The 121,896-nt window shown below is 37.9% G+C and overlaps 10 protein-coding genes, 2 long non-coding RNA genes and 3 pseudogenes across 18 annotated transcripts; 4 read left to right on the top strand and 11 right to left on the bottom strand.

Annotated features, from left to right (window-relative positions):
- Window positions 1-419: 419 nt before the first annotated feature.
- LOC126783690 (eisosome protein SEG2) lies at window positions 420-2,621 on the top strand. The gene is made up of 4 exons (XM_050509203.1): window positions 420-696; window positions 907-1,106; window positions 1,237-2,272; window positions 2,360-2,621. The coding sequence occupies exons 1-4, from the start codon at window positions 607-609 to the stop codon at window positions 2,468-2,470; spliced, it is 1,437 nt and encodes a 478-aa protein (XP_050365160.1). The 5' UTR covers window positions 420-606; the 3' UTR covers window positions 2,471-2,621.
- A 1,466-nt stretch (window positions 2,622-4,087) lies between these two features.
- LOC126784107 (uncharacterized) lies at window positions 4,088-5,097 on the bottom strand. The gene is made up of 3 exons (XM_050509598.1): window positions 4,572-5,097; window positions 4,372-4,490; window positions 4,088-4,288 (listed from the first exon to the last, which is right to left on the bottom strand). Exons 1-3 carry the CDS (start codon window positions 5,095-5,097, stop codon window positions 4,088-4,090), a joined length of 846 nt encoding a protein of 281 aa, XP_050365555.1.
- Window positions 5,098-5,219: 122 nt separating this feature from the next.
- On the bottom strand, window positions 5,220-28,616 carry LOC126784106 (probable leucine-rich repeat receptor-like protein kinase At1g35710; annotated as a pseudogene).
- Window positions 28,617-43,657: 15,041 nt separating this feature from the next.
- Window positions 43,658-47,319, bottom strand: LOC126784105 (probable leucine-rich repeat receptor-like protein kinase At1g35710; annotated as a pseudogene).
- Window positions 47,320-52,162: 4,843 nt separating this feature from the next.
- LOC126784751 (uncharacterized) lies at window positions 52,163-60,352 on the top strand. Of its 2 annotated transcripts, none has more exons than XR_007670980.1 (7): window positions 52,163-52,259; window positions 54,038-54,364; window positions 54,530-54,592; window positions 59,477-59,556; window positions 59,684-59,797; window positions 59,910-60,060; window positions 60,232-60,352. It is a non-coding gene; the product is annotated as an uncharacterized LOC126784751 (long non-coding RNA). The 2 variants fall into 2 exon arrangements; XR_007670981.1 differs by lacking the exon at window positions 52,163-52,259 and adding an exon at window positions 52,456-52,511.
- An 11,060-nt stretch (window positions 60,353-71,412) lies between these two features.
- On the top strand, window positions 71,413-75,364 carry LOC126784902 (MDIS1-interacting receptor like kinase 2-like). Of its 2 annotated transcripts, XM_050510447.1 has the most exons (3): window positions 71,822-71,963; window positions 72,104-74,727; window positions 74,820-75,364. In XM_050510447.1, the coding sequence occupies exons 2-3, from the start codon at window positions 72,225-72,227 to the stop codon at window positions 75,191-75,193; spliced, it is 2,877 nt and encodes a 958-aa protein (XP_050366404.1). In that variant the 5' UTR covers window positions 71,822-71,963; window positions 72,104-72,224; the 3' UTR covers window positions 75,194-75,364. The 2 variants fall into 2 exon arrangements, with proteins under 2 accessions (XP_050366403.1, XP_050366404.1); XM_050510446.1 differs by having other exon boundaries at window positions 71,413-74,727.
- Window positions 75,365-75,672: 308 nt separating this feature from the next.
- LOC126784903 (cellulose synthase A catalytic subunit 4 [UDP-forming]) lies at window positions 75,673-80,462 on the bottom strand. Its single transcript, XM_050510448.1, has 12 exons — window positions 80,088-80,462; window positions 79,807-80,005; window positions 79,580-79,710; window positions 79,413-79,479; window positions 79,176-79,323; window positions 78,449-79,061; window positions 78,198-78,335; window positions 77,928-78,053; window positions 77,629-77,841; window positions 76,999-77,520; window positions 76,547-76,897; window positions 75,673-76,455 (listed from the first exon to the last, which is right to left on the bottom strand). Exons 1-12 carry the CDS (start codon window positions 80,157-80,159, stop codon window positions 75,874-75,876), a joined length of 3,162 nt encoding a protein of 1,053 aa, XP_050366405.1. The 5' UTR covers window positions 80,160-80,462; the 3' UTR covers window positions 75,673-75,873.
- A 137-nt stretch (window positions 80,463-80,599) lies between these two features.
- LOC126784904 (protein PHOSPHATE STARVATION RESPONSE 1-like) lies at window positions 80,600-84,821 on the bottom strand. 2 transcript variants are annotated; one of them, XM_050510450.1, is made up of 9 exons: window positions 84,674-84,821; window positions 84,044-84,118; window positions 83,319-83,956; window positions 82,963-83,221; window positions 82,808-82,884; window positions 82,663-82,702; window positions 81,906-81,963; window positions 81,427-81,496; window positions 80,600-81,207 (listed from the first exon to the last, which is right to left on the bottom strand). In XM_050510450.1, exons 3-9 carry the CDS (start codon window positions 83,946-83,948, stop codon window positions 80,842-80,844), a joined length of 1,500 nt encoding a protein of 499 aa, XP_050366407.1. In that variant the 5' UTR covers window positions 83,949-83,956; window positions 84,044-84,118; window positions 84,674-84,821; the 3' UTR covers window positions 80,600-80,841. The 2 variants fall into 2 exon arrangements, with proteins under 2 accessions (XP_050366407.1, XP_050366408.1); XM_050510451.1 differs by having other exon boundaries at window positions 84,044-84,088.
- A 980-nt stretch (window positions 84,822-85,801) lies between these two features.
- On the bottom strand, window positions 85,802-87,521 carry LOC126783199 (acid phosphatase 1-like). Its single transcript, XM_050508621.1, has 4 exons — window positions 87,422-87,521; window positions 86,694-87,103; window positions 86,148-86,360; window positions 85,802-86,047 (listed from the first exon to the last, which is right to left on the bottom strand). Exons 1-4 carry the CDS (start codon window positions 87,422-87,424, stop codon window positions 85,873-85,875), a joined length of 801 nt encoding a protein of 266 aa, XP_050364578.1. The 5' UTR covers window positions 87,425-87,521; the 3' UTR covers window positions 85,802-85,872.
- A 1,108-nt stretch (window positions 87,522-88,629) lies between these two features.
- Window positions 88,630-90,739, bottom strand: LOC126783200 (uncharacterized). The gene is made up of 5 exons (XR_007670841.1): window positions 90,625-90,739; window positions 90,307-90,514; window positions 89,874-89,942; window positions 89,511-89,763; window positions 88,630-89,103 (listed from the first exon to the last, which is right to left on the bottom strand). It is a non-coding gene; the product is annotated as an uncharacterized LOC126783200 (long non-coding RNA).
- Window positions 90,740-91,952: 1,213 nt separating this feature from the next.
- On the bottom strand, window positions 91,953-97,265 carry LOC126784104 (disease resistance protein RPV1-like). Its single transcript, XM_050509596.1, has 8 exons — window positions 97,149-97,265; window positions 96,584-97,005; window positions 94,910-96,008; window positions 94,470-94,820; window positions 93,492-94,352; window positions 92,290-93,400; window positions 92,074-92,174; window positions 91,953-91,988 (listed from the first exon to the last, which is right to left on the bottom strand). The coding sequence occupies exons 1-6, from the start codon at window positions 97,263-97,265 to the stop codon at window positions 92,954-92,956; spliced, it is 3,297 nt and encodes a 1,098-aa protein (XP_050365553.1). The 3' UTR covers window positions 91,953-91,988; window positions 92,074-92,174; window positions 92,290-92,953.
- Window positions 97,266-98,360: 1,095 nt separating this feature from the next.
- LOC126805538 (60S ribosomal protein L23-like) lies at window positions 98,361-98,965 on the bottom strand. Its single transcript, XM_050532331.1, has one exon. The coding sequence runs from the start codon at window positions 98,921-98,923 to the stop codon at window positions 98,501-98,503; it is 423 nt and encodes a 140-aa protein (XP_050388288.1). The 5' UTR covers window positions 98,924-98,965; the 3' UTR covers window positions 98,361-98,500.
- A 6,334-nt stretch (window positions 98,966-105,299) lies between these two features.
- LOC126805537 (uncharacterized) lies at window positions 105,300-106,827 on the top strand. The gene is made up of 3 exons (XM_050532330.1): window positions 105,300-106,103; window positions 106,181-106,430; window positions 106,523-106,827. The coding sequence occupies exons 1-3, from the start codon at window positions 105,304-105,306 to the stop codon at window positions 106,721-106,723; spliced, it is 1,251 nt and encodes a 416-aa protein (XP_050388287.1). The 5' UTR covers window positions 105,300-105,303; the 3' UTR covers window positions 106,724-106,827.
- A 27-nt stretch (window positions 106,828-106,854) lies between these two features.
- Window positions 106,855-112,151, bottom strand: LOC126805536 (probable inactive histone-lysine N-methyltransferase SUVR2). Of its 4 annotated transcripts, XM_050532329.1 has the most exons (13): window positions 112,094-112,151; window positions 111,775-111,813; window positions 111,165-111,411; window positions 111,025-111,060; window positions 110,809-110,925; window positions 110,250-110,724; window positions 109,833-110,062; window positions 108,858-109,628; window positions 108,371-108,636; window positions 107,845-107,911; window positions 107,711-107,761; window positions 107,393-107,489; window positions 106,855-107,202 (listed from the first exon to the last, which is right to left on the bottom strand). In XM_050532329.1, the coding sequence occupies exons 3-13, from the start codon at window positions 111,345-111,347 to the stop codon at window positions 107,174-107,176; spliced, it is 2,322 nt and encodes a 773-aa protein (XP_050388286.1). In that variant the 5' UTR covers window positions 111,348-111,411; window positions 111,775-111,813; window positions 112,094-112,151; the 3' UTR covers window positions 106,855-107,173. The 4 variants fall into 4 exon arrangements, with proteins under 4 accessions (XP_050388286.1, XP_050388285.1, XP_050388282.1 ...); XM_050532328.1 differs by having other exon boundaries at window positions 107,387-107,489; window positions 108,858-110,062; XM_050532325.1 differs by having other exon boundaries at window positions 108,858-110,062.
- A 7,629-nt stretch (window positions 112,152-119,780) lies between these two features.
- The window catches only part of LOC126784103 (probable pre-mRNA-splicing factor ATP-dependent RNA helicase DEAH2), a 5,536-nt pseudogene continuing 3,420 nt past the window's right edge, over window positions 119,781-121,896 (bottom strand).

Below are 121,896 nucleotides of genomic sequence, written 5' to 3'. Positions count from 1 at the left end.
TATTTTTATGAGAGCTGTTAATAGTTTTAAATGTAATTAACTGTTCTCATTGAAATTTCATGAAGATCGATATTTTCTCAATAATTTTGTAAGAATATCTATATTTTAGTAGATCGAAAGAAAATATTTCATTAAAAAATATTTCAAAACTAGTAAGTAGTTAGTTATGCAATGACTAACTAGTAACTAACCTCTACAAATATTTCATTAAAAAAAAAAACTAACTTCTACAAATCTCTTTGGCTTTTGGATTAAAAAAAATCTCAAAAAGTAATTACAGGCTGTGATCACGCACTCATGAATCCTAACGGTAACTTCCTCTTCTCGGAATAAAAAAAAAACCCTAGAGCGTCTTACAGGGGTCCCGGCCCCAAATCAAGCCCCAGTTCTTCAAAATTTCATGACCGTTTTGTCCCTTTCCTTCCCCCCCTTTTCCCCTTTTCTCCAAGTTTCTAAACTCATCTTTCTCACCAAACCCCAACGGCCCTCGCTCTCTCTTCTTCTTCTCTCACTCGCTGAGATTAAAGATGCATTGGTTGCTTTGAAAACCCAGAACCCAATTCAAAGAAAGATCCAATCTTTGAGAGAGAAGCAGAGAGTTCTGTGATGGGTTGCTTTCTTGCTTGTTTTGGTTCTTTCAAAGATAAGAACCGCCGGAACCAACAACAGAGGTACAGGGTTCAGCACCGAGAGCAAGTAAGCCTTCATTTCCAAGCTTTGTTTAAGGTGTATGCTTGTTTTGCTTAGAATAAAGTACAGTGTTATATATTGCTTAGTGTTTTGTTTTGGGGCTGAATTGGGTTTTGTTTAAGCTTTTGAGTTGTACTTAATGTTTTAAGATTTGAAGAGCTTGAATTGCTGTTTTTGTTGACTGATGTCTATATGTGTAATTGTTTTTATTATCAGAGACATACGAGTTTTGAGCCTGTTCAATCTGCTGTGCCGGTTTGGGAGAAGCCAGTTAGCCCTGAATTGAAAGATATTAAACCCATTAACTCAGAATTGAAAGATGAAAGACCCATCAGTCCAGAATTGGAAGGTGAAAAACCCATCAGTCTGGAGTTGAAGGATGAGAAACCCAGCAGCCCAGAATCGGAAGATGTTAGGTGAGTGATTGAATTTCAGGGTTTTGATTTCACTTAGTCCATATATATCTCTATGATGCATGTGTTTGCTCTGAAGTTATAGGTTGCTTTGGTGTTTTGATGTTGAAGTTTATGAGTTTTTGGTGTGTAGGGATAAGCCAGTGGAACAACTGAGCTTAATTACTAGAAAGAAAGTGACATTTGATTCTAATGTTCAAACCTATGAGCATGTTGCAATTAACGAATCCACGGATGGTTTATGCAATTGTAAAGAGTGTCAGAAGGAGGGGAAAACCTTGAAAGAATCAAGCCAATCCAAGACATCCGAAGATGGTTCAGTCACTTCTAGCTCAGGGTCGTATCCTCCTAATCATCGGTACCAGAATTGCAGGGACAGTGACGATGAAGATGAACCATTAGACTATGACGAGGACAGCAATCTCGATGATGATGATGATCTTGAGGACGACATGGATGATGATGGGGAACTAGAGTATGAAGGTGAAATTGTAGACTCAAAGAAAGGAACACAAGTGCTGACTGAGGATGCTAATACTCCAATGCCAGAAAAAACAACTGGGCTGAACTACAGTGCTCGTGATAGGAGTGGTTATGTTCATGCTGTGCTTAATCCAGTTGAAAATCTCACACAATGGAAAGCTGTTAAAGCCAAAAAGAGAACAGTAACGAAGCCTCAGAAGGAGAATTTCACCCTGGATGAGGAACCCCGAATGTCATTCAGTTCAGAGCCATGTATTAAAGAAGTATCGTCGACTTTTAAATCATGTAAGAGGCAATCTGGTCAGGCCAGGAATTCCAACCAAGAGATGGCAGTTGATGCTAGCCTGTCTAATTGGTTGGGTTCATCAGAAAGTATACCTGCTAACAAGACTAGCACAATATCTCTGGATGCTTCTACACCTGAGAAAAGCATGTCCTACGGATCACCACACTCAGCAACAAGCCTCGAAGATAGACCAATTTTAGGTGCATTAACAGTTGAAGAGCTGAGACAGTTTTCAGCTTCATCTTCACCGTCACCTCGGAAGTCACCCAGTAGAAGCCCTGATGAGATGGCCATAATTGGGACTGTTGGGAGCTACTGGAATGATCACACTGGTCGTGCCAAAGGTTCTGGCGCCTCCTCTTACAAAGGAATACCAAACACGACTAGCAAGTACAGAGAGGTAAGTATGAAGTAAGATCTGTGAGACACTTACTCTTCCAAATTAGATCTCGGTTGGTTCTGATTGAAGTTTTTTGGGTTTGCGCAGGATAGAAGAGTCAACTGGCACTCTACCCCATTTGAGACTCGGTTGGAAAGAGCTTTGAACAGAGGTGCTGCAGATGCTTACTCTTCTTCGCGTACGCCTCATGGTTTGTGAGATGTGAATGTTGTTGTCTAATCATTGTGTTCAACTGTTCATTGTGTCCATTTTTTAAATTTTTTTGTTTACTAGACCTTGCTATGAGTTGCTTGTGAGATAGTTGCTTGGCTATTGTAATATTTATATGAAATATAGTCTGCTTGTATCATGAACCCACACTTCCTGGATCTGTTTTAGTCGTAAAAACAATGTCATTTACCACATCAGCACAGCAAAGACTTGATATGAGAAAAAACACAACGTCCATTGCAAGTTCCACTGTTCCAGCACCCATGCCAGAAATGAATTAGCATTATTCTTCATCTTCAGCTAGCCACAATGTAGTCATTACTTTTTACATAGATGAAACTGAAGAATCGATAGAAATTCTCCAGTACATATGAAAAGGCAATATTTCAACTGTTACAGCTTCTACAATACTTCACAGTGAGTTGAAGGCATGTAGCAAGAGTGCAAGACCCATATATGCCTGAATCTTAATAAAAAACGTTGAAAACACATTTCGATGCCCCAAGACATGATTGTGATAATTTTATGTGTCAGAGCAAGTCCTAGAAGTGCGCAGCTAGAGAGTTGGCATCTACATGGATATCTTGATTATGATATGTGAACAACAATCTCATTTACACTATTAATAGTTCTGATCATGAATTTATACTCAACTTCCATTAGATGTAAATCTAAGGGTGAGAAAAATCTTTTTACAATTGAATTATTTTGTTTTCAACCATTGGATTTACATCCAATAGTGATTGGGTATGAATTTCATGGTCAGAAACTTGTACCTGATACTCTGATAGCTGTTCATTCCTACCATAAATTCATAACTTATCCAGTTGTTTTTCTATTTACCAGGCTTTACTTCTGTTTGTCCTGGAAACCAATGTTTACATATGCGAAAGCGAAGGCGAAGGCGACACCTCACAAGGCGAGAGCATCGGCGTGCAAAGACGATTTAAGGCGATCGTCTTTCCAACAAACATTAATTTAGTACAATACATTTTCAAATAATATGAATATCCTTCAAAATATATAAATATGTCATTATAACCATAATATTCATCCAAAATAAGGTTCTAATGAAATTATAGAATTAATATATAGTCATACTAAATTAAATGCAAGAGCTACACTTCAATGCGTTCAATCTTCTTGTTCAATCTTCATCGTCATATCCACTCACACCCACATGAATATCATTACAATCATCAATGTTCAATGCATCAATATGTGGATGTAAAGTAAGGTCTTCAATCTCATCTTCATTCCTAAGTAATGAATCCAATGTTTTCATTTTCTTCTTGGATTTGGATTTTTCTTTACCTAAAAACAAAAACGTACTAGTATAAATATGGATTGATACATATATTCTAGACAAACTAAATAACATGACGATGAATAAGAAAGTACTTACTTGAGCTTTCAACATTCTTCCTTTTAGAAGAAGGTGCGTAAGAGGGCTCATCAAATCTCATGTCATCATCCAACAAAGGAACATCATCTATTGTTGGCTCATCTAGTGGCTCTACACTTATAGGAACTCTAATTGATAAATTTTGTTCATAACATTCAATCGGTACATTCCTTATAGCTTCCACCTCAAACACACATTCTTCAAGCCAGATCATCTGGAAATATAGGATCTTCCACCTCTGATATCCATTCATCATCAAAATTGATTTCTTCCACTAAAATGGGATCAAACTTCTTCACTCGTCTTCTAATGTTTCTTTCCCTTAGTAAAGAGTTGTACTTGACGTAAACCAATGCATTTAATCTTTCGTGCTCAAGTCGGTTCCTTTTCTTAGTGTGAATCTAAAATAAACATAAAAATAAATTTAGATGACATAAATATGCTACTAATTATATAAATTGGTAATGATTAAGCAATTCCTTACCGACTCAAAGGTACTCCAATTCCTCTCGTATCCAGAGGCACTACATGTTTGGCTAAGTACACAGATATCAAACTTTGTCAACTGAGGTGTTTCCTCTCCAAAACGCTCCCACCAACTCGCTGAAAATATACATTATGTTTAAGCTGTAAATAATAGAATATAGACAATTGTATTATAAAGAATAATATATTAGACATTACCTGGACTTCTTAGCTTCCTGGAATGTATTGCTATCGTACTTCCAAACTCTCCAAGGCATTTATCAAACATCTCCAATTGGATATCAGCCCTTAGCCGATCCTCAAATGACATCATTATATTCATGCATGCATGCAATCCTTTCTTGACTTCTAAAACAATTGAGAAGTTGTCTTCATAATGTAGTTGAGGGTTTAGAAAATATCCGGCAGCATGCAAAGGTTGATGTAGTTGAGGAGTCCACCTTGCATCAATTTTGTTCCAAATTGGTTGATAATGTCTAGGGTTCTTCTTCAATCCAAATGCAATCGTCTCCTTTGCGGCATCCATCAATTCATATATGTAGCCCATAACAGGTCTTACTTCCGAATCAACCTCCCTCAAAACACACACTAATGACATCACACCCTTCACACAAAATGCAACATCACTCCAAAAGTTCTTTTCAAATAGAACAATTGCACGAGCCCCTATGCCTTCATGACTTTTTACAAAAGGACCATCAATCCACTTCCTGCTGTTAAACATCATTTGAAGAGGTTGTTTTTGGTTATAGATACTTTGAAGGGTGAGAAAGCAAGTTGCAAAACGAGTTACCGCCGGCGAATGATCTCACTGTTGTTTGTGAATTCTCTCATGATAGAAAGGACTCATGTGTGACCATAGAGAAACTTCACCACTTTCTTAGCACTTGCAATGGTCTTCTCAAAAATGATTAGCTTGCTAATATCTTCAAGCATAAGATCAATACAATGTGCTGCACATGGAGTCCACCACAACTTCAACCTCCTTTGCATAAGTCTAAGGCCCGCATTTTTATAATTTGATGCATTATCGATGATTATTTGAACTACATTTTCTTCCCCAACTTCTTTAACCACTTCATCTAAATACTTTAGCATTAAACTACCATTTTTTACACTACCGGATGCATCAATAGACTTCAAAAAGAAAGTACCCGCCGGACTATTCACAAGAAAAATTAAGAAGTACTCTACCATTTCCATCGGTCCAACCGTCCGACATGATAGAACACTCATACTTCTCCCAAGCTTTCTTATGCTCTAACAAATATATGTAAAAATCAAATCAATTATAAAAAATGATTAAAGTTGACTAACCTCAAAGCTAAGTAAATCTTCAAGTTTCAAATAGGCACATTATAGGCAGCAAAAAATTTGGTCTTCAATGGAGAGGGAGAGATAGTCACGGAGGTAGAGAGCAGAGAGAATAAGGGAGGCAGAGAGCAGAGCAGAGAGAATAAGAAAATGATATGCCTCTAGGTTGAATGTATAATTGATAAAGAGGTTTTGTGTCCTTTGAAACAATTCAAAACGTTCTGTTTTGGTTAAATGAGGTTCCAAAACGACGTCGTTTTGGCCAAGAGAAAAACAAAAAAAAATTTGCGTCGTCTTCCTCCTCGTCTCTTCGAGCCAGAGCCAGAAGTCGCGCCGCCTGCGAGCCCAGAACTCCTGCGATGCTGCGAGGCTGCGACGTCCCCAGCCGGAGCACTGGTGTCTCTTCAATCAAGACGACGGCCGGAGCACTCTCGACTCTTCGTCTCTTGGAGCCAGAAGAAATCCTGCAAGCCAAGAAGAAGTCCTGCGAGGCTGCGACATCCCCGGAGCACTGGTCTCTTCAATCAAGACGACGGTCGAAACCCAATTAAACCGACGACGGCCGGAGCACTCTCTAGAGTCTTTCAATGAACCCAAACCGACATGGGTAGTTGCTGGGCCGGAGATTGAAGTCGCTTCGCGTCGCTCCAGCGGTCGCCTTTCCATCGCCTCACCTGGGTTTGAAGCTACGGGGCTTTTCTCCTCCGCTCCGCCCGAAGGCGCGCACCGGCGACGCCTCGGCGTCGCATCTGAAAACACTGCTAGAAACCAAGACTTCGATCAATTTCTGTTACCCGGATGGATAAAGTACATTGACAAGTTCTCTCGAGACATAACGACTTATAAGCTATAGTGAAACTGTACACGACCATAACTAACTTGTGATTCCAATTTATACCACAAATCCAAGATTTCAAGAAGACATGATGAGCAGAATTATCTGCAAATATTGTAAATAATTTAAAACTACAGAAACATTGTACAGACCTCATACTGCTGGCACAATAATACAATCAAATAATTATAAACTAAAGGCAAGATTCTTTCAAATTCGAAGTCCCTTTTCTTTTCCAGTAGCTTCCTAGACTCCTAGTTATGAAAACTTGCCAATTTATTGATGGTCACCGTACTGAACGGCTCGGAAAGGCAAGCCGGGTTTTGGCTGATGATAGTTCTTTTGCCACAAAATGCATGCATGGTCGTGATTCCGGATTAGTGCTGGTGCAGGCCAAAGCCATTCTAACTAAGGAAACCACTTGCGCTGCTAATTGACTTGAAGGAAAACGAAGTCGTTGATCTAGCAAGTCCTTCAACAGCAATTCTCCATTTTCTGATAGAGACACCAGTAGCTCCCCGGGATGCATTCTGAACATAATTTCTGTAACGACCCCAAAATTTTAAGATTTAAAAACTCAAAATTTTAAATTCGTTAAACAATAAACAATCTCGATGAAATCGAAATCATTTAAAATGCCACAGCGGATCATCTCTGAGTTCAAAATACAACTCAGTCAAACCGATTATTACAAACCAAATTATAATTCAACATTATAACAAATGGAAATGTATAATCCTCACAACAACCTCACAAGATAGTCACACAAAATCCTCACACAAGCTGGAGATAAATAACTTCAAGTCCTCTAAGCGGTCCGTCAATTTCCGCTAATCCACACCTGCGGAGTAATCCACTACACCATCGAATTAGTGCACCGGGATTGTAAACACAAACCCGGTAAGCTTTACAGCTCGTATGAGTAAAATGAAAATATAACTCGCATATTAATATATATACGAAAATCCACAAATTAAACAAATATAAATGCACTCATGAGTCAATGGACGGCCCATCTGGTTGTCTCAAAGAAATATGAAAAGAAGCGCTCATGAGAAATTAAGTAACCCTTCTGGTTACCCAAATGCATTTATAATACTGGTACACATCTGTTACCCCTCTCGTAATACACCGTCGATATTGGATAGCCACCCGCTACCCAACATCCAAAACAATCTGAGTACCCATGAGCAGATAACCACCCGTTACCTCAAATGCAGTACTAAGGCAGACAGACTAGAGCTCTAACTGTATCGTAACTTTCGCCCGGCCAAAGGCTAGGTTCCGACTTGCCAAACACGTACAATAATCTCACATCTTATTGTACCAAATCACGTCCGAAGACAAATCAACATTTTAACAATCTCAATGTTAAAATCACGTACAATAATCTCACATCATATCGTACCAAAAATCATGTCCGAAGACGAATCAACATTTTAACAATCTCAATGTTAAAATCACGTACAATAATCTCACATCATATTATACAAATCAAAATCACATGCTCGATATTTAAATCTCGTCATCGAAATGACATAAATCACGATAAAATCATAACAGTATATTATATAGCAAACTATATATATTTGTACATATTTACCATTTATACAATATATATAATCCATTATATCATATACATGTCATATTTCATAAACACGTCCGAAGACAAAAACTCGTCCGAAGACAAAACTCATCCGAAGACAAAACATTTTAACAAACTCATGTTAAAACCACGTACAATAATCACACCTCATATTGTACAAAAATCAAATCACATGCTCAATATTTAATTCTCGTCATTCGAAATGACCAATTCCAATGAATTCATAACAGTATATAATATAGCAAACTATATATATATGTACTTATTACCATTTATACGATATATATGTAATCCACTATATTGTATACGTGTCGTAATTCAATCTTAAAAACTCTTGCAAAATCTTGAATCACCGCAAGGGTAGATTCGTAAATAAGTGAGATTTTACTCATCTTATCGACTCGAGCGTGGTTTCCACAATTTCCGAAAATAATTCCTTTTCTCGCTTTATAGATCACCTTGAAAAGATAAGAAAAGAATTTAGTAACGTTTCGTAAACCTTTAAATGCCGAAACAGTAATAATCGGTTACTGTTCAGCAATTTTCGGTTTTACGAATTTACTGTTCACGGTACTATTCATGGTACTATTCACTGTAATGTTCATGCATTACTGTACAAATACATAATTAATACGTATTTCTGTACGTATACATTCTGTTTACGTATTTCTGTACGTATACATACTGTTTACGTATTTCTGTACGTAGACATACTATTCAAATGTAAATACAATCTTAGTAAATAAAATTTACTAAATTACCTTTTACAAATTACTTTTTACAATTACTGAAAGTAATTTATATTTACATTTACCGTACGTAAAATTTAATTTACATTTACCGTACGTAAATAAAAGTTACATTTACATTTACCGTACATAAGTAAATTACCAAAATACCCTTCTCGGAATCACTGTTCACGCGCCGCCGCACGTGGCGGCGCGTGGGGTGCACTCGCCACCTCCGGCAGGCCGCGCGTGGGGCCCACGCGCCGAACCTAGGGCCGGCGCGTAGCACGGCACCACCGCCCCAAAACTCTTCCTTTTTTTCCCCCCTCTTCCTCCCCACGGCTTCACGCCGTCCCTAGACCATCCACGCCCTCACACGCGCCGCTTAAGGCGGCGGTATCGCCCTCTTCCTTCCTCCTCCCCCGATCTGCAACAAATCCTTCCAATCCTAACAAAACCACACCAAACAACCATACAATCAATCAATTCAACTCACCCTTACCTAATCCACGCCTTGGAGTCACCGGAGATCGTCGGAGGGATGCATGCCAGCGGCGATGGAACCTGCAGACCTCGGGTTGGAGCGGAGAGACTCACGCCGGCGCGGGGAGGTGTAAGTGGAGGAGGAGATCGCCGGAGCTGGTTTGAGAGGGTGAGAGTGAATTGGGTGAGAGGGAGAGGGAGAGAGTGAATCGGTGAGAGGGAGGGACTCGGGGAGAGAGCACGATAGGGGAGAGAGAGAGAGATGATGGAGGCGGAGGGAAGAGAGAGAGAGAGGGTTTTCCAATTATGGAAACCCTAATCTCATAAATACTCTATTTATACTAGTTTCCAAATCGGAAACTAACTTTCGACGTTAATAACTTTTACGTACATCGTCCGATTAGAACGCGTCACATATCCACGAACTCGTATCGACGCGCTCTACAACTTTCGTGAAGAAAGTTTTCGCAACCGAGCGACGGAATAAAAGTCGATAATTTCGTTCGGAAACATAACGTTTTTCTTATTAAACGTTCCGAAAACGTTTCCGTTTTTCGTTTCAAAGCATCGCAAACAATCACATTCGTTTTAATCAAACTTCACAACTTAATAGAATTTAAATTAAACCAAATATTGTTTTGAAAATTAGGGTTATTACAATTTCCAGTGCCACCACTCCGAAGCTGTATACATCACACTTATCTGTAACTTGCATTGTGAATGCGAGCTCTGCATGCCAATTCAAATAACAAAACCAACCAAATTTTCCCATCATACACATATCGAAACAATAATATTCACGAGTATAAACATCTTTATAAATGAAACAGAGTTATAAGAAGTTTGCTGAATGACTATACCTGGAGCCATGTAGCCAAAAGACCCCACTATAGCAGTCCAGTTTGAGGAATCTGAGATCAGTAGTTTTGCTGTTCCAAAGTCTGATAGCCGCGGCACCAAATCTTGATCGAGTAGTATGTTGCTCAAAGTTATGTCGCGGTGAATTATTGGGTGAGAGCAGTCATTATGCAAGTGTGAAATAGCATGAGCTATTCCTTGCACGATTTTCACCCTTGTGCCCCAGTCAAGTAATTCTGCTTCGCCCTCTGCTCCATACAATATAGTTTTTAAACTACCTCTCTCTGCATATTCATACACCAAGTACAGGCATCCCTTCCAGGCACTCCATACAAGACTAACCATTTTAGATAATGATGGTGGGGTGTTCCCTCAGAGTTGGTTATGTGAGACATCAAGACTCTCCAGCATTATGAGCTTGGCAAGGTTTGAAGGTACTGATCCTGAAATGAATTCCTGCTGAGGTCCAACAAGATATTTGGAGGCCCTGTGCGAGATTGAAACCACGGCCCTAGTATTTGGCACGGTCTTACATAATAGATATTAGTTGTAAAATATTAATGCAAATTTACAACCAATGAACTAAATATATACAATTTGTTTTTTATTTTTAATTGATTTGAGTCTAATCATATATCATTCTCTCATTTCTTTAACAACAAACTATGATAATTTTCTTCTTAACAAAATATTTTATAAACGCACGTGAATAGTGAATAGGCGAAAAAAATATGAAATAAAAATCAAGGAAAGTAGTGTATCTACCCAGCGAATCAAGAAAAAAAGGATGAAGGAAAATATGAAAAAATGATGAGGGGTATTTGGACAAATGTATCTACTATGTACCAATTAAAGAAAAAGATGAGGAATGGAATATGATCTAAAAGAATGAAAGAAAAAAAATGAAGCAAAAATGCAATGATGTGAATTGAACACTTGAACGGGTGGTGGAAGGTTGTAAGTCAGTGATCATCAGTTGTCAACTAAACAACATATAGTTTTAAAAGGATATCTTTTTGTAAGATTAATAAATGTACTAGGTGTATATATAAAATCCTAAAAAATTGGGGCCATGTGCCGTTGCTCCTCTTGCACACATTAAGAGCCGGCCTTGCCGCAGGGGTATATATATATATATATATTTTTTTTTTTTAATATGACAAACTGTCTTTAATTTATTGAAATCAAACTAACAAAAGAGAGAGAACAAAATAAACTGACCTCACATGTCTGATAAACTTCAACAAAGAGGGGTAGATTACCAACCTCCTCTGGTATTCCTCCTGATAACTTGTTGTGGCTTATGCTCAAATTTTTTAAGCTCTCGAACATTCCAGGCTTGACTGGTAATAGTAATACCCCAGTAAAATTATTATCAGACAAATCAAGAGACTGGAGCTTAGTCAATTTTCCAAGCAACTGAGGGAAAAATCGTGTAAAGTAGTTCCTGCTTAGATTAAGAGTGAACAATAAGCTTAGATTTTCAATGAACACAGGAAATTCCCCACTGAATTCATTGAGCCTAGGGTTAGATACTCCAACTGTTTCAGCTGCCCAAGTTCAGGTGGGATTTGACCAGAAATTCTATTGCCCTCCATTCGAATATCAATGATGTTCTTACATTCACCCCACTGTGTGGAGATTTGACCAACAAACTTGTTGTGACTAACATGGATTTTTATAAGATCAGGGTGAACTCCAAATGCATTGGTAATGTTTCATGTGAATTAGTTTTCATCAAACCGGACTACAGTCAATGCAAAACAATATCTCAAGCACTCAGGCAATGGCCCTGTTAAGATGTTATCACTCATTGCGATATATATTAGAGAAAATAAAAAATTAGAGATAAACCCAATATTGGAGTCTCCCTTTTAAATTAAACTCACACCCAAATGTTTTTTCAATCTACATCCAAATTCTTTTTATACAAGTCTATTTTGCCCTTTTGATCATTTTAATTTACTTAATATTAGCATCTATTTATAAATTTTCATTTTACATGTCTAATTCAAACTCTCCAATAATTTTTCATTACATTAAATTACTTAAAGATTTGATTTCAAAATTTTCCTTTAGCAAAACTTCTTTATATAGCTAATATCAAAGTTTCAGAACACAAACACTAGTCCAACTTTTATAAATCCTATGAGAGAATTCCAAGCTAGCTTGTTGTGTATTTGTATCATTTGTTCATTTCAATTTATTGAATCTACCAATAAGGTACGTATGTCGTTATCCATGCAATATGCATGTATATATGTTTTCTCAAATATTCTTTTCGTATTATTGTACATGAACTTTATATGGCAATAAACATTTGTTCTAGGTTTCAACTTTTCATTTTTTTCACTCTTTACTGTTTCCTAATAGATAGAAGCATGCATATCAGTATAAATTGCAAATTCAACCAATGAAAGAGATCTTTGGAATGATAGATACCTAATAAACAGGCTGATATAAAAATTCCTAGAAAATAAACATCTATATAAATACATACCTAATCATTAGGTTGTAATTAAAAATAAACAACCTACTAGATAGGGAAAAAACTTATATATATATATATATATATATATATATATACCTCAAACGTAGGTTGCATTGTTATTCATATGAAATCTACCTATGAAATAGAATATTTAAATTATTCAAAAAAATAGAAAGTTTGTGTCACTATTAAGTGATTTCGATATTGAATTGATTTAAATTGGAAAAGCTTCTGAAATATAGATATGTAATTAAGGAATGTTCTATTATTTCTAAATGTATGATGAGTAAAAGAAAATTTTCAATTATTTAAGGGATTATGAAAATCTATAATTAAGATAGTAAATGAGTGCATAATTTGTTGATTGACTAATCAGCTTTTAATAGTGGCATTATGTAATTTAATTTTAAGAGAATGTAAATAATTCAATATATAATAAAGAAAAAATTATGTGGGTTTCTTAAAAAAAAAGCTTTCAAAAATTAGGTGTATAATGAAATACCCCGAAAAGAGAAAATCCACTACACAGTTCTTGTGGCAATTCTCCAGATAATTCATTACTCACAAGGCCAACATCTGTCAAGTTAGGACTGTATTTGCCAAAATCACGGGGAATGGTTCCTGATAACTTGTTGGATCCGGCATAAAAGACCTGAAGGTTAGTCAATAGAGAAATGGTCTCTGGCAACTCACCCTCAAGTTTGTTTTCCTCGACATCAAATATAATCAGCGCAGTCATGTTTCCAATATCTGAGGGAATTGTGCCACTGAGGTTATTCGATTAAAGGCGTACAGTCTCAATATGTGTGAGATAGCAGAATGTCAAGGGAATTGACCCAGAGAGCTGGTTTCCAGAGAGGTCCCAAAATTGTCATAAGTTGCAAGTTTCCTATGTCTGAGGGAATTGATCCAGAGAAGCTATTGTTGTTCAGAAGGAGGTATTCGAGTTTTGCCAACAAGCCAATTTCTGGTGGAATAGTTCCATTGAACCTATTGTTATGGAGTTGGAAAGAGATCATTCAGTCCAATTGGGGACCAAAGAAGGTAAGATCGACCCTGTTAATTTATTATCAAATAACCGCAATTCCACCAAGCTGTTGAGATTGGAGAAGGACAGAGGCACTTCCCCACTGAGTTTATTCACAGCCAAAGATAAATAAGTGAGGTTGGTGCAAAGACCAAGCTCAGAAGGGATTGGGCCGGTCAAAAGAGTTTCAGACAAATCCAGGAATGTCAAGTTCCTAGATTTACATATAAATTTTGGGACTTCTGAGTCCAATCTGTTCGAACTAAGATCAAGGTATGTTAACAAAGGGAAGCCTGAAAATTTAGACCAGTCAGGAGTGTCTAGCTTATTTTCTCCAAGAAGCAGATATCGTACCTTTTTCAGATTCTCCAGCTGATAGGGAATGGTACCATTGAAATTGTTGTTGTAGAGACTTAGAAACTGAAGCTCCGTTAACTTGCCCAATTCTGCAGGAACTTCTCCTTCAAATATATTGTATCCCAAAACCAAGTGTATAAGCTTCGTGAGCTTGCCAATGGCAGATGGTATAGGCCCTGAGAAATTGTTGTAAACGAGATCGAGAAACTGCTTTGGTATTGCGATCACATGCGATGGCAGTCCAGTTGCAAAGACTGCCTGGGTTTGTGAGGGACCATGAATTCAGAGAAGCTGGTGAAGAAGTAAAGCTGTTCTTCCATTTTACAAGAGCTTCAGCCTGTATTCTTTGTGAGGATGTGACCTCCAATGGGAGCAGAAAGAGCAAAAGAACACAGAGGAGGAGACGCAGAGGAGTCTTGTTTCATGATGTTTCCCTCGATCCAATTAAGCAACAGAGTACAAGGAATATATACTAGTATATGAACAATTTTAATAAGAGGTTGAGTTAGTTCTACAAAACGTTTGGAGCCATAAAATGACTATGGGGACTTCATCACAACTACTTAACCTATAGTTTTCCTTGTGAATAATTCAAATGGCAGCACTCATGTTTCAAATCTTTCCAACTTGTCAGGCAGAAAGGTAGAAATTCCCAACTCCACAAGGAATATCACTTTCCATCATCTAATCATTCACAAGAAAATACCTTAATTTAGCAAACAAAGCAGCTACACACCTACTTCATAACAAGTATTTAGCAAATACACATGTATGTTTAAAGAAATCAAAATAGCATGCACACTAGCATTCGAGAACATTCCTAAAGCTTTTTGTGAGGATTGAAAAGTGATTCTAGATTCAAACATCGTGTTTCTTGATATACTTATCATTAAGCATCTTCCAATGTTCCGAGTAAGATTTGTAACACATGCCTCTATGTTTAAGAAGGCATATAAATGACAACAAATTCTAAATGCCCTATCATAATTTCATAACCAGATACATCAATACATCAAAAGATATTCCAAACAATTTGAGTTCTTCATATAGAGAATATAGTTCTTGGGTTATCAGAGACATGAGGTTAAAGTACCCTGCACAGTATTGATGCTAGGGCTTGTCAACGGGTCGGGCCTTAGTAAATTTAAATAATTTATAAACCGGACCGAGTATTTTCACAAATATGAATATCCAAGCTCGTCCACCTAAAACGGGCATTGCGGGCTTTTGCGAGCCGGGCCTTGCGGGCTTGTATTAGAAAAAAAAACATAATACTTTAAGGTTTAGAACAATAAAAAATTATTATAAAACATTCTAAAACAAAGTCACAAATAAATTCTAGTTTCGAAATATTGTTGATCGACACCGATAGATGTGATCGATATATATATTATGGACTCTGTAAAAATTTCATCCGTTTTGAACATGGTTTGACCGTCTGTACCTACGGTCAACCAAAAAAGATGCATTTTGGCATAATAAAACATCATTGACCATGACACTGCCAAATGGGTTTCCTTATTGCGACCACGCACGATTGGTGAAAAAAATTAGGTGATTTCAAATATGTAAACAGCTTTCGGCATTCGCATCTTGGTAATTGGTCATCTCTTAAGGCATATTAGTGATGTTTTTGGTTTACCAGAAATTCTGACGGTCAAACGAGGTCTGAATTGGATGAAATCTTAAAATTGTCACTAAATAGATATACCGATCACATTAGATAGTATAGATCAATTCCAAGAAATTTCATTCATAATTTCATTCATATAGTATCTTCATAATGCGATGGTTTTATTTTAAACCTAATATAAAGGTTATGATACATTAGTGGACACTTCGGCGATCGACAACTCCAATTCGAAATATGGTCAATCGACACTAGCAGATGTGATCGGTATATATATTTAGTGAATCCGTAAATATTTCATCCGTTTTCGACATGGTTTGACCGTCCGTACCTACAGTCAACAAAATAAGAGGTGTTTTGACATATTAAAACCCTCATTGACCGGGGCTTTGCAAAATGAGTTTCTTCGGTGCGACCGCGCACAATCGGTGACAAAAAATGGGTGATTTCAAATATGAAAACGGCTTTTGATGTTCGCATCTTAGTAATAGGTCTTCCCTTATGGCATATTAGTGGTGTTTTCGGTTTATCAGAAATTATGACAGTCAAACGAGGTCCGAATTGAATGAAATTTTTACAGGGTCACTAAATATAAGTACCGATCACATCGGCTGATGTCGATTAATCCCGAGAAGTTTCATTCATATAGTCAATTAATAATGCGATAGTTCTATTTTAAACCTAGTATACAAGTTATGATACATTAGTGCACACTTCGGTGATCGACAACTCCGGTTCTAAATATGATCGATCGACACCAGCGATGTGATCAGTATAAATATTTAGGGACCCTGTAAAAATTTCGTCCGTTTTGGAAATAGTTTGACTGTCCGTACCTACGGTCAACCAAAAAATGCATTTTGACATATTAAAACCCCATTTACCGAGACTTTGCCAAATGAGTTTCCTCGGTGCGACCGCGCATGATCGATGACAAAAATTAAATCATTTCATATATGCAAGCGGTTTTCGACGTTCGCATCCTGGTAATAGGTCCTCCTTTAAAGCATATTAGTGGTGTTTTCGGTTTACCGGAAATTCTGACGGTTAGAGGTCCAAATTAGATGTAGTTTTAATAGGGTCCTTAAATATTAGTACCGATAACATCAGCTGGTGTCAATTAATCCCGAGAAGTTTACTTTATATAATTGTTTCATAATGCTACAATTTTATTTTAAATCTAGTATAAAGTTATAATATAAAGAAATATAAAATTTTAAATCTAGTATTATTAACATATATAATGTTTTATGTATAATTATTAACAAAAAAAGACATATAATTGATATATGAATGATATATTATATGCATGTATAATATTTTATTTTTTGTGGGCTTTTACGGGCCGGGCCAGGTTTCACACTTCTAATCTAAGCCCGGCCTTCTACCCACGGAATGGACTTTTAGCGGGCTTTCTCGCAAGCCGGGCGGGTAAAAGCTCATCAGACTTGCGGGTCTCCGCGGACTTTTCGATCCGCGGGCTAAATGATGATGCCTAATTGATACTAAAGTTCTGAGTCGAGTATCCAATATTTGAAACTTGATGCTCCTCGAGTTGTCTCGACGACTTGACTAGCCAAATACCAAAACATATCAGCCAGTTCCGCAGACAATTTGATCCTGGTGATTGAATATCTCAACTTGTCAAACAAATATAGAGAACTAGCATACTTTAGTTTATAATTAAGCAACCATGTCGAGGGGTGATGAGGCAGCCTTGGTCAGTTTGGGTGCAGAGGATTGCGACAGATTGCCATCATGGCAGAGGACTGCCTTGGATGATTACTCGAGTAAGGTTCGAGTCTCATCTCTGAGGTCGTGGATGAAGCAACGACGACACTACTTGCCCTAGGCAGACGAGATCTGAGAAATAGTTTGGAGCGGGCTGGGCAACCCAACTCTCTTGTGGGCCCAAACTCTGCTTGGATACCCTTTTTTGGAAGAAACAAGTCACTGAGTTTGGCCAAGGATGCTGCTTGGACTTTGGTCATGATTTGGACTTAGTTGACAAACCCTAGATTTCTAGGGTTTCATATTTGGGATCCATGCGAGTTGACAACACAAAAGCTCCATCGCCATGGAGGAAATCCAAGTTCTGTTTCTTTTCAGTTTAATTCTTCTCATCACCCCATTGTCAAGGGTTAGAAGTTTTACTTTATTTGTTTCACAATGGTGCATAGCCTTGCGTATCCTTAAGGTGATAGTGGGTTGATATGTAATGACATTCTTGGCATGAGCGTGCTATTTTGAATGAATTCACCTTTTTTAAAAAAAGTACAAAAGTGTCATATCAAATCTAACTTTAGTACCAAACTGTCATCTTTGAAACATTAGGTGCCAAAGTGTACGATTGGTCATACCTCAAGTACCATAGAAGAAATCTACATTTTTTTAGATTAAATTTATGAGGTTGGAATAGTTGGATTGAGAATGATTCAATTGACTTAAGGCAAATTTCACGCAGTAAGGTGTACTTGCATCCATAATATCAACAACTTTTTTTCTAATGATCATTTGTGCTGTTCGTTTTTCAACATAAGAAACTTTGATGTGTTACTGAGTGAATCTTTATAGAAGCGTGCTTTGTTTGGCATTGCTTTTGCGATTTTCTATTGTTGATCTGTTAAAATTGTGGCTTATACTATTTTTTCTCTTTGATTATAGTAATTTACAACTTCATCTTCACTCACCTCCTCACTATTAGTGCCATGTCAATTATTGGTGATTTAATGAATGACTGAAATACATCCGGTGGCGGAACCATGAAGTTATATGAGTGGGGGCAATTTTTTTTTACTCTACTATCTTTAAATTAGGTGTGTCAATATTTGTCATCAAAATGAAACTGTTTCAAATCAATCTCTAACCGCCTTTGTTCTGATCTTTCATTATGTATAAGAGAAGATGATATTTCGCTCGATGTTCATTTATAAAATCTCTCAATCTCACAACTGTAAATTTAAATAAAAATGACAAATTTATTTAATAAACAAGTCATGGATCTAAAAAACTAAACTAGTAAACACTAAAACAGAAGAATCTAACATAATAAAGAGTACGGTTTTGGACTTTTTGCATGAACAATCTTATCTAATAATATAGATGGTTTCTCTTATACTATAAAATAGGTGTAATTAGAGTGTTGGACTCGTCAGTTATTAAGAATTGGGCTTTTGGAGAAAAAAAAAAAGAGGTATAAACACCCCCTACTATCTTTAAATTAGGTGTGTCAATATTTGTCATCAGAATGAAACTCTTTCAAATTAATCTCTAGACGCCTTTGTTATGATATTTCATTATGTATAAGATAAGATGATATTTCACCTGATGTTCATTTATAAAATCTCTCAATCTCACAACTGCAAATTTAAATAAAAATGACAAATTTATTTAATAAACAAGTCATGGATCTAAAAAACTAAACTAATAAACACTAAAACAGAATAATCTAACATAATAAAGAGTACGGTTTTGGACTTTTTGCATGAACAATCTTATCTATGTTTCAGAATGAAAATAATTGTGTATTATTGAATGATATGGGGGCCTATATATAGGCATTACAAAACCACAATCCCGTAGGATTCGGAGTCCTAATCTATTACGGAGATGCTAATCTATCTCCTAACAGGAAACCTATTAGGCTAAGACACACACAAGGGTAGAATAGTAATTCTCCCGGAACACTCCCCCTTGTGTCGCATGCCTAGGTTGCATGGTGCACACATCGTTGCCTCGGTAAAAACCTTGTCAAACAAAATAAAAACCTTTTGGGTAAAAACAAAAGCTTGATCGAAGGGAAAAAGAGCACAACGCACCGTCTACATTTGATAGCGTCATGTGAGCTGGACTCCCCCTGAAGTCTACGAAACAACTCCCCCTGATTAGTGCCATAATCATGGAGTACAAAGAACAACGTATACAACGTTCATTACATGCTTCTCAAACGTAGTCTTGGGCTAATGATTAATCATTAATCTAGCCACACATCCTTAGATCATACATGCTATACTTAGCCAAATTTAGATCTTAGGAAACAAGATTGCATAACAACTTAAAACAAGAGTTTGCAATAAAAATCAGATTCTCGGATAGAATGACCTTCACTCACTTAAATTGCCATAACTTCTTCGTCAAAATAGGTATCAGCGAACCGTAAAATGTTCTGAAAAGTAGACACCCGTGGCTTTCCAGTGACATAAGGTTCACAACCTCATCTGATCGGAGCAGTTCACAATGCTCTGTCGAAGTTGACTGACTTGAAAAGTTCCGGACAGGACTGTCCTACTTTGCTAAAACAGCCATAACTCACTCAATATGATAGCTATGAACAAATGGTTGGTGTCCCTGGAAAGTAGACACATAGGTCTTTCCAACGGTACAAATTTCACCATATTTCATCGAGCGAGATATCTTGTAGGTCTTGTTGAAGTTGACCTACGAAACTAAACAGATTTTAATTTGTCACATTTAATGTGTCTTTCGCGAAAAGAATGGGGGAATGGACCAATGAAGGACTGATTTTGGTCCAAGACGGAACCATACGCATCCTCTACGCTACCAGTGTCGACTGGTATACCAAGGCGTACGTTGATGTTGCTGGAGCTGCTGGCGGCGTTAGTGTGGATAGGATTTGTGTTGGTTCACTAAGTGTAGAACTAAACCCATGTCAAAGAAGCAATCCAAGTCCAACCCATAGTTAATCACGTCATAATGAAAGCAATAGTGTCCCAACAACACTAACATGTATGAATGTATAGCTCATTGAATCTCTTCATCATCTATACTTAGACGGAATAGAGAATCAAGAATTAGCTTCATATGAACACATATGGGTATGAGTTCTTGCAACCGATTGTACTACGTTCTCTCGAACGTCGAAATCTGATTACATAAGCTCTCCGTGGTCAAGAGACATTTAAAGTCCCTCAGGCACTCTCATATCTGCGTCAAGATCCCTTTACAGATATTCTATGACCACTATCATATACTGCAAATCAGTTTTCATGGACACTACTACTGATCAAGTAGCGGAAAGCAATTATGTCCATAACGAGAGAATATAACTCATCGTACTCAATACTAGGATAATGAGACAATATTTGCGCCATAAGTCCTGCATATATTGCATGACTTCATCTTTCTCATTATACTTACGAACAACAACCAACATAACAAGTCTAGTTCAGCCTGTATTGATTCTTTCCACTTCGGTCAAGTTGCTCATCGTTGATGCTTTACAATGGAATAAGAGCATAAGCGAATACATCATCAATCATGGGAGATCAATACATTAAACACACGCGCGCGCTGTATACGATCAATTCGTGAGATTTCTATTCTTCTCTAACATCAACAAAAGGAGTCTGTAGCGTCCCACAGAAACTTAGTTGATACACATGTTTAGAGAATATCTCTTGATGATGGGCGAAATACTTGTGCCTACGCACTTCGCTTCTTTCTAGTTTTGATTCTAGAGAATAATGGTCTCCCCCTCATCTAGGCAGGAGCCAAGACCGAAGCTATGACCCTTACTAGTCCATCTTTGCGTTTGCCGCCCTTGTTTTGTGGTGCAATGCCACAGGCGCCGACAACACCACAGCGTACGATGGTGCCATCGCCGGCTTCCTTCCCACTGTCAGGGATGGTGCTAACGGTGCTAGGACCAGGTCATATGAAATTCTCTCATATTCTGAGAGTTCCAACCTTACCGGCACATCACAGCATTTATGTGCGATCTCGTCACTTTCGCAATATCGGTAAAGTCATTGAGAATCAAATCTTTGACTTTCTGGAGGTCGATAATGCGTTGCACATTTGCTCACTTTGAGTAGTGCGGGATCTTAATGAGACATAGTGCCACACCACGTCAATTCCTGGCGTTAAAACCAGAATGAGAGCATTTCATATCTCCCCCTAACGACGGAAAGTATGTCTCATCAAAGTGACCGTCTGCTAATATCGCAGGATAGAGATCAATGGTTGTAGATTGGAAATAACGGACAAGTGTTGGTGATTCATAAATCATAACCAACCAGAATACTTAATCGTTTCAAGTAGACCCATTGAGATAACTACAATAGAGGCACATAAACAACTTTAACCAAATAGGCGTTAGTGAAAAGAATGTTGGGACTGTATCCAGTGACCATCTGGTACGCACTAAACTCTTGGCAAGTTGTGGGTCTGAAACGAATAAGTATCGCTGCATGCAACATCATTACATATCCCCATGCAAAAATCGGCAGGTTAGTACCCATAACCAAGTCCGAGCTCTGCGAGATCGTGCAGTGAATGAACATGAGGAATAATATGTTCAACGACGATCCCAGTAGACATGCAAAACGAAATCATCAAAGTCGTGGGGGTGAACTTTCCAACGGTATCCATTCAAATAGATTTGAGAGGATAGGAAGGGTGGTGAGCCCTTAGGATGATGATTATAGCTAAAAACTTTAGCGAATGCAGCGTTTCTTGTGGAAAGCAAAGCGACGTGTGACCAACGCGTCGATGCTCTTAACCTATACCATAAAAATACCAAAAAAATGTCCGCATTCGTTTGGATAGGGTCCCCTAATGTCACCTTAAATACTTCGTAAGAATGGAATATTCTCGGTTGGAGCCTTATCAAAGAAGGACTTTCTTGAAATCTAGCAAAAGAACAAGCTTTGCAAAATGAACGATGGGCATCAGAGATTACCATGGAGGCATTAGAAAACACGGGAGGCATCAAAAGCTCCTGCGAAGGAGGGGATGCCGCCACCGACGACCTTAATGCCATGGAGACGCCTAAATAGGCAGGCTCGGCCTCACCGTGCATGGCACATATAGGCTCGGCCTCACCGTGTGGAGCATGGGTGAGGTGGTCCTCCAATCGCTTCGTGAACATGAAAAATAGATGATAATGTGAATTTCAAAGAACTCGAATCATCATATCTTGTTCAAAATGACCAAAAAACGATCATGTCAAAACCGAGAAGACAGTAAAACCGAACCCATGATTCAAAGAATCTTGAGTTACATAAAGCTACTACTGCAGGCAAGCAAAACTATGTCTGTAGGCTAACAAAGCTACTGTCGAAGCTTGAAAAAGATATTGTCAATGAAATTTGACAAATTTATTCCTCTCCATTCTTAACACAAATATCAAGATGAAAATCCATCATTGGCATGTATGGCCTTTAAAACTTAGCAATGCACGAAGATATACAACACAATCTCCGCACGAGATCCGTAAAATAACTACCTGCGCCGTAGGACAATGTGGGTGGTTACGCAATTATCAAGACACTCGATTTCACGGCGGGACATTCTCAAAATGAAGATTAAGAGAGTCAACGACGCGGTGAAGTTCTCTACACAATACGCCGTAGGATATTGTAAGAGAGGGGATTGAAACAAATGGCAATTCCATCGAATGTATCACATGGCAATAGAACTACATTCTTCAACTTAAGAGTTGGAAAAACATGGTATTAGAGCAGTTGAATACAAAATAATTACGGTGGAAAACCTTCCATTTGGTGCGGGTGGTCACCAATAATAATAAAATCATTTGAGCTATGAAACGACTTGGAGAAAACCGGAAAACCATGTCAATATAACTCAAAACCGGGTAAAATTTGGACTGGGAAAACGTGGTAGCAAGAACTGCTGAAATATGCCGAAAACATGACGAGAAACGACGGAAAAAAAATTGTCGGAAAAACTCATCGGAAGCCGGCGGCACCGATTGCCGGAAAACTGACCGGCGGCGGCCGGATCTGGCCGGTATGGAGGCTGTAACTTCAGGTCCGACAGAGAACGCCGTCTGAAACCGGATGGCGGTGCCGGAAACACCGTAAAATGGTCGGAAGGCGGCGAATACGCCGGTAAAACGCCGGCAAACGTTCCGAAAATGCCGGAATAGTAACTGGGAAAAACGACGTCAATTTTGACGTTCCGAGGTCCGTTTTCCAAATTTTAAGGTCCAAAATCACAATGTAGTGCTATTGGGGTCCCATGTAACCCAAAAGCGGCCAATTTAAAAACCACGTGAGTTGCAAACGTTGACCATGCATGCTAAGCCAAGGCAAATAAAATTCTCACGAGTCAATCTTGTAAACAAGAAATACGAGAAATTTTATAGAATATGCCAATATTTAATACAACACAAACAAGCTTCCAATTCCAATGGACGACTTAAGCTAAAGTCGAGCAATAATCATGGCAATGCCAACGTCATACTTGAAAAATAGTAAGCAGAAGACATAGTCAAAATAGATTGACTAATCAAAAGTCTGTAGCAACAAAATCTTGCATATCGGATTGGGCGGAGCCTTAGCCTAAGGCTCAAAAATGTGCTTACTTGAGAATGGAAGAATGTTACGTTTCCATCTCCAAAATTCCCTCAAGAAATAGATACAGGTGCCAAAAATGGCATGCGTTTCTTTGATGTGGAGTATGCATTAAAGTCAACTCTGCTCATACAACGTCATAGACGTTCATTAAATCACTTTTAAGTGTGTCCCATAGAATTCGTTATTTTTGGGATCTTTTTGTCAGCAAATAGTTCTGCATCAGAGTAATGAATCAACTCAAATAAATGAGTACGTAGACCTTGGGATTATCGTTTATAGACATGAGTTTAAGAAAACTCAAACATTCAAATAACAGTCGCGATGGCGACACATCCATAAGAATTGAGGGTTGTATAGGTTTCGAATAATCGAAACTATTCAAGTAAGTAACCAGAATTAGAAGGGTTGTGATGTATATGGTCACAAAATAATCGATGCATATTGGCGATTCTCATGATCGCACCCAAAACAGCGGTGCACTCAGGCGACTACACGAAATCGATATCTTCTTTTTTAAATAATAACGTGACTCCCTCAGGACCGTCACACGAAAAACGTCGACTAAGAGGGGAATCATATCCCTCTTTGGTCTCATCGGCGTTATAAGAAAGGCCGGAAAAGAAGACATGAAAAAGGCTAATAGCGCCCGATAATTTATATATATATGTTCAAAAGCAGCAACTTTAAGAAAAACATACTTGTTGGTTTGCCAAATAGACCGCATATAAGTAAATTGCTCTGCAAATCGATCGTCATGCATGAAGTTGCTTGTTGAATTCCTTTTTCGATCTTCGTCTGATGACATAAAAATCTTGGGAGGATACGATCGAAATCGTATGTAGATGGCAAAAGTATCGTCCATCTCGGCATGAATGTCATCATCATAGTACGACGAGTAATGATTTATACCTATACGAGCACGTGAAATATCGTTAGAAATAAAAACGTGCCAATGAACATTTAAATAATGAAATAGGAAAAAGGAAAAAGAAAAGAAAATATAGTATGAAGCCCAAAGGGCTATTGTGCTCGGCAAGCCATAGGCCCAAAAGGGTAGAGAAGACGGGAGTAACTTCTCTTGAGCGAAGAGTTTGCTTGTGCAGTTCACGTTTCTTGCGTATATATGCGGGATGAGCAATTTTGAATCCTCTGATGCGGGGTCTTGCGGGGCAAAAAGATGTTTTTGCGGAGCGAATGCGGAAGAGACCCTGCTGGGCTGCGGAGGCTACATGCAGGGGCAGCAGAGGGGGTCACAGGGGCTGCAGGGCAGAATATGCGTGCGGGGCTGCGAGGCTGGCTGCGTGCGGGGCTGCAATGCGGATCTGCAGGGGTGCGTGCAAGGGCAGTGTGTGGGGCTGCGTGCGTGCAGGGGCAGCGAGCAGGGGCTGCAGGGGCTGCGATGCGGGTGCTGCAGGGCTGCGTGCGGGGCTGCGTGCGTGCGTGCAGGGGCTGCGAGCAGGGCATGCAGGGGCTGCGATGTGAGGGCTGTAGGGGTGCGTGCAGGGGCAGCGAGCAGGAGTTGCAGGGGCAGCAAGGCTGGCTGCGTGCAGGGATGCGGGGCTGCAGGGGTAGCAGCGGGGGGGGGGGGGGCTGCAACAACGGCGAGCAGGGGCTGTGCCGACGAGGAGCGCCGACGAGGAGATGCCGGAGGCCGGAGACGACGGCGGCCGGCGGTGGAGAAGAGAAAAAATTTCTAGGGCTCTAAAAGTTCAGGGTTTTAGGGCAACGTGCTGATAACGTGTTTCAGGATGAAAATAATTGTGTATTATTGAATGATATGAGGGCCTATATATAGGCATTACAAAACCATAATCCCGTAGGATTCGGAGTCCTAATCTATTACGGAGATGCTAATCTATTTCCTAACAGGAAATCTATTAGGCTAAGACAAACACAAAGGTAGAATAGTAATTCTCCCGGAACAATCTAATAATATAGATGGTTTCTCTTAAACTATAAAATAGGTGTAATTAGATTGTTGGACTCGTCAGTTATTAAGAATTGGGCTTTTGGAGAAGTAAACCCCCAAACACCCCCCCCCCCCCCCCCCCCCCCCCCCCCCCGCGGAAGGCCCGTATATTATTGTACTAGGATTTAGTGTGTTACCACTTCTAGATTGAAAACTTGCCAACTTATTGATATGGTGCTGAACGGCTCCGAAAGGCGAATGCGGGTTGTAATTGATGATAGTTCTTTGGCCACAAAGTGCATGGTGGATCGTGAATCCGGATTAGTGCTGCTGCAGGCCAAGGCCATTGTTACCACGGAGAAGTCAAAAGCAATAATTCATTTTCCAATAGAGAAGTCAGTAGCTCCCCTGGATGCCTTCCCATCATGATTTCTAATGCCACCACTCCAAGGCTGTATACATCACTCTTATCTGTGACTCGCATCGTGAATGCTAGTTCCGCATGGACATTAGCATTATAATCAGCTCTAAACATCCAAGTTCACCAACTTTGTTTCTTGAATCTGTGATTTTGATACGTAACTTAGCAGTATACATAAAGAATAAAGATCATATGCAAAAGGGATACTAATAAGGTTAATGGAATACCTGGAGCCATGTAACCATAAGACCCTGCCACAGAAGTCCAGTTTGATGATTCCAAGCTCAACAATTTTGCAGTTCCAAAGTACAATTGGTGGTGAGCAGTAGTACGATTGTCACAACCCCGAAATTCGAGTGATACAATTTGAAATCGAAGCCATGAAAAACTCTAAAACAATCTTAAATGTATTGAAATTATTATAATCACAGGGTATCGAAACTAAGTTCAAGTACGACTCAGTCGATTTGATTATTACAAAACCAGTTTATAATTTAAGTATTAATACAAATGGCAACGTAAAATCCTCTCAATTCTCACCACAAATAGAATAAATAAACTTCAACAATCTTCAGAAAAACTCCTCCGATTTCGCTAATCCGCACATGCAGAACTATCCCCTACACCATCGAATAGGTGTACCAAAATTGTAAACACAAACCCGGTAAGCTTTACAATAGGTATGAGTAAACCAATAGTATAACACACACCGCATACTAAAGAAAATACTAATTATATTTTTTCAAAATAAATTTACTCATAAAACATTGGACGGCCCATCTGGTTGTCCTATACCATCTGAAAAATATAAGTACTGATGATACATTGGGCAACCCATCTGTTTACCCAATCACAAATAAAATACGAGTACTCATGAGACCCAGGTACTCATCTGTTACCCCTCATGCAATACGCCGACAAATAATGGGCAACCTATCTGTTACCCAATATCACACAAAAATATGGGTACTCATGAGAGTGATGAGACACAGGTAAACCCTCTGTTACCCCTCATGCAGTACACTGACAGACAGACTAGAGCTCTAACTGAATCGTAAACGACACTCGGCCAAGGGTTGGTTCCGACCACTGCCAACACGTCCGAAGACCAGAATACGTTTTAACAAGATTCAACGTTAAAACCTCGTACGATATAACAATCAACACATGTTTATTATACTACCATCAATAAACTTTTGCCCAATAATATAAGTATAGTTACCACAATACAAATTCATTTGGAAATAAGAATGTAGCAGTATATAATATAGCAACTCATATATATGTATCGTATTTACCATTTTATACACATACACAACCCACTATATTATATACATCTGATAGTTCGATCTTTTTAGAAAAAGGTAAATATGAGTTACCGCTAAGGGTAGACTCGTCATAATGAGATTTACTCACCTTATTTTCCTGAGTGTAATTCCCACGACACTGAGAGCAATTCTCTCACTCATTTTTTCGATCACCTAATTGCATAATAAAGTGGTTAGAAACGTTACGTAAAACCTCAGATGCCGAATCAGTTCAACTGTTTACTGTTCAGCAAATTACGGTTTTTATGTTATTACAGTTCATGTAAGTATTGTTCACGGGATACTGTTCACTATAATTACTGTTCACAAAATTACTATTCACAGATTTATCATTCAGAAATTACTTTTACAATTTACTACTCAGAAATTACTTTTACAAAATTACTGTTCACGAGCCGCCGCACGTGGCGGCGCGTGGGGCTCACGCACCACCCTCTGTCAGCCGCGGGTGGTGTTCACGCGCCGCCCACAGTGGGTGCGCGTGGCTTGCCCACGACCACCCAAAACCCGCTCCTCTGCTCTCCTCATCCCTTCCACGGCCTAATGTCGTTTATCTACCACTCTGTTTTCTCTCATGCGCCGACTTAGGTGGCGTTACGAGCTTCCTCTCCTCCTCCAAAACTCCTCAAACCACAAATCAATCAACTCAAAAACGTACATCACATGATTAGGGATATTTTTGTACCTATCTTGGACCCTAGAATTGCCGGGACGTCGCCGGAGGAGCTCCAGATGCCGATGGGGTTGATTTTCACAGAGGATGAAATGCGGCGTGATTCGAGTCCCAAATCGTTTTCAGATGGCACCGGGGGGGTGAGGATCGGTGGAGAGAAGCTATCCCCGAGTGCTTGCATCGCCGGAGACGGAGCTTGGACGACGGCGAAACGCAGGAGCTTCGATGCAGTGAGCGGCGACATGTTGCGTCCAAGGGTGGGTGCTGGAGACCATGCGGTGCCTTAGGGATAAGGCGGTGAGATCGGCGGAGGCAATTTTAGAGAGGGAGGGTCGGGCTCGAGAGAGAGAGAGAGAGAGAGAGAGAGAGAGAGAGAGAGAGAGAGAGACTCTTTCCAATTTTAGAAACTAGGGTTTCCCAACACTTCCTTTTATACATTTTCCAAATTCGGAAACCAACTTCCGTCGATGATAACTTCCACGTACGATATCCGATTAGGGCGCGTGATATGTCCACGAACTCGTATTGACGAGCTCTACAACTTTCATGAAGGAACTTTTCGGAGATAAGCGATGAAAAAAAGTCAACTCTCAAGTCACTTAAAACATAATGATTTCCAATTTAAATTTCCGAAGTCGGTTTCGTTTCGTTTGACATCGACGAGAAAATGAAAAATGCGATCTTATTCAATTTCTATGTTTAATAACTTATAAGAATTTATTCAAAACTAACCCGAATTCGGGGTATTACAACGATACTGCATGAGCTGATCCTTGCACAATTTTTACCCTTGTATCCCAGCCAAGTACTTTTGTATTCCCCTCTAATCCATACAACACTTTTCTTAGACTACCTCTCTTGGCATGTTCATATACCAAGTACAAGCAATGTTCTAAATATCCTAATATATCTTCAATATATCCCCGATATTAAGAAAACGATACGATCAGTTATTTATCGGTCAACCAAAAAAATCAAATCAAATGACGATATATCGGGTCAAACCGAGTTTGACCCGATATATCGGTGTTTTGTTTTTGTTTTTTTAAACCACATCGTTTTGAAAAAAAAAATTAAGAAAATGAAAGTTTTGTCGATAGCATTGAATGAAAAGAGAGTTTATGATAAACGATCACCTCTATTTTCATTAATTAATACTATTTATGTATTTTAATAGTTAAAACACTCAAATATTTTTTTATGAAATTTATTTAGTACATTTACTTCTATAAGTTTTAATTTCTCAAGTTTATTTGGTATATTTTGATGTATATGTTTATAAATATATTAGATTTAATTAAAAATTAGTAAAAACGATAAATCCGATATATCTCGATATATTCTCATTATATCCTTATTTTATAAAACTGATACGATGCCGATACAATCTCTCCAGGAACAGAACCCGTAGAGTTTTATTATATTTCTGTTCCTCAAATCTGTCAATTTTCTTATCTCATTCTCAAAACTCCGGCAACTTAATTGAGGAGTGCCGTCACTGGGCTCTTACACATTCAGTTTCTTAACTGCTTTGCGACTTCCCAGCTCAGCTTTGTAAACACTTCCAAATCCTCCTCTTCCATTGAGGTACTTTTCATCAAAGTGCTCTGTGGCGTTGACGATTTCAGAAAATACAATACTTTTATCCCGTCCCCAAATCATTGAATCAACACCATCACAAATATCTGGCCTCCTCAGTTTCTCAAGCTTTGGTTTCCACAAAAACTTGATCATTACAACAGTTACAGTTGCCAACACTGAGAAACCAAAAAGGGGAACAAGCACACAAAGAAGAACAATGTAATTTCTATGGGACATTCTGGGAGTTGAAGCGCATGGAGTTAGTTCCTCAGTATTCCCACACATGCCAGTATTCCCATTAAAAGAATTATCTGCAGTTACATTTCGCAAAATGCCAGCAGTTGGTACCGGACCTGTCAAGTTGTTGTAAAAAAAAAAAAACCATGCTAATAAGACTAACCATTTCCGAAAGTGACGATGGGATGTTTCCTGAGAAATGGTTATGCGAGACATTATGATTCTCCAACATGGTAAGATTGGCACCAATTCGATGGTGTAGTGGATAACTCCGCAGGTGTGGATTAGCGGGAATTGACGGACTGCTCAGAGGACTTGAAGTTATTTATCTCCAGCTTGTGTGAGGATTTTGTGTGACTATCTTGTGAGTTTGTTGTGAGGATTACGCAATTCCATTTGTTATAATATTGAATTATAATTTGGGTTGTAATAATCGGTTTAACTGAGTTGTATTTTGAACTCAGAGATGATCCACTGTGGCATTTTAAATGATTTCGATTCGTTGAAATTGTTTGGTGTTTAACGACTTTGAAATTTTGAATTTTTAAGCTTGAAATTTTGTGGTCGTTACAAAAAATGTGTTTACTAACCTATCCGGAATGAAAACTCAGTAGGTCTCACCAGAAAATTCAACAATCATCCCTCCAGTATGATTATGTGTAAGACCATCTCCCACCATAAGGTAAAACCATAAATATACCTTACCACCACCTCCCACCATAAGGTATCCCCCATTTCCCCAAATTTTTTTTACCTTATGTGAATAGTGGAATGCTATCTATGGCATTCCATTTCGTAAGGTAAATGAGATATATTTTTTATTATTTTTTCATTTTCTTCCCAATCTATCCTCATACTTTTTCTAATATTCCAATTATATTCATTTTAATTTTAGTTACATATTAATTTTCTCCATAAATACCATACTTATTTTTATTTTTTACAAATAACTATTGTACCATCACGAACCTAGCAGTAAGCTCTTTCATATGATCCTAATATTGAATATGATTGAGTTAAATTATTTTAATGTATAAAAATAACTTATGATTTATAAACGATAATTAACGGCCTCTTCAAAACTTTCTCGGAGATGACCTCCGAGCTCGGAAAAAGTACCATACACACTGATGCATAAAAGTAAAATAACTAAATAATACATAAATATTAAAAGAATATATAGAATTTTCAAAAATGTCCGTTAACTAGCCGTTATACATGTTGACAAAAAAAATAGTAGCCGTTTTTTCAATCATGATTCAAATAATAGCCGTTGTCATCCAAAAACCCTATGTATACCTTACCATTTATACCTTATGGTAGGAGCTTAAAAATAAAAGGTAAAAAAGATGCTAGGAATATACTAAAGTGGTAAGCCATATATCACTTATAGCTTACCAATTTTACCTTATGGTGAGAGATGCTCTAAGGGACTAAGTATTCATTCAAGGTAAGGGGTGAATCAAACTTTCATCCCCAAAATATCCTCATAATTTATTAATAATCCTTAAATACCCTCAAACCTAAAATGAAAAACCATCCTAAGCACATTTTGGCAATTCATTTTCTTATGATTCTCATTCCTACATGTTAGTAAACATGTGAACGGTAATCAATCCTTGGATTGAATCTGATTCCAAATAATAAGTAAACAAATGATACGAAATGACTTCTCCTCTCTCTCGTTCCTCCTATCTCACATTCCTCCTCAATCCGATTCCTTCTCAATCTCATTATGTTTTAGTAAACGTGCCCTCAAGTCATTAGAGTCAACACTAAGCTTCTCCAAGTGGAATAACTTCCCAAGCTCAACTGTAATTTCAGCAGATACTTTATTTCTATCTATCAGCAAGCCAGTCATACGTTTGCATTCTCCCCATTCCAGTGAGAGATGACCAACAAATTGATTGCTACTGAGAGAAATAACCTAAAGATTTGGATGAGTTCCAAATGCATTTGTAATATTTCCTGTGAATTGGTTATGGTCAAGTCGGATTGTAGATAATGTTGAACAATTCTTCAGGCATTGAGGCAATTCCTCAATGAATTTGTTATTCTGCAACCCCAAATATTTCAATGAAAATCCACTGCACAATTCTTCTGGCAACTCTCTAAAGAAATTGTTGTCTAAAAGCCTAATAGTCTACAACTGAATAATGTCCATCCCGAAACTTCTTGGAATCCTACCAGATAATTTATTTTCATTCAATAGTAGATATTGAAGATTTGTGAGATTCGACAGGGTGGTAGGAATGGCCCTATAAGCTAGTTTCTTGAAAGAGCAAGTACTGCCAAATTTTGAGCCTACTGCCTATTTTGGGTTAGGATTTGATGGTGTGCGGCTATTGGACCCAGAGCTTGTGGTTTGGATTATGCCCTTGTTTGTCATAGGGTCAAGAACAGTTTAGATTTAGGGTTTAGCCTATTGCTATGTGTCACATCCCGGGACCAGTTCCGTCGTAACACGATATTTTCCGCTTTGGGCATAACCCTCACAGTTTTCTTTCTGTGAGCTCATGAGCAACTTCCCAGTGGGTCACCCATCCTGAGATCGCTCTAGCCCAAGCAAGCTTCACTTCGGAGTTCTCATCCCCTCCGAAGTCATTGAGCCCCAAAATGCTTCGTGTTAGATGAAACACATCACCCCGTCTCCGTTGGCCGATGTGAGATATTACAATCCACCCCTATTGGGAGTCCGACGTCCTCGTCGGCACACTCGCACCACACGACAGTGTGGCTTTGATACCAAATTGTCACATCCCGGGACCAGCTCCGCCGTAACACGATATTGTCCGCTTTAGGCATAGCCCTCACGGTTTTGTTTCTTGGGAGCTCACGAGCAACTTCTAAGTGAGTCACATATCCTAGATTTGCTCTAGACCGAGCAAGCTTCTTCAAAGTTCTCATCCCCTCCGAAGCCATTGAGCATCAAAAGGCCTCGTGTTAGATGGAGGTGGACATGTACATATAAGACACATCACACCCTCTCCGTTGGCCGATGTGGGATATTACAATATGCTTCGATAAGTTGTAGAATAAGCTTATTTTTTATTTTATTTCTGTTTCAATTCGGGGATAGTTCTTAAAATAGACTTATCATGTGTACTAAGTTTGAGTTTCGGCTCCAGACCACTTGTATGATGCACGACAACAGCGGAGGAGTATGTAATGGGTATTCATGCTTTTGTTTCATACAAAATTCTAGTGAATTCCATAAAAAAAACTGTCAAATTTTGAAATGTTACAATATACATAAGAATTGGCCCGGATAGCTGATTACGCGAAATAGCCAAATTGGTCATAGCTTGCATGTCTCCTATCTCCGGGGGATTGTGCTACTGAGGTTATTAGAGAAAAGTTGTACACTCTTGTCATGTTTACTTCACCATAATTGAATTATATTCCCCCATAATCTATTCCATTTCAGTGTTTACTTGCACAAGGAAATGAGAATTTTGGTGGGGCCCACCTTCTAAATTCGGAATGGATTTTGGAGTAAACTCGAATTTTTACTTCGGATGGGAGAGGGCGGAATCAGTGGTGGGAATGGATTTGTAGTGGGGCCCATCTTCCAAACCCGAAAATATCCTCATATTTTTCATAAATTACAAACCAACCCAACCCAAAGGTAATTTAGTAATCAAGCTAGATTTAATTCCAACTGTTTATTGTAAGTAAATAACAACAATCATAATTAATTTCATTCTCATTCCTCCCATATTATTTCATTATGTCTCACATTCCTTCTGATTCCATTCCAGATGAATTTCATTTCAAGTAAACGTGCCCTCTAAAGATTAGTGAGATTCCAAAATGGCATAGGAATCGGCCCGGAGAGCTGGTTACTCGAAAGATCCGAGTTTGTCATAGCTTTGCATGTTTCCTATCTCTAAGGGAATTGGGCGAGTGAAATTATTTTTGTACAGAAAGAGGAGATCAAGATTTGTCAACAGGCCAATTTCAGCTGGAATGTTCCCACTGAAACTATTGTTTTGGAATTCAATATAGACTATTCCAGTCCAATTGGAGAGAAGACAAGGCGATATTGGTCTAGTTAATTGATTGTCAGATAAACTCAAATTCACCAAGTTGGTCAACTTTGATAAGGACAGAGGTAATGCCCCACTGAGTTTGTTCAAAGTCAATACCAAGAAAGTGAGGTTGGTATAATCACCAAGCGCAGAGGGTATTGAGGAATTTAAGGAATTCCCTGAAAAATCAAGGTGCTGAAGCTTCTTGAGTTGGCCTATAGATGATGGGATTTTTCCTTTAAAGACATTGGTAATCAACTCAAACATTTGAAGACCAGATATGGAACCTATACCTTTAGGAATTTGACCACTAAAGTTGTTGAATCCCAAATAAAGGTGTTTAAGGTTGGGAATGTTGTATGGCATTAGGGCTTTTGAAATGGTTATTGGTGAGATTGAGATATTCAAGCTTCATTAAGTTGGTATGTAAATGTAATACCCGGGATATTTAATCTCGTTTAACTGATACATTAGGATTAATTAAATCGATATTTTTTCTAAATGTCGAAACATATAATTTAATACGTCAATATTAAACTACACGTCGCCACGAACGTGAAAGTGTTTCCGGAATACGTTTCTATCCTTAGCTTTGTTTTTACGATTTTCTAAAGTTTTATTGGTTTGTAAATGTTATTCTGAAAACTTATTTTTCAGCTTGGGTTTTGATTTCTAGGATTTTAAGTAAGCCCAATCCATTTAACCCATGACCCGGGCCCAAAGACCAAGCCCACTCTCCTTTTGTTGAAAAGTCATCAGCCACTTCACTTCACCTCTCTCTCTCTCTCTCTCTCTCTCTCTCTCTCTCTCTCTCTCGACAACACAGATAACCTCTCTCTGGTCTCCTTCCTCCACCGAACTTCATCTCTGCCTAGCGCCGCTGTCCTGCGATTCCAACCACATCGTCACACTCCCCTCTCATTCCTCTTTATATTGATACCCATCGATCACTCAAGCATCCACTTTTTGGCTTGAAATCGAATTGAAGCAGTAAAGAACAATCGGAGACTCATCACCACCGGCGAACCTCCCATCATTTGTTTTGGTGAGCTAGCTTCCTTGCTTCATTTTCAGTTCAATCTTGTTTGCAATTTCATTCAATCTAAAGCTAATTCAATTTCCTTGTCTCTCTCTCTCTCGACAACACAGATAACCTCTCTCTGGTCTCCCTCCTCCACCGAACGTCATCTCTGCCTAGCGCCGCCGTCCTGCGATTCCAACCACATCATCACACTCCCCTCTCATTCCTCTTTATATTGATACCCATCGATCACTCAAGCATCCACTTTTTGGCTTGAAATCGAATTGAAGCAGTAAAGAACAATCGGAGACTCATCACCACCGGTGAACCTCCCATCCTTTGTTTTGGTGAGCTTAGCTTCCTTGCTTCATTTTCAGTTCAATCTTGTTTGCAATTTCATTCAATCTAAAGCTAATTCAATTCCCTTGTTTCTGGGTTAATATGCCGCCACAATCCCTCCGCGGTGAATCCTTCGAATTTCAGTGATACCTTCGACCTCTCGCTGCGTGATGTCTGTTTTTCGGTAAGCCCAACCTTTCTTTTAAGCTTCTAGCCTTTTTCCTTTCATGATTTACTGAGAATAGAGTTTAATCTCTTTCTTCCTCTTTTTCTATTTTCCTCTGCCATGAAACCACCATCACGGTGAACGTCTTCTTGAATTTCTGGCGACACTAGGACTTCCTTGAGGTTTTGGAAAAATTATGGGTTGCTTGTTGATCTGGGTGAATTTCAGGAGATGTAGCAGCATAGGTTGGTGGAGCAGAAGCCTCGGCTCTGTGTTTTCAACTTGTGGACAAAGGTGGAACAAGGGAGCAAGTGGGGGCAGTGGCTCCCACTAAAAAAATTAATTTCCTTTTTCTTTTTCCTATAACCTAAAAAATCTAATTTTTATCAAACTTCCCCACTTATTTTTAGAATAGATAGTTGATCATACGAAAAAAGTCCAAAATTTTATATTTTTGTCCTCTTTTGTATGTTGGACTCTTTGTTATAGTGTTTATTAGTTTAGTTTTTAGATTCATGATTTATTTAAATTTCCAGTTGTGAAATAAAAAGATGAAATATTTTATATATTAACATAACGCGATTATTATATGTTCTTATACATAATGAAATATCAAAATAGTCATGTAGAGATTAATTTGAAAAAATTTCATTCTGATAACAAATATCGACATATCTAATTTAAAAATTGTTGCGTAAAAAAAATATTTGCACTTTGCGCATATAAATAAAAGTAGTTTTTGCCCCCACTCATCTAAGCTTATGGTTCCGCCACTGCTTATGGAGGTAGCAATCTCTCCCAATTTTCTTAAATTCTTGCGTTTATAGTCATTGGGTTGTTGTGGTTTTTGTTGTGATGTTGCATGCTGGTTTTTGTGCGATCAGAGTAGAGCTTGACGATCAGAAAACAAATCGGAGAGATAAGGGTTTAAAAAAATGGGTTTTTACTGTAATAGAATTACTTTTTACTATTTTACCACAGTGTGAAATTACTTTATTAGTCTTAAACAAAGTTACATTTTTACTATTTTACTGTTACAATTTTACGGTTTTATCCTAAGTTATATATATATATTATTTACTAAATTATTTTCACGGTTTTTACTTTTTATTAAAGTAACTTAGTGAAAACCTATTGTATTTTAAAATGGCGATGATTAATGTAACATTTATGTTACGTTTAAATGTTCGAAAATCAATAACTCGAATAACGTAGAAATGTGTTGGTAGAATAAATTAAGTCATTGATACGATTTGAGTGACTTTAATATCCATAAAGTATGCTCAGTATCAATCGACTATTGAAGTTGGACTATTTCCGGGTTTTCCGAGAATTAGTCAACAATTGGTTAACATGGTCAATTTCTGGTCAAACCATGAAATACTTGGTCAACAAAAAGTCAACCTTAAACTTTCGTGGTCAAACTAAGAATACAAAGTTGACTCAATATACGATACTCGGAAATTAGTATTGACTCTTTGATAAATAGATTCAGAGTTAATGCAACGAGAACGTAAAAAAGCTAGAGCAGCAGTAGCAATCTTATTTCGGAACTGGAATAGCAGCGAAGATTCTGCACTTCAATCCAGTGGGGTGAGCTAACCCCCTGTGTGTTTATTTCTTGTCCTTAAATTCATTGTCGATGCCTCGGTGGATATTTTATATGTTGAAATACATTATTGATTTAAGAATGTTAAAACCCGAGAATAGACATTCATGGGTGAGTAAACCTGAGAGTGAATGGGGTCCGGGAGTCTGGTCACCCCTCGGTGTCGATAACCATAAACATTCAGAGGGGCAATGCTCTGTTTTAAGATTTGGATCCAACCTATACAGTATTATTGAGGGCATTTCAAGAAATTGACACTTACTCCTTTGTTGTTGCAACAAAGGCAGTTGACCTCGATTTGATAGTGGTTTCCACTACAAGTCGCTAGGATCAGTCACCACTGATCGAATATTATTGATGGACATATTTATGCATCGTTTGCATGTTTTCTCTTAAAAGAAACTTAACCATTTTATTAAAGCTTTAAATGGCATGTGCTCACATCTAAACTATTTAAGTTTTCATAAAACTTAACTTATCTTACTTTCAAACTCCATTGGTGGGTTGGCCCCTATTGTGTGAGCTAGCAAGGATAAACCTTACCCCTACTTTAGATTCTTTGCATATTAGAAGCTAGCAAGGATTTATGAAACGTGAAGTTTAGAAGTACACATTTCACGAGTCAAGCAGTTTAATTCACTCATTATTTATTAATTCTCTCTTGTATCTTGTAGTAATTGAGATATAAGTCCCGAGGTTGTGTTATAACCATTGTCACCTTTATTGTACATTTTGGGTTGTCATTGTTGTGTTTTTTTGGGCTTGTGACTATCTCATCACCTTTTGTTGTTTTAAAAATATTTGTAAGGCTCGTGTAAAATTTTCAAGGATATTTGTAAGTATTTCAGTTTCTATTTTCAATTCAAATTCCGTTTGTGAATTTGGTATGTTCTAGTGTTTTCAAAGGCGACGCCGAGACGTCGCCGGTACTCGCCTTCGGGCGGAGCGACGAAGAAAAGCCCCGTAGGTTCAAACACAGGCGAGGCGATGGAAAGGCGACCATCAGAGCGACAGAGCGAAGCGGAGGCGGGCGAAGAAGATGCTGAAATTTTTTTTTTCTGGGGCCAAAACAACGTCGTTTTGGCATCTCTTTTTAATTAAGAGGTTGACTGCCATTTTCAATGAGGACGAGTGATGATCACATTATTTCCCCCAAGAAACCTACACTGGTGGGTAAAACCCCTTGCATTCTAGACCTTGATCATAACTACTGCTTTCTTCATTTCATGTATGATCGAGATATGCATTTTGGGTATATTGTGGTTGACTAGTTTTGTTTTTTTGGGGGGGGGGGTAATATTAGGCTATTAGTGGCTTTTAATTTTTTTTAGACAGGTTTATTATGTTGATGGTGATATGGGAGATGAACCAAAAACTTTTCTGGATGTTTTTCTCCATAGCCAAGCTCTTGAAGGGATAACATTGTCCATGGTAAGTTTAGAGATTACTGTTAGTGCTTTCCATATGTATGATACCTTCTTTTTCTATAGATGAATGCGATAATGTATCATTGCCTGGATGGTATTAAGAGGTCTTGGACTGTCGCCTGGTCAAGTTGTTTTCCAATTCTGATCTCAATCTCATTTCTGTTGTCAGATGTGACTTCTAGATATATAGCATGTTGAAGCATTTGAAACAAAAACGTGCATGGAATGAGTCCTATTTCATACCAATTTGTCTAGACTATATGTATCAATCCATATTTATACTAGTACGTCTTTGTTTTTAGGTAAAGAAAAATCCAAATCCAAGAAGAAAATAAAAACATTGGATGCGACGAGTGGATATGATGATGAAGATTGAACGCATTTAAGTGTAGCTCTTGCATTTAATTTAGTATGAGTCTATATATTAATTCTATAATTTGATTAGAACCTTATTTTGAATGAATGCTATGCTTATAATGACATATTCATATATTTGAAGATTATTCATATTATTTGAAAATGTATTGTATTAAATTAATGTTTGTTGGAAAGGCGATCGGCTTAAATCGCCTTTGCACGCCGATGCTCTCGCCTTGTGAGGCTTGACCATGTCGCCTTCGCCTTCGCTTTCGCATATGAAAATATTGGTATGTTCTATTACGAAAAATTTGTACATATTTTCAAATTAGTGAGTTCAAGTGAACTCTGTTCGTTTGCTCGCTTGCGAATCCAAAATTTTAAACTTTAATATTGTTTTTATTCGGGATGTGACAGTAACTATGTACCACTTCTGGTATATGGCCGGTCAAAGCATTTTTAGACAAATCCAGGAATGTCAAGTTCCTACATTCAGATATAAATTCTGGGAATTCTGAATCTAAACTATTAAAAAAAATGATCAAGGAATGTCAACACAAGAAAGCCTGAAAATTTAGACCAATCAGCAGGCTCTAAGTAGTTACTTCCAAGAAGGAAATACTGTACCTTTTTGAGATTGTCCAGCTGATATTGAATGGCACCAGCGAGATTGTTGTTGAAGTGACTAAAATACTCAACCTGGGTTAGCAAAATTATTGTTGCCTAAATCCAAAGTTGTGAGCTTGGTGAGGTTGCCAATGGCATATGGAATTGCCCCTGTGAAATTGTTGCCATTGAGGTTGAAATTGGTGAGATTCATAAACTGGTTGAAGTCCAATCCTGTCAGTATTGCAGAGAGGTTGAAGTTTGAAAGGTCAATCTGGGAAACTGTTTTGGTGTTGGGGTGGCAAACAATGGCAGTCCAGTTGCAGAGGTTGTTTATGTTTGGGAGAGACCATGAATTGAGAGAAGGTGGTGCATAATCAAAGCTGTTCTTCCAGCTTATTAGAACTTCAGCTTGTGCTCTTGGTGATGAGGTGGCCTTCCACGAAAGTAAAGAAATTAAGAAAATATGAAGGATAAGAGTCAGAGGAGGCTTCTGAGCTCCTCCCATAGTGTTGAGTTTTGAAGTTATATCTTTCGAATCAATTAAGCGAGAGCTCTAGTAATGTTTACCGAAATCTAAAGGGATTACAAACAATAGCACATAGCATGTAGAATATGCAAAGAGGAACTATAATGCATACAGGATACTGAAATTCAGCTAATTTGATTATTGTAACACATATAGAAATCTCCTTCAATCATGTCTTCAGAGAAGCCAATTTGTAACTGGTGTGTTGCCTCTGTGGGTCATTCCCTTAGTTTCCCCACCCGTTGGAGTAATAGAGTTCTCCAAAAGATTTCTCCTCAAGCCAATAAGCCACTTTTGTCGGATACTATGTCTTCAGCGTCTAAGAGGGGCTTCATTGTAATTTTATTATTTTCTCGTAAAAAAACACATAGAAATCATAGAATAAGAGTACACTACAATAAGAGTCAATGTTCTCTACTTCTCAAGTATATTCAATTCTTTTGGTATGACATAGACTCTAATGTCTTCGACATTTGGATTTTTCCGCGTGACTCTTGAAGATGACTTGAATGATAGTGAAGTTTGTTTCTTCTTTTAAGCAGTAGTCCTTAATCTCATATCCATAGGCCTAATGGATTCTTTGATTTTTCTTTCTCTGGGGGTTTTATCGGAGAAAATTAGATAAAACTCATTATTAGAGCATTTCTTTTAAATCAAATCCACACCCATATTTTTCTTTAATCTACACCCATAATAAATATTTCAACCTTTTTTTTAGGTTTTATTTCTATAATTAACATTTTTTTATTTTTCTGATTTCACTTTTTTGCCCTTCCGAACACATCTCCTTAAATATTGTACAGTATAGTCAAGACTAGCTATTTTTCAATTAACATGTAATAGCTAACATAAAAGTAAAATTTAGAGGCTAGTGATTAAATTTAGAGAAAAATTAGGACAAAGAAGAGTTAAATAATTATAATAAGAAAATATATAGATAAGTGTGATTTAAAATATCCACTTAATTAAAACAATCAAATGTTCTGGAGAGATGGGCAACAAAAGAACTCCAAGGTAAAAACAAACCCTAGCACAGTGCCGCGGCTTGCCTCTGGCTGCTTGAACCCTTGTTTCATCTAGGCTACAGTCAGGCGGTTTTGTCTTTGACGCCCGTCCTTGATTCCACCCCTCTCCTTCACTTCCCTATGGCAAACCTTGATATCTTTACCCAAAAATTTTGCTCAACAACTCGCTATTACGAGTCATGATGTGTTTGATATTTCAAACATCCAGGATGAGGACGACGGTCTGATAGGTACGGGTCAAGGTTTCCTCCTTGCTTGGCCGATTGCTCTAAATTGGGTCTCGGCGTTGGATCTGCATTCCCATTTTTGTCATCTCTGGATGTTTGAAGATTCTTTCCAGGTACAAGCACAACCTCCTGATAGATTTCTATTTGCTTTCAATCATTGAAATGATGCCAATAGGGTGATCATTGGAGGACCTTGGTACTACGCCAGGGCACCGGAGGTTTTTCAAGAGTATGATGGGATCGCAGATATTCATTAAATGCCTATGGATTTGTTGTACTTCTGGTTATATCTAAAGAATTTCCTGTCCAAGTTTGAGAAACCAAACCGCATCAAAACAGTGACTATGGTGGCTGGTAATTTCATTCATTGGAATGATAAGGAATTGAGAGTTTCTCGCAAAATTAAGGTCAATGTTTCACACAGCATAACCCTTCCTTTTGTGATGAAGAAGGTGATTAAGTTCTCGGATCAAGTTGAGAAAGAATTTTTTTCTACTATGACAAGCTGCAAGGAAGGTGCCCAAAATGCAACCTTATTTGGCATGAGGAAGTACAATGCTTCAAGGCTCTATTTGCAGTGCTGGGTGCCTCGACAAATGCTAGTCTACAAAATCTCTTGAGTCTACTAGCCGATCCAGGTTTGGGCATAAAAACAGGGTTTATTTCATTTTTTTTGGTGCTAATGATATGCAATCTACCCATATATAGTATTTAGCCAATGTTTGATCTTCATGCAAGTGCTCCACTAGCATGGCTTCTGCAAAGCCGTATCGTCTCTTCAAACCAGTGGTGCTTAACTGAAAGAGTGTTTTCAACACTACTGATGATAGTCTAGCCATTGTTCCTTTCAGTTATTAGCCTGGAATTGAGGTAGCTGAAAGATGTGGAGAAGATGAAGATATGCAATCCAAAACGTAGCGTGATGGCACTCCTTCCCCAAAGAAGCTTATGCACCCGATTGAGGATTTTTTATAACACTCAGAGAACTGAGCCTCTTAAAAAGATGAAAATGCTAGAACTCCCACTAAAACTCACTCCAAGATCGTTGGGACTTGTTGAAAGCCCTGAAGGTATTTTTGTTCAAGATCCTTCTCTGAAAACTGATGTTCCTCATTTGCAGAAGAAACGAGGACATGACCGCCCATTGGGGCAAAAGAATAAGACTCCACCTCAAACAAAGAAAGTGTTTAGTGATTAAGTCCTTGTGTACCTCTATGTTGGTGATCCTCCTCCCCTAGCTCCAAGGGCAAGGAGCCAATTTGAGGCTCGGCCCTCCTTTTACTCTTGTTTTGTCATTTTGTTTTGCTGTGTTTTGTTTTTGCTTTGCGTTTTCTTTTTTTTTTTCTGTTTGCTTGGTTGGTTATTGTTTGTTCCCATATTGTTAATGGAGTTTCCTTGTGCAATGTGCTTTTTGCTTAAATTGGTTGGGTGAGATATGTGTCAATTTGCTTTTTGCCATAAATCTTTGTCTATCCTGAAAATGTTCACTGGCTTATTGCTTGCTTGGTTATTGTTTGTTCCCATATTGCTTGGTTTCCTTGGCTTATTGCTTGGTTGGTTATTGTTTGTTCCCATATTGTTCATGGAGTTTTCTTGTGCAATGCGCTTTTTGCTTAGATGGGTTGGGCGGGATATGTGTCATTTGGCTTTTTGCCATGAATCTTTGGGTTAATGTATTATACATCACACATTCGACAGTTGACAATTAGTATTATTTTTCTGACCTCATTCACAAAATAATATCGACCGTCGGATACATACATTGATATAGAGTAGAATTTTCTTGAATCTTTATGACTTTATCTATCCTGAAAATGTGATAGCAGGTGACACGTAGAGGTCTTCCTTTGGTTTTTGTTGCATTTCTGGATGAAAGTATTCATTTCTTTAAAAAAAAAAAAAGACAATCAAATGTTTTGAAGTTACCAAATTATATCTTACATTGTTCAATCCAGAGAAACAAACACTACTTATTCACTTGAAAACTAGCAAGTAGGAACTACAGAACACGCAAAACTCTTTAAATTGTGTAGTAATAAACACTTTTTCCAGAGTTGGTTTGTTAAGACTTAAGACCTAAGATTTAATTATTTTTTCCAGTCACTTCTACTTTTGAAGGCTTGCTAACTTCTAGGTGGATGTCATGCCTAACGGCTCAGAGAGGCAATTCTGGATTTTGGCAGATGTCAATTCTTTGGCCACAAACTTCATAGTGGGTCGTGAACTTGGATCAGTGCTTGTGCAGGCCAAGGCCATTGTTACAATGAAAGCCAAAGCCTCTGCTATCCCACTTGATGGAGGTCCAGGTAGTTGGTCTAGCAAATCCTTCAAAATAAAACCTCTGTTTTCTGATAGAGAAGTCAGCAACTCCCCTGGATGTCTACCCATCATAATTTCCAATGCCACCACCCCAAAGCTGTATACGTCACACTTATCTGTCACTCGCATTGTGAATGCGAGCTCTTCATGCATATTACAATACAGAAATCAACCAATGTTCTTCCACCATATATATACATACATAGATATACAACAATACTAAAATACCAAAGTTCTATTGTTTTATACTTATATGTGAGTAGAAACGGCGATCTGTATATATAATAGAAATACAAATAAGTTTACTAAATGACTGATTACCTGGAGCCATGTAGCCATAAGACCCTGCTACAGCAGTCCAGTTTGAGGAATCCGAGCTCAGTATTCTTGCTATCCCAAAGTCTGATAGCTGTGGCACAAAATCATGCTGTAGTAATATGTTGTTCAAAGTTATGTCCCGGTGAACGATGAGCTCCGAGCAGTCATTGTGCAAGTGAGAGATTGCATGTGCTACTCCTTGCACAATCTTCACCCTTGTGTCCCAGCTAAGTGTCTTTGCTTCGCCATCCACCCCGTACAATACCATTTTCAAACTACCTCTCTCTGCATATTCATATACCAAGTACAAGCATCCCCTCCAGGAACAGAACCCATAAAGTTTTATGACATTTCTGTGCCTAACTTCCGTCAAACATCGTATCTCATTCTCAAAACTCAGGCGAATCAATTCTGGAATGTTGTCACTGGAATGAACTGACATCTTCATCTTCTTAACTGCAACGACTTCGCCTCTACCCAACACAGCCCTGTAAACAGTTCCAAATCCTCCACTGCCAATGAGGTACTTTTCATCGAAGTTGAGAAGTCGCAGTGACGATTTCAGAAAATGTAAATTTTACTTCTCTCATACAAATGGTTGAATCAAAACTTTCAGACACCTCCAGATGATAGCTTTCCCCAAGCTCTGATCTATTAGAGAAATTAAAGGTCACGAATATTATTGTCACAATCGTCAATAGACCACAAATGGGAACAAGGACACCAATAAGAATTTTCTTATGAATTTTCTTATTGGGCATTTGGTGATCTGAAGTGCATGGAGTTATTCCCTCTATTTCTCCACACAAACCACCATTTCCAATGAAAACGTTACTAGGAAGTTTCTTCTCAAAAATGCCACCAGTTGGGATTGGACCTGACAAGTTGTTGTGAGAAAAATCAACGCCGACAAGACTAACCATTTTGGATATTGCTGATGAGATGTTCCCTGAGAGTTGATTACGTGAAACATTAAGAACCTCCAGCCTTGTGAGCTTGACAAAATTTGAAGGTATTGATCCGGAGAATGAATTGCAGCTCAGGTCCAAAAGGTACTGCAGTGGTAGATTACCAATCTCCTCTGGTATTCCATCCGATAGTTTGTTGTGGCTTATGTTCATACTTGTTAAGCGCATGAGCATTCTAAGGTCGGCCGGTAATACCCCCGTAAGATTATTAGCAGACAAATCAAGAGACTGGAGATCAGTCAGTTTGCCTAGAATCTGAGGAATGGCTCCTGTCAAGTGGTTCCTGCTTAAATCTAGAATGTACAACAAGCTTAGGTTTGCAATGAAGGCTGGAATTTCCCCACTGAATTCATTAGAGCTCAGGATTAGCTTCTGCAACTGTGTCAACTTGCCCAGCTCCGGAGGGATTTCACCAGAAATTATATTTCTGTCCATTTGCATATCTGTAATGCTCTTGCATTCTCCCCACTGTGGCGAAAGCTGACCAACAAACTTGTTGTTACTAAGATAGATTCTTTCAAGCCTAGGATGGACACCAAATGCATTGGTAATGTTTCCGGTGAATTGGTTTACATGAAGCAGGACTTTATATAGAGCTGAACAATTTCTCAGGCACTCAGGCAATGGCCCTGTGAAGTTGTTGTTATCCACAGCTAACTCTTCCAGAGCAAATCCACTACACAACCCTTGCGGCAAACCACCAGAGAAATTGTTTCTCGAAAGGAGAATAGTTGTCAAGTTAGGAGAGTTTATGCCAAAATCACGGGGAATGGTTCCGGCTAAATTATTCATGTGCACAGAAAAGACAAGGAGGGAACTGAGGAAAGAAATGGTCTTTGGCAACTCCCCCTCAAGTTGGTTGTTAGAGAGGTCAAAATTTGTCATAACTTGCAAGTTTCCTATTTGGGACGGAATTGATCCGGAGAAATTATTGTTCCACATATAGAGGTATCCGAGTTTTGTCAGCAGGCCAATTTCTGGTGGAATATTCCCATTAAATCTATTGTTCTGGAGTTGGAAAGAGACCAATTTAGTCCAATTGGAGACAAGAGAAGGTAAGATCATCCCAGTGAGTAGATTGTCAGATAACCCCAACTTCTCCAAGCTGTTGAGATTGGACAAGGACAGAGGCAGTTCCCCGCTGAGATCATTCTCAGCCAAGGACAAAAAAGTGAGCTTGGTACAAAGCCCAAGCTCAGAAGGGATTGAAGAGTTCAAGGAATTCCCTGCAAGGTCAAGGCGCTGAAGCTCCCTGAGTTGTCCTACAGAGGGTGGGATTTTTCCTTCAAGGGAACAGTAAAACAGGTAAACATTTTGGAGACCAGATATTACGCCAATATCTTCAGGAATTAGACCACTGAAGTTGTTATTGCCCAAATAAAGGTGTTTGAGTTTGGGGAAGTTATATGGCATTGGCCCTTGGAACAGGTTAAAGGTGAGGTTGAGAGACTCAAGTTTGACCAGGTTGGTAACTACCGATTCCGGTATTTGGCCAGTCAAAAGATTTTCAGACAAATCCAGGAAAGTCAAGTTCCTACATTCAGATATAAAGTCTGGAAATTCTGAATTCAATTTGTTTTTATGAAGATCAAGGTATGCCAACAAAGGAAAGCCTGAAAATTTATACCAGTTAGGAGGCTCTAAGTTGTTCCTTCCTAGAAGCAAATATTGTACCTTTTTGAGATTGTCCAGCTGATATGGAATAGCACCAGTGAGATTGTTGTTGAAGAGACTGAAATACTCAACCTGGGTTAGCCTCCCCATTTCCACAGGGACTTCATTTGCGAAAAGATTGTTGCCCAAATCCAAAGTTGTGAGCCTGGTGAGGTTGCCAATGACAGACGGTATTTCCCCTGTGAAGTTGTTGCCATTGAGGTTGAAATGGGTGAGATTGAGAAACTTGTCAAAGTTGAACTGTGTCAGTGCTCCAGTGATGTTGAAGTTTGCAAGGTGAATTTCAGAAACTATTTTGGTATTGTGGTTGCAGACAATGGCAGTCCAGTTGCACAGGTTTTCTAAATTTGTGATGGACCATGAATTAAGAGAAGGTGGTGAAGAAGTAAAGCTGTTTTTCCACTTTACGAGAGCTTCTGCCTGTATTTTTTGTGATGAGGTGCCTTTCAATAAAAGCAAAGAGAATAAGAAAATATGGAGGACAGGAAGCAGAGGCTTTTGAACTCCTTTCATGGTCTTGATCAGCTTGGTGTTATATCTCTCAGATCAATGAAGTTAAGGTGCTGTTAATTCTTTGAAAGGCTAGATGATGAGACTAGCTACTTATTGACAGTGGCATATATAGCATGCAGAATGCTCAGAGAAGAAACTGCAAATGATTTTAATTTACATTCAGGTCATTAAGAATTGTAATTGGCATAAATTATGAATTACTGTAATAAGAGTTACATTTTGTTCTCTAGTATAAATTAATTATATTGTTATGACTTTGAGTCTTCAACATTGGAATTTTCCTTTGTACTCTTGGAAGGTGCTTGATCTATGGTTGTTGTAATCAAGTTTGTTTATTTTCTTCAACATGTGCTAGTCTAAGTACGTAGTTTTCGTCAATTCAAGCTTTTTGATTCCCCAACCTTTTTTTTTCCTGATGAGTTCTGTGGAATCAATGCGATTGGTTTTTTTTTTTAGAAGAAGAAGAATCATTGTGATCATTATTACTTTTTTGTTCCTTAAATTCTTATGGACATTTTAACTGTTTCTGTGTGAGACATATTGAAGTGTTGTTCCTTGACTTGTATCAGACTAACTTAACAGAAATGGAAGTAGGAAATTAAGTCATAGATAGCTTTTATAATAGCTATTATAATACAACAAAAAATTGGCATAGCTAGAAGCTAGCTAGCATATTTTATATTCATGATCTATTTTGCAAACCATGTACCTTGTACGCTTGTATAGTTATTAGCAAGGACTAAAATTCCGAAGATATTAAATATTTTAATGGTTTAAAAATAGAAATTTTGATGGAAGTTTCGGGAAATATCAATTTAAAATTTTCATGAAAATAATTGAAAATAATTATAATTATATAGACCTTTTATATATTAATATGTGCATAAGATAACATATATCTACATCTAATCACATGGTTGAGGAGTTGATGTTCACCAAGGGCAACAAGATCGAATTAGGGTTCCCCTCATAATCAAGATGATATTTTGTATCAATTTTCAATATTTGGGGTGAGATTAAAGGCCATATATCGTTAATATCGTGAGAAATTCGATATTACCATGAGATATCGCCAAATTTGATAATTTCGTGCGATATTGAATTGGTACGTGCAAGATATATCCAAGGTCCAAAAGGCTGATATTTTCAGCGAAATATTGTCGAAAATGTTGATATTTAAGACCCTGGTTATTAGCCCTTTATATATGTTACTAGGTATTATATTTTCGTCTCACGAAAGTACCACTCTACATAAATCAAGCTTAAAATATATACTGTTCAAACAAAAACACATTCTATTGACATAATGTGTCCCCGCAATATTGGATTAAAAGTTCAGCACATGAAAAACTGAAAAAATGATTGAATGAAGCTTAGAATAATTATAATAAAAAAAGGATCAGAATAAGGTGGAAATAGTCGGCATATCCCGATAGAGAAAAAGAAAAGAGAACGAACACAATTAACCTGGCTTCGGTTGCAGTACGAAGTAGCAATACTGGGTTGGTCGAGCAGTACTGAGACAAGTCCTCTATGAGTCTGACAGTGTCCATGAAGCACAGCATCTCCCAGTACACACAAATTTGATATATATTATTTTTGAGTTACTGTTCCCCGCACTGTAGCTAAGCCCGGGTGAAATCACTGTTTTGCCCTTGGTTTTGTGTTTATTGCAGTATTGCCATTCAAGTAGGTATGGAAGTTGATATGAATTGCCCACGCGTCAACTCTTCCCTTCACTCTCAGTATCTCTCGCTCTCCACCGCTTTTGATCTCCATCTTGAACCTTCTTGCAAAACACAAAAATAAGAAATCTAGATTTTTATCTACCATTAATTGGTAGCCTTCTGTAATAACCCGAATTTTTAGAAACTAAATGTCGAGTATTTTTTAAGTGTTAAACTTGTGAAATTAATTCAAGACGACAATTGGAGGTTTGCGACATTTCAAAACAAAAACGGAAACGTTCTCGGATCGTTTAATTAGAAAACATAACGTTACTGCAACGTATAAATCGACTTTTATTCCGTTGCTCGGTTGCAAAAACTTCCTTCACGAAAGTCGTAGAGCTCATCGATACGAATTCGTGGACACGTCATGCGTTCGAATCGGACGTCGGATGCAAAAGTTATTAACGTCGGAAGTTCATTTCCGATTTTGGAAATAGTATAAAAGGAAGGAGAGGAGATTAAAAATCAGAAAATCCGATTTTTTCTAAAAATCAGATCGGGGTACTGTTCACCGAGCTCGGGTACTGTTCACCCGACCCAAAAACCTTCTCCGGCCGATTTCTCCACCATCCGACGTCGCCTCGTGTCGTGCCACCTACCAAACTGACGGGCTCGACGAGCTCCATCTTTTGGGCTACGCCTTGCACTCCGGCGACAACCACACACGGTGTAGCAACCGCCGGAAGTTACTGCTGTGGCGGCGCCGCCTCCTCCGGCCACCATGGCTCAAGATTCTTGGAGGGTTTTGCTTGTCTCAGTCCCAGCAACATTCCCACAAAAGGAATCGAGCCAAATCGAAGTGTAAGTACCCGAATCAAAATTTCAATTTCTAGGGTTTGTGAATAGTGCCGATTTCATGTTCTTCGTTGTTTGGACTGTTTAGACTCGGATTTAGACCTTGGTGTCAACTATGAAGTTGTTGGAAATGTTGTTTAGGTTGTGGTGGTGAAATTTGGTGATGATTGGTGGCGGTCGGTGAACAGTAACGCCGAATGAATAGTAACTGTGAATAGTAACTCCGCATGAATAGTGATCTGTAACAGTACTGTGAATAGTGATCTGTAACAGTAAATGTGAACAGTGGCATGATAAAACAGTAACTTTGAACAGTGTTTTTGGTAAAACCGTAACTGTGAACAGTGGTTTAGTAAAAACAGTGATTAGTAAACATGAACAGTGTTCCGTGAACAATGTTTTATGAACAACATTTAGCTGTGCTGAACTCGTCACCTGATATTTTAAGTATCATTTTCTAAGCATTTATCGTGCTATTAGGTGACTGACGAAACGAGTGAGGAAATTACTTTCAGGGTCGTGGATGTTGCACGCAGGAAAGAAGGTGAGTAAAATATCACTTATTTACGAATCTACCCTTGCGGTGATTCCAAGATTTTTGCAAGAGTTTTTAATATTGAATTACGACACGTATACAATATAGTGGATTACGTATATATCGTATAAATGGTAACAAGTACATATATATATAGTTTGCTATATTATATACTGTTATGAATTCATTGGAATTGGTCATTTCGAATGACGAGAATTAAATGTTGAGCATGTGATGTGATTTTTGTACAATATGAGGTGTGATTATTGTACGTGGTTTTAACATGAGTTTGTTAAAATGTTTTGTCTTCGGACGAGTTTTGTCTTCGGACGAGTTTTTATCTTCGGACGTGTTTATGAAATATGACATGTATACGATATAATGGATTATATATATATATTGTATAAATAGTAAATATGTACATATATATATATAGTTTGCTATATAATATACTGTTATGATTTTATCGTGATTTATGTCATTTCGATGACGAGATTTAAATGTCGAGCATGTGATTTTGATTTGTACAATATGATGTGAGATTATTGTACGTGATTTTAACATTGAGTTTGTTAAAATGTTGATTTGTCTTCGGACATGATTTTTGGTACAATATGATGTGAGATTATTGTACGTGATTTTAACATTGAGATTGTTAAAATGTTGATTTGTCTTCGGACATGATTTTTGGTACAATATGATGTGAGATTATTGTACGTGATTTTTAACATTGAGATTGTTAAAATGTTGATTTGTCTTCGGACGTGATTGGTACAATATGATGTGAGATTATTGTACGTGTTTGGCAAGTCGGAACTTAGCCTTTGGCCGGGCGAAAGTTACGATACAGTTAGAGCTCTAGTCTGTCCGCCATAGTACTACATGTGAGGTAACGGGTGGTTATCTGCTCATAAGTACTCAGATTGTTTTGGATGTTGGGTAGCGGGTGGTTACCCAATATCAGCATAGTACTACATGTGAGGTAACGGCTGGTTATCTGCTCATGAGTACTCAGATTGTTTTGGATGTTGGGTAGCGGGTGGTTACCCAATATCAGCGTAGTACTGCATGTGAGGTAACGGGTGGTTATCTGCTCATGGGTACTCAGATTGTTTTGGATGTTGGGTAGCGGGTGGCTATCCAATATCGGCGGTGTATTACGAGAGGGGTAACAGATGTGTACCAGCGTTCTTGGTACCCGTAATATAAATGCATTTGGGTAACCAGAAGGGTTACTTAATTTCTCATGAGCGTTTTATTTCATATTTCTTTGGGACGACCAGATGGGCCGTCCATTGACTCATGAGTGCATTTATATTTGTTTGATTTGTGGATTTTCGTATATATATTAATATGCGAGTTATATTTTCATTTTACTCATACGAGCTGTAAAGCTTACCGGGTTTGTGTTTACAATCCCGGTGCACCAATTCGATGGTGTAGTGGATAACTCCGCAGGTGTGGATTAGCGGGAATTGACGGACCGCTCAGAGGACTTGAAGTTATTTATCCCCAACTTGTGTGAGGATTTTGTGTGACTATCTTGTGAGGTTGTTGTGAGGATTATACACTTCCATTTGTTGTAATGTTGAATTATAATTTGAGTTGTAATAATCAGTTTGACTGAGTTGTATTTTGAACTCAGAGATGATCCGCTGTGGCATTTTAAATGATTTTGATTTCATCGAGATTGTTTGGTGTTTAACGACTTTGAAATTTTGAGTTTTTAAGGTCGAAATTTTGGGGTCGTTACACCTTCAGATCCTCATCACCAATTAATAGCCTCATCATCATCATCATCATCATCTTCTTCTTCTCTCCAGTCTGTTAGTTTTTGTGGGAAATTCTGTCATTCGACAGAAGTTGCGATCTTTCTCCGGGTATGTTCTCGTTTTATCTTATATTGATATTTGGATTATGTCTTTCTTTGGGTCTCAATCTGGTCACCCTTTTGTCTTGCTCACAATTGGAGTGGTTAGGGGTTGTTATAGATTTACTTTCAATTGAGATTGAAACTCACTATGAATTTTTGATTTGGGATTGTAATTTTTAGGGTTGGAATTGTCTATCAGTGAGGTCGCCAGGTCAAGTGTGGAATAGATTTTCATACGTCATTCACATAGCTAAATTGGGTACTCTTACTTCAATTCCTTTGGGTGATTAAGTATCTCTTAAAGCTAATTTTCTAATAAAAATTAATCTAGAGATGTTGGAATTTTTTTTTTTTGAATTGGCGATTGAAATGTCTTATTCCACATACAAGGACACATGTTAAATGAATCAGATAAGAGTTCCAAATTGAGCAGCAAACATAAAGAACTACACTTAAAATTCTGGAAACTTTTCCAACTTCAGACTAAACTTTGGAAAATTAATTAACATCAGACTGAGTTGAAAATTTCTAGATCATGAATTAATTAACAGATAGAAATCATGTCCAAAATTCAAGACATTTATGTAAGTATGGTAAAAAAGAGGACAATGTGAGCACATCGGCAGTTTCCTCACTATAAATTTGCAAAACTTTCTTCACTTTGACATGATGTTTCAACTTCATAATATCATACGTAGTTTTTTGGCTATTGATAAGCAGAATACTTATTGAGAAACCTTGGTTGGTACAGTTGATAAATCAGACGCTCAATGAAATAATTAATAAGGACAACAGAAAAGCACAAGGGGTGGCCAAATTTATTGAAAAATACTCTAGAACATATAATGAGAGGCACATCAAGGAAGGTTTACAGGCTAGGTAACAAATAAATAATCTTCAAAGGCAGCAAAGTAAGAAAGTTAAATGTTTGGTTTTTCTGATGTGATTATTAGCTGGGAGTAAGTTGACCATTAAAATGGCCTATACCATTGTTCCTTCAACACAATCTCTATTCAATTAGATCATAATTTTCCTAGGTAATTGGTTGCTACATGTTTGGTCTTTTTTTTTCCTGAGATGGATTATAAGTACTGTGAATTATAATTGGTTCTATATATTTTTGACCCGAATGTTATTTATATTTTTATCATAGTAAGTTGTGGTGCTCTGTATAGGAATCTCTGATTTGCAGAGGAAAGTTGTTTTGTTTTCAATTCTATAACTTTATAACATTGTTGTTCTCATTTTTTAGTTAGGTCGGTGCACTGTGACTAAGCCCTGTAGCTAAGCTAACGTAAAGTTATGATTTTACCCTCATGTTTGTGTTAATTGCAGGAGTTGTCATTACCATTTTATATTACTGTTTACAAGTTTATTGTATAGACTTCTCTGTAACATTCGGCTGCTATTCCTCTATTTGCTGTTTGTTTGTTTTTTTTTTGTTTCTTATTCATGTTTGTGTTCTATTCAGTTGGTGTTAGGAAGTATAAATTTCTCCTCTTGCATGATAGTCATCAATGTTTTTACATCATGTATATATATATATATATATATATATCATTGTATTTACTCTACCTAATTAGTATTATGCTATTTTTATATAGGTTGTAGTAATAGTAAGTTAGTCCATTTTCTTGCTGATTTAGAATCAAGCATAGCAGAATCAAGGAACTGTGTCGCATCCAGTCGCAATATTATTTTAGATCCAGGCATATTGATGAGAAATAGATTGTTTAATTACATTAGTGTAGTATAAATGATCATTGAGTTTCTTTTACTTACTAGATATGGCGCCTAAAACAAGGATGACTGCAAGGAAGAGGAAGTTGGCAGATTTGAAATGTGAGATGACATCAAGAAAACATCAACTTAACTGCATGCATGAGCTCCATCAATCTAATGAACACATACAAAAAAATGAAGCAAGTGATGGAGCAATTTTGTCTAAAAGAAGATTCTTTTTTGAACAAATGAAAGATGGGAAATCTTCTATGAATTTTGAAAGTTTCTATGATCAAGAAATTAATGATGAAACAATTGCTGATTCATTTGATTTCAAAAATGAGCATGCAGAAACTTCCCAAGTCCTTGATGATAATGAAAACATAATTGGTATGTATCTGCTTAAAATACCTGAGTGTATGTATTTCATTAGTCACATTTAATGATTTTAGAGAGTTGCACGGTATAACTGTGTTTTTTTATATATAATACACTGGTACGATAAATCATATCTATAATTATTAATTTAAATTTTTCTTTTTTGTAAAATTGCAGCGGACAATTCCAGGTTGAATCTATTTACCACTGGGCAAGCATCATATCAAAATAAGAAACAAGGTTAGAAATTGTTACAACTCATAATAAACTTTTACCGTTTACTTTCCATGTTTAAGTTAGTCATAGAGGAATATTTTTCATTATTTAACTTATGAATAGTTGAGGTGTGAATTAAGAAATAAAATTCTCTTAACCTTAAATATTGAACCAAGCCTTAAATTTATATTTCCTTAACATTTTACAAAAATAAATTTTTTATTTAAACAAATTTCAGTTGCAGGTTTTGTCGTGCAATATCGAGATTTTGGTGACAATGAGTTCCAATGTGTTCATTGTAAAACTTACTTTTGGTTAGATGAAGCAAATAAACGAGCGTCTAACAACACACCTATTATATACACATGTTGTTGTAAACAAAGCCAAGTAAAACTAAAACAATCAAATCCAACACCAAAATTTCTTCAGCAATTGTTAGATCGAAATAATAGCCAAGAAAGTTTGAATTTTAGAAATAACATCAGAGTTTATAATTCAATGTTTTCTTTCACTTCAATGGGCGCGAAAATTGATAAAGATATAAACAATGGGAATGGACCATATGTCTTCAAAATATGTGGTCAAGTACACCACTTAATGGGTTCTGTGTTACCACCTGAAGGTGAACCACCTAAATACGCACAATTATATGTATATGACACTCAAAATGAAATTTCAAATCGAATTAATGCTATTGGCCCTTCTAATCATGATAAAAAAATAAAACCAAAAATTGTCGAAGGGCTTATTCATATGTTTGATGAAGTAAATGAGTTGACCAAATTATTTCGAACTGTTAGAAATAAATTTGAAGACAAATCTTTGCCTTCATTTCATATGACTATACTTAGTCGACAACCAACCGATAGTAAACAATATGAGGAACCAACCAGTAATGAGATTGGTGGTTTAATTGTTGGTGATATTGGAGAATTCAATTCAAATAAAGATATTATAATTGAATCTAATCAAGGTTATTTAAAGCGAATTTCTAAAATTCACCCAAAGTACATATCGTTACAGTATCCAATACTTTTTCCATATGGAGAAGATGGATACAACGTCAATTTGTTATTAGAACCTTCCATTAACGCCAAGAAAAGGAAAAAGATGTCGATGCGAAGTTTCATAAAATATTATATTCATGACAGAGACAAAAATACAGATACTTTATTAAAAGGTGGAAGATTATTTCAACAATATTTAGTAGATGCTTATGCAACAGTTGAGGAAACTGAATTAGACTATATTAGAAATCATCAAGAAAAATTCAGAGTTGAAAAACGTGATGAACTTTATAATGCTTATGCTGATGGGGTTAATAAAGGTCGTGATGTGGGACAAAGAATATATCTTCCAAGTTCTCATACTGGTAGTCCTAGAGATATGATTAATAACTATCAAGATGCAATGACAATCTGTAGATATTACGGAAATCCAGATTTATTCATCACTTTTACTTGCAATGTGAATTGGCCTGAAATAGTAAGATATTTTGCAAAGAATCCTGGATATAGACAAGAAGACAGGCCTGATATAATTTGTAGAATTTTTCAATTAAAATTGAAAGATATGATTGAGTATATTAAATCGGGAGAACCATTTGGAGAGGTTTTGGCACATGTGCACACAACTGAATTTCAAAAAAGAGGATTACCTCATGCCCACATGTTATTTTGGTTGAAGCAAGATTATAAATGTTATAACCCAAATGACATTGATTCTATTATATCAGCTGAACTACCCGATAAAAACACTCATCCAGAGCTTTATAAAATTGTTAGTCAATTTATGATTCACGGACCCTGTGGAGAGATAGACATAAAAGCTCCTTGCATGCGAGATAAAAAATGTTCTAAATTTTTTCCAAAACCATATAATAACAACACTATATTTGAAAGAATCAAACCACCTGTGTATAGACGACGTGATGATAGTACAAGATTTGTCATAAAAAATGGAGTTGCAATTGGTAATGAGTTTGTAGTGCCATATAATGCTAAATTATTGCTAAGGTACAATGCTCATATTAACGTCGAATCATGTTCTCAATCTATGTTAATTAAATATTTATTCAAATATATTAATAAAGGTCCAGATAGAGCTCGAGTTGCACTATATGAGAATAATAAAGATGAAATTCAGTCTTATCTTAATTGTCGATATTTGAGTCCACATGAATCTGTATGGAAACTATTTGAATATGCAATTCATTCAAGATATCCTGCAGTTCAACGCTTAGAAATTCATTTGCCTTCTCAACAAAATGTTGTTTTTAAAGAAACCGATGATCTTGAATCCATTTTAAAATCTCAAGCAAATGATTTTACCACACTTACCGCCTGGTTTCAAGCAAACAGGATTTATAAGGAAGCAAGAGAATTGACCTACGCTCAATTTCTAACAAAGTTTGTTTGGGACAAAAGTATTAAATTTTGGAAACCAAGACAACAATATCAAACTATTGGTAGAATAGCTTATGTGCATCCTATGAAAGGTGAATTATACTTCTTACGAATGTTATTAAATCTTCAAAAAGGTTGCACAAATTTTGATTCCGTAAAAACTATTAATGGTGTTACATATTCGTCCTACAAAGAAGCATGTCATGCTTTGGGTTTATTAGGTGAAGATAAAGAATGGATTGACGCATTAACAGATTCATCTTTTATTGCAACAGCTTCTGAAATGCGTCAACTATTTGTTACAATTCTTATATTTTGTGAAGTTTCAAATCCGCAAAAATTATTCGATACTCATTGGCTAACTATGTGTGAAGATATCATACATAATACTCAAACAGAATTAAGATTCCTTGATTTAAAAATACCTGAACCAGAATTAAAGAACAATCTCTTATATGAATTAGAAGCGATACTTAACATGTCATCGAAGTCATTACAAGATTATCAATTACCAATGCCAGATGAAAATAAAATAAAAGAACTTAGGAACAGATTGTTAAGAGAAGAATTTAACTACGACATTCAGCTTCTAAAACATAATCATGAGAAATTTGTAACTCAGTTAAACTCTTGCCAAAAAAAAGATATATGATCATGTTATTAAACGAATTGAAGAAAAGAAAACCGCAATGTTATTTGTTCATGGTAGTGGTGGCACTGGAAAAACCTTTTTATGGCATACAATAATCAACAAATTGAGATCCGAAGGGAAAATAGTTTTGGCTGTTGCTTCATCCGGTATAGCATCATTGTTACTTCCAAACGGTCGAACTGCACACTCTCGATTCAAAATACCCCTTAATGTCGATGATTATTCAACATGTCCAATTAAAAAAGGAACTCTTCTTGCAACACTTCTTGAAAAAACAGATCTGATCCTTTGGGATGAAGCTCCAATGTGTAACAAATTTTGTTTTGAAGCATTAGATAAATCTTTACGTGACATTCTTACAAAATCTAATGAGACACAAAGTGATATCCCATTTGGTGGAAAACCAATATTATTGGGTGGAGATTTTAGACAAATTTTACCTGTAGTCCCTTTCCAAATAAGACATTATCAAAGTTTCACTAAATAATTCATACCTTTGGTCTTCGTTCAAAGTATTTAACTTAACCGAAAATATGCGATTATCAAAGACTGGTTTGACTGAAAATGAAAAAAAAGAAATTTCTGATTTTGCAAATTGGATATTACAAATTGGCGAGGGTCGTGTAAATTCAGTTTATCATACAGATGATAAAGACACATCTTGGATAGAAATTCCAAACAGTTTATTGATTAATTCACACGTTGATCCTATTGAAGCGATATTTAATGCCACTTATCCTGACTTTAACATAAATTATAATAATATCAATTATTTAAGAGAACGTGCAATTGTCACTGCACGAAATTCAACTGTTATAAACATAAATAATTATGGAATAAACTTATTACCAGGTGAAATTACTACATATTATAGTCATGACACAATTTCTGCCGACTCTGGAAATGATGAATATATTAATCTTCTATATCCAACTGAATTTTTAAACCAACTCGAATTTAATGGACTTCCGTTGCACGAGTTAAGTTTAAAAGTTGATATGCCAATTATGCTATTGAGAAACCTAAATCAAACAAATGGTCCATGTAATGGAACAAGATTGATAATAACAAAGTTGTTTGACAGATTAATAGAAGCAAAAATATTAACAGGAAACAATATTGGACAAAAAAATTTTATACCAAGAATTACTTTAACAGCAACTGAACACAGATGGCCATTTACATTTAAACGGCGTCAGTTTCCTGTAAAACCATGTTATGCAATGACTATAAATAAAATTCAAGGTCAATCACTCAATCAAGTTGGTGTATTTCTTTCTGAACCAATTTTTAGTCATGGACAACTTTATGTTGCATTATCAAGAGCTACATCAAAAGATCGTCTTAAAATTACGATAAACAATAATAACAATATCCCAAATACATACACAAAAAATATAGTATTCAAAGATGTATTACAAAAGTTGTGAATAAATATTCATAAACAGTTTTGTTTGAAAATTGAAAGCCATTATATAAAATCAATTTGTTCAATAAGAAAAGAAAAAAAAAACTTTCCCCATACATAGATTTTGTTGTGACTTCAATGGAAAATCAATTTCTACTTTGGTAAAACATTAATTTGTCAATTCCGTCATGTTTTTGTCAATCATTACTTTTAGTCATGTCTTTTAATGCTTCATCTCATAATTCTCATTTGTTTCATTAAATTTAGGTGCGCATATCAATAATACTTGACAACAGCTAGGAACAATTTTGTTAAATCAGTTTCACTTTTTTAGGTGATCATTTTGTTACCTTACATTCTATTTGGCATTTGTATACATGTATACCTTTTTTTTCCTGCAATATTATGTCTCATATTATAATTGAATAGAATCTGATGTGCAGGAAAATAATAAATGGTGCAAATGTGTTTTGTTACATTCTTACTGAGTCAGGTGTACATAAGTGTAGGGCGTAATTTTTTAGTAAGCTCGATTCTCACAAATCTTGCACTTTTGGTTTAATTGAATGAATTGATATTCATAATTCTATATGTATTCTCTTGCATTCATATCAGATGTGATTAATTATGATATACCATTTTGTTATCAGTTGGTAAATTCTTGGATCATACTGGATAAAAGACCTTAAGTGTATGGAAGGAGAAAGACCAAATATACTTTATAAATAGTGGTTCTTCATCATGCACCAACATGCTATTTTAAGGTACACTGAAAAATTACTTTATTTTGATCTAGCTCTCCAATGTTTATGATTTCTCAACAAAACATATCAGCATCTTCAATCACCTGACTCTTTTTGCTCTATTGCTTCTAAGATCATGGTATGGGAGCTGAAAAAGTCCACTTTCATATGTACATTTTGATGATAGCATCATTTGACGCGTGAAACTTTCGCTTAAGGAGAGGCTTCAGTTAAACTAAAAACAGTAACAAGCTTTGTTTTGGACACCTAAGATTACTGTTGTGGTGCGTCTTCTCTATGCTTTCTCTGTTTAGTATGTTTGTTCATTGCACAATCTGTCTGAAGCGGTATGATGGTAGATTACATATGCAGATAGTTTAATAATCAACCACCTGTTATGCACATTATCTTCTAAACACTTCCTTATACTCACAAAGTTATTCCTATTTCTACAGGCACGAGGGAAACACATCTTTGTTTTTCTTTTTTCAAGAAGATTGGAATATTACCCATGATTAATTTTATTTATGGGCATATCAATTTTGGTTTGTAAAATCAGAATTAAGGCGATTGGAGCGTTTCTTATTTTGAATATAATGGCTCCAATTTTGGTTTAATATATGTATATGTATGTATATATATATATATATGAATATATGTATAATATAGCTAAATTAAGGCGAAGTAGAAGTTATATATGTACGCAAATGTCATGTATTTCCTTTTGTCATCTCCATTATATCTTTAATTATTAAATTGAAATAACAAACATAAACATACACATACACAAACCTCGCCGCGGCAAAGCGCGGGCATTTGTCTAGTTTGAAAATGATTTACTAGTTTGGTCCAATGATACTTGTACTCCAGGAGCACTGCGTACTAAGCTCTTCCTAGACCTAAGCAGCATGAACACAACTTCATTCAGACATGCATATAGAAAATAGTTTGGTCCATGGTTCCAGATTCCACCACACCATAACCATGCATTACCCACATTCAAGAGCTTCATAAACATCTCCCACATATAGCAGATCTCGGAGGGATCGATTCCTATTATTATCTCAATTTTTAAAAACTTCAGATATCAACATTACATTTTAATATTTAGACAAATAAATGAAATAATCAGTCGAACTTACTCAAACGTCAACTTGTCAAAAAGCTACATATCTTCTTTAAGAGAAGTTTTAAATACACACCCGTAATTACTTAATACACATCCATATCTTTTAAGATTTCAAATTAAATTTTATGGGTATGGGAAATAACCAAAATATGCCCCTAATTAAGAAAAAATAAATATTACAATCTTAAAAAATTTCAAAAACTAATAATGTGAGAAATTAAGTAAGTTTCTGCAAAAAAAAATTTATATTTATCTGATAGAAAATTAAGTGGAAAATTTTGATTATTAAGTCATCCCTTTATTTCTTTCTTAAAAAATTTATAATTTCCAAGTTAGAATGTCAAACCAAGATAATATATCTTAAGACATTATGATCTTTCTCATTTAATGTAACGACCCTAAAATTTCGAGTATGAAAACTCAAAATTTCAAAGTCGTTAAACACTGAACAATTTCAATGAAATCGAAATCGTTTAAAATGCACAGCGGATCATCACTGAGTTCTCAATACAACTCAGAAAACCAATTATTACAACCCAAATTTATAATTCAGCATTACATAAAATGGAAATGTAATAATCCTCACAATCCCTCACAAAACTCACCAATAAGTCCTCACAATTTCTCACACACAATTCTGAAATGAAAACCACACCACGAGCAGGATAATGAATAACTTCAAGACTCCGGAGTCGTCTCTCAATCCCCACTAGTCGACACCTGCAGAATTATCCCCTACACCATCGAATTGGTGCACCGGGATTGTAATCACAAACCCGGTAAGCTTATAGCTCGTATGAGTAAAATGAAAATATAATTCGCATATCAATATATACGAAAAATCACAAATCAACAATTATAAATGTCCTCATGAGTCAATGGACGGCCAATCTGGTTGTCCCAAAAATATATGAAATGGAAGTGCTCATAAGAAATCGGACAACCCTTCTGGTTACCCAAAACATTTATAATACGGGTACTAATGAACGCTGGTACACATCTGTTACCCCTCACGTAGTACACCGCCGATATTGGGTAACCACCCGCTACCCAACATCTAAAACTATATGAGTACTCATGAGCCGATAACCACCTGTTACCTCACATGCAGTGCTCTGGCAGACAGACTAGAGCTCTAACTGTATCGTAACTTTCGCCCGGCCAAAGGCTAGGTTCCGACTTGCCAAACACGTACAATAATCTCACATCATATTGAACAAAAATCAAGTCCGAAGACAATCAACATTTTAACAATCTCCATGTTAAAATTCACGTACAATAATCTCACATCATATTGTACAAATCAAAATCACATGCTAGATAATATCTTTTCATCGAAATGACATCATCACGATAAAATCATAACAGTATATTATATAGCAAACTATATATATATGTACTTATTTACCATTTATACAATATATATATATAATCCATTATATCATATACATGTCATAATTCATAAACACGTCCGAAGACAAAACGTTTAACAACACATTAAAATCACGTACAATAATCACACCTCATATTATACAAATTAATTCACATGCTCGTCATATAATTCTCGTCATCGAAATGACCAATTCCAATGAATTCATAACAGTATATAAAATAGCAAACTATATATATAAGTACTTATTTACCATTTATACAAATATATATATTCCACTATATCATATACATGTCGTATTTCAATATTTAAAACTCTTGCGAAAATCTTGAACACCGCAAAGGTAGATTCGTAACTATGTGAGATTTTACTCACCTTATCGATTCGAGCGTAATTCCACAATTTCCGAAGATAATTCATTTCCTTGATTTATCGATCACCTTGAAAAGATAAGAAAAGGATTTAGAAACGTTTCGTAAACCTTTAAATGCCGAACCAGTAATAATCGGTTACTGTTCAGCAATTTTCGGGTTTACGAATTTACTGTTCACTGAGTACTATTCACCGTTTACTATTCACGTATTTACTATTCATGTATTACTGTACAAATACACATCCAATACGTATCTCTGTATGAGTATATACTGTTTACGTATTTCTGTACGTATAAATATTATTCAAATGTACGTACTGTCTCAGTAAATAATAATTACCGAATTACCCTTCCAAAATTACTTTTTACCTTTACTAAAAGTAATTTACATTTACATTTACCATACGTAAATAAAATTTACTTTTACTGTACGTAAATTACTTTTATATTCACCGTACGTAAAAATAAAATTTTACAATTTACTGTGTCGGAGTTACTGTTCAAGCGCCGCCGCACGTGGCGGCGCGTGGGATACACGCGCCACTTGCCGGCGACCGCGCGTGGGGCCCACGCGCCTACTCCGACGCCGGAGCGTATCATGCCACCTCCGCCCCAAAACTCATCCTCTCCTCCTCCTCTTCCTTCCTACGGTCTCAGACCACCCCTAGGCTATCCCACGCACCCCCACGCGCCATCCATGGCGGCGGAAATATCCTCCCTTTCCTCCTCCGCTCCTCCACCTCCGATCTACCTCAAAACCTCTCCAAAACATTCACAAATTCACCAACAAGCAATTTAACAATTGAATTAACCAAACCCTTACCTAAAACACGATTTGAAATCGTTGGAGTTCGTTGGTTGGATCGGACCGACTGTGCTCGGTTCCTGTGAGTCAAGCCGAAGCTTCACGGCGTCGCTGGAGTCCGTGCCTTGCTCGGAGGGAGGTCGCGTCGTGGTTGTGAGGCCGGCGGTGAGGAGCACGGAGGGCGGCGATTCGTCGTCGAGCCGAGAGGATGAGAGAGTTTTCGGGAGAGAGGAGAAAAGGAGGCGGGGAGAAAGAGGAAAGAAGGGGTTTCCAATTATGGGAACCATAGCTGAAAACATTTCCTTTTATACTAGTTTCCAAAATCGGAAACAAACTTCCGACATTAATAACTTTCGCGTCCGACGTCCGATTCGAACGCGTCACATGTCCACGCACTTGTATCGACGAGCTCTACAACTTTTGTGAAGGAAGCTTTCACAACCGAGCGACGAAATAAAAGTCGATATATACGTTGCGGAAACGTAACGTTTTTCTAATTAAATGTTCCGAGAACGTTTCCGTTTCTTGTTTCATAACGTCGCAACCAATCACATTCATTCTAATTAAAATTTGAAATTTTATAGAGTTCAAATCAAACCAAAAATTGTTTAAAAATTAGGGTTATTACATTTAATGAAATTTATCTTCTTAAAAAAACGAAATCGATGATGAAAAATGAAAAATAGGTAAAAATTTATCAAATAAGAAGAATTCATTTACCGTTTTTCATGTTTGAGAATTCATCTTCATGTAAGAATTTTTTAATAATCAATATTTATGGACCACTACAAATTTAGTGTGTCTTAGTACATACTAATTATATGTATTTTTTTAAAATCATATGAAATTATAAGATACCTTGAGTTAAGGGTATTTTAGTCACTTTGGGTTGTGTATTTAGTACAAAATTAAAATGAGAAATAAAATGAGTGGTGTATTGAGTAGTGAGTGTGTATTAAGTATTTAGTGGAGTGTATTTAAAATTTGTCCATCTTTAATTAGATCAAGTTCCGATCACATATATACATCCCGAGTTAGATCTATTTCTATTGTAGAAAATTCATTGTAAGATATAAGTGGGATTATAGGCCGAGGTATACTCACCAAAACTGCTTCCGTCGCCGATTTGGCTGTTGTTGGACTGTTGAGGTGGGTGTGGGTGACGATAAGAGTTCTGGAACCTGGATTAGATATCGCCACTGCTCTTTGCATTTGAATGCTAAAACCGCAACCTCGTGTATGATTTCTTCATGAAAGGAGGCGTCTGCCGTCTGCGCGCGTTTGGTTGCATGGGTCGATTTTTCGGTGATCTTTTTCCATCATTTTTCAATGGTGATCGAGATGGGATTTTATTTGCCTCAGAATTTTGGATACTTAAATTATGATGGCCAATGGGACGGGGTTTATGTTTACAATTTTGCTTCAGAATTACAGTGAAGATGTTTCAGTTTCTCAACATAGACGTGCTCTGAAATTTGGCCGCCTCGATTGATCAATGGGGCTTCTGCCACCATACCACATGGAAGCGCCAACTACGAAGCCCTCGAAAACGATTAGAACTAGGGGTGGGCATAAAACCGATTTAACAAGTAAAACCGACCGAATCAAAAATATAGTTTGAATAACCGAACCGAAGTAATATAATTTGGAGAATAGTGAAAACCGAACTGAAACCGGTTAAAATAGTTTGGATATGATTTAGGTGGTTGAACCGACCGCTTAAAAACCGAATCGATTGAATTTAAACAAAATACATCTAAAACTGTCTTTTAGCGTAGTGGTATGGCGCAAGGTTAATATATATTTGGTTATGGGTTCGAATCTTAGTTTGACATTTTAATAATTTATTTCATATATTTGTTTGATCTAAATATATACACACTATACATAAATATTAACAAAATATGTCTGTTGTAGTGGTTTGGGTGTTACAGCGCACTTAAGAGGTTGAGATATTGAATCATACCTCTTGTAAATTGCAAAAACATTTTACATTCTAATGTGGACTGAAACTGAACCGACCCGAATAGAAAATTCGGTCAAACCAAAATATTCAGCCCGACCCATTCAAATTCGGTGATCGGTTTGGAAATAAGAAACCGTTTGAAATGGTTTGGATTCGGTTTGGGCCTAAAACCAACCCGAACCGATAGATGCTCAGCCCTAATTAGAACCATTTACACTTTAGTCTAGGTTACAGTAGAATGTCGTGAATTTTGTTAAACAGCGACAAGCGTGGCCCGTGGACCAACTGTACCAATATTGTCCCAACTTAGCCACCTCACAGGTGTTGGGTTTTAATCACAAAAGGCCTCGGTACAATTAGTTATTATCCACCCACTTATAAGCTTTATTTTCTTTGTCACTTCTTAGATGTGGGATGTCTCATCTCCAACACGCCCCCTCACGTGCAACCTAATTTTTAGGTCTGCACGTGACAGATTAACATCCCACATACTGGGATGAAAGAAACTAAGGTCCAGTAACCAACGACACTTAGTGGCCATCCAATCGGAAATCCTCCGATGGCATGAAAAAGTGGCACCCAACTCGGGCCCACGAAAGATTGGAGGCGCGACTGGAGAGGGACCCGCTCTGATACCATGTTAAACAGCGACAATCGTGACCCGTGGACCAACTGTACCGATATTGTCCCAACTTAGTCATCTCACAGGTGTTGGGTTTTAATCACAAAAGGCCTCGGTACAATTGGTTATTATCCACCCACTTATAAGCATTATTTTCTTTGTCATTTTTTAGATGTGGGATCTCTTCTCTCCAACAAATTTGACTTACCCAAAATTAATTTTAGCTCCGTTCTTTATGTGATGGAAAAAAATATCTTATTTTGACTTACCCAAAATAGTGTAACGAGCTTTGGGGGACCAGAAATTGGAGCCATAGGAAACGAAAAACCTCGGTAAAAAATTTATCCACCTACTTTCATGCCTACAGTAGTGAGAGTGAACTTCACCGATCAACAAGACGACTATACGTGCAAAATTTTAAGCAAGCTAGTCAAACTTTTGAGAAGGGGGCACTTCTAAAGGATACTATGATCAATTCCCCAAGTTAGTGAGTGTTTGGAGCTATGCAAAATCTGCCAGTCATGCATGCGTTAGTACGTGGATCCATTACGTTACAATCTGGGCAAATTGAGAAGTTCTTTTCGAATGTTTCAGATTCAGTCATGACTAATTGGCCTTACTTGGATGTACCTCCAAAGGATTTCGCCTCGAGGGGATATAAAGCTATCTTCAATAGTTGGTACAAGTTGTAAAAATCTAACATGAAATCCTATGTCCATGTTTAAATTCTGCTGCGCTGATTGAAACTAAATCTCAATTTATTCTTGATAATCAGGAAAGATATAATATTTTGACATAATGTCCTAATAAAAATTACTCTCTTGATATAGAAAATTCTTTAAAAAACTGTATTATATCTGTCAAGAAAACTTTGTTTGGCAATTGTGCGGCACACTCTTTGATTAATTGGACTATATCTTGGCGAATTGAGTTTGTAGCACTCGCCAATAATTACATGGTTCAATTCCATTTGTTGTAAGGCCTGGCTTGCCTGATCGAATAAGAAAATTGTTAATCTCTGGACCATTGGTGTATGTTTTTGACTAGGTTAGGTCTAAACTCTCAATATCACGCGCTAGCTCAGCTCGCTTTCACAGTTTCTCTTTCACCGGCAGCTCAATGACAGATTAGGCCGGCCGCCAGGAACGACCTTAATTAAGCTTCTTATATATGGTAAGGTCGACAAAGACTAAAGTTCTAACCTTAATATGCCTTTTTCCTCTTCCCAATTAGTTTTATTCCCTGGTGCTTGTAATTGCTTGGTATCGGAATCACCGATTCACCTACATTTTTTTAAGAATCAGAACAGAACAATTATTCTCGTCTTACATATTGGCCTTGTTTATTTGTTTCACACTTTCACTCTCACTCAATTTTATCCAAGTCTGATCATCCTCTTCTTGCAGCAGCATCTGCAATTTTTTTTTTAGTTGGTAAATTCCTTCTATGGTAAATGAGGTATGATCAATCGGACATTTTGGTACTTAATATTTTAAATATGATAGTTTGGTATTTGAAGTTATGTTTTATACGACACTTTAATACTTATGTTGACTAATAAAAAGATAAAATAGACGTTTAAATATATTATTTATAAAATACAATAAAAACATGTTTTTAATTTATGTGTTTATTATTCTCAAATTTTAATCATTTTATGTGTTTAAGTTAACATTGTTTGATCATGTTAATAGTATAAGTCAATTTTATGTTTATGAAATTTAATCTTCTCACAAACTACTCCACAAAGCTATATTTAATTAATTAAAGATATTCTCGTGAGTATTTAAATCACACATTCTAGATTTCCTAAATAAAAATCCAATTTTCACCTTTAATTAAAGGTTAAAATTAATTTATGTTTATTTTATTGCAAATGATACAAAAAATAATGAATACCAACGTGATAGAAATTAGTTTTGAACCCATAAAATTCTATTTTTATTTTTATTTTAATAAATAATATGTAAATGTCAATTTTACTCTCTATATTTAACAAATAAGTGAACATAAGTAATAAAATGTCACATAAAATCGAACTTCATACTAAATGGTGCTCTTTGAAATATTAGGTACTAAAATGTCATATTGAAGTCCTAGCTACATGGGTTGTTGGCTGCATGCATGGGTACGTATCCCTAGCTACACCATTCTGGATATGATACATTAATGCCCAGAAGTTTATCTCGAGAAGATGACCTTACTTCATATCCACTTTACCATTTGGCTTTCATATATGAAGCTAGCTGGCTCATTTGGTTGTTAACTAATTTTGTTAATCTTTGAACAATTTTCCTTAAATAGTGGACTCTAGCTCTTTTTGTTTTTATTCTTTGAATAGTTTTGCTTTTATAGTAAACTCTAGCTCGGTTGTTGTTGATAGCTACGAAATGCGTATAACATATATTTTCTTATTTTCTCTTCCTATTGATCCATCGAGGGAATGCAGTAGGTGATGAAAACTGTAGAAATCGATGTTTCTAAGCTATTGAAAGACCTGACAAAGGAAAGACTTGTATTAATTGATCGAAGAAGACTTATATTTCAACAAAATAAATATGGATTTGTCCGGACACATCATGATCGCAATCTTTTTTCCTCATAAACTATTTCACCATACTCGATTGTTGGCATAGGTTTATGCCTAGTCATAATCAGTGCAACTATTAACACACTTAGACTCAAAAGCAACCCAATCCCACAGTACATGCATGGAGCCAGCTACGCCAGTTGTGTAACGAGCCACCATGCGGCTAAAACCAACTACGGACGCGCCCACACGCGCATCTCAAGGGAAGTTTCAGTGAACACCTCAACTAGATTAAGTCTCATATCGGAGGATGAGTGAATGATCTGTCTTCAACTCAACTATTAAAGGTCAGACCCTTGACCTCATAAGGTAAGCAATCCCGACTATTTAATGTTACTCTGCATAAATTGCTACCTATCTTACTTAAGCATCGGAGAGTCAAAAAACACGTTGTTGTGGTCTCCACTTTGACAAGTTGTGCTACTTGTGACAGGAAAGAGAGCAAGGAGCACGGCGCAGTCAGTGTATGAGTAATGGAGTATATTGCAACAACGCAATATACACATTATATAAAGTTGGGGCAAGTTTAAGTGATCGACATTAATTTGTACGTATACTTGTAGATGGAGAATATATATACAAATTAGTCACAATGTTCGATCAAATAATTTCACATAGCCTTACCATTCATCATAGCACTAAATAAACAAAATTATCGATCATCTTTCAAATAATCGATCATGAAACTCCTAGCTAGCTATATGTAAAGATGTTCTCACTCAAAATTCATCTTGCTTGAACCATGATTTTAATTCTCTCTCTCATTGAGTAATATCGATTAGCGTTACGAATATTAGCACTAAGCAAAATATTCACTGCTATTTTTTCCACTTATAAGGGTGCTCCTCTATCCACGCTATGGAGAAGATAAGTGTGCACATACCTAACCTTAAAATGATTATGCATTATGCAAAATTAATCATTTTTCCAATTAAAAATATGAAGTGCCCCCAATTCAAACTTTGACAGATTCTTCATTATTTGCAGCAGGAATATTGTATTTTCACTAATAGGGTCGTCAAACCTCTACCATCAATCTGATAATGATGGTTCTGGTTCTACTTATATTAGTATAAATTGTGTTTGAATAGACTTAGGGATAACATGTTTAATGTATAAGTCTGTTAAACAATTAATAAACTTATTATTTGTTAAAAGAAAATTTTAGTAACCATACATGAAGTTTGATCCACTACATATAAAATCTTGTACATTAAGTTCTAGATCATATAAGTTTTGGTATATGAAATTACCGAGTAAATATAAGTGGAGGACGTTAGTAGTTTGTATGACAACTGTCATATTTTGAGGGATAAAATAGTCTTTCTGTCTCCACTTCATCCAATTCGCCTCGTACCGCACTCTCCTTTGCTTGTAACCACCACCACCGTCGACACCTCCGCTCCCAACCTCACCACCAGTCTCTACCACACCGACTTAGCCTTCCTCGAACACCACAACCACTGGCTACTGGCTTCTCCAACGGAGGTTGTTGCGGCGGCGACTGGGGCGGTTTACTTACTCCGCTTAAACCAGCTTCACCCTCCTGAGGAAGTAGATTTTACAAGTGGTGATACTATCCTCGTAGGAGAACCTCGACCTCAAGCTCTTCGCAGATCGCAATCCATGTTGTATGGGTCCCTGACGACGAGCTCGAGCGACTCGTTCTAGACCGGGTGAGGTCGTTGCACTTTGGTGGTAGAATCAGTGGTCGGGATTATAATTGGAGTTGATTTTGGTGGGTGTGGATTTGTAAGAAATGGAGGGGATGTAGTGGTCGTGAATCGTGATTATGGAGGAAGAGATGATGGTATGATCACTGGAGAGAGAGAGAGAGAGAGAGAGAGAGAGAGAGAGATTGGAGGGGGCGTGCGTTTGCAGGTCACGACAGACAGAGAATGAGTTAGATGAGAGATTAAGAATGCAAATACTAAATTACCCTTTGACAAATGAATATTAACATGAAGTTAATGGTGTTCTTAACGTCATGTACTTGTGCTTAGACGAATTTGAAACTTCATGCACGAAAATATATGTTTCGAACTTTAGTGTATATAAATTTAGAGTGGACCAAACTTCATGTCACATTTTTGAAAATTTTCCTTTATTTTAACTTTAATTGAGTTGTATATAATTTTGTGCGTAGTTATTGATAATGATGTATGTTGTGCACGTCAAATGCTTCGCACACAAATTTGCACACATTTGGTAACTTTTGACTGGACTCGTATTTGACAAATAACATACACAACTTGAATTCGATTCTCACCTTACTTTGAATAAATGAAAAAAATTGTCCTCAACATAAAAAAGAAAAAAGAAGAAGAAACCAGTGATGTGCATGGCATGGGACAAAGAACAACATGTTAGCTTCCTTATACTATAGATAAAACGCGTGAAACGAATCCAGTTATAGACTACAGTAAAAGCTCAAGGATAGAAGACCACCAGTTTGGTCGTTGGTTGTGGATATTCAACATTTTCTAGCACAAAGAGCACAATCTTCTACATAGAAGCTGCTGGGCATATAAATCCACAGCATCAGCATGCCTCTCTTAAACTTGCCCTCAAAGTCAAACTAAGAATCTTAATAACTCCCAAGTTGCAATGAGCTAATCTATGACACCAATGATCAATCTCATCCCCATACATAAAAACACTAGGGGTCCCCCTGTAATGTAGTTGACAATAAATTAGAATTGTGAGCCAAAATGGACCCAATGCTGCAGCCTCTATAGTCTATATAGATTTGATCCCACATACCATTAACTGGTCAACTTTTGCAAAACCATGGGAGGTGTTCCAAGGCCTCATCTTCTTCTTCTCCCTCTGCTTCACATTTTCTTGCTTTCCTGGCTGCCATTGAAGGCAATCTCATCACCCACAACACAAGCAGAGGCTTTGGTTAGCTGGAAGAGCAGCTTTGGTTCTTCCCCACCTTCTCTAAGTTCATGGTCACTCACAAACATCAACAGCCTGTGCAACTGGACCTCCATTGTCTGTGACCCCAAAACCAAGGAAGTTTCTCAGATTGACCTCTCAAACTTCAACCTTTCTGCAACACTGTCAGGATTGGACTTCACCCAGTTTCTGAATCTCACCCATTTCAACCTCAATAGCAACAATTTCACAGGGGCAATTCCATCTGCCATTGGCAACCTCACCAAGCTCACAACTTTGGATTTGGGCAACAATCTTTTTGGATATGAAGTGCCTGTGGAAATGGGGAGGCTAACCCAGGTTGAGTATTTCAGTGTCCACAACAACAATCTCACTGGTGTCATTCCGTATCAGCTGGATAGTCTCAAAAAGGTACAATATTTGCTTCTTGGAAGTAACTACTTAGAGCCTGCTGATTGGTCTAAATTTTCAGGCTTTCATGTGTTGACATACCTTGATCTTTCTTTCAATAGTTTAGACTCAGAGTTCCCAGAATTTATATCTGAATGTAGGAACTTGACATTCTTGGATTTGTCTCAAAATGCTTTGACTGGCCATATACCAGAAGTGGTACTTACCAATCTAGTCAATCTTGAATATCTCAATCTCACAAATAACCATTTCCAAGCCCCAATGCCATATAACTTTCCCAACCTTAAACACCTTTATTTGGGAGTGAACAACTTTAGTGGTCCAATTCCTGAAGGTATAGGTTCCATGTCTGGTCTTGAAACTATGGAGCTGATTACCAATTTCTTTGAAGGAAAAATCCCATCATCTATAGGCCAACTCAAGAAGCTTCAGCACCTTGATTTTTCAGGGAATTTCTTAAATTCCTCAATACCCTCTGAGCTTGGTGATTGTACCAACCTCACTTTCTTGGCATTGGCTTTGAACAAACTCAGTGGGGCATTGCCTCTGTCCTTATCAAAGTTGACCAACTTGGTGAATTTGGGTTTATCTGACAATCAATTAACTGGACCAATATCGCCTTCTCTTCTCTCCAATTGGACTGGAATAGTCTCTATTCAATTCCAAAACAATAGTTTCAGTGGGAACATTCCAGCTGAAATTGGCATGTTGACAAATCTTGATCTCCTCTTTCTGTACAAAAATAATTTCACTGGCCCAATTCCATCAGAGATAGGAAACATGCAAGCTATGACAAACTTGGATCTTTCGAGTAACCGGCTCTCCGGGCCGATTCCTATGTCATTCTGGAATCTCACTAACCTTATGAGTATACAGCTTTTCTCCAATAACCTCAGTGGTACAATCCCCCCGGAGATTGGGAACATGACTTTATTGTCTGTCTTTGATGCCAATACAAACCAACTTGAAGGAGAGTTGCCAGATACCATTTCTCTCCTCACCAAACTTCAGAGCTTTTCTGTGTTCACCAATAAGTTGTCCGGTACTATTCCTAGTGACTTTGGGAAAAATAGTCCTGGCTTGGGATATCTTAGCTTTTCAAACAACAGCTTCTCTGGAGAATTGCCACCGGAGTTGTGCAGTGGATTTTCTTTGCAACAATTCACGGTGAATATCAACAACTTCACAGGACCATTACCTGCGTGCTTGAGAAATTGTACTGCATTAACTAGAGTCCGGCTTGATAAGAACCAATTCACCGGAAATATTACCAATGCGTTTGGTGTCCATCCTAGTCTTGAAGAAATTTACCTTAGTCACAACAAGTTTGTTGGTGAACTCTCACCAGATTGGGGAGAGTGCATAAACATCACCGACATGCGTATGGATGGAAACCGAATTTCTGGTCAAATTCCACCTGAGCTTCTGAAGTTGGCCAATTTGCAGTATCTAGCACTAGGTTCTAATGAATTCAGTGGGGAGTTTCCAGTTGGTATTGGGAATCTAAGCTTGTTGTTCACTCTCAATCTCAGCAGGAACCACTTCACAGGAACCATCCCACAGATCCACCGATTGACTAAGCTTGAGACTCTTGATTTGTCTGATAACAATTTTACAGGGGTAATACCAGCGGAAGCTGGCACATTTTTGAGGTTGACAAGCTTAAATTTGAGCCACAACAAGTTATCTGGTGAAATACCGGCAGAGGTTGGTAACTCAAAATTGAGTTACTTGTTGGATCTTAGCAGCAATTTGCTCTCAGGAGACATACCTTCAAACTTGGGCAAGCTTACACAGTTGGTGATTTTCAATGTCTCACATAACAATCTGTCTGGAAAAATACCATCAGCAGTCTCTGACATGCTTAGTCTAGACAGCTATGACTTTTCTTTCAACAACTTGACTGGTCCAATCCCAACTGGTGGAATTTTCCAAACAGCACCGGCAAATGCTTTTGTTGGCAACTCTGGTTTGTGTGGAGGAGCAGGACTAACTGCATGCAATTCCTCTGGTGGAAAGTCCAACAAGAACAAGAAAGTTCTTATTGGAGTCCTTGTTCCTATTTGTGGTTTATTAATGATTGTGACTGTTATTGCAATGATCCTTATATTCCGAAAGAAACCTGAGCCGCATGATGAGGAAACCAAAGGTTCTAAGAAGTCTGAGAGTTTTGATTCAAACATCTGGGAAAGAGAAGTAAAATTTACGTTTGGGGAAATTGTGAAGGCCACAGAGGACTTTGATGAGAAGTACTGCATTGGAAAAGGAGGGTTTGGAAGGGTTTACAAAGCCGAGCTGCTTTCAGGTCAAATTGTTGCAGTCAAGAAACTTAACATGTCTGATTCTAGTGATATTCCAGCAATAAATCGACAAAGTTTTGAGAATGAAATTCGAACTTTGACACATGTCAGGCACCGGAACATCATCAAGCTATTTGGGTTCTGTTCAAGGAGAGGTTCCATGTTCTTGGTGTATGAGTATTTAGAGAGAGGCAGTCTTGGAAAAGCATTGTATGGAGTTGAAGGGAATGCAGAACTTGACTGGGCTACAAGGGTCAGAATTGTGCAAGGACTAGCTCATGCTCTTTCATACCTGCACAATGACTGCTCTCCACCAGTTGTACACCGGGATGTTTCTATCAACAATGTGCTGCTGGAATGGGATTTTGAGCCCCGGCTATCAGATTTCGGAACCGCAAGACTGCTGAGCCCGGATTCATCCAACTGGACCAGTGTTGCTGGTTCTTATGGCTACATGGCACCTGGTATTGTAACACTAACTTTTGTTCATTATTGGCTTATCTTTATGTGACTAGGATATTGCTGTGGCTTATTGTGTTTTTTTCTTTATGCACAGAGCTCGCATACACTATGAAGGTGACGGATAAGTGTGATGTATACAGCTTTGGAGTACTGGCACTAGAAGTCCTGATGGGAAGGCACCCAGGGGAAATGCTAGAAGCTCTACAAGAGTCATCGAAAACATTGCAGGACAACACAGAAATGCTTTTGAAAGATGTGATAGACCAAAGGTTGGAGCCTCCAGCTGGTGAATTGGCAGAAGCAGTGGTGTTTGTGGTGAGCATAGGCTTGGCTTGCACACGTTCCCGTCCTGAGTTACGACCCACAATGCGTTTTGTGGCACAAGAACTATCGGCTCGGACACAGCCTTACCTTTCTGAACCATTTGGTATGTTAACTATCAACAAACTCACTGGTCTTCAAAAATAGAAAGGAATGATATTAGTAGCTATATGTTTGTCAACCTGATATTTATGTGACTGTATTATAGATGTCTTGAAAGAATAATCTTTGGGGGTTAGCCCAGGTTAAGTATTACTTGTACCGTATAGTGTATAACCTCAGTTTAGAGATACTAGTTTCATATACAAGTTGCTTCTACATTTCTCCTGCTAAACCTCAAGTCCCCAAATATGCAGAAATCCTTTTTTCAAATGGTTTCTGGTGAAGTCATAGCTTTCAAACAGCTTGCTCCCACTGAATTTCATAAATTATTTAGTAAGAAATGTTTAGACACTAAGGAATCACATCAGACCTGTCTTTTTTTAATTTTGACTAAACGAGATACTTTGCACCTAATCAAACCTTATGTTCTTGTTCAAAGTTGACTTTTAAAGGTAATAATTCTTCCATACTTCAGGCTGGTTTCAGTGCTTAGAAGCCATGACTTTAATAAAAATAAGATATCATCGAAGAAAACAGTGTTTGGAGGTCTCTCTGAACATTAGTGAATGTATAGATAGTGTAATATACAAATCACCACCTTAGAATATTGATATTAACAAAAAAAAAAAAAGCAAAATTTGTTTTACTTTAATGACAATCAATGAAGGTAAAGAAAAGACACCAACAGCATTGGCTTCCCATCGTAAAATCAGCATCGTCGAAGCTTAGCAGTCCACCCCACATTGTTTAAGAATTGGTCCAGTTTGCTTAGCTAAGAAGGGATCGATTCTTACCCAAACCAATGAGAAGATGGAGGCAAGAAGAACTGACCAAAGTACCACAATTGTGGGAGTCCTGTTTTGCCTTCCCATCAAACCTTTGAGGAAAGGGTAGAGATGAACAATGACCCAGAAGGCAAAGAAGAGCTTTCCGAACAACGGACCCCATGAGCCGTAGCCATTGTTAATGGCATCAGAAACTCCGGCCACAACACCCACCATGTTCAAGATGATTAGGGTGGTTGGTGGTATGAGAAGTGTAGTCCATTTGAACAGGTAGAGTTCCCCAAACTCAGCATCTTCTGCTGCTTTTGATGTGACTGTAAAGTTGGTGTCAACTCCAGCAAGGACTTTGAGGAGACCTTGGAAGACTGCAAAAAGATGTGCAGAGACGCCACCAATAACCCAAAACTGCTCATTACGCCACAAGTCTTCGATGCTAACACCGCTCCATCTGAGCTCTAGCACACTGGTTGCAATGATGGAGAGGAAAAGAGCCAAGAACCATGCACTGGCAAAGTTGTTCAGCTGCAAAGAATAACATGTTAATTAGAAATAAAGATGGTGACATTTAGTTTGAGTTTTCAGTTGACCTTCAATGATGTCCAAAAGTACTTACTGTGGGGATGATGAACTTCCCAGTCAAAAGACAAACAGCTGGAATAGTACAATAGGCAAGTAAGGGAATGGAAGTGAAAGGGTAGACAATGGTGTTGATGTAGGCAAGTCTCTCCAGCAATTTCAGCTTTCCTCCCCAGGCATACCATAAGGGGCAGTGACGACTGAGGAAGATTTCGACAGAGCCAAGCGCCCATCTCAGAACTTGGTGCAGACGATCTGACAGATTGATAGGAGCTGATCCCTTGAAAGCTGGTCTCTTTGGCACACAGTAGACTGACTTCCATCCTCTACAATGCATTTTAAAGCCAGTCAAAATATCTTCTGTAACTGAACCATAAATCCACCCAATCTGCAAAGAGAAACAAACAAGCTAATCATTTAGTTCTGTAGTCTCCACATGAAATTTTCAGTCTGCAAATATAGAGAAATGATATTCATAATTCTAGTTACCTCTCTTCCCCATTCAGTTTTTTCTTCATAGCCACAACTTATAACATGAATGGCCTCCTTAACAAGTGCGGTGCTATTGATCCCTTCAGGAAGCCCACCATTTTCCATGAGAGTGGAAGCAATGAAAACCGGGGATTGTCCAAATCTTTTCTCAAAGTTTTTCTGTGACATGAGAGATGATTTCTCCAACTCATCATAACCTTCAAACCCTTCTTCAATCTCTTCAAGATCAAACATTGGTCCCCTCCCTTTCCTCACATAGTTCTTCCCCATCATTTTCTTCTTCTTCTTTGAGTAGAGTCCCCCAAGAAGACTTCTCATTCCACCCTTCTTAGACTTGGACTTCTTTGAACCCCCACGACAGCAGCCACAGAAGCACCATGAAGGCCAGCAGTCGCATGTCATCTTAGGTCGTTTTTCTGACACTGGTGGATCATAACCATACAATGCCTGCCTATTGAAGACACATCCTGTGCCAACATATACCGGTCCTTGGATACCATCTAGACCTTTCATGTTGATCTATCACCATAACACAGTTGAAGCATTGAGATAAAAAAAAATTATGAAGAGAATTTTGTATTTCAATAAAGGATGTTAATTTTAAAATAAAGCTCTAGTGTTACTTACATCGAAAAACACAACGTTCCGATTAGCATATCTGTCATGATGATCAATACCATCAAACCTTTGTGGGAACTGAACATAGCAGAGCTTCTTTCCAAGTTGGGGATCCATTAGGAAGCACATAGCTTCTCTTATAGCCTTGCTGTTGTTGATGTAGTGGTCACAATCCAAATTCAACATGAATGGTGCATTAGAAAGAACTGCAGAGACTCGAACCTGTTGATCATATCCAAATTTTAAACATTGCTGAATGCACCAGCCTCACCTCAATAGCACTACACATTAAGTTTACACCAACTTACCATAGCGTTCATGGCACCAGCTTTCTTGTGATGTTGATATCCGGGACGTTTCTCACGGGAAACATACACAAGACGTGGAAGTTCCTTACCATCCACATCCAATGCTCCTTCACTTCCCAGATAAACCTGCAAACAAGAACAATGTTCACAGCGACTCAACTAGTGAAAGCAAACGATTTTGTAAGAATTTTCTTTTATTTTTCCTCTCTACAAGTAAAGCTAAAGAGTAAACACCAATTGAAACAGACAAGAAGTATATAACTGTCATACCTGAATCATTCCGGGATGATCACGAGTGTTGTTCCCAGGCCATGGAGTACCATCCTGCATCACCCATCCTTCTTCAGGTTTCTTCATAGCATTTGCTACCAATGCATTAATTCTCACTTTGAATTCTTCGTACTCTCTCTGCAGTACCACACAAAAAAAATTCTATGTTAGACAATATATTTTTCTAGTAAATATTTCGCAACAATATAGTGAAAGACCAAATTAGTTTCTTCATCTCGTGTTCTTCTCACCTTCATGGCTCTGCGCTCCTTGACAAAGTTTGGATGAACCTTGTCCTTCAAGTAATCAATCTTCTGAGAGAAATAGAACTCAGGAGCCCTTGGCTCAATGACATGCTTTTTGCAAAATGGCACCCATCTTCTAGCAAACTCAGCAGTCTCAGATAGTGCATCAAAAAGGAGCATTGAAGCACCATCATCCGAAATATAACAGCACACCTTGTCAACCGGGTAGTCAACAGCTAAGATGGAGAGAATCGTGTTTGCGGTAATGATTGGAGGCTCCTTGAGAGGGTCCACTGAACTCACATATACATCAACTGGAGCTAGAGTGTTAGGCTCACCCTCACGCTCGAACCTCAAGGTCAGGCGGTCCAAGTAAGTTTCTCGGTTGACAGGTTGCCATTTTGGGAACTGATCAAGTACCCAAGAGAGTGCAAACCATATCTCACAAATCACAGATATGAGCCACAAGGGATAAGCATCATAGGCTGGTGTTAAGATACGGAAATGGAAGAAGAAGGCTAGAATCACAAGCCTGATGACAATGACTATGCGGTAAGGGCTGATTTTGCTCGAGGCAATGGGGACTTTTCGCCACAGTGGTTGACGAGCCTCAGCAAGTCTGCAAGAAGTTTGATAGTTGAACAAGTTAAAATAAAGCTACTACTGCATCACTCAACAAGATTTGGTAAAAAAAACTTATGGAGTATAGCTAAAGTTTATGAAATGAACTTACAGAAAGTCATCTTCTAGGCCTTGATCATCATCATTTGCATCATCGTTGTTCACCAAACCTCTCTTTTCTTGCCTCACTTTCCACTTCTCCACTCTGTCTTTCCATTCTGCACTGCCCAATACGTCTCTGTCGCCTTCAAAATCCTTAACTACAGAGCCAAAAAAAAAGACATATTTCAACATGCAATTTCCCTAAAGTCCCCTTTGATTATGGTAATATAAATCATTCAATCCTTACCACTTCCTTGAACAGAGAAAGGTTGATTATTGGCCTGCCATTTCTGTTGATTATGGTCTCCATTCTCCTGAAAAAGTTGCCAAGAGATCACTATAATTGGGACCTTAATAAGTTAAGATCACTCCTAGTGCACCTTCGAACAACAAAAAGTAGACGAGATTAATTACCGAAGGAATATCAATGGCATGATTTTTTTCATCAACAGATTCATGATCATTGTGATTCTTTACAATCTGAAACTCCTCATCAAAATCATCTGCATCAAAGTCTTCGTCGTCTCCAGCAACTCTAGGGCAACCTACAATATTTATTTATGATTTCCAAGGTAGCATATATCATCATATATAACCATAGAAATAAAAAAGATGTGACTTGAGTCCTCATACTCAAGTACCTCTGTGACGCTTATATCGAGTGTTACACTGAGGGCAATACAGGGTACCTTCACTCCTCTCATAATCATAACAAGGCCTACAAACTGGGAAGCCACACACATGACATGCCACAAACAACTCCCCATCTTCTTTGTATCCTATATCATCTCCACAAACTCTGCACACTTTCGGCACCGACTGCCGCGTTGGAGGCCGGTTCTGCATCAAAAGCAACAAGTTAACATCTTGTGGCTGTTGTGGTGATATCATGAAAGCTCAGGCTAAGCTATAGAAGTAATACCTCTTCAGTGGCTCGTACTGCATGGAGTTCATCTTCGCCCTGGTCGTGAGAACCAGTATACAAGCCTGCCATGGAGTTTGAGGCCAGGGCAAGCAATGCAACCAAAACTAAAGAGATGTCTCTGATCCAAAGATGGATGGTGAGAGGAGGAAAGGGAAGGAGGGCATTATATTGATATGTTTGGGGCTTGTAAAGGAATAATATTGGTGTGTGTGTGTGTGTGTGTGTGCTCTCTACCTAATGTGAGTTGGGAAGTCATTGGTTTGAGTCTAAGAGACGTTATTCATGAAACTACAGGTGAGAGAGTCATTGGGTTTGCTTGGTAAGTTAAAGATCTCCATGGCTAGTTAGCTTAGAATCAAAGGTGTCTCTGAAGTAGACACCAAACTTTCTTCTTTTTTAAATAAACAACAAAATAGATATACAGACACCTGCTGCATCTGTCGTCACTCCTCTGTGACATGACACAAAATCTACCCCCAAATTCACAAGCATTCTACCATTTCCATAATTCTTTAAAGGGGATACAACTGAATTAGGATCAAAACTCTTTGACTAATTATCCTAACCATCAGCAAGACAGAATAGACTGCATACGCATAATTCAATGTCGATGTGAATATTATAATAAAAAGATCAGAAAAAAAAAGACTAGAAAGGCTCTTTTTCAGGCAACCCGGCCTATTTTTAATTTAAAACCTTCTATTATCAAGAATGATTGGTCAGTCTAATACTGGTTTAACAGATGATACGCCTATTCTTTAATTTTTGGACGCTTAGGAGGAGGTGGGGAACGGGACATAGAAACATCCGGTTCAGAATCTTCGGGAGCTTCAGTTTCAGGCAACTTCTGCTTTCCTATCGGCTCATCAGCACATTCTGCTGATGCAACTTTAGATTTCACAGGATCAACTTCAGTCTCGCCATGCTCAGCCTTAGAGGGCTCCAACTGACTTTTATCAGGAGAAACTTGCATTGCATCAGAAGGCTGAGCAGAAGTATTTTCCAAACTAGATGATGAAGCGTTCAGCTTGTCAACACCTGACTTGCATTGCTTTTCAAACATCATCTGAAGGTACTTCCCTTGTTCTTCAATTCGTAGCTGTAGATTTCTTTGAATCTGCAGAGTGGAAAGTCACAAAAACCAAGCTGCAAATTACCCAGAGAGAAATGTAGGAACGCTCAACAATACACAACAAGACAATTTTATACCGAGAAGGTGAAGTAGCATTAACATATGCAAGTCAAACAGTCAGGATCATACATATAAGCTGACAAGAATATCCTCTTTTTTTCATTAATTAATTAATTTGATTTTCTTTAAGGAGCAAATTCATACCTCTAGTTGTTCATGCAGCCGCTTCTGAACTTCCATCTGCAGTCGCAGAGCTTCGGTAATCTCAATACCCCTATATCGAAATAATGGATAAGTTTAGGAAAAAAAGTGAAATGTGACATTTAAACATTTACTGGAAAGTCACTAGTAATCCAAGGTTTTATCATATGTGACACTTGGCATTCTTTTAAGACCCTAATGATATCTTAATTGCATATACATTGCTCATTACACTAGCAATTGAAAGAAACATAAATGCAACCTTTAAAGCAGGAGCTTTCAAAAACGTTATGATACACTAGAGTTTACAGTAATCCAGAAGAACCTCAGGCAATGTGACACTAAGACTTCTTGAAACCAGTGCCTAACTAAGGTAATCTGACAAACAACCTACGGCCCAATCTAAGAACAATAACTGTATAATTACAAAAGGTTCATTAGCCGAACCAATGAATTCAGAAAAGTGTTCTTCGGAAGCTTACGTTTTCAAGTCCAGAGATGTCATTTCTTCGAGAGGAGTCAATCTTTTTTCCAATGATCCTACAGAAAAACATTGAAAACACAATACGATGTCAAATGTGGCCAACATACAAATGCCAGTATACTCTATTAGAGCATGAAACTCAGAAAACAAAAATAGGCATTTCAGCATAAATATGGTACTGGTAGATGGATTAGTTAATATATCAAAGTAGCTAAGATAAAGAAAAAAAGACACTAACTGAGAAAATTCTACCAAACACAACTTTGCTCATGAAATTTGGTAGGATTGCATAGTCCATAAAACAAATGAATAAGATGAACTAGTCCATACAGGACAACAAAAAAGTCCCGAGAACTTTGTTATCAACAAGAAACATAATAGAATTTGTAAATAACAAGAGCAAATATTAGTTATTTTATATCCAATTGCTACTATTTGTTGCTTGTTTATGTGATCGGTGATCCCCTTACCTCTGCCCACACAACAAATATTTTTTTTGGACCAAACACAAATATTATATAAGTAGTTCATCGACATAGCACAGAAAGTTAAATACATCCAGTGTCCGAAACAGTTTAAATTTACAGGTTCAAATATGATGAGGAAAAATAAAGCATCACGAGATACAGACCACATGATCATAAACAAGTAAATTCACGCTGAGCAAATATCTTTTAACACATAATATATACAAATATTAAACAGAATTCAGATATATATATCATGTACACAACACAAAATCAAGTACTATATACCTTCAGATGAGTCTGGTCTGTATCTAGCTGTCCTATATTTCTGCAAAAATAAGTATTTACAATCAAAACAAAGTTCCTTTTTCAAACAAATGCATAATCAGAAAAAATTTCAGTGACAAATAATGGTATGGTGAAGCTTGTGTACCTGCAAGTGACTTTTCACATGATAAATAGTCAACCCTTCCACTTTCATGAGCTTCAGTACTCCCTTGGGAGTTGCTCCTATAAGAAATAAAACTTTAATAGGGCAGAGTATTTAATCTTGGGTTAATAATTAGTGAAGCCAGATAAAGTACTCACTTTCACTACCACCAAGTTGGTTTACAGCTTCAACAAAAGCCTCATGAAGTTCTGGTGTCCAACGCATACGTGGCTTTGCTGCAGCACTGATAGCTGAGGAAGGAGTAGTAACAGCAGTGATATCCTTAGAATGATCAGAAAGAATTTCTCTAGATGGAGCCGGAAGGATTTCTCCAGATGAAGCAGGATATTGCTGAGGAACTTGGGACTGCTGAGCTGGAAAATTCATAGATGATGGTTTGGGAACCTGGTATGTCATCTGAAATACAACATTTTTTTTTGTCCAAATAAGTTTTTAGGCCATGCATTATTCAGCTTAAAACATATAACGAACAGCAATATGAGACAGTCTTAACCTGTGGTTCCAGATCTGTAACATTGTTGTCTATGAGAAGGTCACTCCAGTTAGAAGTCAAAGCATCATCATCAGTAATTTGGGCAAACCAGTTCTCCTGCCAATCATTGTGCTTACTTATATCTTCAGCAGCCATGATGCCACTACAACTACTGCTCTCTATTTGACTATTCTGAACAGGGGTATTCACAGAAAAATCAAGGAACCCTGGCAGAGAATCTGTACCCCAGGAATCACTGTTTTCTTTGGAATAGGCACAAGACACTGTAGAATGAAAGACTCCTGAAGGAGAAGAATGTGGTAATGGCATAGAGACCGAACTTGAGGACTTTGAAATGAAAGGATTATTTCTTGACTGCTTCTCACGAGGTGAAATAGATGAATAGTGAAGATCCGTTGAGAATATTGACGGTGATGAAACTATGTGGCCAACTACACCACTGTTAGATGATAAATGACCAGCATGTCCAACAGGTCTCTCCATGGAAACCTGTTGTGAGTCATGAAACTTGGGAAACGTCTCCTCCGAAGGGGATTGAAGGACTGGTGTAGATGTAGATAGTGCTCCTGAGACTCCCATGTGAGTAAGTTGGTTCCAAGCTGATCTCCGAATGGCAGGGCGTGCCTCCATAGATAGTTCTAAATCAGAAAACTGAGCATCAGTAAACTACTCAGTACTAAATAGCAATTAGCTAAGCTTGTAATAGCGGTAGTGGTGATACTGACCAACTCAAAACCTACAGAAAGCGCCCTGCTAACTTGTTCTTGTCGCTGAACCACAGACACCAATCATCAATACAACTGTGCATAATCAATAAATCCAAGTCAACATCAATTCATTTCACGACCACAAAAAATGATGAATCCTCCCACACCAGAACTTCTCCAAGAGAAAAATCAAGTAAAAAACAACAATTTCGCTTCATCTTATTCCCGAGTCGTACCGATTGATAACACAATCACATGTTCACATTCTAGATTCCCCTACATAATCTGAACACCTTAAGCTACAAATTTACCGAACAAAATTTCACACTTGTCCCTAAGGCGGCCACACATGTATAGAATTCAGCTATAATCCTATATTCCTAGATAGTATCATCAACTCTTAACCAAGCTACAGTCACATACAAGCTAAAACCAGCTCGAATTTCATCATGAAGATTTCAATAATATAGCAAAGAAAAAGCATTAATGCTCGACCATGCAAAACAGTAGCTGCATGCCAAGGCACCAATAAGAACACATTATCCACCACCAAGAATACGATTAGGGCACCAATTCAATCCAGACCTAACAATCCCAATTCTATTGAATTTTCAATTAAAAAACCTCCGATTAAATTGAAATTCGTACCTAAAAATTCGGGAGGGAGCAGCTAGCGCCGAGAAAAAAGGCCAACACGAACCAGAAAGGAGCGCAGAAGAAGAATCAGATGTCTGAGCTGACAGGCGGGTGGTTTTGAATTCCGTCACCGGCGAAGGAGAATGAGGAAGTTTTGGGCCTTTTCGGGTATCTCCCTCTTATGCAATTTCTAATAAAACAGTGGCTCACTCCACGCGCTTCAACGGTGCGTGCGGAAAAGTCTCCCTCGAAATCGACGGGTTGGCGGCTGGTGATTGGGTGTGCGGTGAGAGTGGCAGATGGGGTGCACGTGGGGCAAGGTTTTCAGCGTATAATGAAATATAAATATCTTTTGTTGGAAATGGAAAAATATTCTTCTCTTTTTTTCTTTTTTCTTTTTTTGGGAAAATTATTGAGCTTGTGCAGCTGGTCTTTGGAGTAGCCCAAAAGACCAACATGTCAACATTTTTCGTTCATCTCTTTTTAGGTCGAGTCGAGATGAGTCTTTGTCACTTGGACACAAGTATCATCTATTTGTGAGTGGAAGTGTAAACAACCAAGTGAATTATATATATATATATATATAACTAATTTTACATTATTAAAATATTAATTTATGCTGGAAATATGAGATTCTTATTAGCTGCGTAAATTTGTGACAGCAATGTAGCTTGGGTTCATAACTAAAATGAGGATGTAGTGATTGCAGTCTTGTGAATTATTTGTTGTAGTGTCAGCACTCTTAATTCTAAATACTCGTAACTTGTTTTACCAAAGAGCGTTAAAACCAATAATATTGAATAACATGTGACAGAGGATTCTGAGTAGATTAATATGAAAATCCAGTTCTCTTTTTTAAGCAATCGCTTGATGAGGGAAAACTATGCGTGCCACATATGTTATTGTGAGTCCAATTTAAACAAGTATTACCACGAAAGGAAGCATTCTCTTCTTTGGTTTGGGGAAAGGACAATTACAGAAGTTATCAAATTCCAATCATTTATGCTCCTCTAAATACTTCAAAGGATTTGTATATAGAAACAAAATCAAGACCAAGCTGTCAACTTTGCAATGCAATAAGGGAGAATATACTTTGATACCCAGCAACACTGAAATGAATAAGAGGACAGTCTATGAATGTTTAGCCTAATACAGCAATGTTCTGCTCATTAGCCTTGTGATTTTTTCCAGTAATGGACTGAAATTGCAAGCTAGATGTAGTACATGGAATTGGGTAGTTTGAAAGTTCTTTTTGCAACAGAAAGTCCCTCAAAACTGCTCCACTGATCTCCGATAATGCCCCAAATACGGTAACCTTCATCAATTAGTCGATGTCTTGCCTCAGACTTGTACTTCTGCACTTCCATTAATTCATCTTCAAGACCCCTGTAATGTGTTACAGGTATACATCATGAAATCTGGTTATTGTTTGTTTATGTGTTCATCCTCACAAAGAGGGATTCGAAATCTAGGTAGTAGCACATACCTTAGTACAACAAGACTAGTCCATCCATGGTAGCCAACCTTAATGAGGTTATCTACACTTGGAGATCTAAGGGTCTCCCTTCTTGAAGATATGAGAAAGATCTTAAACCCTCTGTCTTTGATGTCTTGGAAGAGCTTTAGAGTGTGCCCTAGAGCTGGTGCACTACTCTCTTTCATCCATATTTCCAAAGATGTTGCATTCAGCTTCTCTCCCCTAGTTTTTCCAAAATGAAATTTACCTAGTCATTCCACAGTAGAAGCGCAGCACTCGTGTAATGTCTAATCTGTAATGTTGTCTTGTCGAATATTCGAGTTTATATATTGCATCCGCATATCAATTGATCAATTATTTGGCAAGATCGAAGACATGTTCATATACGTAATGCATTGATAGGTAATGTTTTATTATCAAAAAGTGACAGCTATGTTGTTAAATTGTGAATCTATATTACTATGCACTATTCAAACATATAGAATTTATTCGATTCGCAATAACGACACGACAATCTAGTAAGATAGTGGGAATATAGTATGAAGTTTCACTTACCCAAAATCATGTTTCTTGAAATAAGGAATAGTGGAGATGAGTGTATCATCAACATCAAAAATCCAAGCATCTTTACCATCCCCCTCCAAAGTGCAACAGCAACTACTAGTCAGGTAGAGAGTGACTTCCTCCAATGCCCTCTCTGAGTCAGCTTTGTACTGAGAAGATGTCATGTATTTCCTTATGTGCCTAACACATTCTTGAGGCACCACATCAAACCCTCTAATGTTGTTGATCTCCACATTGATCCTCCAACTCTCACAGTACCTCTTCAATACATCTGTTCCCACTGCCACATTGTTTTTCTTCTTCCTCTGGTTCAAAATGCTCCAATCTGCTGCAACCACAATGAAGAGACTTGAGATCAGGAGCAGAAACCTTATGAGCTTTCCCATTTGCAAAATGAGGCACTGAGAATGTAGAAATGGATGAGTTTAGAGCATATATGATGGAGAGTATGGGGAAAATAAAAGAGCGGCATGGGATGTAGGGTATGAATGTTTATGATCTTTTACTGGAGATCACATGGTTTGCAATCAAATTTGAAGATTAATGAATGCATATGATGGAGAAATGGACAAAAAGCCAAATCAAAAGGCAAAACTATGGCTCACAACTCATGAGAATTGTTTGCTATAGAGTATGGACTATCTGATCTATTAAATTGTTCCCATCATGTGATTTTTTTTGCTATATATGCTGTATGTATCTGATTTATTAGTACCTACCATCTCTGGTCATTGTTGCCACTTCAATATCAAACAGCCTGGTCAGGCTCAGGCATGCACATCATATTGGAGAAGGTACGTGATGGTTCTCACAGATGTGTGCAACACAAGGCTCACCCAAACTGAATGACTATACAGTGATTCTCATAAAGCCTTATAACTTTTAATGAATTAGTATATATGTTCCTTTGATTATGACTTCTTATGAGTGATTAAACTCATTGCATTAACATGGTGATGACATGGTCTGAAAGTTTGGCGTTTTTTTTTTGGTCGAAGAAAGTTTGGCGTTAACTGTTTGGTTTTTAGTCACCCACAGAAAAAAAAAAGTCGATGAACTATGATGGTCAAGTATAATATACTAAATTTTTAATCAATCCTTTAGGAGTGTTTGCCATGTTGAAGTGGTGGTGAGTTTTGATTCTTTTTGGCATTTTTAAAGGAGAAGGAAACACAATGTAGGTAAAGTTTGTGAATGGTTTCTATCTTGGAACACAGAAGAATCATGGAAATGAATGGTGGAGGACCCAAGACCAACCAATATGCAAAGCTGACTCATCTTTCATACATTTTATCATCCTTTTCACAGTCAATGATAGAAAGATAGGAGGAAGAATAATACTTCATACACTCCTGAAAGAAAATTGGAGACATTACTAAGAACAAAACTTTCAAGGTCAGTGTTCTCCTTAATCTCATCAACAAAATATGACCAATAAAAAAGGTCATTGCAGAGACAAGCGCACTGATACAAAATTTGGCATGCTACTTACAGCCAACAATCCCTCATGAAAATGGAACTTGCATTACTATACAGACTAGCAAACTCAAATATATATGTATTCACATCTTGAAGGAACACCTTGTTCCTTCAATGGTCTATGCGAAACTACCCTTTGAAAGCACAAACCATCACTGGAAGCTAAGGCGTGAGACATGATCTTTGAGACCATTGTCGAAGTTGAGAGAATAGCTATGAATATCATAGCTAAATTGAGCGTAGCTCTTTCGCCGCCACAAAGCTTTCTTGCATTGTGACCTTAATTTCCGAATCAGCTGCCTCAGAAGATGAGATCCTCGGAAGCAACTCAATGATGCTCTACTCTCAACACTACCAAGCGTGACTGCTGGCCTGGTGCTAGCAATTCTCCTCCCCAACTTCAAAAACTGCATTCTCCAAAGGCTAGAAATTCTTAAAACCTTCATTGTTAGCACTTGTTATCCACCTTCAGCTGTGAGTACTTTTATAGAGGTTATATGAGCCGGAGCCAAAACCAAAAGGAATTGCTAACAAAAGATCATGTAGGTGAAGCTTTCAAGTATCAATTCCCACTTGCAGGCCCTCTGTATGGTGTCACATTCCCATTGGTGGAAGTTGATAAACATTATTATCAAGACTCCAATATGCTTTTCTTTGATGCCATATCCAGGTCACCAAGGTCCCATTCTACAGAAAGGAATGGAGACTTTCCTCTAGTGATGCAATGCCGGTACAGATGACAAAGTTCTTTTGGAAGGGATTATATCTGCATCGTCGCGTACTGTTGTTTATGGGGTTGTATTTTGCTTCTGGTTCGACCAAAGACTGATAGTAACTTTCCTGGAAGCTAGCTTGTAAGTAGAATGAGGTCCAGTCCTACGTCAGAAGACCACACCGCCCATCCCCAGAAAACGAAAGTAACCTGATTAATCACACTGTAGTTAGCTCTATGTATCTTTACACATGGTTGATCACGCTTGATATACAATAAAGCATAGGCCCACAAAGATCAGGAGGATTTTCCAAACCATGTTTGACAGGTATATATGAAAAGATATTTATCAAAATTCAAAAGTGTATATTTTACCCAGAAAGAAAATTCTGCATCGAGTATAAACCACTTAGGCACCTAGAAAACAGTCATGGAAAACCATGTTCTTGTGGGAGAAAAGAAGATGTTGTTTGAAAGACCCTTTGGCAAAAGAAGGATTCCATGAATCATATATCTCACAACATCATGGTCCAGACAATTAAACTTGAGATATTCCAATTACGAGTTTTGGAAGCAATAAAGTACTTCATGACAAACTGACGAGTTTGAAAACTAACCTTATAGTCCAAAAAAGTCGAGCAGAATCGTCAGCTATGGGCAACCAGACGAGAGCTAGAAAAGCATAAAGGCACCAAATGAAAGCACCAAGTTCACCTGAAATAAGCTGTGCATTAATTATTTGCTGCACATACGTTGTTAAATGATTTCTACAGTCAATAGAAAAATTATATTTGAATCAAATGGAGTTGGGATGGAGTTAATTCATATACACAGTCAGTGTGCTCCTTATTATGACCACACTCACAACACCTACGAAAAAGAAATGAATACGTGTGAGCTGATTCTGTAAGAATCATTGTAGACTATCTTACAATTTGTACAAATCGTCACTAGGGGGAAAAAGGAGTTAAAACACAAACCTCATTGTTGAGAGATCTCCCCTGACTTGAATCTGAATTTCACTCAAATAAAGGCTAAACAAAGGTGACCTGCATCACAAATGTTACCTTCTTAAATTGGAAACATAGAGATCCTAAACAAGTGTTATCATATAAGTATAAACGTGGAGGGACAGTGGAGGGTGATTTTAAAATCCCGTTCTGATTAAACCAGCTTACGGTCACATGACAGATCATTATCAGTCATTCAGTCATGTACTCGTTCTTACTGTGATAGTAATAATGTTCTTAGTAAGAAATAAAGGAAGATGCTTGTTTTATGCAGATTAAATAAAGAATAAGTAGCATTGAATTGCAAAATACTCATTTTAGGTCCTATGAGAACAAGATGACTGGTTCAAAGTCCAAAGCATATCTAACTATCTAAGCACAGCAAAGGGCAGTTTAAAAGTACCAGGATGGAATTGCAGCGGCTCCAAGAGCTGGACATATTTTTCATAACAAATGCACCAGGCCATCCAGCATCCCGGTCAGATACTCAAGAATGTCAGTTTCCTAGTTCCAACACGAAAGCCAACCATGATGAGTAATGAAAGAATATAGTATGAACAATCAAGAACTCACAGAACCCCAAACTGCAAAGAAGCAGACACGTACAGGCCCTGAGAGATTTACATGCAAGAAAAATGACACAGTATAAATAAACAAACAGAAATCTCATACTTTTCAAGTTTTGCATGCACACATATATACTTAGCAGTTAAGTACTAACATCTCTGATTGTTTCCTGTCTAGATCTAAGAATTGTAGATCTTCCATGGAGTAAGTTGCACACTTCTTGATATTGCTCCAAACTAGTCCGGGAATCATACGAAACTGACATTACATGCTCGATTACAGATGTCCATCTGCTTGCAATGCATCCTAGTAACATGAGTTCCTGTTTGAAGAGGGGAGAAACATTACACAGTGCATATGCAACCAGTTAACACATTATGGTTTCAGAGTTTAATATCAATCATCAGAGGCAGCAACACCGTATATGGTGAAGAAATGTAATACTTACGACACAAAATATAGGAGCAATGATATGACTTGTTTCCGAGCAATGGAATTGACTACACGATTAGGTACAACTCTTATACAAGAACTATATAATGCCCATGTGTGCAGATATCCATGGCAGCACAAAACCATGAAAAACAAACACGTATTATTCATGGAAATCAAGCCTTGAGGAAATTTATTATACTTTATTGTAGTTTATCTGAGGTATTGGACTAACTTACAATTGTTTCACAGAAACCATGTTAACTGCCTCCTGCTAAATCATTGAAGTTCAACTGCTGAAAAATTTGTGCCCACTTAATCTTAGGAGTAGAAAAGACCATGCTGGCAGCAGAGACCAATTGAATAGTTCTCTTATCTAGAAAATAAGAGAGGCTATCTGATTTCCAACGGTTCCATGTCAGAGAACCAACCAACCAGTCTACAGTCCTGAATAAGTAGCCACAAGATATTTCAGTTCAGGCCATAGCAGTGAGATCCAGAAAACATGAAAATGTAACATTTTGATTTGTCATGTGTAGTTTTCTAGATATCTAAGATCACTAATGACTCAATTAATTGCAACCACAGATAAATTAATAATGTCAGATACTATCACCAACAGACTAAACACCTTCCGGCTTCAAAAAAAACACAATAGAAACACACACTTTTTTACTTACACTGGAGTATTTTCATTCCTCAGCTGTTCTGTCGATAAGTTATCATCAAACTCACTCCAATGGCTATGTCTGACACATTGAGATAGCACATCCAAGCCTGTCTCAACTGTGTCCATCAAAGAAACAACAGACCACCTCTTCAAGATCTCTTGAACCGCATACTTCGTCAAACCATCATCACCGAAATCTCCAAACTTTCTGACAGGCTCAATGCCTTCCTGAATTGGTGTATGCTCCAACTTCAACTTCTTGAGATAAACATTCAGAAAATCACTATCACTCTCCGATAGCTCCTCAAGATCCATCTCCACCGTCGCTGTCAGCAAAGCTCTCAAAGGTAAACTATGGATGAGATGCTCCAACACAAATCGGCGCGCCTTAACAAGAGATATGTACGTGCAAGGCCCTGAAGTAACAATAACTAATCTAAGAAGGACTAGACTTGTAATAAACACTAACCAAAACATTAAATTATATAAAGCTTATATAACCTTAGGGAAAGAAGCAGCAGATATCATTTCACAGAGATATCCGCATCAAGTTCCACCACAGAGTCCACATAATCATCAGAGCTGCTAAAGTTCCCAAGAAACTAATCACACAAAACAAAAACAAAAAAAATCAAAAGTTTATAATAAACAATAAGAGTTATGGATTCACATTGAAATTGATACGAAATATGAACTGGGGGAGTAGTGAATACCGACATTTTCGAAGAAGAGGCCACACTGGAAGGCCTTGTTGTCTTGTTAATATTGTGAGCGAGGCGACTGGAGGATTGGTACCCAGAAAGCAGAAATAGTACATCGACGAACCCTTTAAAAGGTTATTTTGGGTTTCACTGCGAGGCTTCTTGTGTTATTTTGGGAAAATTTCAAGTACTGAAAGGTAGGCAGATCGAGATTCTGTTAGGGGAGAGTGGATGCGACTTTGAGCGCGGCTTCGTTTGGGTTGGGTTTTCTGATTTTCCCGCTCTTGTTAAGGACATCTTTTATTTGGGGGTACTCGTTCTACAAACTTAAAACTTCATGGCATCACAAGACCGTTGCAAGTACTCAAATCTTCCAAGAAATTATACATCAATCTAGAACCAATGATTTCAATTTATCAACTCTCGTTAACCAGAGAAGATTTATTTCCTCATAAGGCACATGTTTCAAATTCAAAATCAAAACCTTGGTGTTCACAAATGTAATCCAACTCTGAGGCTGAAAAGGAAGAAGGAGGCCGAATTTTCGTCCGAAGAACGTAATTATTGGTAAGAAAGTATTTGCCGGGCCGAATCTGATAATTTGGTGACGATACAGGTCCAGTTGGGGGAATATTCTGTCTCCAACAAGGTGCCTCGTGTTGAGTTCTGACAAGTAGATTTCATAGTTGGATGTCATCACAAGCTTTCTGCTCGTACACAAGTTGGACTCCAAGCTCCTTTATCACGCCCCCGACAAATTTGAATTTTTTGTCAAGGCATTTGCAACTTACAGAAAAACGTAATTCTTCCCCATCCTGTATCTCATCATTCTCAAACGGCCAATGACTTAGCCATGACATTTCCTCAATCCGATATGAAACACCGAAACTGACAGGGGAATATGCCCACATAAGACCCCTCGCTTCGTTACTGACTTTGAGAGTGATTGATGTAATCGATGATGCTTCATCTCCGCTGTACACAACACCAATATTTAAGCCTATAATCTTGAGTTTAGGACGGGAAGGAAGAATGATAGACAATGCAGATTCACCCCTGTAATTGTACCAATCAGGAATCTTGCTTCCATGGAGGAAAATGCTGAATATTCCAAATTCATACAGTCCCTGTTTCATATATATGTTAGAAGTCAAACAGTTATTATATATATATATAAAGATAATAAGAAAATCTACTTGTTTGAGCAACGGTGAGAACCTGGAGGGGACACTTTCTCGTGCACATTGTTAGGGCATTACTCATGATATATACTTCAGTGCGTTCAAAACTTTCAAAATTGTACAGGCCTATCTTTCTTATCATTTCAGCATCAAGCTCGTCGATCAATGGCTTTATACAGAAGACGCCTTCAACTTCAACTAATTCTTCACATTCATAAAGATGGGAATATCGATTTGCTAAATTCGTTATTTTTTTCAGGGCTGTACACTGGGTTGCGCGCAACACATATAAACTTGGTGGGAGCTCCGGAACCATTACGAGATATGGACAGTCGCGTAAATAAAGAAATTTGAGCGCAATAAGACTCTTCAGGATTTCAGGGAGACTGATAAATGGATTCCCACTTAGATCAAGATCCATCAATGAGGATAGGATGCTAAGATCATTGAGAATCTCTGTTAGATTGCACCAACCCAGACTTAAGCACACTAAAGAATGTAGCAAACTTACCGACGACAAACCTGTTGGTTCAATACTTTCTCTTGGTGATACCACGGACCAAATTGATTGCCATGATCTAAATGATAACTGGCTGAAAAACTTCTTCATATCAGTAGTTGTATTAGCATAAAGAGAAAGGTTTGAACAACCTTGTAGGTTGAGCTCCTGAAGGGATGTCAACCTGTCAATTGTTTCTGGGAGCTTTTTGAGATTTTTGCAGCCTTCGAGATTCAAGAAAACAAGTCTCTCAAGGTCACCAATGGATTCATCAATCTCGGTGATGTTTGTGCAACCTTTAAGGAGAAGTCTCTCAAGGTTAGAGAGTCCTGACAAGTCGGGGGTTGTAACAAGACCAAGTGAATGACTGAGATCAAGGATTTTCAATTTCGGCAGATGCTGTTTTAGAAAGAAGAATTTATCAGTTTCAAGAATACATATTAACATATATGATGATCCCGATTTCTTAATTATATGAGAGAGAGAGAGAGAGAGAGAGAGAGAGAGAGAGAGTACCCTTTTCCCCTCCCAAACAAGTTGCCGGGTGCAGTTCTGAAGCTCAAGAACAACTATACTTCCCAAAGGAAACTTTTTTGGTAGAGATTGTGCAGAAAATCCTTGCCAAGACAACCGTGATAACTTTTTCGGAAACTTGTCACCCCCACCACTGAATTTCACATTATTGAGCAAAAGAATTTTAAGATTGTTCATTCCTTTAAATGCCTCTGTTCTGAAGTCCGCACTGTCTGAATCTAACTCGCTTAAGGAGAAAAAACTAAGCCAAGGACGCTGACTTCTTGAAATGTTTCCGTCATATCGTCTATTCTTGGGTAGTTTGAGCATAAGACCCTCAATACTTTCTGTGCCCTGCCAACAAATCAGAAGAGAAGGTTAAGTAATTAGTGCAAATGAATAATGCAATTGCACATGAACAAAAAGAGCGATTTGTTTCTTACAGTGACGTTCTCCAAAACAGTTGAGGCATCCTTTTGCCACACTCTACTACGCTTTTCAGGGTTCTCTGGTGACTCTTCGCGAATAATTTCCCTAGCCATGTCAATAAGTAACTGATGCACGATCAACTTGTCATCACCATCAACTTGCAGTAAACATCTGTCGACTAGATTTTGTATTCCATCTGTTGTGAAAAAATCGAGGTTGTCCAGTACTGTAATTGTGAAAAATTTCTCCTTTCCCATGAAGAAACATGCTATATGAAGGAATAAACGTCGGTCATGATCATCTTGTAGTGTATCAAAGCTTATTCTAAGAGCTTTCTGCACTTCTTTATTTGGAATCACGTCAAATTTCTGAATTGAACTTTTCCAAACATCTAAACTTTTTCCATACAGTGAAGACCCCAAAACTTTAAGGGCTAGAGGATGCCCTCCACAACGTTCTGATACAGCTTCAGAAAGCTCCATATAGCTTTCAATCGGATGAGCTTGTCCAAAAGCATGCCAACTGAAGAGCGCAAGTGATTCTTGCCAATCTAGTTTATTAACCATAAACATTTTAGAAACCCCATTAGCTTTCAACATATGTTCATGTCTAGTTGTTATGATAATCTTACTTCCTGGATGTAACTCTGCTCGCATTGCAAGTATTGCCAAGAATTGGTGTGAATCGTCTACATCATCAAGCACAATAAGAACCCTTTTGCAACATAAAATGCGCTTGATTCGGCGTATTCCTTCATCAACAGAGTATATTTCCTTTGGTTGCCGCTTGTGGATATCAGATAAAAGTTTCATTTGCAAGCGAACCAAACCATTAGGCTGTTCCGAAGTTGCTCTAATTTCTGCAACAAAGCTACTTCCTTGAAAGTTACCAAAGTTGCTGTCATAAGCAGCTCTGGCAATGGTGGTCTTGCCAATCCCACCCATTCCACAAATTCCAGCTACACCAACATCAGTTGATCCGTCTCTTAACCACATGTTTAAAGATTTCAGACGAACATCTATTCCGACTGCATGCGGAACAACATTTAATACTTCAGGTTCCAGTTTATTTTCAACCTCCTCAACAATGTTTTCGATCAGGTCTGATTCATGCCTACATAATATTGATGTAACACATTAAAGACTTATAAAGCACAATAACATAATAAAAATGAATTCCTGCACGCTAATAGAGTTGAGTGCAGGAATAGTTCATGCAACAGGAGAACGATGTCTGAACTATACATACGCAGTAGATGCCTGAACGATGATCAGCAGATCAAAACTACCATGACTGATCCTCTTTTGAATCTCAAAGAACAACGGAAATAACTAGAGAAATAGAATCAAATTTGACAATTTCGTTTTCTTTTTCAATGTACAAAACCTCAAGATCCCCCAAAACAAAATAAACTCATCTCTCTCAAGCTCGTAATCACAAGCTCCATTAAACCACCTCTGACCTCCCAAATATAAAATATACACCAACTTCATTTTCTAAGTGACTTGATTTTTCAGAGAGTATAAACATATGTGTATTTTCAACAGTAATTTGGTGTTCCTAAACTTTGGATTGCAGCAGTGCCTATAAGTTTCGGTAATAGCATGTACTTGGAGACTAACAAACAAAACAAAAACAACGGACCCCGGAAATAGTTTGGCTCGAGATAGTAGTTTGAAGTTACTTACTTATCACCTAAGACCATCCCAGCTAGATCAGCCACCTCTTTAAGAGCTTTTCTCCACTTCTCCACCTTGGCCATCTCCTCCTTCAAGCGCTCTTCATGCTTGGCAAATGATTCGGAATAACTCCCTTTCTGCCACCTAACAACAAATGGATCCAGCTTATAGAACACAGGCACTATCATATATCCATCCGTCCTTTTACGCTCCATGATCATGGCAAGTTCATCCAAGCACCAACTTGAGGAAGCATAGTCAGTAGAGAAGACTACTATGGCTACCCGCGACTCTTGTATAGCTCTCTCTAGCTCTGCAGCTACATTTGCTCCTCTCTCAATCTCATCATCATCTCTAAATGTGTGGATTCCGGCCCTCTGTAAAGCTCGGTAGAGATGATCGGTAAACCCCTTGCGTGTGTATCGGCACCCCTAAAACTCAAGAAGGCATCATAGCGGCATCTCTGACTCTCAGAGGATGAAGTAGAAGCCATGGGAAAAAGAAGGATCAAACTCCCTAGCAAATGAAATGGATTCAAGGGTTTAAAAATACTGAAATTCCTCACTTATCAGACGAAGCTTCGTGGATCTCTGGCAGACGATTCAGTCAATATGGCGTTGGGGACGCGGTTATAACCGCGTTGCGGACATTTTTTATCCCAACTGGAGTGCTGCGGGTGCAAGTGCAACATGGATCTATTTTATCCCTCGCACTTGAGTCTCGATATCCTCGAAATTTCGGTTTTTTACATACATACATACATATATATATATATATATATATATATTCACATCCTTCGGATATTAAAATCATATAGTAAAATTTCCATCCATATTTGATATCTTCTCAACATCGATTTTTTTTTTTTAATCTTTTCAAACCATTGACATTTCTATGATCTTCGATATTTTAGACAACATACTTGACTTCGATTTCTTTTTTAGACATACTTGAGAGAGCAGGATGATGTGTAGTGTGGGCTTCTATACGGAAGCATAAACCATACGAGATTTAACAACTCAAGCATAGAATCGACTCGAATGTAATGAACTATGGTTCTATAATGTCAGTTTCCGCTAAGCAAGTGACGAATGGTCCAGCTCTAAGTAAGTAATGTTCCAGCTCTAGAACTGGGTTTTGGAATTCGTCACGACCTATAAACAGAATCCCGTCGATTTTAAAATCAATGGGGTACCCGAACTTCATAAGCACATAATATGAACTTCGTGAAGACAATAAGCACCAGTTTACCTAAAACTTGAACTTTACTCGGGATTCGCAACCTCTGTCTCAAAAGAAACCAATTGGGAAACAAACCAAGGTATACATTAACAGGGCCTTTTCATTAAATTTGCTACTCAGTTTACCAAAGACCCTCTTCTAATATCTAGCAGGTGAGATTGTTTATGTTCAGAATGGGCTGAACAATTGCAATCTCCAAATGCGCACACAGAATAAAAACAGGAACACAATTTAAGACACCAATTTGTATCCTCCCAACAGGAACAGAATGCATTTTCTTACTAGAGAGCAGTCACTACCAAGAAAAATCCCGATAAAGGCGAAACCATATCACTACACGATCGAGCACAAGCCATAAGCAAAACCACATTTAATTGCTAAATTGCTCTGCCTCACAACTTTGCTTATACACTCATTCCCAATATCGACTAAAGACAGATTCCCTACCAAGCACACCATCACATTACTGGAACCTACGCACAGTTTACCAAGACCCAACCACAGGAGCATAAAGCACAACTCAAATTTAAAAACAAGAATAAAATCTCCGAAAAACCATAATTTAAGCATAACTGAGATTATCCATCAGAATATAACATCCAAAAACACATCATCATAAGTCATCCTAGATAATAACCAACATAGAGCCAAAACTCTAAGACATACTACTCTTACTATTCTGATTCAAACAATAGCATTGGCAGCGCTGGCGATTCTGGGCCAGAGATCCGCGCACTCCTTCCCGATCGGTCCAGTAATCGCCGACCCCTTCATCTCTCCCTTAGGGTTCACAATCACGCCGGCGTTGTCCTCGAAGTACATGAACACTCCGTCCTTTCGGCGCCACGGCTTCCTCTGACGGACCACCACAGCAGGCAGCACCTTCTTCCTCAGATCCGGCTTTCCCTTCTTCACGGTGGCCATCACCATGTCGCCGACGCAGGCCGACGGCAGACGGTTGAGGCGCCCCTTGATCCCCTTCACGGATATGATGTAGAGGTTCTTGGCTCCGGTGTTGTCGGCGCAGTTGATCGTCGCCGCCACCGGCAGACCCAGCGACATCCGGAACTTGTTCCCGGCCGATCCTCCCCTCCCTCGCTTCGACATTTTCTCTCTCGCTCGCTCCCTCCCTCTTCCGCCGCTCAGGCTCAGTCTTACTGCTGGGATATTTGATATCTTCTATTTATATAGGCTAGGGTTTGCTCAACTTACACTAACGACGTCGTTTCATCTCAATTTTATTTTGCACCGTGTCCTCGGGTAAATCGCAGATTACTTGACTCATCGGTAAAACCACGGTAACAATTTGTTTTCAGAAATGAAAATGGATCAATAAGGTTTTTTTAACAGCAAGTCATATGCTAAATGATTATCTAACTGATCACAAAACTACTATCAACAACTGTCATGATTCTTCTACCATACTTTGGAGACCTCATCCTTCTAATGTTTTTAAATTGAATTTTAATGGTTCATGGTTCATTTTCCATGATACTAACAGTTTTCCAAATCTTGCTTCTATTAAGAAGTTTGGGAGAACTCACATCCTAGCTTTAGCTTTTGCACGAAGAGCAGGTTTTTCTGATGCTCTTTTACATGGTCATAAATATTTACATATTTAAGGAGATTTGAAAATATTATGGGATTGCATTGATGGTGTTTCCAATATTCTTTGGAGAACTCACTCTCTTGTCCGTGGCATTAAGATCTTAGTTTCAAGATTTCAATCAATCGAATTTTATCATGTTTGGAGGGAAACCGACTTCACTGTCAATGCCATAGCTCATTTAGGCCATCATATGGAAATTGGAAGCTGGACAAATATTTTTCCTCCCTCTATAACTAAGACTATTTCTTTCTTTGTTTCTTTTGTTATATCGAACAAAGACTAAAATTTCAGCGAGAACGGAATATCGAGGATATAAAAATTGAAATTTCATTTTAAAAAATAATTAATTAAATTGATGGAAATTTATATAAAAACATGGAAATTTTGAATGAAACTTTGTGAACTGTTTATTTGGTCAATTATCTACTATATGTCATAAGAAATTATTATATAACTATTAGTTTATAGTAAGTTATAGTAATTTTGAGGTGAAATAATCGTATAACATTTTATTAAAAATTTGCTTAAAGTTTATATAAATATATATATACAGTCTCTATCTAAAGTGAAGCGTCACTATGAAATTACAGAGTGAAGTTCCAATTTTGGCACACTTTTCGGTCAATTTTTTTCACCATAAGCGATTCAATATTTATGTATGCTATTCAAGATCATCTCTACAAAATTTCATCTAATTCGGACATCGTTAAGGTATTGAAATTAGATCAAATCAATTAATGAATTAAAACTATTCAACGTGAACCGTTCGTGTAAATTTCAATTTTGAAATCTCAAACTTTTGTCAAATTGGATGAAACTTTATAGATATGATCTTGAATAACATACCTAAATATTGAATCGCTTATGGTGAAAAAATTTGATCGAAAAGTGTGCCAAAATTGTAAGTTCACTATGTAATTTCAGAGTGAAGCTTCACTCTGGATAGGAACTGTATATATATACCCAAAGGGAGACCATGTCATCACGCCTTATTTACATATGATACATTAAACATGAAATTATATAAGTGATTTAGAACCACATAAATGATCTATGAAGTACAAAATTTTCACTATCTTCATTATGTCATTGAGTAAAACCCTGAGTATATTATGAAAAATAGTCATTAAATGATACCTCCTCTTTATAATTTGCATATATTGACTTATATGCCAATTATAGGGGTCGTGAGTGATTGATTGTGGGTTATTGTACTGGTAGTTCCAGTTCGAATCAAGTATTTTTCGACTTTTGACCATAACCATATCTTTGTGAAGATTGTGCATTAGATTGTGTCCATATGTTTTCACTTGATTGCATCTCATTAGAGAATAAATATGGTTGATAAAACGTGTTGAATTTCCCTCATAAGGGTATGGTCCATCATTGCTTCATCTTAGACCAAAGAGGTTCGATTCTCCTCAACAACTAATTCAGTTTTATTTCAATTTTAAGTGAATGTTGAGACATTAAATACAATATATAATAAAAAAACCATATATAACAATAAGTTGGCGTAGAAAAGTTGATTATAACTTTGTGTTTTTCAAAAGGATAGATCAGATGTTCGATTCTCCTAACCAGTGATTTTTTATTTGCTTTACATATCGAGAAATTTTGAAAGTTTCCGGATATATAAGGAAATATAGGTAAATTTTAAAAATTTCAATCGAAAAATGTTTTGTATGTAATATATATATCCATATGCCGAAAAATGAAAAATTTTGCGAAAATATTGAAGAAATTATGGATATTTCAGTTCTTGATATCAAAAAAAATAATTAGTTAAATTGGATTAGAGTTATATTAAAGCATCAGTAAGTTTGACATTTGCTAAATAGAATTCTTAAAGTTGTAAAAAAAATTGTTAAATTTTTCAATTACACATCTATTAAGAGCATCTGCACCCATAAATTGCATTTGCTCAAGCAAATGGTAGGGCCAGAAGCAAATTTTGCTTCAAGCAAATCGATTTCATATTTTGCTCAAGCAAATCGATTTTTTCACACACCCATTTACAATTTGCTTGAGCAATTCAATTTTGTCTTGTTGTGAAATAATTATTTTTTTTTACCAGATATATTTACAACCACTAATAATGTGCCACGTGTCATTATCGACTCGATATTATTCAAAATTTCCGATAAGATTTTCGACTAATAGATAATTGACAGGTGTTACTGCCACGTGTCATTGTCGCTAAAATAATTGGAGCAGATTTCCGATAAGATTTTCGACTAGTAGAGAATTGACACGTGTCACTGTCAGCAAAATAATTGGACCAAATTTCTGATAAGATTTTCGACCAATTTGCTATAAAAACGTCTAATATCACTCATTATAACTCATCCTTCAATCTAAACACTTAGCAACATTTCCTTGTTCATCACTCTGATGAATCATTTCAGCTTCCACAATTTTTTCAGGCGGAGACAACGTCAACAAGAAGAGGATGACGATATGGAGCAATCATTCGTGAATCAGGTGGTCATGGCGGAAGCACAACACGATAATGAATCAACACGACCAAGCGGTTCACGTCGCGGTAAAAAACCGAATAAGCCACGTCAAAGGCTATCTAGGGGACACAATCTCATGGAAGATTATTTCATCGAATGTCCAATTTTCGACGCTCAAGACTTTCGTCGGAGGTACAGGATGAGCAGAGACCGATTCAACATTATCATGACGGACCTCTGCAACCACGACATGTCTTGGCATTAAAGAGAAGACGCCACTGGTTTTCTAGGGCTACTTCCCCAACAAAAGATGACCGGGGCTCTACGAATGCTAGTGTACGGGTCAGCCGCAGATCAGTGTACTGAAATTACAAGGATGGGGGAATCGACTACCCTGAAATGTATGAAGGAGTTTTGCAGCCAAGTTGTTCATCTCTATGGTCCAAGATACCTCCGCAGTCCAACACCGGCAGACCTCACGCGACTATTAGCTAAAGCAGAACGCCGAGGTTTTTCAGGTATGATTGGAAGCATCGACTGCATGCATTGGGAGTGGAAGAACTGCCCAACCGCCTATCAAGGGGCATACTCAGGTCGAAAGGGTCGCCCAACGGTTATCCTAGAGGCAGTGGCCTCGTATGATACGTGGATATGGCACAGTTTTTTTGGCTGTCCTGGAGCTAAAAATGACATTAATGTGCTCCACCTATCGAATGTGTTCTCAGAGATCCTTGCCGGAAGAGGCCCAACTGTCGTCTACGAAGTCCACTGACAGAGGTACACCACAGCTTATTATCTGGCTGACGGAATATATCCAAGGTACTCTACATTTGTCAAAACAATTTCCAATCCCCAGACGCCGCAAGATAAGCTCTTCGCAAAGAAACAAGAGGCATACCGGAAAGATGTGGAGAGGGCATTTGGCATCTTGCAATCTCGATGGGCAATTATACGTCATAGTTGTACATTGCACCACAAATCGGTAATGACTACCATCATGTTAGCTTGCATTATATTGCATAACATGATTGTTGAGGAAGAGTATGTGGATGATGAGGATGATGATGAGGAAGAAGAAGAAGACTTGCAAAACCCATCGAGGGCTTTCCGGGTTTATGATGGGCCGGTGAATGCACAAGGGAATCGAGTTCTTTTTTAGCCAATCAGTAGAGATGGAGCTAATATACAACGGTTTCACGACCGTGTTGCCGATCTCAAATCCGCTTACATCCATCGAGAGCTCCAGAAAGACTTGGTGAAACACATTTGGAGAGTGGAAACCGGTGAAATACTTTAAATATGTTTTATTGTGTGTTTTCATGATGTTTATGTTTAATTATTAAGCTTGTGTTTAATTTCAGTATGTGTTTTAATTTAATGTGTATTTCAATTTCAACTTAATAAATAAATTGCATTTTATTTCTCGAAAAATTGAAATTACATAAAATGACGAGCCAAGCCCAGATTTATTCTTAGTACAATACTATAACTACTATGGAAAAAGCACGCGATTTGGGTGATAACAATCCGAATATGTTTCATCGGTAGGTTGATCTTGACTAGCTTCTCCTTCATTAAGGATTGCTAGTTTCCTCTTGGTAAAATACCTTTTCGAGATTGGGGTCATAGCCTCCAAATCCATTGTCATGATCCTTGTGTCATTCTCTTGTTTCTTCAATCGTAACTCTTCTTCCGCCTTTGCTTCTTTTCGCTTTTGAATGTCTATGTACTCCGCATAATAATTAAGCTCACTTTCATTATGGGCTAGCCTCTTGGTATGCCATGATGCTTGGTCACTTGCAATGGTATGCAAAACCTCCACCCGTTGCTCAATAGGAGTCTTACCCTGTTTCTTTTGACGCCTAGCTTCCTTTGCCGCCTTGGTTCCCATTGGTCTAGGTGGACTCGATGGAGCTGCCGTGTTGCTTTGAGGTGTCTCATTCAATTGGTCGTCATCCAAATTGATGGTTGGAGATGATTCAGTTGCGGAAGGAGTACCGTGGTAACTACTTGCATATGGAGATGGAGTAGTAGGTAGCACCGCAACGAAAGATGGATGATCTTTAACCACTTCCCAACATTCAAAGTGTGTAAACTTTTTCTTCTTGGCATTATAGTAACATGATTGAGCTTGTCGTTCCTGATGTAAAAAACTTATATTAGGTATTTATTTAATTACATAATTTAAATAAATTAGATAAAACAAATAATGTAACCAATTAGATATATTAAAACAAATAATGTAAACAATGCTACATATTTAAACAAATTAAATAAAATAAATAATGTAAATAAAATTAGATATATTAAAATAATTAAATATGTAAACAATGCTACATATTTAAACAAATTAGATATAAATTACATAATTTAATTCATATAATCAAATAAAAATTATAATATATGATAACACAATGTACTTACTTCGTCCATTAGCGAAGTGCCGCTAGCTATACGTTGTCGTGATGCCGCCAAACATTCGCCCCATTTTTGCAAGAGTAGCTTGAACTTGTTGTAGTGAGAAGCGAGCGCGATTCGGGTCCTTGGCTCCTTCGGAGGTTTCTCACCCGGTGCTAGCACCCAATTTTGCATATAATCGCCATGAATTGTCTCCCACAATTTGTCCCTCTTTTGTTTGTTACCGTCATATTCATCAATGCTATGACGGACAAAAGAAATGCACATTTGTAAATCTTCGGAAGGAAGCCAATGGGTGCCCATTGTTTTAGAAAAAAATGCTAAACGAAAAAAGAGAGAGGAGATACGAAAAGAGAGAGGAGATGGAGGAAGATGTGAAATTTGTTGTGCACAAATTGGTGTGAGTTCATAACAAATTGAAGTAGTATTTATAGGCAATTTTTTGGGAGAATTTTGAAATTTTGGGGATTTTTTTACATTTTTTTGGGTTTATTTCCGTTATGATCAAATAGTAGCCGTTGCCAATTAATTCTGGCCGTTGGATCGAATTTTCTGATTCAAAATAGAAAGCCCAAATCAATTGGACCGTTGGCCAATCTGCTTGACACGTGGCAGCCATTCATTGGCTCGCTTTTTTTTTTGGCGCGTGCAACATAAAAAAAATTCGCCCGTGCCTGACGTCACCCACGGGCGGTGGGCTCCGCCAGGCGATCGAGTAAACGCCGGAGCAAAATTTGCTCGAGCGATCGGACGAGCACCGCGGCTGGGTTGACTGAGCGAGCAGCTCGCCTCCTCCTGCTCGCCGGTGCAAGCCTCCCCTTCTCCTGCTCGAGCTCCTCCGGCTGGTCCCTCCTCCTGCTCGAGCACGCCGGCAAATTTGCTCGCCCGTGCAGATGCCCTAAGAAAACTATATGAGGGTTAAATCGGTTGATAACTGGGATAATATGGTTAAATCGGTTGAAAAAACCCCAAAGTTCAATCAAGTCGTCACCCAAACAAAAATGAACTGCACTTCAACTTCGCTGCTGAATTCCTCCTTCCTCCCAGCTCCACCTCCCTATACCACCACCACCTCCTCCCTCAAATCACCCACACCCATCCTCCGCCGCGTCACCGCCAAAATGTCCCTCAACAAACCCCCCGACCCAACCTCCCTCCTCACCTCCGTCACCAACCTCCTCTGGGGCCCCACCCTCCCTCCGGGCCTCCTCATCTCCACCGTCCGCTCAGCCTGGAACGCCACGTGGCGCCTCATGATGTCCCAGCTCGCCCCCTCCGACCCCTCCGACCCCTCCCTCGCCTACACCCGCCCCCCTTCCCGCTTTCGCGCCACACAAATCCCCCGCCAAAATCGGACCTCCCTCCACCTCTACGTCGGCCTCCCCTGCCCCTGGGCCCACCGCACCCTCATCGTCCGCGCCCTGAAAGGCCTCGACGCCGCCGTCCCCGTCTCAGTCGCCGCTCCAGGCTCCGACGGCTCCTGGGAATTCAAGGACGACACTCGCGACCCGGATACCCTCGACCCGACCCGGGACAAGGCAAACGGGTTCAAGACCCTGAAACAGATCTACAAGTCCAGACCCGGCGGGTACGACGGTCGCTCCACGGTGCCGATGCTCTGGGACGCCAAGAACAAAGAAGTAATATGCAATGAGAGCTATGACATAATCGAGTTGTTCAATTCGGGTCTAAATGACCAGGCCCGTAACCCGGGTTTGGATCTTTCACCGCCTCACTTGAAGTCAAAGATTGAAGAATGGAACAGCATTATCTACCCCAATGTCAATAATGGAGTCTACAGGTAAAATTTGATATTTTTACCATTGGTAAGAAAGTCCTAGTTTTACCTTGGTAATATAGACACTGAAATATATGCAGGTGTGGATTTGCTCAGTCTCAAGAAGCATATGATGCAGCAGTGAGTGACTTGTTCAACACTCTAGACAAATTGGAGGATCATTTGAGCCGATTTCGCTACCTCTGCGGAGACGAACTGACGCTGGCGGATGTCTGCCTCTTCACCACTCTCATTCGATTCGATCTCGCCTACAATGTCTTGTTTAAATGCACCAGGAGGAAGCTGATCGAGTATCCAAATCTTCATGCTTACATGCGTGACATTTACCAAGTACACTATGCCTTGTGCTTTACCACGCGATTTAAACGAGCTTAGTTTTCGATTTGCTATAGTAATCCGATTTGTTAACCTTTACTCAACAGATTCCGAAGGTTGCAGAGACTTGCAATTTTCAATTGATCATGGAGGGCTACTACAAGACCCTTTTCCCACTCAACCCGGGCGGCATTCAGCCAATCATTCCTGCTAGATCCGAGCATCAAGAACTTCAGAGACCACATAACAGAGCTTCGTTGTCTCTTACAGATGCAAAGGAATCACCACCAGCACTTTCTGTATCTTAAGGGATGCGGCAAGGTGGTACATATGCGTACATGATGAACCTACGGATATGTAATGACAATATATTTGCATAATGCCTTCTATCAAGGGTGCTTGTCCCCTGAAGACGCATGTTTTGGTGATGCATATATAATATTGACAGAACATAGGCTAATCGGGATCGATTTCTAAGCAAAAGAAGTAGAGCAGTATATACTGGTATCGGACGTTAAGACATCACAAAAGGCATAGGACCATCAACTGGCCTAAACATGTACAAAACCTATGACTATGAGAACATCCAAAGTATCTACCACTGCCCTATCCTTCATTGCAATCTGAGGTTAGCCACTACTGACAAACTGGATCCGCACAGCCAGTTGAAACCAAAATTAGTCCAGTAATATTTGCTTAGTTACTACTTCGGTGAGGGAAAGGCTATGCCATCAAGCACTCAAAATAGTCTGAAACCTTCATCTTGCAAGTGAGGCAGATCTTGATCCTGTAATGTCGAAATGAAAATGAAGGCTCGCATCAGGACTAACTTTTAACTATAACCGACAAAGAGTCACTTATTTACCAAATTAAACCAAATATTCAGCTTGGACTCATAGAACAGATACTATAGACCATACACTGGTAAATGGTAAAAGAAAAGGTCTTGCAGCATAGGCAGATTTTCGTACACTTACTATTAGAACGTGTCATATTCCTGCAGAATTTACTGCCACATATGCAGTTGAACACCTTAACAGGATCATCATGGTCGTCAAAGTCAATGCCATAATCCTGCAGACAGAGCACGTCTATCGGGCGTAAGTGTGGACACATTTCAAATTGAACAAGACAACATCTAATTATTGAAACTTAGGACAGCACACTATAACACTCATCATTCATGTTTGAATGTTGATATTAGATATATGTAAAGCTTAAAACTTTAAAAGATGGAAATTCTGAAAGAACACATCAGTAAACCACTAAGAACCAATACCATTGAACCTACTCACCCATGTAAGCTCTTCTAAGGCATCTACTTTTCTTGTTGTGAAGAAAGCAACCTGGACAATACAGTATATTCATAAAAATAAAATACTTCCAGATGAATAATAATCATACATATGTAGGATCATATTTCTCATACATGATAAAAGCGACGGTCTGGACTCTCGACTTCAACTGGGATCGGAACCAAGTTTGCATCAAGACATCTAATAGAACACAAAATACGTCAGATATTCTCAAGCTAAATTTAGGATTAATATATAACAAAAGAAATACACACGTGATAAAATTAACACTGATGGTACTAGAAAATATTTTTCCAACATGATCTTAAAATGATCCACATTTTAAACCAAATTATTCACTGGCCCCTGCTTTGTTTTCCAGTAATGTTCAACAACCATTGCTTATGTGAAGCAAGATTATCCAAGTTTCTCACTCTGAGCTAATTTAAAATTTTATCATTTCTTATAAGTTTGGGCACATGGAAAAACAACATATCGAAACTACCTCAAGTTTCCTGATTTCTACTTAAGCACACTTAAAAGTATATGTCAACATTTGCAAACAAAGCAGAACAGATCAAGTTAATTAAGGATATGAATAGCTAAACCAAAAGGAGAACTCTGCTAGGCAAATGACATGTCTGTGAACTTCAAGTTTACCTGTGATTAATAAACCTAGCAACATTTCCATAGTTTGTTGCATCCAAACATAGAGCTTCTTCATCCCTCAAATTGGCTTTACTACCCCAATCTGCATCCAGTAATACCAGATAAGGACATTTCCCACTTCTGGTGCATTGGATTTTCCTTTGATGACGCTCTTTGTTGGTTAATACTTCACCAACAAACTCACACACAAATGCCCCTTTTGGGAGGTCATCTAAGGTTCGAAGGCCCCATCCTTTTCCTTCTGAAGTAAAAAAGACCTGGAATACACAGGGTGAATAAATAAGAGAAGCTGTGTGAGAGAGCTAAGGTAGTAGAAAAACTCTTAACTCCACAGAACATAGCATTATAACTTTTGAAACGATTCACTTACAAAACACAGATAGTACAGAACAAGAAACACAAAATTCCAACAAACAACAAATAAAAATATATATCTATATTTTGAACAAAGTGAAAATAGTATTCCAAAGATTATCACCTGCAAGCTGCAGTTTAAGCCTCTCTGGACCACCCTGTTGCCACATTGCCCATGGCAGCCACATCTGATCCAGCATTCTTTAATGAAAGTCCTCCTTAAATGGCCTTTGCATGACTCTAAGCAATCATCATTCTTTATTCTTTCAAGCGGGCAGTTCTTACAGTAGAAGAGATGGCGTGGGTGCGGATTACGTGTCATAGAAATACACTCTTCCAACAGATCATCTTTGATGAGGCCATCTGGTGTGTAAGCAAACTTACCCCCAGTTTCATATGCACATGCACAGGGTGTATTTCCTGATACACAATCACCAAAGCAAGTTGCACAGCAATTCTTATCCACAATGCTAGATAGACGTACTTTAACATCAGCATCTTTGAAGATAATGTTTTTAGAGATATAGAAGAAGGATGATGGACGATCCCTGCTCCTTTCATTTACCCACGATATTTTGACTCTTTCTCCTCCTCTAGATATATCATTTACGTCATGAATAGCCCTTAGGTCATCAGGAGTTAGGTCAGCATTCTGAACAACCACCAGACTCAGGGAGTCTTCCACGTGATCCTCAGAAGAACCATTAGTAACAAAAGTGTGGCCAGAGAGTTGTGGGTTATCAGAATCAGTAATTGCACCAGGGAAATCCAAGACTATAGGCCCGTTCAAAGCACATGACTGGTTGGACAGTGTTTCCTTATTTCCATTCACAGCATCCCAAGCAGGAGATTTTTGCAATGAATCAAGATTTGGTGCTACATTAAGTGATCCATCCTGTGATTTATCAATAGAATTAGTTGCCAATTCCAAGACACTCTCACACATATGTCCCAACAGATTTTTAAAAGAGAAGTTATGGTCAATGATTCTGTATGTGTTCAGACATTTTTCCTCCATCAATTTCAGAATTGCATCCAGATTAGGCATTTGAAAACCTGGTCTTCCAACAGCTGGACAGAAACTCAGAGAAAGCTTTACCTCTCCTGAAGGTGATGAGGCAACCTCTAAGCAAGATGATTCCCCTGATTTAGGAGGAGGGTCCTCTGGAATAGTTGCAAGCTCAATATTCATACTCCCGTGAGTCCCCTCACTAGATAAATTTGGATTATCATTTCTACTTTCTCTCTCATGGGAAGCCGTAGGTTCGTCATATTGGTTTCCAGTTGCACCTTCTGTCAATAGAGGAGAATTTATGTTATCCGACTCATCTGCACAAGTTGAAACAAGACAAACAACACTGAATGAGAAAGTTATTCAACGTACTAATAATACAAAAGGAGAGTTCAGTCATTGCGTTTGATGTTAACAAATGGTAGTATAATGTCTTTCTGGTTCCTAGTTCCAACTATCGATCCTGAAATACCAATGCAAAAGCACAATTAAAAAAAGACATACTTGGATGGATCACGGCAATGGGAACCTCATCTTGGGCCATATCATCAGTGAAGGGCTCATCTTTAGGCTGGATTAGTGTTAAACTGTTAGCCTTCTGTTTAGGCAAAAGAACAATGCCCGGCTCAACCACTGTCTCTTTAAAGCGAACATCATTAGATGATCCTTCGGAGAAACTCTTCCCTTGCCATGCCAAGGGTTTGGATACAAGAGGTTTCTTTCCCTTATCTTTAATACCAGAATGAGGAGAAACAGGTGGTCTCAACTCAGGTGAATGTGATGTATCTTGGGGCTGCTGTCCAGAATGAGTATCAAGCACTTCCACTGCCTCCACTTTTGGCTCTATGAGCGAAGTACCACCAGACATAGGATTGCAGGAATTTGAGGAAGGTGACACCGGACATTCGCGATTTTGTAAACGTATCCTTTTCAAGGGACGATAAGGAACCAAGAAATCGTCCTCTTCATTGTCCACCAGCTACACAAAAGAGCAAAAGGTGTATCAGCATATATAAGTAGAAAGGTGGGAATGCAAAAGCAGTGAGTAATGGAGCCAACATACTTCATCATCTGGAGACTGTTTCTTTTGTGATGAACTCTCATCTTGACTTCTTGAACGCAACCGTGTCAACAGTTCAGGTTCAAGGAGCGGCTCTGAGTCTGCTTCCATATCTTTGTGCTGATATTTAAAAGGCAAAGACATGTCAGAAACTACAGCCTCAACTTTTCAAAAATGAGAAGGTATAGCAGGACAACAAACCAAGTTAAAATTACATACTTCATAACTGTTGCATGTCTTCTTTTCTGCTTCCGCCTAATAGATGAAACAAAATCGAAGCACATAAGAATACAATACACAAGGATGGAGATGGAAAAAGCCTGACAAAAGCGGAAAAACATAATATATAAGTAATATACCTTAGCATCTTCTGCCTCAAATATGGCATCGGCCAGAGCTCTATAATTCTCTGCTTCAATAAGTGACCAATCTTTGTTATACAATTTCACGAGTTTCTTCAAAACTGGTTTCACTTGTTGTTCACTGAGACCAATAGCTGACATTGCCTGAAAGGCTCTAATAACTTGTGGAGATGGTGCCATCACCGTCTAATGTTGTCCACTCACCACTCAAGTCAACAATGAGTTTCCCAAATACCAAATGTGCCTACATTTTCAATTAACAGATAAATACCAAATTAACTAACAGGGTCCTCGTTCACTTGATGTCGTCTATCCATCCGCCTAAAGCATCATTATACTACCAAAAACCACGGCAGGACCACATGAGGCTGAATCGTATATTCCCAGTACCCACATCAAACCTCAAAAATCTCTACAAGACAACCATATACCCATAATGTGCACAAATAAAATAGTAAGAATATCAAGAACTTCACACAGACTCAGATGCCAAACTCTCTCCAGCCCCTCACACACAAAGCTCTCAGAATTTCTTCAATCATCAACCACATTATACATGCATGCAAAATAGAGCACAAAAATACACAAGAAAATAGTAAAAGCTTACCAAGTCAGAACTCTGGAGCTTGATTCAAGCTATCAGGTCCTGAAAATCACCCAAAGCAATAACAGTAAAAGACCACAAGTAAATATCACAACCAAACATAAACCCACAACTCTAAAGAACAAAAATTTCAAACCCAGCACAAGCAATGCACCCAGAAACTGATGAAAACCAAAACCCAAAATACGCAGCTTGGAATAGTTTGGAAAAAACACGAGAAACAAAGAAGAAAAGAAAAACCTTTTGTGAAATTGAGGAGATGTAAATGGAAAACTGATTGAAGGAAGATGAAATCGGAAAGATGGGGGTATGTGAGGTTTACCATGATTATGAGGAAATTGGGAGACCCAGAAAGAGAGAATGGGAGTGAGGAAAGGAAAGTGAGAATTATAAGGAATTATAGGGTTGATGAGGTCCTTCTCTGTCTCCTCTGATGCTTTCACTTAGTACTGGTAGTAATGACCACGCCCAACACGGAGCGTGAGGAATAAGGAGAGGTTTGAGAGCCACGTGGCGTAGCTTAGCGGCGAGTAGAGAGACTGGGTAGGAAGAAAGGAATGCCATCACGCGCTTGGGGTGATATCTTGAATGGTAATTTTGTGCCTTGACTTCATACAGTGAGAAATTTATTGTATTTTGGTACACTTTTTTATTTTTATTGGCTACAAGTGCAATTTTCAATTTTTCGGATGTAGCATCTTTTTTTTTTCTTCTAAAAATAATTTGAGGATAAACATCCAATTTGTACCACAATTTTCTATTAATGTTAGCCAAACACTCCAAAGATACTTTGTTTCCTCGTTAGTGTGATTTTTGTAAATGCATCGTTTACGTTCAAGAGTTACTATTTGCGCTTGTTGATATTGTTTTACTTGATGTTGGGCATATAATTTTGTTTATAGTTCCCATTAAGGAATGATGGAACCACATTAAAATCTTGGCATATATGATTCAAATTACTAATATCATTTTACTTGATGTTACTCCTATTATTCCATATATAGTTCCCACTAAATAAAGAATAGGAGAATATGTTTTGAACCTTTTTCTGGCCCTAAATAAGTTCTCATTAAGAAAAATATCACTTGTTTGAGTAAAAATTTGATGGTCTTATACAAGTACTTCCATGTGACTTTGCGGCGCATGCTTAATTAGTTTGTAAAAACGTTTTATCTTTGCATCTTTGCAGATCATAATACTTTTCATTCATATATTTCTAAAACTAATCACATAGTTTTGGAGTTGTTATTGTTCATGTTGGAAAAAATGGTTGGAAAAACCATTTAAAACCAAATTTTAATTGATTAATTAAATTAAGTTAAACTTATAATTAATCAAAGGTGAACATAGATTTGAGTTCTCCATAATGAGGGCTACAAGATCATATGTTTGTTTGTGTAATTTGGTTTGTGGGTGAATAAGAAATTGTCACTCAAAGATGGCTACTTAGAATGAGGGAAAGGTATTTGTCCCACATTGGAAAAGAGAAGTGTTGAAAAGACTTTATATAGAATCCATTGTGTATGGATTGTAAAGTGTGTAAGCCCCCTTATACCCTCTCCCGCACGCGCAGGGGGGGGTGCAAATCCTAGGTCGCAAGAGTAACTAATGTATGCCCGTGCGACCTGCGGACACGAATGCAACACCGAATTGAGGGTCGGAACGCATATTCTTTTTGCATTTCCGAAAATTCGGTTTTGACTTTTCAAATTCTTCTTTTGTAACAACTGAGTTATTATGTGTTATGGAGAATTATAACAGAATTGAAATCAATGTTTGTAACATATGTAACTCATATATGTTATGATCTTCTATAACCGCCATCTTATTTATTGCTGATTGCAAATCCTCACAGTATAAATAGCCACCATCCTTTCATTGTAAAATCATCCCATTCGAAACACATTTCTCTCCCACTCTCAAAGTTCTTAGTTCTTAGTTCTTCTCTGGTGATAGATAAAGGTACCTTTCGAGTTCGTTGAGGGTTCTAGTTAGTAGTGCAACTTTCTAGAATTGTTTAGTCGTTATATCCTGGGAGACAAGCGCCAAGCATCCTTGCACCGGTAGAGGAGGCGTAAACGTCTTAAGGACAGTGTGGTATCACACACGTCTCGACTTGTTCTTCCATCACAAATCGTTCGGTATTTTTGTTAAATTTATTTTCGTGTTCTTCATTTCTGATTTATATTTATTTATAATTCAGCTTATTAAATTATATATGCAATATATCATTGATTTTTACAACAATCTTAAGACGTTTATTTTTGATATTGCTTATATAATTTGTATTCGATATTTATCTGAATTTTTTCAAGCAAACTTACACCTTGTGTGTGTGTTTCAGTTTCTAAAAATGACTAACGGAGAAAATTCTGGAAATGGCAAGGGACCTTTGGTGCCAACTGTGCCTACTGCTCCCGTTGTACCTGTCTCAGTATCCCATGGGGAAAAACCTGAGAAGTTCAACGGTTTGCATTTCAAGAGGTGGCAACAAAAGATGATGTTTTATCTGACCACTCTGAATCTTGCAAGATTTTTGACGGAGAATGCTCCTGAGTTAAAGGAAGATGACCATGGCGATCAAGCAAAGATTGCTGCTGTGAATGCATGGAATAATTCTGACTACTTATGTAGGAATTATATCATGAATGGTCTAGCCGACTCATTGTACAATGTGTACATTAGCATGGGAACGGCAAAGGTGCTATGGGAATCCTTGGAGAAAAAATATAAAACCGAGGATGCCGGCGCCAAGAAGTTTATCGTGGGCCGTTTCCTTGATTATAAAATGGTGGATTTCAAAACTGTGATGAGTCAATTCTCTGAGATTCAGCTAATCCTGCATGAGATTCACGCTGAAGGAATGCAACTAGGTGAAAGTTTTCAAGTGACATGTGCTATTGAAAAGTTACCACCTGCTTGGAAAGACTTCAAGAATTATTTGAAGCACAAGCGAAAGGAAATGACCATGGAGGATCTAGAGGTTAGACTTCGCATTGAGGAAGACAACCGAGGATCCGAAAAGAAAGCATGGATCAATGATGTCTCTGCCAAGGCAAACATGATGGAACATGGTCAAGGTTCCAAAAACAAGACAGGCAAGTATCATGGGTCCAAACTGGGGCCGAAAGGAGGCATCTCTAAGAAGCCAAGGTTTGAAGGCAAGTGCTACAACTGTGACAAGACTGGTCACAAGTCTGTGGACTGCAACAAACCAAAGAGGAACAAAAAGAGACAGGCAAACCTGATTGAAGCCGTCACTCAGGAGGTTGCAGACATGAACCTCTGTTGTATGATATCAGATGATAGCATGGAAAAAGTCAGTGATTATGACTGGGGACTAAATGACTTAGAGCTATGGTATGACCAAGCCAAGTTTTTGGATTGATCTGTAGAACAGAACTGAAATTATCGAATAAATTGATGTATGTTCTTAAGGGTTTTTATGAGTATAAAACTCCGTGTTGACAAATGTGTTTTGTCTGAAATTGACATAGAGCCATGGGTTGTGAATTGTTTATTGTCAAAAACTAGTTATTACACCTATATGAGTCTTCCTAATTTATGGTAGTGAAGAATATAATATATGTCAATTAACATGCACAAGTGTGAACTTGTGTAGAGACAAAACTGATTAGATCATCTTCCAAAGTGTTGAAAGAAACAATGAACCCCTTGATCTGATTCATACAGATGTGTGTGATTTAAAATCAACGGTATCTAGAGGGAATAATAAATACTTTATTACCTTCATAGATGATAGCACGAAATATTGCTATGTGTATTTGCTAAAATGCAAAAGTGAGGCCATAGAGAAGTTCATTATCTATAAAAATAAGGTTGAGAACCAGCTCAACAAGAAAATTAAGGCACTAAGAAGTGACCGATGGGGTGAGTATAAATCGCCATTTGCTGAGACTTGTGCTCAGAATGGGATTATACATCAAAGGACTGCTCCATACTCACCACAATCTAATGGTGTAGCAGAACGTAAAAATCGTACTCTAAAGGATATGATGAATGCTATGCTACTCAGTTCTGGGATGCCACCCAACATGTGGGGAGACGCGATTCTCACGGCAAATTACCTTTTAAATAAGGTGCCCAAAAAGAAAGAAGAGAAAACTCCATATGAGTTATGGAAAGGGAGAAAACCATCCTACAAATATTTAAAAGTTTGGGGATGTTTGGCCAAAGTGGAAATTCCTAAGCCTAAAAAGGTGAAGAATGGGCCTAAAACGGTTGATTGCATCTTTATTGGATATGCACATAACAGTTCGGCTTATCGATTCCTAGTCCACGATTCGAATATTCCTGAAATCCATAAGGATACGATAATGGAATCGAGAAATGCATCTTTCTTTGAAAATGTATTTCCATGGAAGTCTAGAGAGGAATTTAATTCTTCTAAACGGGCACGTGAAGACAACCGAGCCGAAACTGATGATGCTCAAGATCAAGAATCTGAGTTGGAGTCCGAATCTGAGTCTGAGGTTGAACCTAGACGAAGTAAAAGGGCAAGGACCGCAAAGTCCTATGGACCTGACTTCCTGTCATATATGGTTGAAGGTGATCCCCGTACCTTCAAAGAGGCAGTTAGCTCTACCGATGGTCCTCGGTGGAAAGAAGCAATCAAAAGTGAGGTTGACTCCATCATGCAAAATCACACTTGGGAATTAGTGGATTTGCCACCTGGATGTAAGCATTTGACTTCCAAGTGGATTTTCAAAAAGAAACTAAAAGCTGATGGGTCAATAGACAAGTACAAGGCCAGACTTGTTATTAAAGGCTATAGGCAAAAGGAGGGTTTGGATTATTTTGATACTTATTCTCCTGTGACGAGAATAACCTCCATACGGATGGTACTTGCAATTGCAGCGTTGCGCAAACTTGAAGTACACCAAATGGATGTAAAGACGGCTTTCCTAAATGGAGATGTAGAAGAAGAAATCTACATGGAACAGCCAGAAGGTTTTTCTGCTCCTTCTCAGAGTAAGAAGGTGTGCAGATTGGTTAAGTCATTATATGGCTTAAAACAAGCACCAAAACAATGGCATGAGAAATTTGATAATGCCATGATCACCAGTGGATTTAGAATAAATGAAGGTGATAAGTGTGTATATATCAAAGACACTGAAAATGGATATATCATTTTATGTCTGTATGTGGATGATATGCTTATCGTTGGGAGCAACGATAAGATGATCAAGTCTACTAAAGACATGTTGAATTCTAAGTTTGACATGAAAGACTTGGGACTTGCTGATGTCATTTTAGGAATTAAAATTACGAGAACATCAGAAGGGCTAGTGTTGAGTCAAACACACTATGTGGACAATATTCTTGGGAAATTTGACAATGAAGGTTCTGGAATTGTCAGAACTCCTGTAGATTTAAATCTACATTTGTCCAAGAATAAAGGTGAAAGTGTTTCTCAATTAGAGTATTCAAGAATAATTGGGAGTCTAATGTACTTAACAAGTTGTACAAGACCAGATCTAGCTTATGCGGTTCATAAGCTAAGTAGGTACACGAGTAATCCTGGAGCTATGCATTGGCAAGCGATTGGAAGAGTACTAAATACCTAAGGTATACTCGTACCTACGGGTTGCACTACACATCATACCCAGCTGTTATAGAAGGGTTCACTGATGCGAACTGGATATCTGACATGAAAGACTCAAAGTCTACTAACGGATATGTATTTACGCTAGGAGGTGCAGCCGTGTCCTGGAAGTCCTCAAAACAAACAGTTATAACTAGATCCACAATGGAGTCTGAGTTTGTAGCACTAGACAAATGTGGGGAGGAAGCAGAATGGCTACGCCAGTTCATAGAGGACATTCCTAGATGGACAAAACCTGTGCCTGCGATCGGTATACATTGTGATAGTCAATCTGCAATTAGCAGGGCACAGAGTAAGATGTATAATGGTAAGTCTAGACACATTCGTCGAAGACATAATACCATTAGACAACTACTCTCAACTGGAGTTATCTCTATAGACTATGTAAAGTCTAAGGATAATATTGCTGATCCTTTAACTAAAGGGTTAAACAGAGAGTTAGTTGAAAAATCATCGAAGGGAATGGGACTAAAGCCCATTGGAAATTAAAAATCACTACAGTGGATACCCAACCTAGCTGACTGGAGATCCCAAAATCTAGGTTCAAAAGGGAAAACCAAACTGTAGAGATTAGTTCGGATCACTGTGGGGAGTTCCCCAAGTCCATTCCTATGATAAAAACCAGTGATACCCGTAAAGGATGAGGTTAAGTTAAAACTTTTAATGATTCTTATGCGTCGAGAAATCGAGCAGAGTAATGCGGGTTACTCTTAATTAAGAGATCACCTATGCAAGAGAGAAGTGGGGCCGCTTCTAGGAGAGTTAATGAGGGCATAACTCTTATCAAACTACTTGCAGAACCAGGCGTGTGTTCCATGGCCAAAATGGGCACAAAAATGAGAACCGAAGTGTACCAGGGAGACTCCTGTGTAAAGTATGTTATTATTTACACAAATGACGAATAGTTCAAAGACATCGCGTCTACTATTTAGTTAGTAAAGTAAACATACTTTTATAAGGGAAGGTTCAAAGGGTCAAACCTACCTATCCTATGCAGGTTTCAACCGTAGAAATCTATCACCAAATTCTATCGAGTCTTTGGTGGCCAATTTCATTCATGTGGGGAATTGTTGGAAAAAAATGGTTGAAAAAACCATTTAAAACCAAATTTTAATTGATTAATTAAATTAAGTTAAACTTATAATTAATCAAAGGTGAACATAGATTTGAGTTCTCCATAATGAGGGCTACAAGATCATATGTTTGTTTGTGTAATTTGGTTTGTGGGTGAATAAGAAATTGTCACTCAAAGATGGCTACTTAGAATGAGGGAAAGGTATTTGTCCCACATTGGAAAAGAGAAGTGTTGAAAAGACTTTATATAGAATCCATTGTGTATGGATTGTAAAGTGTGTAAGCCCCCTTATACCCTCTCCCGCACGCGCAGGGGGGGGTGCAAATCCTAGGTCGCAAGGGAAACTCGTGTATGCCCGTGCGACCTGCGGACACGAATGCACCACCGAATTGAGGGTCGGAACGCAGATTCTTTTTGCATTTCCGAAAATTCGGTTTTGACTTTTCAAATTCTCTTGACTGTTCAAATTCTTCTTTTGTAACAACTGAGTTATTGTGTGTTATGGAGAATTATAACAGAATTGAAATCAATGTTTGTAACATATGTAACTCATATATGTTATGATCTTTTGATTTCTATAACCGCCATCTTATTTATTGCTGATTGCAAATCCTCACAGTATAAATAGCCACCATCCTTTCATTGTAAAATCATCCCATTCGAAACACATTTCTCTCCCACTCTCAAAGTTCTTAGTTCTTCTCTGGTGATAGATAAAGGTACCTTTCGAGTTCGTTGAGGGTTCTAGTTAGTAGTGCAACTTTCTAGAATTGTTTAGTCGTTATATCCTGGGAGACAAACGCCAAGCATCCTTGCACCGGTAGAGGAGGCGTAAACGTCTTAAGGACAGTGTGGTATCACACACGTCTCGACTTGTTCTTCCATCACAAATCGTTCGGTATTTTTGTTGAATTTATTTTCGTGTTCTTCATTTCTGATTTATATTTATTTATAATTCAGCTTATTAAATTATATATGCAATATATCATTGATTTTTACAACAGTTCATCTTGTTGAAGCTTCTGCTAATTTATTACAACATTTTCTCCATTTTTTATTTATATTATTTTGCCAATGAACAAGATGGTATGCTTTGCTGATCCATTCTTGTTCAATTGATTTTTGTATCCACATAATCTAGGCAACAAAGGAAGTCCCTTTGTTGAGGTTGACACTTATGCATATATGAGTAAGTGAAAATTTAAGTTTTAGTTGTAAACATAGTTCAACTCAGTGACACTAACAATCACCAACTCTTGTTACATATCAATAATATAATACTAAAAGTTGTCATAAATGTATGATATCTTATGAAGTTCTGGTTAGTGGAAGGGTTTGCCAGATGTTGTATTCGACTAGCCATTCACCGGTAATCTCTATCACTGTTCGGATAAAACTCTTGCTTGTAAAGACATACTGATTGTAGATTAAAAACTCCGGTTTGTGATCCAAAGAATTTGAGGGATGCAAATGTACCACTTGTTTCTCTTTCCATGTCAAGTAATGTCCACTGCGTTGTAGATGAGCCAACTGCATGAAATATCCAGCTAGAAGACCCTTTCTTATGTTGTAGTAGTAGTGGGGACTACTAAAGTCAGTATTGCATAGTTCAAAGTTAAGACGAGTCATAATGCGCATCAGTTGCTGCCTAACATTATATGCAGCCTTCAATGCCTTGTGACTGAGATAGTTGTCCTATCACCAAGAGGGATCGTCGTTGTGTTGCTTGTATGCATCATACACATTGAGCAAAGTGAGGTGATCCCATCAATGTGCGCAAATGTAACTTTGGCTTCATCGGCTTCTTGAACCTCATCCATGGGTAAGATAAATGGAGTGGGAACGAAAAGCATAGCAAAAATTGACAAAATTTCATTGGAGCAGTTGTAGTGATGGCTAACAATGAGCATCTTTAACATCTGAGGGTCTAAGGTGAATTCACTCATAGTCTCCCCCACCTTAGTTAAGTTACCATCCTCATCAAGGGCTCCCAAAAAGTACAAAACTTGTAGTACATCCATCATTGTCTTTGGAGCAGGAGGATCCATGAAATCATAATGACACAAATCCTCTACTCCTAGTTTTTTCATGGTAAGTATTGTATTTGCAAGGTTTGATCTCAATATTTCTCGATACGTCTCTTGCACAAGATCATTGTGGAAACTTTGTTGTGTGTAGAGTCTAAAGCATTTTCCTGGCTGAGTTCTTCCGGCCCACCCTGACCTATACCGTGCACTTACCTTAGAAATTGGAGACACCAACAAGGACTCAACACATGTGCGCGGATTATAAACTTTCTGTTTGGCAAATCCCGGGTCTACAACATAAACAACTCCAACTATGGTAAGAGAAGTCTCCACAATGTTTGTTATCACCACAATTTTCTTCTCAAGAATTTGATCAAACACTTTCTGTTGCATATCAGATGGGAGAGTTGAATACAATGGCATCACTTTCATGGGACCAATGTCACATTGGTTGCTGATTTTTTTAATTTCACTATTAATTTTGCAGCATGCATCTTCTATTTCCTCCTCTCCAGTTAGGAAAACAAGCACATCTCCAGGAGCCTCAAACATTAGAATCTGCAAAACAGTTCTTGTAACGACCCCAAAATTTCGAGCTTAAAAACTCAAAATTCTAATAGTCGTTAAACACAAAATAATCTCAATAAAATCGAAATCATTTAAGTGCACAGCGGATCATCACTGAGTTTAAAATATAACTCATTCAAGCCGATTATTACAAACCCAAATGATAATTCAACATATAACAAATGGAATTGTATAATCCTCACAACAACCTCACAATAAAATCACACCAAATCACACACACAATCCACGCTGGAACCTCACCACGACTGGATGCGATCGACTTCGAGTCTTCGGAGTCGTCACACAATCACCACTACTCAGCACCTGCGGAAGTATCCCCTACACCATTAAAATTGGTGCACCGGGATTGCAACACAAACCCGGTAAGCTTTGCAGCTCGTATGAGTAAAATATTAAAATAACTCTCGTCTCATAAAAGACACAACTCCACATCAACACAGTATAACGAAAATCATGAGAAAACGAGCAACCCATCTGGTTACTCTAATACTTTCACAAAATGGTAACTAATGAGCGCTGGTACACATCCGTTACCCCTCACTTAGTATACCGCTGATGTTGGGTAACCACCCGCCACCCAACATCCAAAACAAGCTGAGTACCCATGAGCAGATAACCACCCGTTACCTCCATGCAGTACTATGGCAGACAGACTAGAGCTCTAACTGTATCGTAACTTTCGCCCGGCCAAAGGCTAGGTTCCGACTTGCCTCACATGTACAATAATCTCACATCATATTGTACCACAAATCACGTCCGAAGACAAATCACAATATTTCACATTTTCCGTGATAAAATCACATGTACAA

Source organism: Argentina anserina, chromosome 2 (genome assembly GCF_933775445.1).
Source record: "Argentina anserina chromosome 2, drPotAnse1.1, whole genome shotgun sequence".
NCBI lineage: Eukaryota > Viridiplantae > Streptophyta > Magnoliopsida > Rosales > Rosaceae > Argentina > Argentina anserina.
This window is presented reverse-complemented; position numbering and strand designations above follow the sequence as displayed.

Excerpts from the sequence above, each read along its gene's own strand:
- LOC126805538 (XM_050532331.1), bottom strand. The coding sequence starts at position 98,923 with ATGTCGAAGCGAGGGAGGGGAGGATCGGCCGGGAACAAGTTCCGGATG.
- LOC126805536 (XM_050532325.1), bottom strand. The coding sequence starts at position 111,347 with ATGGCACCATCTCCACAAGTTATTAGAGCCTTTCAGGCAATGTCAGCT. Across the intron at positions 108,637-108,857 it reads GCTTAAACTGCAGCTTGCAG|GTCTTTTTTACTTCAGAAGG; the intron begins GTGATAATCTTT and ends TGTGTATTCCAG. Across the intron at positions 107,203-107,392 it reads GAATATGACACGTTCTAATA|GATCAAGATCTGCCTCACTT; the intron begins GTAAGTGTACGA and ends TCGACATTACAG.
- LOC126805537 (XM_050532330.1), top strand. The coding sequence starts at position 105,304 with ATGAACTGCACTTCAACTTCGCTGCTGAATTCCTCCTTCCTCCCAGCT. Across the intron at positions 106,104-106,180 it reads GTCAATAATGGAGTCTACAG|GTGTGGATTTGCTCAGTCTC; the intron begins GTAAAATTTGAT and ends AAATATATGCAG. Across the intron at positions 106,431-106,522 it reads ACATGCGTGACATTTACCAA|ATTCCGAAGGTTGCAGAGAC; the intron begins GTACACTATGCC and ends TTTACTCAACAG.
- LOC126784903 (XM_050510448.1), bottom strand. The coding sequence starts at position 80,159 with ATGGCAGGCTTGTATACTGGTTCTCACGACCAGGGCGAAGATGAACTC. Across the intron at positions 78,054-78,197 it reads ATCATCCCGGAATGATTCAG|GTTTATCTGGGAAGTGAAGG; the intron begins GTATGACAGTTA and ends TCTTGTTTGCAG. Across the intron at positions 77,521-77,628 it reads GGAACGTTGTGTTTTTCGAT|ATCAACATGAAAGGTCTAGA; the intron begins GTAAGTAACACT and ends TTATGGTGATAG.
- LOC126784902 (XM_050510446.1), top strand. The coding sequence starts at position 71,442 with ATGGGAGGTGTTCCAAGGCCTCATCTTCTTCTTCTCCCTCTGCTTCAC. Across the intron at positions 74,728-74,819 it reads TTATGGCTACATGGCACCTG|AGCTCGCATACACTATGAAG; the intron begins GTATTGTAACAC and ends CTTTATGCACAG.
- LOC126783690 (XM_050509203.1), top strand. The coding sequence starts at position 607 with ATGGGTTGCTTTCTTGCTTGTTTTGGTTCTTTCAAAGATAAGAACCGC. Across the intron at positions 697-906 it reads GGGTTCAGCACCGAGAGCAA|AGACATACGAGTTTTGAGCC; the intron begins GTAAGCCTTCAT and ends TTTTATTATCAG. Across the intron at positions 2,273-2,359 it reads CGACTAGCAAGTACAGAGAG|GATAGAAGAGTCAACTGGCA; the intron begins GTAAGTATGAAG and ends GGGTTTGCGCAG.
- LOC126784104 (XM_050509596.1), bottom strand. The coding sequence starts at position 97,265 with ATGTTGCACTTGCACCCGCAGCACTCCAGTTGGGATAAAAAATGTCCG. Across the intron at positions 96,009-96,583 it reads GGGATGGTCTTAGGTGATAA|GCATGAATCAGACCTGATCG; the intron begins GTAAGTAACTTC and ends AATATTATGTAG. Across the intron at positions 93,401-93,491 it reads CGAGAAAGTGTCCCCTCCAG|GGACTGTATGAATTTGGAAT; the intron begins GTTCTCACCGTT and ends TATATGAAACAG.
- LOC126783199 (XM_050508621.1), bottom strand. Across the intron at positions 86,361-86,693 it reads TTCAAGAAACATGATTTTGG|GGGAGAGAAGCTGAATGCAA; the intron begins GTAAGTGAAACT and ends TGGAAAAACTAG. Across the intron at positions 86,048-86,147 it reads ACTAGTCTTGTTGTACTAAG|GGGTCTTGAAGATGAATTAA; the intron begins GTATGTGCTACT and ends AACACATTACAG.
- LOC126784107 (XM_050509598.1), bottom strand. The coding sequence starts at position 5,097 with ATGTTTAACAGCAGGAAGTGGATTGATGGTCCTTTTGTAAAAAGTCAT. Across the intron at positions 4,491-4,571 it reads CAGGAAGCTAAGAAGTCCAG|CGAGTTGGTGGGAGCGTTTT; the intron begins GTAATGTCTAAT and ends GTATATTTTCAG. Across the intron at positions 4,289-4,371 it reads ATTGGAGTACCTTTGAGTCG|ATTCACACTAAGAAAAGGAA; the intron begins GTAAGGAATTGC and ends TGTTTATTTTAG.
- LOC126784904 (XM_050510450.1), bottom strand. The coding sequence starts at position 83,948 with ATGGAGGCACGCCCTGCCATTCGGAGATCAGCTTGGAACCAACTTACT. Across the intron at positions 81,497-81,905 it reads ACATCTCTGGACTTGAAAAC|GGGTATTGAGATTACCGAAG; the intron begins GTAAGCTTCCGA and ends ATTTCGATATAG. Across the intron at positions 81,208-81,426 it reads GGCTGCATGAACAACTAGAG|ATTCAAAGAAATCTACAGCT; the intron begins GTATGAATTTGC and ends TCCACTCTGCAG.